This window comes from Onychostoma macrolepis, chromosome 21 (genome assembly GCF_012432095.1).
Source record: "Onychostoma macrolepis isolate SWU-2019 chromosome 21, ASM1243209v1, whole genome shotgun sequence".
In the NCBI taxonomy this organism is placed as follows: domain Eukaryota; kingdom Metazoa; phylum Chordata; class Actinopteri; order Cypriniformes; family Cyprinidae; genus Onychostoma; species Onychostoma macrolepis.
This window is the reverse complement of record NC_081175.1, coordinates 25088651-25211782: the sequence shown is the minus strand read 5'-3', so window position 1 is coordinate 25211782 and position 123132 is coordinate 25088651. Positions and strand designations below refer to the sequence as shown.

Here is a 123132-nt window from a genome sequence, read left to right as displayed (position 1 = left end):
AGGGATGTCTTAGAGAGGCAGAATATCTCAGAAGTAAAGATGGGCAGAGGCTCTCCAAAGATTGTGGAATACTTTAAAATCAACGTTCCTCAACATCAAATTGCGAGGACTGGAATTGAGAACCGCTGGCATAGCATCATCAAAAGATTCAGAGAAACTGGAGAAATCTCTGTGGGTCAGGGACAAGGCCGAAGACCTTTGTTGGATGCTCGTGGTCTTTGGGTCCTCAGACGACACTGCATCACTCAACGGCATGATTCTGTCATTGACGTTACTAAATGGGCCCAGGAATACTTCCAGAAACCACTGTCAGTAAACACAAATCCGCCATGCCATCTGCAGATGCCAACTAAAGCTTTATCATGCAAAAAGGAAGCCATATGTGAACATGGTCCAGAAGCGCCATTGTGTCTTGTGGGCCAAGGCTCATTTAAAATGGACTGTTTCAAAGTGGAAAAGTGTTCTATGGTCAGACGAGTCCAAATTTGACATTCTTGTTGGAAATCACAGATGCCGTGTCCTCCGGGCTAAAGAGGAGGGAGACCCTCCAGTGTGTTATCAGCGTTCAGTTCAAAAGCCAGCATCTCTGATGATATGGGGGTGCATAAGTGCATACGGTATAGGCAGCTTGCATGTTTTGGAAGGCACTATGAATGCTGAAAGGTATATAAAGGTTTTAGAGCAACATATGCTCCCCTCCAGACGACGTCTATTTCAGGGAAGGCCTTGTGTATTTCAGCAGGACAATGAAAAACCACATACTGCAGCTATTACAACAGCATGGCTTCGTAGTAGAAGAGTCCGGGTGCTGAATTGGCCTGCCTGCAGTCCAGATCTTACACCTATAGAGAACATTTGGTGCATCATTAAAACGAAAAATACGTCAAAGACAACCACGAACTCTTCAGCAGCTGGAAACCTATGTCAGGCAAGAATGGGACCAAATTCCAACACCAAAACTCCAGAAACTCATAACCTCGATGCCCAGACATCTTCAAACTGTTTTGAAAAGAAGACGAGATGCTACACCATGGTAAACATGCCCCCGTCCCAACTATTTTGAGACCTGTAGCAGGCATCAAATTTGAAATGAGCTCATTTTGTGCATAAAATTGTACAATTTCTCTGTTTAAACATTTGTTGTGTTATCTATGTTCTAATATGAATAAAATATTGGCTCATGTGATTTCAAATTCTTTTAGTTTTCATTTTATTCAAATTTAAAAAACGTCCCAACATTTCCGGAATTTGGATTGTACAAAAAAATAAAAAAATAAAATAAAAAATTGGATAGCCTGTGAAGGCAGCATAAGATAAGGTAAGGATGTCATGGTCATTTGTACTTGTTGATTAAGGTTAAAATGGAACACCATTCAGATTTGCATTTAGTTAGCAATAGCATGAAGGAAAAAGAGAATTCTAGCAAGGGGAACATAGCATTAGCACTAGTCAATCTTGATAGGTTTTTGTTTTTTTGGTCAGATTTTGGTTTTATCAACTAGCTAGTCAAATGTGTTCACTAAACTTTAAGCATTACTGCTTGCTATAGTGATAACGTATAAAACGAATAATATAAACGTTGACGATGATATAAAGTGTAAATCAGTTGAATGCAATCATGGTATGCAAATATATTTGTGGAGCTTTTAGTGGGCAGTTATTGACACGTCAGAGCGATAAAGTATGTATTTTGTGTATTTTTAAAATATAAAATACTGTATTTGTATTTAAATACATTTTCTCACAAAGTATTTTGTATTCGTATTTAAATTAATTTTTTCCATACAGTATTTTGTATTTTTATTTTAAATACATTCTAATGTATTTGTGCCCATCTCTGTGTATAATAAATATATATATACACATATATACAGTATATATATATATATGTGTGTGTGTGTGTGTATATATATATATATATATATATATATGTGTGTGTGTGTGTGTGTGTGTGTGTGTGTGTGAAATTTGATTCTTTTATCACAAATGAGAAAATTTAGGGTGCTACCAGTTGTAATCAAGGTATTTCTTCATTTTGTTCTTTTATCTAATTGAAATGTTCTCGACAAACATTTAAGACCTTTAATTTGTTAATGGCGTCATTCTCCAGGGAGTGACAACATTTTGGAGGGAAAACAACAGCACAAACATCAGTAAGTAGTACATCAAAGCATGTGATTAGTTTTTTTGATGCTTTGTCATGTTGGTTTGTGTCACTCTAACATATTCTCTTTTGACTGATAATCTGTATGATAAGGTTTCAAAAGATGGTTGGACAAATGAACCAAGCTGACACTGCATGTAAACTGTCTTTTAACTGAGAATGACTAACTTTATCTTTTTATTTATATCCTGTTAGATATTCACTTAAGTTTTTTGTATTATGTGTAAATGATCACATTTCAATAAAAATAGGTGCCTGAGCTTGACCAGAGCTTATTTCTAATCTGATAAACCCTTTTATTAAGGATGCCTGACATATTGACACCATACATTTTGGATTTTATTGCTTTTTAATTGATATTGGTTAATATTTAATATATCAACTGTTATTGGATATTTAAATGTGTATGGACATTTCTCTATATTTTTACATTTTTGATTTCCTTAACCATCACTTTAAAAAATAATCTTAAAAGTTGATGTAATATCACACTAATAATTGTTGTGTTCAACCAAGTTTCTGCCTTTTTCACAAAGAAGAACAACCTCCTGGACAGCAACCAATCTGGCTTCAGAAGTGGACATTTGACCGAGACTGCCTTTCTCTCAGTTGTTGAAGCCCTAAGACTGGCAAGAGCAGCTTCCAAATCTTCTATACTTATCTTGCTGGATCTGTCCACTGCTTTTGATACAGTAAACCACCAGATCCTTCTGTCAACCCTATTGGAAAATGGCATCTCAGGAACTGCACTCCAGTGGTTTGAGTCTTACCTCTCAGATAGGTCCTTCAAGGTATCTTGGAGAGGTGAGGTGTCCAAATCGCAACATCTAGCTACTGGGGTGCCTCAGGGCTCAGTTTTTAGACCACTTCTCTTCTCTATCTACATGGCATCACTAGGTTCTGTCATTCAGAAACATGGCTTTTCATATCACTGCTATGCTGATGACACTCAACTCTACCTCTCATTCCATGAGCTGCTCGCATCTCAGCATGTCTAACAGACATTTCTTGTTGGATGACGGACCATCACCTTCAACTCAACCTGGCTAAGACAGAACTGTTTGTGGTTTCAGCAAACCCATCATTTCAATCTCTTGTTCTATCCAGGCTGGACTATTGCAATGCTCTCTTGGCAGATCTTCCAGCCACTTCTATCAAACCTCTAAAATTAATCCAAAATGCACCTGCAAGATTAATCTTTAATGAGCCGAAAAAAATACATGTCACACCTCTGTTCATCAATTTGCACTGGCTACCAATAGCTGCTCACATAAAATTCAAGGCATTAATGTTTGCCTACAAAACCACCACTGGCTCTGCACCCCTTTACCTAAATGCATTACTGCAGACTTATGTGCCCTCTAGAAGCTTGCGTTCTGCAAGTGAACAACGCATTATTGTGCCATCCCAAAGAGGCACAAAATCTTTTTCACTGACTTTTTCATTAACTGTTCGCTCCTGGTGGAATGACCTACCCAACTCAATCTGAGCTGCTGAGTCCTTAGCCATCTTCAAGAATCGACTAAAAACACATCTCTTCCATCTTTATTTGACCCTCTAACTTACTTTCTATTCTATCTTAATTCTACTTTATCTATTTGTCTTTCTATTTTTCTATTCTATCTACTTGTTTTTCTTTGTGTGTGTGTTTGTGCGCGTTTTTGTGAAAATGAGGACATAAATTTGTATAATGACAAGGGTATGACATGGGTATTACAAGGAGAAGGTGACTTTTCAGGACATTACCCCATGTCCCCACTTTTCAAAACGCTTATAAATCACACAGAATGGAGTGTATTGAAAATCTGAAATAGCACAAAGTTTCTTGTAAGGGGTAGGTTTAGGTGTAGGGTTGGTGTAGGGCAATAGCACATACAGTTTGTATAGTATAAAAACCATTACGCCTATGGGATGTCCCCACTTTTCACAAAAACTGTGAATGTGTGTGTGTATATATATATATATATATATATATATATATATATATATATATATATATATATACGTGCGTATGTGTATATCAGTGTACACTGATATATTTTAAATAAAAAACTTGCTACATGTACTGCATTAGGCTAACCGATACTTGTCATTTGCACTTACATGTTGTTGCTCTTTTGTTAGTTTTGATTGCTTCTATTGTCCTCATTTGTAAGTCACTTTGGATAAAAGTGTCTGCTAAATGACTAAATGTATGTAATTGTCTTCATAATCAAATCTCAAGATCCACATTTTCATATACTTAATTATAATAATTAGAATAGTGTGGTGCCAACATTTTATTTATTAAACATTTTTAAATTACAAGACAAGTATGAAAAATTTAATATTTTGAGTATCTGCAATATGATCATGAAAGATGGAAAACTGTCAATAAGAAGCCTTAAAGAATTAAAAACCCCAAACATGCATCTGGTATCAATGGCATAAATTCAGCCTTGTAACTTACTCTCAAACAAATGGCTTCACAGTGAAAAACTACATGTGCTTCGTGCAGCGATCTTGAGTGTATGCCAGAATTATAAATACAAATCAATACATTGTTTGATGTTTGGCAGATGGCTTTTGAATAGCGGCTCATAGAAACAGGCGCTAATAGGGCATTTATGCATGTCTTCATATCTCAATAAGGTGGCCACTCAGAGACCCGTCTTGTTTCACACTTACTTTTAACTTAACCTTTATATTAGGGATATAAAGTGTGATTTTTAAAACTACGACGAGTGACTAAAACACTGTAAACAAGAACATAATGAATTAGTCCTAAAGATTTTCAGTCAAAAATTCCCTCAGGATCTATCTGCATCTCCACAGCCTTCTGCAAACAGACAATGAGGGCTAATGCCAAGAGATTAGGTCATTTACCAATGACATTTATCAGGAAATTCAACAACATTTAGACTAAGGCTTTCTGCACTTGGTGTGAATTCAGCATGAACGATCTGAGCCAAACATGCTGGAGATTCCCTCGAAGGCCATGATGGATCGCACCGAGCTCAGATGAGAGGAGTGAGCAATGAAGGATAAAGGCACAGACGGTTTCCACATGTACAGACACTCTGCTCCTCTTGACAGATGAAGCTATATTTTATGTTAGATATTCAAATAGTCCTTCAAACGTGCTAATGAAATGGAAAGAAATGCTATTTTTGACTTAACCTCAAAGTAATCCTGACCAAACCTTTAACGCTTTCTTAAAGTTCAAACTCAGCTGGTTTAGATATCATTTTGGAAATGACAAGTCATCAACTAAAAATGTATTGCAAATGTAAAAGTATGCATGCATTTAGTAAAAATTTCAAGACTTTTTTTTTTTTTTTTGCATTTTGTTTGCATAATGTTCGAACTTTTATTCAGGCGAAGAATATATAAAAAAAAAAGAAATATTCTCATAAGAAACATATGGGTTTGTGCATGATCATTCCTGATCTAAAAGTGTTGAGTCCGTCTGTTTGCGGGATAAAATGTGTGAAAACTTTGATGGAGATCCATTGGTAAATAATTCTATAATTGCTTGTCTCTCATTGTTTTGCATGTCATGTTAAATTCACCTGAGTTTATGCAGTCAGATGCAGATTTATTAATAAGCACTTATTCATAATACCTTTATATTGACTGATGGCACCTGAGGGAACTGCAGGATGGGCCGCTGATGTTCTGGGCGAAGAGAAATCTCACTTTGCCAATCTGTCCATCACGGTTACTTTCAATGTTCTTTTGGAAACAGTTTCCCTCATTCTTCTGCTGTGTTTTTCCAGGAAATTTGAGAGCACTAAAGAACATCAAAGTCTAATATTATTAAATTGTATTTATTTTTTGTGAGATGGATGATATTAATGATCTATAGTACAATTAAAAAAAAGTGTTTACAAAAATAGACTCTTCTGCTCTCTTATTTGAAAAATAAGTAAAATACAGAAAATTTTTGAAATATTACAATTTAAAATAACTGTTTTCTGTTTGACTTCATTTTAAAATGTAATTTATTCCTGTGATGCAAAGCTGAATTTTCAGCATCATTTCTTCAGTCTTCAGTGTCACATGATCCTTCAGAAAATATTCTAATATGCTGATTTATTATCAATGTTGAAAAAAGTTGTGCTGATTTAGTCAAAATAAAACTCTTTAGTATACTGTATTTTCAAGAATGCATTTGATGATTGATTTGTTTCTTATAAACAGCTTTTCACTTTACAAGGCATTAATTAATTGATGGACTGGAGTGGATTATTGTGATGTTTTTATCAGCTGTTTGGGCTCTTGTTCTGACGGCACCCATTCACTGCAGAGGATCCACTGGTGAGCAAGTGATGGAATGCTACATTTCTCCAAATCTGATGAAGAAACAAACTCATCTACATCTTGGATGACCTTTGAGTGTTTAACATGTGAAGATTTTAAAAATCTGAATTGATTTAAAATGTTATCCAAGCAAAAGGCAGCTGACTTAGTCGCTTAACACAAGGAATACAGTGATGAATAGTGTTTACATTTATGAGTTTTGTACTGGCTTGTTTCGTGTGGTCATGTTTAGTGACTCTCGCTTTTCCATAATTAATAATTTCTGGAGTTAAGAACACGTGCATGTAAATCTCAGATTGTACTTTGGCTGAATCCTCCACATCATTCATTAACACTGACTTCCTCTTCAGTGATTCTTTCCATATACAAATCACTATTAGTTCTTTTCGTTCATTTTTCCATCTCCTCTTCTCTGCTTCTCGTTCCTTTGTGCGTTCATAATTATTTTGTTTTCCTCTCCTTCAAGCATCTGTTATTAAACCACAACCACAGGAGCAGTAGAATGTTTTCACGATCATTTGGACCAATCACAGCCCAGCTTTATGCCATGAATTGCGACATTTTGACCAATGTTAAGCATGAATGTTGGGTTGGGGGTTATTATGGAGGATTCATGCATGTGACAGCTGCATTTCACATGAAAAAGTTGATCATTTCTGAAAATAGCAGCATGTTATTTTGTTTTCAAACCACACTAATTGCATTGATTAGAAATAATGAGGAAAAGAAAAACATTTTAAAGGAAAATAAAATGAGGAAGTTACGGTTACACCAAATATTTCAATAATTTTGAATATTAATATGATTTTTAAAAGAAATTAAGACTTTAATGCATGCATTAATGCATTAAATTGGACAAACGTGACAGAAAATTCATTTATAATGGAATATTTCTATTTTAAATGTTTTTTTTTTTTTACTTTCTATTCATCAGAGAATCTGAAATTTTTTTAAAATTTTTACGCAAATGTTACAGTTTTTAACATTGATGATGATGATAAATATAATGATTTAGAATGATTTCTGAAGGATCATGGACACTGAAGACTGGAGTGCTGATGCTGAAAATTTTACTTTGAATCACAGGAATAAATTACATTTGAAAATATATTCACATAAAATATTTCACAATATTACTGTTTTTACTGTATTTTTGATCAGCCTGGGTGAGCATAAGAGACTCTTTCAAAAACATTTTAAAAATGCATTTATTTTGATTATACATGTAAGGTGTATTTAAGTTACATTGCATGCCACTTAGATGACAAACAGTGTCAAAAATGGCCCAATATTTTCATAATTAACCTTTTATTTTATCGTTTAAGAATAAATAGTATAGGCAATCAGACATTATAACTGTACAACAAATTGGGTTTGGGTCTCACAAATCCCCATTATATTCCAAAATAATATAATGCATATTTGACAGATAGATCTCTCTTTGTGTGTTGGGTGTTTTATGTTGATTAATATATGTGCGTTTGTGTTTGCTCTTATGTGTCTGTGCATGCTTGGGCAGCTGTGAATGGCTGTTCATCAATCTCTCGTTTGAAGCGTTATGATGGCTGGATGAGGAGGCAGCAGGGATTTCTGGTATGCATCTGTATGTATGTAAATGTGTGCATTGTGTGTAAACGTGGCTCCTGCTGTATGTGTGGTGTGTACGGATGTTCCCTGTGTATTTGTGAAGATCCATAATCCTGCTGAATGATCGGGGCTTTGATGAACATACGAGAGCCAAGGAATGTGTACTGGTGTGTCCCAGCATGTAACAGAGAGAGATGGAGAGAAGATGTCTGCCATAAAGAGTCACAGATTGCGTTATGAAAGCTGTACTGTATATGGCATAATCCAATCACTAATATCTGCCATGTGTGTGTATTTTTAGACAGTGATGCTTTGGACTTAAGTCTTATACCATCTGAAACTCTAAAATAAACATTCTCCTTTAACAATTTCCAATGAGAGCTGAACACAATACAAATTAAGATATGTGATATTGTTTTTGTCTTTTTGATTTCTGCTTTTTAAATTTAATTTAATTTATTACTATTATTGTTTTAAATTTTATTTTAGTTATTTTTTAATTTATTTTATAGTTTAGTTTTGAAAATATAGCTACCGGGTCATTTTGTCCCATACACTTAAATGAGGGTTGTTATAATTAAGTAAAACATATATATATATATATATATATATATATATATATATATACACATACAGTATAAGTACCAAAAATGGAATAAATATATATATATATATATATATATATATATATAGACTAGAATATAGACTATTTTATTTATATAATATATATTTTATTTCCACTTAATGCACTAAATAAACTAAAACTAATAAATGGAAATTAATATATATATATATATATATATATATATATATATAGATAGATAGATAGATAGATAGATAGATAGATAGACAAACAAACAAACTAATAAAAATTACAAAAATACACTACAAAATGACAAAAATTTCACTAAAGTTAAAGTGAAAACAGAACATAAAAATAAAATCAAATTCAAAAATGGATAAAAAAAGCAAATAAAAAACTTAAAAAAAACTTTTTAATCAAAAGGCGACTAACTTAAACTATGTTTAAGTTGAAGTACTAAAATAATTAGAACTGAAATAGATAAAAAGATTAATGCTAAATAGAAATATAAAAATGACAACAAAATTACTAAAACGTAGACTGCAATACACAAAAAAGCCTGTAAAAATAGGACCCAGTGTGCTGTGCTAATATGAAGGATTTTTCAAATTAATTTTTCATGTCTTTGCATTATGTTGTGTTTTAGGGTTAAGGGAAATAATACACATTTTCTGTTTTTATGGATATTTTTCTTACAAGGTAAAATTAAAATGAAAACTGAAAATGTACAAATAAACATTAAATATTAATAAATACCATAGTAGTATATAAATAGTAATAAAAAGTTCAGAACCCCTTTAACAATCACATAGAAATGCAGTATTATCAAAGTAACTCGGGCAAGCATCACTTGCATTTTCTCCAGGAACTGTATTTCCTTTAAAAAAAAAAAGAAAAAAAAAAAGGTAACAGAAAACTAAATGTTTTATTAAACTAAAGTCAATTATAGCTCCATTCGGCATTTGGCGAGCCTTAATTTTGTCCCTTTTGTCCATGTGTGTGTGTGTTTTGCAGGCTTGTACAGGAGTGTGTGCCCCCCGCTGGCTCACGGACACCCTGCACAAAAGAAGCTGCATTCTTCACATTCCCGTAACCTGAGGTGAAGTGAGACATCATCACTGCGTACAGAGCGTGTAACCTGGAGCTCATGAGTCTGGGATTCAGTTGAACACGTCATTCTGTACTGTAAACCTGAGCTCAACTGCAGTAACCGCTGGCACACTTACAGTCAACACAAAATCAAAATTTACTTTCTCAGTAACATTCTGGGTCTTACTGTGCGTGATTGATTAGTCCATGTTGTTCCAAAGAAAAAAATGTTAGTCTTTGTAATCATTCATTAAACGCTCTGCTTCTGACTTTCCTTGCCTTGAATTATACAATTTGTATATTATTTATAATATACAAAAATGTGTAAAAAATATATTTACATAAATATATTTTCTAACAATATATTTTTGCATGTTTTGTATATTGTTTAACAATATACATTACACAGCTGAATAAAAATAATTAATGAATACAGCCTAAATCAATTTATTTTCTTGTGCCTGAAATATATTTTGGAATATATTTTGATATTTGAAGGTAAAATTTTAAATTAAAAAAATATATTTCAACATATTTTAAACATATATATAAAATATAAATTGGTCAGAATTAATTAATTATTTTATTTATTGTCACATGGGTCGATCAGTTCCCAAAGGACAAAATGGATCACTGTAAAAAAAAGACCGTGATTTTAACGGTAAAAAACTGTGAAAATGCTACAGTAAAAACCTGTTAAATGGTTAATGGTAAGTTCCCCTAATATATACAGTGAAATATCATTTTTGGAAGTGAAAAAGAATCTAAAATTTACAGGGAAAACCCATAAATTGACGTTCCCAGAATTCCCTGCGTTGCATTTCAAATTGGATGTTTTTTTCTTTGAAATAACTGTTTCTTCTTAGTTTATTCTTATCAGTTATGTTTATTAGGGTTGTATGTTACATCTAATGTTGTTAAATTAATGTTTATTGCATATTTCAGTTTAATGAGTCTCACCATGATGGTGTTTAGTGTTTGTGTGAATGACACTGTGCACCTTCTATATGTTATTATTTAAAAGCTGCTTGTGATGGGCTTTGGTTCATCATGTGACTTTCTCATCACTTTCCGCATTTGGTGGTTATCAGTGTATTACAGCAGTACAAAACTGATTTCAGTACTTCAGTAGGTTGGTATATCAACATTATATCAGTTTTTCAAATTACGGTATTTAACTGTAAATTTAAGTTAAAACTGTAAAACCTCAAATGTTGCTACCGTATTTTTTACGGTAGAATTCCGGCAACCACAGCTGCCATTTTTTTTGTGTGTAAATTTTAAGATTTCTTTTTACAGTGTGTACTTGCCATATTATTACTATATACTTCAGTATTAGATCTCATATACTCATGAACCTTTTTCCTCCTCTTCTCTAGCTGTTTATTAACATGTCTACTAAACCTGGCAATATATATTATGAATATTGTTAGCTCTTTGAAATGATTTTGTCAGTTGCTTTGGATAAAAGCACGTAATACTTTGCAATAAGTCTCATTATGCATGTAATATGGGTTGCAAATGTCTATTCACTTTGACTTTATGTTGATTTCATACACTAACCAAGGCTATATTGGTTTTATGGTTAGTATTTAGATTTTATGGTTTGTATTTAATACAAGCCAAAGGAGATTTTCCATATCTATTAACTTATACAAGACTGCAACTGAGTTTGTCATAATATTGCACCTCTTTGATCTACTTTTAAATTATATTTATGCATTTATTTAAAACTTGATTAATTGATTGATTGATTTAAAAGGGAAGTAAGTGGTTTCATTTTGTTTTACATGTAACCTGAACAGGATTCCCTTCCCCTCTGTACATTCGGACCCGTGTCGAAAGGTCATCACCCTTGTGGCCTTGTGCGCTCCAGCTGTCGCATATGCCAGGAGCTCCTGAATCGTTTCAGCCCTAAAATAGTCTGCAAACTTTAATTTTAGGAACAACTTGGAATAACCCTGGGCTCCCATTCACAGCACTGTTCCTATACTAGAACAGTTCACAAGGCAAGGTAAGACAAACCAGGTTTCTTTATGTATTTCATAAACAATGGTGATTCAGTTACAAGGAATATAGGTATATCTAATCAGTATTTCAGGTGCATTTACTCATTTATTTTAGTAAGAGGGCATGTTGCAAGCAATCAGATGATAATTATTGTAAAAAATAAACCCCTTATGGATGATGCAAAATCCATTTTAAGTTATATATGTTCAGTTTTCCATGTGTTTTTAGTATTACAAGGCCTTTTTGATGCCAGACACATAAAGAACATTTTTTCTGTATTATTTATTTAGGCTATATTAACAAGGGTCCTTTAACTGGATAATTGCCCTAAAGGTTTTCTGCTGCTACACCCATCAAATTAGATGAGTCAAAAATACTAAAAGACAGACTGCAATGGACTCAATTCTTGCAGACAAAAAAGAGAGAGAGAAAATTAAGTCCCACACTGTAAACTTCCCGCCTACCCTCAACACCAGCCAATCAGAAGCCACGCATTGTCGGTGCTGCTCTCCGATTGGCCGCTCGCAGCTTGACTGACAGCCCGTGTGAATTAAGTTTTTTCCCACTTTGGCTCCACGAAGTTTCAGTGACGGGGGCATCACTGCAGCGCACTGAAGGGAAGGAAAGAACAGAAGGGAAAAGAAGGGAGAGAGGTGCCCCATCCATCCATCTATCCATCCACTGAATGTTCCCGCAGGACTTTATTAACGTATGGCTGCATGAGAGGCTTTGAGCTCTCGCGCTCTCTCTCTCCGGGACTGTTGGGTTACTGCTTCTGTCCTGATTTTAAGCAGTTGTCATAATAATATAACCGAACTCTTCGCGTCAGGACGGGCGCAGGTGGTCATGGATACACCTATCAGATGGAAAGTAAAGCGGAGGTTTAAGGAGGTGCGGCTGTGTGTACTCCTAGTATTCCTGATGTTTGTCACCTCACGAGTCAGCGCAGGTAAGCGGCGAATCAGCTCTTCCCAAACTGTTACTTTGTGCCGAGGGCCGCGCTCACCAGGGGCTGCGCTTCTCCACGGTCAGTCCGCTGTCCCCGGACTGCAATGACCGCAGGAGGGGATGGTAGGGGAGCTAGAGTGGGACTTTTCAACTAGGGACGTCCGGAGTTCCGTTTTTGCAGGGAAACATTAGAGCAGCGGCGAATAACGGAATCAGGGACGTTTTCCCGTGCAATGCAACAGCTGCGTGAGGAGATCGTGATGCATCACCTATTGTGGCATGCAACTCGTTTACGCTGCTCCCAGTTGGTGTAACACTCACTATTCTTATGCAAATTAGTAAATAAAGCCGTCATAGAAGAAATCTGGACTCCAGGATTTCATACGCAAACCTAAAAAAGGTTCCTCAGTGTTTTTTTTTGCAAATGTTTAGGGTTCTTGATGTTGCATTATAGGTTCTTCACTTCATGGTATTGGTTTTGGCATCTGTAAAGCAGCGTAGATGGTCTAGTTTTCTAGAAATAGAGATTCAAAACTTTTAAACTTTACAGTTAGAATCAGTGTCACAGGAGAAGAACCATTCTTTACTGATGCTTCACCAGAATCCAGAATCTGAAGAACCTAAACTCTATACAGCCAAAATGCTTCTTTGCCGAATCTCAAAGACTTCGAGGAACCTTTATCTTTAGGGTTGTATGACATCAGGACCGCTGTTGGTTTCAGACTATGTGTGTTGTGTGAACATAAACCACGCAACCTAGATCGGGTTTGTAGACTTTTTGGAAGATGTTTCACATGCTTTTAGGGGATCTGGCAGAAAGTAGTTTTCCTCCAGTAGGCGCGCTGACTGCTGAACGTAATTGGAAAAATATGCAGGATGAGAAACACACCAGGAGAGAAAGAGAGAGAGAGACACAGAGAGAAGTTTTATGTTTTTCCATATAGGCTCATAAAACAAATGCATCACTCTGGCTCTCTGTTTAGCAAAAAACGGATATAAATGTAAATAAATGCTCATTAAGTCTTAAGTCTTGGCTCCTGGTGGATGATCTGTAATGAAGAACATCAGTGGGTCAGGGTGGAGTCGCCGGGTGTCTTCTCTAGTAGATCAGAGATGCTCGAGGTGAAGCTCGCAATTATCTTGTAAGCCACTTATAGAAGGAATTACCCAGGAGACTATGTAAAACAGTTATTGTAGAGAGCAACTCCATGCATCACATACATTCTGATCTCATCTGCAATATACCATTAGTAAAAACCCAAGATTTTTTTAAAATCATGCGTGCAATATGCATAAAAATGTGTAAAAAAAATTTTAGCAGATAAGAGCCAACTTTCTATGGTTGCTTCAGTTGTTTGACAACTGTTTTTAGTGTCACTTCATGACGAAGATCTGTGTATCACACTCAGATTTGATAGTGTGGAGTTTATTAGTTGTGAACGTGAATCTGTGGTTTGTACAGTAACGACGGAGCCAAAGCAGACAGGATATGATCTCTCATTCTCATCCTCCTCATTTCTCCAGCCTGTCCCAGGGAGTACCCTTCTCTCTCTCTCTCTCTCTCTCTCGCTTTCTTCAGGCTAGAGGGGGAGGGATAGAGGGAGGGGGGTTGGAAATTCTGCTCCGCATGTGTGATTAGCTTCGTGTCTGGTCATGGCCGCTTGGCTGCTCATTATAGTGATGGAATTATTGAGAACATTTTGGTCCAGGAACTTTTCAAGAACATGCTGTCTTATAGTATTTAATAGAGAATTAGTTTGGCAATGATACCAAATCTTAGCAGATGCACTCTTAAAAATAAAAAAGAGTTTTATAATCTGATCATATATTCTCTATTTATTTAAAGAACCCAGAAAGCACAACATTGATCTAAAGACCATATAATGAAACGCCAAGAGGTTTTTAATCTCCATAGAAACTTATAGCTACTCAAGAATCTTATTGGGTCATGGAAAACCTGGAATCTTAAAACAGACCTGGAAAAGTCATAGAAATAAAAAAAATTCTAGTTATGTTAAGCTCTGAAATATTTAACACAAATTGATTTTTATAAACATAATCATGAACATCTGGGAAAACCATGGAAATTCATTGGTCAAATGGTGTGAAAACTTGTTTTAACAGCCAAAAGTGTTTTTTTGCTGCACTTGAGAGCCATTAATTTTCAGCCAGTTTAAGAGTCGATCGTAACTGTTAAATCACTCAACTTAATCACTTTTGCTTGCATGAGTCAAGGCTGAATTAATTGGAGTGATTCATCGACTTGATTGATTGTTTTATATATTAAGAACATCTGTCACTGAGCATCTGTTGAATACTTTTCGATAGAAACACGCTCATTAGAGTCACATCAGACTGAAATTTATTAGTTGTTTAGTTTGCTTCACAATATAGCATGCTTTGGGCTGTGTTCTAAATACAGCTTTGATCCCTATGTAGCGCACTTAATTTCTGTATGTATGCTTCCAATTTTATTTAGAGCACACGTGTAGCAGGGCAATGCAGAAAAGATGGTGGACTTGATCCGCAGCCAGACTGGCAGGAATGCACAGCAACACTCACTGCTTCCACGACATGTGGTCTGACAGTGATATCATGCAGTGGGCGGGACTAACCGAATGGCATCTGTAGGTACAGAATGACATGCTGAGTTTATGGTGGGACTAGCAGTGCATTGTGGGATACAGCGGCGCTGTTACGTCACAGTAGACAGAAGCTTGTAAAGTCAAAAATGGCTGATGGGGATGCTGCTGCACTTCCTGTGCAGGGCTATTCTGCTTTATTACTCACACTAGTGCTGTTTTATGAGTGTTTTACGAACACTCTCAGTGGACCGGCCTCGCTCATTCAGCCTGCTGGGTGTGTGCTTCACTTTTGAGAGTAAACTAATACTTTTTAACAAATGGCATGTTGTAACGATTGTTTATTGCCCACGTGTGTTGTCTCTGGTTTTGGTTACTCTTGTTGTTGTGTTCTGCAGACCCTTAAAACCATGAGAGGAGAAACTCTGGAACGTTTGGAGCCAAACTTTCACACCCTTGGAGCCTTTCAAAAATGTTTCTTTTGTAATGAGAGCAAGCTGTCTGTTTCAGCCATCCTGATTCTTCATTCAGAGTTTGATTCAGTGAGAATTGTAGAGAGTAATAGTAACATTGTGGAGAAATCAGGTTTGTGTTGCCTTTGGCTCCATGGATCCCATTAACAGAACAAGCAGTGTCTCCCTTTGGCTATTAAAAGGTACCAGTCTAGTTCCAACAGGAAGAGGATGAAGGGTTCCCCGCCTAATCGAACTCCCAGAATCCCCTTTTGCATACTAACTAGTGTGCACGATTAAGATTAGTACACTCCAAATCACTCCTGGCTGAATGGCATATTATTTAAGATGGATTTTCTAAGTATGCATGAGTTTCATGCACTTCATATTAAATAGTATGCATGGTTAAGAGTTAACGTCCTAAATCATAGTATGCAGAAAATAGTATGTCAATAGTGACTGGCTGGCATAGTATGCAAGTATGGAACTGTTCACATACTATCTCTCTTATATAGCATGCAATATTAAGATTAGTGCATCTAATATCATAGTATGTCAAAAGTGACTGAATTGCATAGTATTTACAATGGATTTTCTAAGTATGCATCAGTCTCATGCTCTCCATATTAAATTGAATGCAAGATTAAGAGTAAACTTCCTCAATCATAGTATGCTGGAAATAATATGTCAGTAGTGACTGGCTTTTTTTTTTTGCATCTAATATCATAGTATGTCAAAAGTGACTGAATTGCATAGTATTTACAATGGACTTTATAAGTATGCATCAGTCTCATGCTCTCCATATTAAGTAGTGTGCCAGATTAAGGCATACTATGTCAATATAATGACTAGATAACATAGTATGCAGGTATGCATCTGTTCACATGCTATCTATCTTACATAACATGCAATATTAAGATGAGTGCACCTCTCAAAAAGATGAATATGAATGCATGGGTGGTGTAAAATTTACAGTGGGTTTTTGAAGTATGTCTCGTTTTGCATAGTGTCTATTTTATCAGTGTTGACAAAATTTTGAAGTGTGCATCAGTTCACACACAAGGGGCCTCATTCATGAAACATTCGTAAATATAGGAGCAAATTCTGAGTAAAACGAACCTTCCCGAAAACTGTCCTCCGGATTCACAAATGCTTTGTAAACTTCCGATTTGATAGTTAAACATGTGTATGTTAATGAACTCCAATCATTAGTAAATAGGGCGCTCGTGCACGCTCATTCACAATTAGCATAATCCCCGCCCATGATTACCGCTACGCAAATTGTGTGTCCAGGAACGCAGTGGAATATTCTGGTCTGCTTTCTCAGTTTTGGCTCTAGTATATTGCATAAATGCAAAAAAGACTAATAGGCCATATGCCTAACAATAAATATTCAATAATGTGTGTCCACCAAAGAGTTTTTAGCCAGCTGAAAAATGTCAGGAGCTCTTCTTAAAACGACCAGCTGGTGGCGCTTGAGAACGCTTTGGTGGTACAACGTTTTTCCAGCTGAGACACTTTGGTTGCTATGATGTGGAATATCCACGGCAGTAACGTATTACTAGTATTTTGAAGAATATTACTGAATATAAAAATGCAGTAACTAGCAATATTAACTTCTCTATTGTTGTTCAGTTGTTGTGCAAGTAGGATGATTGGTTGGTGTAGTATTTGTCCCACCCCTCCTCCATTGATTGGTCGGCTGGGTAAAAAGTGACAGTGACAAGAGCTGCGTTTACCTAAAGCTAAACAGTTTATCAACTTTCAGCTACAAAAAAAAATAAAAAGAAAGAAAAATAAAAAATAAAAACACTGAGCAAACGACCTTGTAAAATATTATGGTCCGTTCATTCGTTTTTTTATTTAATATTGAAAACAGAAACATGAGAAAACGGCACCATTTTCATTTTTCGTTTTATCAAAAACATGAAAAGAATTCGCCTTAATTTTTCCTTTTTAATTTTTCAGGGGTAGAAAATGGATAAACAGCTTGAATGTTCGATTTCCACGTGTGGGAGGGAATTAAACGCTCCTTTTCACTGATTGGTCAAGCAAAAATGAAACGGTGCCGTTATCGTGTTGTCTTCAGTTTTGTGCAACAGAATAAGAGTCCTCCGCTCTTAAAGCATTTATTGCAACTCCTGCATTTGGTCTCTCTCTCATCAAACAACCAGACTAACAAATGGACATAGTTTACTTCTGTGTAGGCATAGATTATATATGGCAAGTATTAGGTGCTTATTGCAGAAATATGTATGTACCTCGGATCTGCAGCCACATTAGCCTTTTAGTCTATTTCTTTGGCGCACTGCACATTTTATTTAGCTGTCCAGTTATCAAAATCTATGTGGCAAGGCTGCGTTACGCACTGGATAACACGGGATGAATGCATTTACATTATAGTGAAGCGCAGACCAGTATTGATTTTAGTGTGAATACACAGCAGTCTTAACTTTTATTTTAGACATTACAGTTTCATTAATAATGAGTATAAATTGATTTCATTTTAGACACAACACAGTGTGCTTTATTTGACTTAAAACACAGGCGTTTCAATCTTGAATGAATCTGAGTCTTTGAATGAATTGTTTGAGTGAGTGGTTCAATGACCCATTTGCTTTGCTCCTGAACAAATCAGCATTTTGAACGAATCGGTTGAATTAATGACTCTATGACTCATTCATCAACACAATGACTTGCCGCCACCTACTGGTGATGTAAACTTCATAATTCAAGTATCCAATTGTTTCATTTTGTCACTCATTTCATATTTCTGTAGGCTATTCAAAATGTTTTTGTTTAAAACATTAATCTCATTCCATAGTGCAATTGCTGTGTTAATGCATTTACTGCCGTCTGAGCAGCATTAATTGTGTAAAAACATCTAAATTCAACTTAAGATGCAGCTTCTGTGCCACAGTGCAAAGATGGCTTTGGTTGGTACCGATTTAATTGGTAACACCTATAATGTAATATTTTTCAAATATTGATTAAATTCAGGAATTTAATATTAAAGGTGACAGACATATTTTATAAAGTTAGAAAAATGCCCTTTTCTATAAAAATAGTATGTGTAACATGCCGTTGGATAATGACAGTATAATATAAACTTCTCTATGAAAAAAAAATAAATAATAATAAAAACGGTTAGATAGCTTTATATTCACACTAAAATCGATGCTGATCTGTGCTTCACTATAATGTAAATGTCACGCAGCTTTGCCACACAGATTTTGATAACTGGACAGCTAAATAAAATGTGCAGTGCGCCAAAGAAATAGACTAAAAGGGTAATGTGCCTGCAGATCTGAGGTACATACATATTTCTGCAATAAACACCTAATATTTGCCATATAGAATCTATGCCTACACAGAAGTAAGCCCTGTCTAGGCGCTGCCCCAGTATTGATCGTTGCTTGACCAATCAGTGAAAAGGGGCGTTTCATTTCCGCCCACACGTGGAAATCAAACATTCAAGCTGGTTATCCATTTTCTACCCCTGAATATAAAAAAAAACGATAAACGAAAATGGTGCCGTTTTCTCATGTTTCTGTTTTCAATTTTAAATTAAAAAAAACGAATGAACGCAACTGACACGGACCTATTATGATGGCAGTGCATCAAAATTCAAGTGTCATCAGTTTGCCAAAAAGAACACAGAACGCTTTACGCACCATTTACACATGGTAGGGAGCAGGTGTACATTTCTTTCGTACCAACTAACATTTTGAAAAAACAAACATTTTCATGAATCCGAAAATTGACGTCAGAACAGCTTTTTTATAACGATTTACACAAAAATTCATTCTGCTCGTGTTTCATGAATGAGGCCCAATGTTTTTTATAGCATGCAAATTATATTAGTGCATCTCAGTGTTGAAAATAGAATTTTGATGCTGCATATATGCTTCTTTTCCAATACTATCCATTCAATATTAGGATTAGTGCATTCCAAGTCATAAGCATGCATAATGCATAGATGGAGTCTTTGCAAACTTGTATCAATACATACTTTTATGACAATGTAGTGTGTATGCTGTGCTGGCTTGCTTCATACTTAAAAGCATGAGCTTTTCCTTTGAAAGCACAGTATGTACTTTTTTAAAGTTAGTAGAAGTATGTGAATAACCATGTCAGCAGTAGTTACCGTGGCAGCAGTTATGATTTTGGGTGTGTTACGTAAGACCAGACCAGACCTCGACCCTGCACTAGCCTTCAGCGTGTAGGAGGTCCAGATCTGGGATCACAGGACAGAAATGTTGTACGTTTTGTACTGTATTAGACAGTGCTGTTTTTGTGGCCAAATGTAGAAGTACGTTTTTTTTCCCTCTTGGTTTGTGTGGTTTGGACTTTATAGTGTGTGTTTTAGAGTCACATTGTTTTATGATTGCAAGCGTTTCAAGTCTCCCTTCAATCTAAAGCCGCATTTGGGAGGGTGATAGTTGGTGAAACCTTCAAGGTCTCAGTTCACACATTATAAAAACCAGATATTGCCTCTTTCAGACGCAAGGACCAAACCCTGACCCACATGTCTGCTGGGTTCAAAAACACATAAAGTTCACTGGAGTTATTGGACTCCATTATATTTATCAAACACACTGAAGACAAGAGAGCAAATGAGATTTTAAAATTAAACTGCAATTGAGATAAATAAGTTATTTACAACATGAATAAAAACATAAACTATAATATTATGTATTATAAAAATAAAAATTATAACAACTTTTACTGTAGTGATTCAGTTCAGATTCACAAAACTATGGGATATTTGCAAAATCTACAGCAGAAAAATAATATATTTAAAAAATATTTTGAGTGATGAGTCAAATGAATTAGTGAATCATATTCTGAACCAGTTTACTGAATCGAATTGTCTGAATTGCTAAAATGAATCTTCTAGTGTGAAAGCAGGTTGAGAAGTGTTCAGGACTGTGCGTGTATGTGCCTGTTTCAGACAAAAATGGCAGAGGAAAGTGAAAAAAATGAGTGATTGAGGAAAGGAGGTGAGTTATAGTAGTTATTGACAGCAGACCTACAGGAGATGAGGTCACGGGGTCAGAGGTTAAAGGTGGCATACTGTGGGTGGTGACCTTCAGATTATGACCACCCTAGAGATTTACAGTGCTCCACCCCGAGACACAGTATCTGGAAAACACATCACTTTAAGTGCAGACAGAGACAGAGATCCATTTCAAACTGTTTTGACATGAAAAGTGGAATACTTAAAGCGTGTAACATTATAAACGTCTTTACGTTCTTTAATTGAATGCAGCATTTTATGAATAAAAGTATTACTTTCTTTAAAAAATCTTAGTCATCCCAACTTTTTGAGCAGTAGTAGATGTAGGGTTAATGATTTAAACACTAACCCTAAGTATTACGTTTTTGCATGTAACTTATCACTGTTCATGACTTTGAATTAAAATGAATTGAAATTAAATTAATGCTATTGTTCAATTTTTTCAGATGAAAAAATGGTCGAAAAAATCCCATAGACTTTGACGGACCAGAGCCATATCTGTAGACCAGAATATAGAGACTTGTGCGTGGGTCACATGCTAAAAACCTCTCAGAACAGCTTAGCAACTGCATAGCAACCATATAGAACACCAAAGAACCTCTGTAGCAACATTCTAAAACCTCTCAGAACAACTCAGAAAATGCATAGCAACTCCCTAGAAACCACATAGCAACATTCTAAAACCTCTTAGAACACCTTAGCATCTTCATAGCAACATTCTCACTGCATATCAACTCCCTAGTAACCACATGAAATACAATAGAAACCCCATAGCAACATTATCACTGCATAGCAACACCTTAATAACGAAATAGAACACACTAGAAACCCCATAGCAACATTCTCATTGCATAGCGAACTCCTAGTAACGAAAGAGAACACCCAAGAAACCCCATAGCAACATTTTCACTGCATAACAACACCTTAGTAATGAAACAGAACACCCTAGAAAGTTCTCACCCTAGCAACACTCTAAAAGTTCTCAGAGCACCTTGGCAACCTCATAGCACCGCAGTGGTGAGTTCTGCATTCTGCTCACGTTTTCTTTATGAAGTCAGTCTAGTTGCATTAGGATCATGTTGGATGGACAGGGTTTCAGTTTACACCTGGTCTTGATACAGCCTACCACCCCTGCTGCTCACACACACACGCACACACACACACACACACACACACACACACACATTGTTGTCTGCCATGCATGCGTGCATGTGTGTGTGTTTAGATCTTTGGTTCCCAGAGTTTCAGAGTTGATGTTTTTGAGTATTGTATTTCTGTCTGCTCTGTTCTGTATGAATGGACTCTTTCACAGAGCTTTTAAACGGACGCCATGTTTGGGCTTTGCTAAGGCTTTTTTGTGATTAATTGAGGGGGGTCTCTGTGTGTGTGTGTGTGTGTGTCTGTGTGTGTGTGTGTGTGTCTGGCACCCCACCGACAGCCTGAGGTTCCCCTGGGCTGTCATGAAGCTCACACATGTGCACACACTTCCTCCAGAATAACATTCCCTACATACCTGTGCTAGAGCCGCTAACTCAGTGTCAGTATGACTAGAGCACCCCAGAGCATCATGGGATATGTGTGTTTTTGCAGCGAAAAGCCACAGATGGACCAGCATCACTGGTTTTCTTTTATTTCTTGGCATTTGGGATTCGAGCAGTGAGAGCGGGAGTTTGTGTTCTCACATCTGGAAGCTATAGCCGTTATTGTGCTGTCTGCTGATCCCAGAGAAAAAGAGGGAAAAAAGATTGGGGAAAAAAGGAAAAATGTCTTCCAGATGTTTTCTTGCCTCCCCTCACTGTGGAACAGCAGAGGAATAAAATACTGTTTCATTAAGACAGAAGAAAAATACACGTGCCTCACACAGAATCGAGTGAGATGGAGGGTCGCAAAACGTGCTCCAAATTCTCCAAAATACTCTTTAAGCGGTTCTGCCATGCAGACCCACTGACCTGACCCACTTTTTTGTAGGTTTATGCATGCATATCTGTCTATTTGTGTGTTTATGCATGTGTGAGATGGAAAGAGAGGGTGGGACACGTCCATCTTTTTTTCAAGGTTTTTGCTTTAGTGTATTTGAAATGTTTTTCTACCACTGTAAACAATCTCAAAAAGAATTTGTCATTCTGTTAACACGTTCTGAAAGAAAGGAGTGTTTTGCATTATGAGATTTTATCGCTGAAGATCGGTGAGTGAGTGGCGTTCCTGCCAGATGACTTACACTGCAAAAAATCATGATCTGTTTTTTTCCCCCATGAGAATTATCAAAACATCCTTAATTACTCTATAAAGCATATAATGTAAATTAATATAAAAATTCTAAAAATAATAAATTAATTCATAATAAATAAATGAATTAAAAATATTTTAATTACTAAATATTAATTTACTATTTTATATATATATAAATTGATGTTATAACATATATGTTAATATAAAATAAAAACATAATATAATATAATATAATTATAATATGCTATTTGCCAATTTTCTAAACTAAATGTATTAAAAATATTTTTAGGTAGCAAATAGGAATTGATAACAGAAATCATAAAAGTGATGTATGAATCAAACAGGCTTAGAATAGTTCTGAAATGGTTCTGACACTCATATCACCTCAAATCACCAGTAAAAATTTGTGACTTCCTGTCACTTTGTCCCTATAAACGTCTGTCTAACTGAGATGCTTGTCCTTGAGTGTGATTGTGTATTTTGTGTGTATGTGTGTGTGTGGTGACTTCTGTTGTGGCATGTAAGAACCCTAATATCTCACATGCCACATTCATGACCCTGAAACAAGGAATTATGGGATTGCCTGGGGTTTATGACCAACACACACACACACAGCTCTCTCTAGCTTTTATTGGGTTTTATGTGAGTGACTGTTGATGTATCTCTCCAGCTCATGGAAAGAAGAGGCTTTTTGTGTGACAAACAGATGAAAAACCTTCATTCATGTGCCTCAGAAATGCCACAGATGTTCACATCATTACAAAACATCAAATGTCTGCATCACTCGTCCAAATAACAACCCACAGTTAGGCAAATTTTTTGTTTGCTCACTAAAATGTACGATGATAAGCATAGTTTCTGCAAAAATACCATGGTTTCCGTCCTATTCGTATTGCAAGATTAGGTATCTCTTTCAAACAGTGTTTATTGTTTTGTGCCTTTTCTTTTTTATATATAATAACAGTAGTCACAAATACCAATTTACCACAATTATAGAAACAATAACTGTAGTAATTATGGTATTTTGGTGGAAACTATGTCTGCTGTGGTAAATGTTTGTAAGGGTCAGTACACATGAGCTTTCAAAGCCTCTTTGAGCTTTCATAAGGTTTTCATGATCCTGTGGATGAGGAATCACTTGAAGGCAGCAGTTGGTCCTGTAATGCTTCATTTGAGCAGTATGCTAAAGGTCACGTGTGTCTGTGTGTGTTTGAGTCTTTTACAATGCGTTCCTATACTGTACATATCAAACAACCAAACACACATTTCCAGATTATTTTATTTTATATTTTATTTTACTTTACTTTACATGTTAGAGATGATGACCATCATATGTACCAGATTTGATTTTACTAGGGATGACCATTATGTATGTGCCCTTTTAATTTAATTTAATTTCAAATTTACTTTAATTTAATTGTATTTAATTTTTCAGACTATAATATTAGATTTTTTTTTTTTTTTTTTTTTTTAACCAAGTATGTTCCCATTGGCTGTGATTTTGTCACTTAATGCAACACTTAATGAGGACGGTAAAAGGCACATAAAATGCACAAATACTATAGCAAGCAATTTTGTGCCATGCATCCAGTACAAAATAGTACAATGCCATCATCAGCTCCCTTCTGACCCTGCACACCTGGAATACGTTAATGCAGATGAACGGTTTTGTGTTCTGTCAATACCTGCAGGTTTTTCTGGGTTACCGATACGTGGAGTGGGTAATGAGTGATTAGTAATGTTCCGTGGGTTATTCATGAGATGTTTAGGGAACCCTGCGGGTCCAGACATGCAAGAAGAACTTTAGGATTCTGGAGTGGTGCGCGGAAAGCTGACATTCCTTCCACTGGCCTCATACTGAGAATATAAAATAGTCTCTCTCTCTCTCTCTCTCTCTGTCTCTCTGCAGTAGCACATTATGAACCGGCCACAAAAACCACAGAAACGTTCAGCTCACTCCAGAAAGAATTAAACACACACACTTACACACACACTTCACTCACGCTTGAGTGCAGGACAGAGAGGCTTTTGTTCCAGAGTTGTAATAATCTATGCTATATGTCGTGTTGCATATGACTGAAGTCATGTTAATGAAACTGTGATGATGTCTTTTGATGAGCTGTTTTATGATTTATTATTTTTCAGCATTTATGATCTTGGTTTTGCGGTGCAGAAATAACTGCAACAGAATATAAACATAAAAGGTGATTATATTAGAGTTAAATGAACAATTTTTTTGTACGAGGTGCCAAAGAAATACAATATTTTTTGTATGTTACTCCGGTTATACTATTCTTTTTGTGCACACCATTCTGGTAATACCTTGTTTTTTTGTATATGATACCATGGCAATACCATATTTTTTTGTAGATTTTATCCTGGTAATACCTTGTTTTTGTACAGGATACCATGGTAATCATGTGCTTTTACACGTACCATGATTAAACCATGCTTTTTGGACATTTACCATACCATATTTTTTGTAGATGTTATCCTTGTACCTTGTTTTTTCTGTACACAATACCATGGTAATCATGTGCTTTTACATGTACCATGATTAAAACATGCCTTTTGCACATTTACCTTGGTAAAACCATATTTTCTGTACATAGCACCATGGAAATATTATTGTATGTTTTTACATATACTATGTATATGTAAAAACTTTATATACATGTACCATGGCAAGACCGTATATTTGTACATGTTACCCTGTTAATAATAACTACATTTTTTTACACAGTACTATGGAATTACCATGTTTACCATGATTAACCATGCTTTTTTGCACATTTACCTTAATTTTGTACATGATACCATGGTAATGCTTAATTTGTTTGAACAGGTACTATGCTAATACCATGTTTACAATCATATATGGTAATCATTCAATGACATAATTTATGTCAAAACACTAGTATTTCCATCAGATACAATCTTTGTACCGTGGTACCATCTCAGTATTTTTGTTGTGCTGGAGTTTTCTTCAGATCTGTTTACTCTGATCTTAGCATGAAGCTGGTTTTTATGGGTTTGGATGAAGTTCTAGTTGACTTTGATTATTCTTTTATGCTTTTAATGTGTGTGTGAAAGGTGAGTCTGTTTGTACTAAATGTGTGTTTGATTTCACAGTAAGGGATGTACGCTGCTTTCTTCTAAGTGTGCATTTGAAATTGGATGCAAATGAATTGTGTGTGTGATTTAGTTGTGGTACAGCACCACATGAGTCATGGTTTCCAGTGTCTAATGCACATGCTGAACGCCAGCCAGCCATTCAGTCAGTGAACGTGAGCTGTTCAACACGGAAAAACTTTACACATGCTCTTTGCTGAAAGAGAAGCTATTTTCACTTTATTAGACAATCAAATCTGATTAAAAGTGTCTAAGTTTGTGTGTGTGTGTGCGAATGTTGCCGACAGACGAAATGGTTTTTGCTGAATCAGTTGGTCTTGATTGTTGCTCTAGTTAGTGGAAACCAATGAACACCACAAAGTCTAACCAAACCACCAAACCATACCATTATGGTGTACTTCAAACAGCCCACTGAAAGAGAGAGAGAGAGACATATATATAAAACAAGTCTAATTGTGTGCCGAAGGACAGGAAATAAACTTACGCCACATAAGAAGCTCAAAGCACCTGGTCCAATACCTGCCTTTTTATCTGTTTGCCCTCTGAACTCTGCCCTCCCTCTCATTACAGCTCTATTCAGGTCAAAGGTCAACTGGTGGACAGTGACCTCCTGCATGTGGAAGAAGTGAGGTCTTAATATAGAAGGCCATCACCATCCGTGCACCCACAGGGCACTCCTCCTGCTTGATTGGCTGCTGTTGGATGAGGAGCTGTCAATCACTCAGATTGTCCTATCATTAAACTGTCTGCACAGGCCTCCTAACAGACTCTCAGGGTAGCAATACAATACCATCTCAACCATTCAGAACATCTTAGCAATCATTCAGAACACCTTAGCAACCACCTAGCCATGCCTTAGATACCGCATATCAACCAATAACAGGCATTCAGAACACCATAGCAACTTTACTCTAGAATACACAACCAACAACTTAGCAATTTGCTGACAAGCACTCAAAATGTTTTAGCAACTGCTTAGCAATGCCCTGGAAACACTCAGAACACCACATAGCAACACCCTGGTCAGAACACCTTAACAACAACATAGCAACGCCCTGACGGGTACCCAGAACACTGTAGCAACTACATAGCAACGCCCTGGCCAGACCACCTTAGTAACTACATAGCAACGCCCTGACAAGCACCAAGTACACCATAGCAACCACATAGCAACGCTCTGACAACACCAATAACACCTTAGAAACTACATAGTAACACCCTGACCATCACCCAGAACACCTTAGCAACCACATAACAACACCCTGGCCCGAACGCCCTAGCAACCAGATAGCAACACCCTGGCCAGAACACCCTAGCAACCACATGGCAAAACCCTGGTCAGAACACCCTAGCAAACACATAGCAACACCCTGACAAACACCCAGAACACCTTAGCAACCACATAGCAACACTCTGGCCAGAACACCCTTGCAATCGCATAGCAACACCCAGAACACCTAGCAACCACATAGCAACACCTTGACAAACACTCAAAACACCGAGCAACCACATAACAATAGGTTTTCTTCAGAAAACCTGAACAGATGCACCACTGCCCCTCCAAACACACACACACACACACACACACACACGCACACATGTTTGTACTGCTCTTTATAGTGCACAACCTGTATGTTCTATTTCCCTACACCAACCCTACACCTAACCCTACCCCTTTCAGGAAATCTGTGCATTTTTACTCTCTCTCAAAAAAAATCCTCAATGTCATTATACAAATTTGTGTCCTCATATGTCAGAAAAACGCGCACACACACACACACACACACACACACTCTGGCTTTGAACCAAACAATGTGTTTGATGAGGGATGTGTTTCAGAAACAGCCTTTAAACTGTTGTCTCATGTATGCAGTCTCTCTCTCTCTCTTTCTCTCTCTCTCTCTCTCTGAAGTCATTGCTTCACAGATCTTACATTTTCCTGAAATGCTTCCAAACCACTGAAATGTGAAATGAGTCAAATGCCACTGTAAAGCTGCGCCTCGATTAACAGCGACATCAGTGTGTGCTTTCAATCAGTGATTTTTAGGGTCTGATTGAGAGTCAGATTCTCACGGATTTATCTGAAGTAGCAGCGTATGAGAGCGGTTTCTCCATCGTGAAGGTGTGATGTGAGTTTGTAGTTTAATGCAGCATATGTTTCTGATATATGGAACATTCTAGGCATCCTGGAACACTCCAAACCCGTCTCGGTTCAGAATCCGTTCCGCAGAACCACTGTAACCATCAGATGCTTCACTCGCTCCAGATGTGCTTTAGATACGCACGGTGAAGTTTTGTGAAGCAACTCGTGCTTTTGGGTCTGGGTGAGAATGTTGCATTGTGGAAAATGTTTTTGGAAAGTAGTTGTGGCTATTAGTGTTAATACTCTATAATAACTTTAATGTTAACTAAAGTTCTTAATTATTACATAAAGCTTTACAGCCTATTAGTTAGAAAGTTTTATTAGCAGTTTGTTAACAGTGATAGTGCACTGATGAGTCATGTGTTTCTATGAGGGAAAAAATCATATGCTCACCAAGGCAGCATTTATTTGATAAAAATATATGTATTATGAAATATTATTACAGTTTAAAACAACTGTTTTCTATTTAAATATTCTTTAAAATATAATTTATTCCTTTGAAGCAGGAAGCTGAATTTTCAGCATCATTACTCCATTCTTCAGTGTCTCATGATCCTTCAGAAATCATTATAATATGCTGATTTGATGTTCAAGAAACATCTTTTTATTTATCCATCTATCTATCTATCTATACTACATTACTGTACAACACTGAGATGGAAATGGTCAGGAAAATTCATGTTGGTCAGGAAAATATTTGTTCGAAAATGACAAGATGAAAAAGTTTGCTTGTGTTCAGAGCACTGATCTTGTGTTGAGTAAATTTTTCCATCTCACAGAGACACTGTGCTATCTGTGTGAGAGCGACACACGCACGCGCACACACACACACACACACACACACACACACACACACACACACACACACACACACACACACTTACACACACAGAGTACATGTGTTAGGATTAAGAGTTCTACTAAATCTTGTTCCTCTTTTTCTATGACTGTGTGTTTGTGCTAGTTGGCTCTGTTATTTATGTTGATTAATACAAGCACGATGATAAATATATATGTAAACTAGGGTTTGTGTAGCATGTTCATATTTGGTTGCTAGGTTGTTTTGTCTGTGCAATGAGTGGTTCTAGTGACAGTGGTTAAGTTTAGTAGCGTTTCAGAAAAATATTTTTGAAACTTTATGTCTGGCAAATAAATATGTGTGTGTCGTTCTCTTATCTCATCCATTTCCTGTTGTTTTGTGATTAAAACTAATAAGTCAGTCTGGTCACTGTCTCAGGATGGGAAAAGAGAGAACGAGAGAGAGAGAATTAGTCTTGCCAACTGTCTTCCTGTGTCTCCTCCGTTCACCTTCCTGTGTGTGTTTGCTAGTGTCTGATTGTGTGTTCAAGAGCAGCTACACAACTGGACTCTGCCAAATCCAGTGAGGAAGATCCAAACCGTTTCCCAACCCTGCATGCATACTGAAAAAATGTGCATATCATGCTCAAGTGGAGGTCATGATGATTCATTTTAAACAGAATGACCTCAGTGACCCTGGCAGAGCTGAAGCTCAGAGCCAATGAAACCAAACATCATTCTGTGCTGAATACTGAACATTGGTTTGATTCTGGGACTGAGATCCGGCCTGGCATCGTGTGATGGGTTCGTCGTTAATTACCCGTCCTCAGCGAGAGGTCAACCTCAAAAGAGGTTTAGTGGGAAAGAAATTACACACTGCAAAGGTACAGAGACTTCATTTTGTCTATAATTTCAACTTCAGATGTGCATCCTATTTTTTTTTTTTTTTTTTGTAAACTTTATTGCCTACATATAAAGAATGCATAATAACTGTATATGATATTAGCATTTATACATTGCTGTTTCAAATTTTGGGTAACTAAATTTATTCTGCAAGGGTGAATTAAACTGATCAAAAGTGACAGTGGAGATATTTATGTTTCAAAAGATTTATTTTTCAAATAAATGCTGCTTATTTGAAATAGAAATGCAAATCAAAAATATGAAGCAGCACAGCTGTTTTCACCATTGATAATAAAGTTTCTTGAGCAGCAAATCAGCATATTAGATTGATTTCTGAAGGATCATGTGACACTGAAGACTGGAGTAATGATGCTGAAAATTCATCTTTGATCACAGAAATAAATGACATTTTCAAACATATTACAATAGAAATCAGTTATTTGGAATTGCAATAATATTTCAAAATATTACTGTTTTTATTGTGTTTCTGATCACACATATTTTGGTGATCAACATTAAAGAAAAAACAAACTTTTGAACAGTAGAATATTTGAACAATATTCTTCTGTGAGTATATATATCCTCTTTATTGCATTTAGAATTGTGGTAGGTCTTTTTAAATCTCTATTTATCTGTATACAAACCAAATTCCATTTATACGAACTTAAAACATGTAGACTTGCCTAAAACGTTGACATTTTTCTTGCTGCTTTGGAAGCACAGTTATTTCCTTCAGGAAATTCAGATCTAGTATTAGCATTACAGTAAAGCTCTTTAATTCAGTATGATTTGGTTTAATGAGGTTTTGAGAAGCCTTTTTATAAAGTGATCAAACAGTCATGTTTTGACCTGTTATGATCTTTTAGGAGTGTTCAAATGAGATGTTTTTTATTTTTATTTTTTTTATTATGGTACATTATATGTGCATAATTTCCAAAGTTCTTTTCAAACCAATGTTAATTTATCACTTTTGTGCTTTCGTGTTAATTTATCACTATTTTTAGATTTTAAAGCATCAAGTCACTGACTTTTCATTTTAACGTTTATATCTCGGGCAGCTTTCCTAAATAGGGTCAGATTTCTGAGAATAGGAGTTGGTGGTGGTGTGTATGTGTGTGTGTGTGTGAAGCAGTGTGTATTTTGTATGCCATGCGGTTTTGGATCTGGTTGTTTTGATGTGTTTTTCTGTTTTGGACTGTGTGTGTGTGCGTGGCATCTGTTTTGCTGTCAATATGTATTAAAAGTTGGCAATGAAGCCCAGCACGTTTAATGCTGAGACAGATGAAGAGATTAGTCATTACATTCATTTGACTTATGCTTATTTCCTGTGTATTTTAATTGCTGACATTTTTGTCTGATTATAATAATCTCAGGAAATGTGTGTGTGTGGTGGCTGATGTTTAGGAAAAGGAATTGGTCTTTCTAATAAGTGCTCTTTTATGAATGGGAGTGTTTGCACACACCTGAGCTGTGGTCTGTAGGGTGTTTGCCGAGGGAAATACTGCGGTGACGGAGTAAATCTCAACAGGTGATGTTTGTGTTCCTCTGGGACAGGTCTTTAAGAGGGTAAACACACACACTAAACACTCCTGCTGAGTGACTGTAAGGTGAACCCGAGTGCTTCACCTGAGCAGGTCCTGTATGTGTGGGTGATTTTAACATAACATTTTACAGGATGTTGATAGATTCCGTCTAACCTGAGCTGTAAAACATCAGATTCAATTACGGTGTAACTAGACACACATACCCACCTGAACAGCTAAAATGTCGACTTAACCAACAGAACTCAACCCATGCACACAATTCTATTTCTGATTAATTAAAAAAATAAGTCACTTTTGACAGTGTGCTACAGTCATTTTTTTTTTTACCATAGTAAGTGGCATTTTTAGACCTGAAACCCTTGAACTGTGGTAAAATCATTGCAGCACACTGCTTTGAGTGGATTATTGCTTTTTTTTTTTTATTGCAGCAGCAGCAATAAAAATAAAAGGGAACAGCAATAAAAGGCACCAATGTTCAGTAAATTCTGAAATTTATTAGGATCAGCATAATTTGTCCCCCCAGCTAATATAGTTTGTTTTTCTATCTGTAGACAACAGCAATTTGGTGCATTAATACAGAATTTAAAACTTTGAACATCCAATTGAATTAGAGTCAGAACTCAGAATATCAGAATCCATTTTAAAGATAAAGGTTCCAATTAGAACACACACACACACACACACACACACACACACACACACATACACATACATACATATATATATATATAAATGAACACTACTGTTCAAACGTTTGGGGTTTAGGAAGATGTTTTTAAATAAATTAATACTTTTATTCAGCAAGGATGCATAAGAGACATTTCCAAAATAATTTAAAAATCTTCCCGAACTCAAACTGCATCTATAATGAATATATTTCATTTTTAGAGAAGCATACAGCAAAATGTGCTACAAAACCAGTGTTGGTATAAATGTGCTGTGTAATGGAGTTCTCTGTCTATTTTTTAATGCTGTGCTTCTGTAAGTGGGTTACTGGGTCACAGTGTGTCTGCAGGTCTTGATTCCCTGCTGTGGGTCTAGAGCTGGCGGACGCCGGTGCTTGTGTGGAAAAACAGCTGCGACATCGCCTCCATTTACAGCTTTCCCACTAAATATCCTTAAGAAAATATATATATATACTTCTGTGCGAGTTTGACCCGTAGCTATTGCTTACTGAGGTAAACATTAGCTCTGCCTGCAAACACTCATGTTTTCCCCCCTAAATGTTGATATAAGCAGCATCTCATGTGTTTACATGAGAGATAGTATGTTATATACACACTATAGCAAAGCATTTGGTCTCAGTATATGTGCAACAAACCTTTATATTTCCAACCATTACCACATTTATTGATATCAAACCATCAAATTTTACCGCGACTGTGAAGTTCAGGCATGGTATTCATTTCCACGGCTAAATGATAACAAAATGTAATCTGCTAAATCTAAATTAAGATTTTTTTGACTGACACAGCACATTATCATTGAACTGTTAAAGTGTGTCATTTTAAGACCTATATATATATATAAAACAGCTAATTTTGGGGAAGCCTTAAAACATTCCTTTAGCGTTAAACCATAGCGGTGTGTTTTACTTTGGCAAACCTCATTGCTACTTTGACAGGGACCGGCGAATAGCTTTGGCTAACCAGATAACCTCAACGTGGTTCGGTGATTCGCATCTCTGATGCCGGGTTTCCACAGGTGCTTATCACAGCTCAGCAGGACAGAAAACTAGGAAGAATGGCATATAGTGTAATCAGTTTAATTATCACAGTTGCTGTGTAATTTTAGTACGTGCGCCTAAAAGATGCATGCATCTCTGATTATAGTTTGCTGTTCGTGATGATGTGTACTAGTAAAATGTGTTTACATGATCTTGTCTGTTGATATTACATTATCTGACGCTTGCCAAAGTCAATTACATGAGTTTTGATGTCTGATTTACAAATTCTGCAAATTAATTCACACTAAAATAAAATGATCTGAAGTCTTTGGTTATATCTGGAAACAACATTAAACAGCAAAATCTACTCTGTATTACTATATTTTTTGAATCCATGTGTTGAATGTGAATTACATTTACATTTATCAGACGCTTTTATCCAAAGCGACTTACATTGCATTCAAGTTACAGTTTTTACATTTTTATCAGCTCTTGCTTTCCCTGGGAATCGAACCCATGATCTTGGCGTTGCTAGCGCCACGCTCTACTATTTGAGCTACAGGAAAGCGGTGAATTAATTTTGTAATATTGCCAGTTATATTAGCTGCATTGTTTATTATTGTAGTCATAATGTGCAGTGTTTTATGTTTTCTTTTATGCCAATCCTGAGCATTTTATAGTTAGTTCAGTAGCACTTTATTATAACTTTCATTTAAATTACATTATTTATTTGGCAGACACTTTTATACAACTTATGGTACGTTATAGTTTTAGCTACAGGAATGCCATAATACAACAAAAATTAAAATAAACAATAAATAAATTATTTATAATTATTTATTTTTATTTTACAAAAATTATATATTTTTGTAATATTTATATTATTATTATGTATTATTTTATACAATATAACACATTTTATACTGTATACAAGATATTTTTTCAATATTATAATATTAACAAAAATGTATTATTTATTTTTATTTAATAAAATTAGTCAGAGAAAGTCTGTAGTGTGAAGTATGTTTGAGTTTAACAGGATATTAAAAAAACCCAAAAAGGTTTGTTATGATAGGACAATATTTGGCCGTGATGCAAAAAATCTAAATACTGAGAAAATCGCCTTTAAATTTGTCCAAATTAAGTCCTTAGCAATGTGTATTACTAATCAAAAATGAAGTTTTGATATATTTACGGTGGGAAATTTACAAAATATCTTCATGGAACATGATCTTTACTTAATATCCTAATGATTTTTGGCATAAAAGAAAAATCGATAATTTTGGACCATACAATGTATTGTTGGCTATTGCTACAAATATACCTGTTCTACTTATGACTGGTTTTGTGGTCCAGGATCACATACATACATATAAATATAAATATAAATATAAATATAAATATAAATATAAATATAAATATAAATATAAATGTATGTATATGTATAAAATTAACATTATCCAAAGTAATTTCAGAGGATGAGAAAGTTGTTGCATTTTAATAAAAGATTATGAAAGCAAATATTTTCTTTGGAACAATGTCCACTATTGAATCATTCAGAATTAGACCAGAAATGTGTATTAAAAAGTAAGTAGGGTCAAATTTGGTTTCATGTTGCCTTAATAATAAAAACTGACTCACTTCAGTTTTAAAGTTGCTCATTTTAGATCCAGATATTCTTTTTATTCGCTCTTTGCGAGTGGCAGTGAAATGAACAGACGGACTTTAATGTAAATACCTCAAGGAAAAATGTAAACGCTGTGCAGCATCTCAGCGCTGTCTTCTCTTAGACTAAATCAGACTGACCTGATCAGAATCACAGCGAGCGCTCGTGATAAACACTGTCTGTCTGCCTCATCCTGTCACTCTGTCTTCATGTAAATAAGACCTGCTTGAGATAATAACCAGGGATGTGTGTGTGTATGTGTTCCTCGAGTGATTTTAACAAGCTGCAGCTGGAGGTGATTTGCAGACAATGAAATTGTTCCTCAAGTTGATCACCTTAACACACACAAACACTAGCATGAGTGTATGTGTGTGTGTGTGTGTGTGCATTTAAAGCAGAACTGTGTGTGGTCTGCACTCCATATCTTCACCAGAGAGAGTGGAAAGGTTGTGTGTGTGAGAGATTTTGTAGACCGTGTATCCAGTGTTCGTATGGTCAGCCGACCTTTAAACACATGAAACACTTGGCTGGGTTTGTCGTTCTGTGGTCGCTCGTTCTGATGGTGCTTTAGGTTGCTGATGACATGTTTGTGGTTTTGTGGGCATAATGACTTTAGGGCATTATTGCATACAGCACAGTATACAGTACAATTTATAACGTACTAGTTTTAACATGCATACTGACATGAAGTTGTTGTCACATAAGTTTTTTTTTCATGTTTAATGTATTTATTTGTTTATAGATACCTTAAATTTTACTGTCCATACTGTAAATATTTGTAAATAAAAATTGTATGTAAAAAATGTATGTAAAAAAGTAAAAATATATGAAAAATGTTAGTCAAAAAAATTCATAATATAATATAATATAATATATACATTTTCTTATTGGAATGGAAATATATATTCAGTACTGAAATTTTTGTTTAAAATTAGTTTTAATTAAATATTTTTAAAATTAGATTTCTGGTAAAGATTTATTTATTTAATTATTTATTTGTTATATTATATATATATATATATATATATATATATATATATATGCAAGTATGTATTTTACTGTATTTTATTTTATTACTATATAAAATAAAGTATAATAAAACCCAAGAAGGTAAAACTATTTTAATAATATAATATAATATAATATATTAAGTGTTATAGTGTGAAAGCTGTATAAATGTGGTATTGTTTTTGAGGGACAGTTGTGGGTTTTTAAATGTGTTTAAAAACTAATTTTGTGTCTCTCTGTCTTTCTCTTTTTTTCAGCTGAGCCAGCCGATCTCCTAAAGATTTTAGATTTTCACAGTTTGCCGGAGGGTGTAACGAAAACTACAGGCTTCTGCACACACCGGAAGTCATCAAAAGGGCCTGATGTTGCCTACAGAGTCACAAAAGATGCACAGCTTAGCGCTCCTACTAAACAACTCTACCCCTGTGAGTACACACACACACACACACACACACTCACACATGAGCATGCATAAACCCATAAACACATGCAGGTGCACCTGTTTACTTTTCTTCTCCATCTTTCCAGTGTTTGGGCTGCTGCTGTCTGCTCAGAGCACACAGACACTGTGCCCTAAATAACTCTTTCAGAAACTCTTTCATCCTCCCATCCTCTGCAGACATACTGTATAATCTATTTAGACAGATGAGAGAGATGACGCAATATTCTGTTAATGTGACCGCATTGGACAAGAAACAGTTTCTATGCAAGTGCACAGATGCAGATGTTTGGCCAATGCATGGTACAATTTTATTTTAACATGAAACATTTTTTATTTTATTTTATTTTATTTTAAATCCTGGAAGTTTAAATGTAAAATAAATGTGTTTATTTTAAACAAAACAAAACACGGGAGGGTAAAAGTAGTAATTTTCACTAGTGCTCTCAGACTTTTGGACTTGACTTTTATGCAAATAACCATTGCTGCACCCCTTGCAAATGCAACATGTTCTTTTGTTTTCTTATGAATATCATTCAGGCATATTTCGGATCATGTAGGATCAAGCTTACGAGGCTAAAAACATGAAATTATACTATTAGGTGTATTTTGGGCTTCACTGTATGTGTCACTCTCTGACCTGTCTGTGTGTGTCTGAGCACTTCATCACTACACAGTGGGCCGCAGCCACGGTGCCCTAGAATCTCCTTTTGGCAGGAACTCTGAAAATCTCAAGAATTTGATGGAAGGAAGGAGGGAGAGACGAGGCAGATGAGGAGAGAGATGCAATACCAGCATAATGAGACTAAACTAGATGAGACTAAATCAAACTGACTCTCTTACTTCAGCTCACACTGACTGTGTTCCAAACTCTAGTCTGCTGCCTACATAGATAGTATTTTTAAGCTTGGTAAGCGTGTTACTGCTACAAAGGCTGTTCTAAATATATGTATATATAGCATATACATACAGTATAAAAATACTTAACTCCCCAATTTTTGCTAAAATCTAATGCATCACATAGCACAGTTTTCTTATTGGAGAAGGAAATATGTATGCAATGCTGAACATTAAAAAAAGGTTTTATGTAATTAAATTTGAAATAAATTTTAAGGCAAAGATAAATAATTATTCATTGATTGATTGTTATTAATTTATTGAAATTAAACAATTAAAAAAAATAAGCATATTTATATAATAAAACCCAGGAAGAAAAAAAGAAGAAATGTTATTTTATTTTATTTTACTTTTCCTTAATAAAAGTTGGACTTTTTCTAGATATTCCCTTCCATTATGCTTCATCTAGCCATTTATGTCCTTAAAAGGCAGCTCAGTATAGTTTGTCCAATGTTTACAGGTTTGTCTAGCTATTTAAAGGGGATTTGATTTGTACTTGACTTCTGTTGCATTTGATTTCAGCTGAATATGCTTACTCATTTTTTTGTCTTAATTCTAAAAAAACACATCCCTTCATTTCTAAATCATTTTACCTTTGAGGATGTCCCCAGCTGTCCCCAGAAGGGAGGTTTTGTCAGATTTAGCTCACTTCTGGGGATGATTTTGTCCCTTAAGTACAGCTAAGTAAACACACACGCCTGACTGCTTGAAAAATGTACAGGCAGAGTGAAAGCATATGGAAGAAATTAATCATCTATCGCTCCAAATACAATGCATCTGTTCTTTCTCTCTGTACACTTTTCACTCAGATGCTCAGGATTTACTTTACACACACACACACACACACACACACACACACACGTACACACACACACACACACACACACTAATGCAGCTGGCTAAGAAAAGCTCTCTTGGCCAAGAAGTTCTTATTCTTTTCTTCATCTTTTCTTAACTCCTCCTTCTCTTCTTGTCTTGCTCCTCCTCCTCATGCATACCCATAAGGCCATTGTCTTCCTTTTGTGGCTTGTCTCCAGGGTAACAGAGAGGGGTCGTAGGTCACTTGAGTTCTGGTGATGGTTTGTAAATCTGCTGGAAAGCCAAACATGATGAAAAACAGAGTACAGACAGATGATTGTTCCAGATTTAGACATATATATTTCAGACTCTAAAAATGATATGCACCAAAAAACAGCCTGATCTTAGCCAGTTTCCAAATCTGGTCTGATTTGCTGATTTTAAAGGGGTTTTGAGAACTTGGCCAGTCTTGAAAACCAGTTTAAAGACCAGCAAACCAGTTTAGACTACACTGTAAAAAATGAAATTAGTTTTTCACAGATGTAAATAAAACAAAGTTTACTGGAGTATGTTTTACAAGAAAATACTATTTTAATCTTTTTGCTTTTTTTAATTAAATGTAATGTTATTTTAAAATATAATCAAGGGAATTAAATTTAATTTTAAATTAAATTTTTTTTAAACTTTTTATTTTATTTTCAGTGTTTCTACTTCAAAATTTGATGTTTTATGTTTCCATTCATTGATTTATTACTACATAAAACAAAATAACATAATTTATGCTAATTGTTTTATTTTATTTTATTTTATTTTCAGTGTTTCTTCTTCAAAATTTGATGTTTAATGCTGATTTCTAAACTAGTTTTAATCAAAATAAATAACTTAATTGTAATTATTTTTAAGATCTATTTAAAACAAAATAACATAATTTATGATAATTGTTTTATTTTATTTTAAAATATAACCCAGGGAAGCAAATTTATTTTATTTTTATTTATTTATTTATTATTTATTTATTCATTTATTTTGTATTTATTTTTTTTTATTTTTTTTACTGTGCTACTATGTGTAATTCAATGTTTTAATAGCTTTTTCTTTGTAAGTATTTATTCAATTTACTAGCAATTTCTGACCGCCATTTTTTTCAGTGTAGTAGTTAATTCAAAACTTTTCAGTCGTACTTATAGGCATGACCAGCAGGTTGGTCTATAAAAGAGGATCTTGAAATCACTTCAGGTAGTGGGTGAAAGGATTCAGGAGTAATGTGATTCCTCAGCGTCCGTAGACTCCAGCATTCCTTTAGGTTTCTGCATAAAGACCTAATTCTGACTGGAGGGGAAGGGAGAGATGAGACCGTAGATATGTCGTCCTCTCTGAACTCTGGTTTTGTTTCATATTGCCCTGGTGATGGGCAGACCTCGTCTCCAGAGTGATGGCCCTTGGCTCTTGCCCTTTGACCTTCAGCTCTGTCTTTAACACAGGAAACCAGGACAAAAGCATCTCTTGTTGTCGTGTGTATTTGTGTGTGTGTGTGTGTGTGTGTGTGTGAAGCTGGTGCTTGTGTGAGCATGTAACAAACCTCATGAAATCATAAAAGCATCATGTAAAGTTTCAATACTTATACACACACTCTCATATGCATGCATGTTACAGGGTTTTCTGGAGAAGGAACAGACTGATCAAGAGTGACATGAAAGACAAATAATGAGAAAAACACACTCTTCTTTTCTCTTTTCTGTCCTTATCTCCTGTGCCTATTGCTTATAAAGCAGTAAAGCGTTCTAGAATTTTCTTATGAAGACTTATCAAACAATAAAGCGGTGATAAAAATTGTTTGGCTTCTCACAGCGGCGAAGTGATCTAGAATATCTGTTTCTGAAAATCACTTTAACAGCAAGGAAAGATCTAGAATATCTCACAAAGAATAAAACAATAATAGAATCTATTAGAAAGACATTTTGTGATTCAGAATAAATGCTATATTTTATTATTATTTAATGTCTGTTGTATATGGAAGTCCGTTTCCGCAAAAGGTAATAAAAAAGTTAATTGAGATTTTTTTTGTTTGACAATTCTCAAGTTTATATCTCACATTTCAGACTTTTTTTCTCAGAATTGTGAGATATAAAGTTATAAATAAATGATATTTAAATTGATCACAATTTCGAGTTTATATCTTGCAAATCTAACTTTTTTTCACAGAATTGCGAGCTATAAATGAGTAATTGCAAGTTCATAAATAAAAATTGTGAGATACAAAGTTGCAATTCTGAGACTGAGTCTGATATGTGAGATGTTAACTCACAATTGCAAATGTATGACTTTAATGGATTTATATAAACTTGCAATTCTGAGAAGAAAAGTCCAGTTGTGAGATGTAAACTCGCAATTACCTTTTTTTATTCTGTGGCGGAAACAATTTTCCATAGTTGTAGTATTTATTATTTGAATTTATTAGAATTTTTATTTTTAGTTCAGTTTTAGTTAGGGATGCACCGAATGTTTGGCAGCCAAAATTGTTCGGGCTGAAAATAGCAAAAAAAAGGCTCTTTCGGTGTTCGGCCGAATATGTGAAAAGACCAAATAATTTGTACCGAACAATGATGTGACATGATCAAATAGAGGCGTGCACTAATGCTGCAAACGTCTCTGCAGTGTGGAAGTATTTAAAACTTTCAGAAAAAGATGCAAAAATATTACAAGCACGAAACACCGACAGCGAGAGACTGCTTAGTGCTGCATCTCATGTCTCCGATGAGAAGAGGAAGATGTGATTGATATTGGTTACTGTATGATGATTGAAATCGCGAAATGTCCTTAAATGATTAGTAAATAAATTGCAGAATGTTATGTTTTCAAATACACGCACGGATTGCATGTAAAAGCGCTGCATGAGCTTGTGGCGCCAAGGGTTCAAAGTCCAAAGCGTGAGGAAAATCTGCGCTGAAACAGTGTTACTCGTCAGTTGCTCAGTAACATTTAAAAAAAATACAAATTTAAAGGCATGTGACAATGCGATACGTGCAACAAACATCTTCCCAAATTCGTAATGAGAACCATTCATAAATCTGTTGTCAACAAAAAGATGCACTGAGATCTTCCTCCGGGTTTCTGCCAAAAGCTGAGAAAAAGCAACAACTCCATCAACATTCATAAATGTTAGTATTGTAATTTTACTGTTGTTCTGTAGAATAAAATAAAAAAGTAAGACAATAACAATGAAAATAATAATTACTGTACAACCGCTCTATTAATACATTTATTATATTCACACATAGTGGTCAAATTGGGATCTGTAATATATTCTAATGTTTTAAAAGAATTCTCTTCTGCTCAGCAAAGCTGCATTTATTTGTAGAGTAAAAAATACATGCCTGATTCAAGAAAGGGGTTTCAAAAATGGCCAAAAAATATTGGTAACACTTTACAATAAGGTTCATTAGTTAACTACATTAGTTAACATTAACTAATAATAAACTGCACTTATACAGCGTTTATTAATCTTTGTTAATGTTAATTTCAACATTTACTAATACATTATTAAAATCTTGTTAACATTAGTTAATGCACTGTGAACTAACATGAACTTACAATGAACATCTGTATTTTTATTAACTAACGTTAGCGAAGATTAGTAAATACAGTAACAAATGTATTGCTCATGGTTAGTTCATGTTAGTTAATACATTAACTAATGTTTAACTAATGAACCTTATTGTAAAGTGTTACCAAAATATTTGGTAAAACTTACTAATTTTAAGTTAAATTGTGCTTTGTTGGTATAATGTCTGCTAGAATGTTACAAAATGTTCAGTGTTAAGTAAATATTTAGTTGTTTTGTAATTGATTTTTTATTTGAAAAGTAGAAAAAACGGTAAAAAGAACATTTTGGCTATTTAATTTGTGTAATTGTAAAAAAAAAAAAAAAAAAAAATGGTGGGAAAAAAATGCGAAAAACCGTGTTCGGTGTTCGGTGTTCGGTGTTCGGTGTTCGGTATTCGACCTTCGACCTTCGGCCCAATGTTTCATTTTGTTCGGCTTCAGCCAAGAATTTTCATTTCGGTGCATCCCTAGTTTTAGTGATTTTAGGACTTCAACTTAAACATATTTATTTCATTTAGTTGCCAAAGCAACATTTAAAATTTTTATAAGCTTAAATGTTTCATCTAATATTTATTTTTTATTTAATATCAGCTCTATTTATTTTAGTTAACAATAACAACACTGATTATGGAGCTCTAAAAATTACAAAATTACGGTAATAGCAAAATTACTTAGAATTAAACTAATATTTAAATGAAAACTGAAAATATAAGAATAAAAGCTAATTCACATGATTAATAAAAACTACAATAGTGAATAAATAATACTAAAATAACACTGGTCTCTTATAAAATAGTAACACAAAATCTAGAAAATATCTAGATCCAGAATATAATGTTCACTGTTTGCTCATTGACTGTTATTTAAATTAAGGTTGTTTTCAGTGGTTTTCTCTGCACAGCTTGTTTTTAGATAAATGCCTCCCTTCGATTTAAGAAATTTCCATTTCAGTCAGACATTAAATCTTGAGATTCGTCTGGTGGCTTTATTTTTTGACATTTATACACAGTGTGTGAAATTAAGCACTTAATGTAAACAAAAGCAGAAATGAACCTCTCTGTTCTTAAAGAACGGAGATATTTTATAAACCTGTGCAGATCAGACCTCAAATAACCTCATTAGTGTTTTATGAGATGAATGTTTTATGAGGTTTTTAGATATGTAGACTGTCTGTAATGGTGTGACTCGAGCAGAATTACATCTGAAGAAACAAAAAATATCTCCAGACATAAACAGAGGAGAAAAGGAGGAGTTAGACATGGAGACAGATTCCAGGAAGGCTGTCTGAGAGTTTTTAGTAACATGCTCTCTCTAAATCATTAGAAACTTTATGAAGTCCAGTAATGGACCCTAAACCTGTGCTGTTGATTAAAGCATAAACACACTAAACACTGCAGCAATCATCAGGTGTGTTTACTGCACACATGTATGGATGCTTTGTCTTTTGGATGACTGCAAAACTCACTTCCTGTCCAAGCAGCCTAGATTTTCCCAGAGGTCCTGGCGACGGGCATCTGTTTGGCACATGTTTTGTGTGTGTGTGTATGTGTGTGAGAGAAGTCATGTCTGTTTTTCTCGTTTTAGAAAGAGACTGTTTAATTTCACCCTTTTTTCCTTCTCTTTGTTTTTTCAAAGTTTGACTGGACTTAAAGTTCAGTCTTAAAGTGACAGTTCACCCAAAAATGTAAATCTAAAAGCTGCTCTTTTCCAGACAGGAACAAAGAGCTCTCAATCTTCAAAAATGACAAAAAAGCACCATAAAGGTCTTGTTTTCTGTCAGGTTTAGATTCAAATACGTTATCAGGTTAAAGGCGGTGACAGAAAGTTTGCATTTTTAAGCAAACAAAAGATTACATCTTGGTCTTAAATATACTACTATTTGGGTCTCTAGGATTTTTAATGTTTTTAAAAGAAGTCAGCAAGGCATAATTTTTATTTTTTATTTTATTTTGTAAATACAGTAAAATCTGTAGTATTGTGAAATATCATTACAATTTAAAATAACTGTTTTCTATTTAAATTTATTTGAAAATGTAATTTATTTCTGTGATGCAAAGATGAAGTTTCATCATCATTACTCCAGCCTTCAGAAATCATTCTAATATACTGATTCATGTTGACATTTATTATTATTATGAATGTTGCAACAATCTTTTGTAACATTATTAATGTCTTTACTGTCAGTTTTGATCAATTTGTTGCATTCGTGTTGAATAAAAGTATTAATCGCTTAAAAAAAAAAAAAAACTTCCTGACTCCAAACTTTTTTCAGAAAAATATAGTGTACAAATCAAATAGACCACTTTTATGATGCTTTACTGGCGTTTTTGGAGCTCGATAGTCCTCATTCACTTTCATTGTGTAAAAAAGAGTCAACTCTAAGATTCCCAAAAACATCTCGTTTTATGTTCCTCACAAGAAAGAAAGTCATAGTTTGGACTGGTGTGATGGTGAGTAAACAGTGACAGAATGTTCATTTTTCAGTGAACTGCTCCTTTAAGAATGTTGCTCGTATATTTTCCTCTCTGTTTGTACTTGTGATTCTCTCTCTGTTTGTTCTCTCCACCTCTCTCTGCTAGATGAATTAGAGTAATAAAATGTCTCTTAGGGAACAGCTGTTCTCCTCATTACTCTCTCCATCTCTCTCGCTCTCTCTACTCCCTCCCAGTAGATCCAAGACTCTTATCAACGCCGTTAGACACACACACACACACACACACACACACACACACACACACACACACACTGTTACAGAGTTTCCCAAAAATGTGCCAGAGATCCAACCGTTTTCCATTCTGCTCTTATCCATGTCAAACACTTTATCTTTGTTACCTGACAGCGTCTGTCCACTCATAGACATGATGTAATGCTCTGTCACACACTGTCCTCAATATTTTGCGCCAAGTAAACCCCCCAAAACACTTTGGATTTTCAAAAATAACACTCTCTCCCTCTTTAGCATCCATGTTTCCTGAGGACTTTTCCATCTTGGCGACGGTGAGGCCGAAGAAAGGCAGTCAGTCCTTCCTGCTGTCGGTGTATAACGAACAGGGCATCCAGCAGCTCGGTCTGGAAGTGGGACGCTCTCCTGTCTTCCTGTACGAGGATCACCTCGGCAAACCCGGCCCGGAGGACTACCCGCTCTTCAGAGGGGTCAACTTGGCAGACGGAAAGTAAGACACACGCACAAGCTGTGTATTAAATATGAAATATGTGGTGTGATTTTGTCACAGTATTTCACTGTCAGGAACGATTTTCTTGACACTGGAAACTTTAGGGCCGGTTACGTAACGTCTGGTTAGGATTTAGTGTGTTTGGTCTTCATTACTAGCTTTGATGTGCGACATAATTAATCTGTCACACTGGTGTGAAGCCAGCACCTGCACAGGTGAGCAGACGCAGGTGTGACGCCCTGTGTAACTACATAAACACTGCAGAAACACTTCAATAACACATATGCATATGGAAATATTTGCATAGATAGATAGATATATAGATAGGTAGGTAGGTAGATAGATAGATAGATAGATAGATAGATAGATAGATAGATAGATAGATAGATAGATAGATAGATAGATAGATAGATAGATGGATGTACAGATCTATAGATGGCTGGATAGACGGATAGACAGATGTATAGATGGATAAATGGATGGACCCTCATTCGTGTGTTTGTGTTTGTGTCAGGTGGCACCGTGTGGCGATCAGTGTTCACAAACAGAGCATCACTCTGGTTTTGGACTGTAAGAAAAAGGTGACACGGACACTATCCAGAAGCCCTCACCCCATCATCGACACCAAAGGCATTGTGGTCTTCGGGACGCGTATCCTGGATGAGGAGGTGTTTGAGGTAAGAAGCAGCTTCAGAGTCTTTCCTACAGAATATTAGTCAAAAAGTTCTTCACATCTTCTCAGAGCATCTCCTTCTTTATTGCTCTTTCATGGCTCAGCAGTTTGATGTGAGCCGTTGCTGTCTAAGAGTAATAATTGAGATACAGTAGAAGACAGATCTCATTTGCACTGGGCTGTGTTTCTTTGGTCTTGTTGTTAGGGTGTTGTGGGTCTTTAGCAGGGATTTGTGGACATTTGTCTGTGGTCTTCACTGAGAGATGAAATGTTTCAGCATCTCTCTGTGACTGTGTCCAGTGGAAATGTGAGAGATGTGTGCGTGTTTGTTTAGCACCTAGTTGTGGTTATGTAGTGCTAATGTAAGATTGTAGGGTTACCCAGTGGCACAAGAGTTTATAGACTGTCATGTGTGCTTGTGTGTGTAACGGTCAGGTCAACCATAAATGTTTAAAATAAGTATACAGTACATTGAAGTGTGGTTGTGCTTGTATTTGGCCAGACTGTATTGCTCAGAAAGACATATCACACTACTCATGTTATTTGTGCAGTCAGTGTGTCCCCTAAAGAAACATAGTGATAGTAAAACAATGAGATTGGATGAAAAATTATATTTAAAATCTTTTTCGTTCCCTCCCAAAACCTTTGCATTTTCCTTGTGTTTGCTTGCAAGACTTTTGTGACTGAATTTATATGAGGTGGTGGGAGGAAAAAGGACAATTGTTTTAATCTTTTTTAGTAACGCATCACTGTTGTGAGAGAATCCAAATATTTTGTGAGAAAATGCAACGTTTGAGTGAACGCAATGCCTTTGCCAGAAAATGGAAATAGTTTGCAAGAGAATGCAAAGTTTCTTGAGAGAAATGCAATAATTATGTGAGAGAATGCAAAATTTCTTAGGGAATGCAATTATTTTATGAAAAAATGCAAATGTTTTGCTAGAAAATGCAGTTTTTTGAGAGAAATGCAATACTTCTGCGAGAGAATGCAAATATTTAGCAAGAAAACGCAACGTTTCTTGAGAGAAATGCAATAATTTTGCTAGAGAATGCAAATATTTTGTGAGAAAACGCAATGTTTCTTGAGAGAAGTGCAATACTTTTGCGAGAGAATGAAAATATTTAGCGAGAAATGCAGTTACTTGAGAGAAATGCAATACTTTTGCATGAAATGCAAATATTCTAGAATATTCATTTTTGTGATGTTAGATTAGTCAAAAGCTAAGATGTTTTTGCACAATATTGTACAAAAATGCAAAATAAATAATGCAGTGCAGTATGCAGGAAGCAATTCTTTTCAGAAACACATGCAAATCCAAAACATCTTTGAAAATTGTATTTGTTGCTGTTTGTTTAATCTGTGTCTTGATAGCAAAAGCTGAAGGATTGTGGGATTGGAACGGTCGGTGAGTGGATGTGAGTCATTCAGAAGGACTGTAGGTAATGTTAGTGTTCATCCCGAGGGTTTTGACCGCAGACGCACAGGGTTCATGGAATGCTGATGTGTCTTTATAGTTTGGTCTACCTTTCTTTTTGAAGTTAAAGTGTTTGGAGAAAATGGAAAGAGCCGTGTGTATTTTTCCACAGAGCGAGACACAGAGTCACCACAGAACCTTAACCAAACCCCTGTCGTATACGCACAGCAAAATCATATTTCGTTTCAGAGTCTGCACGTGTAATTCAATTCCCTTAAATGCTGACACATTTCACTAAGATAAACAGAAAGAGAGAATAGACGAAAGACAGAGAGAAATAAGAGGGAATCTCAAAATCAGAGAGAAAATGAACAAAAAGCGTACGCTAGATGGTGTGTTATTTGCATGAAGTTAACCTGTTGGGTTTATTTGGATTTAAGTGCTTAAATTTCTCTAGTTGTTTCTTTAAAATGATATAAAAAACTGCAAGTTCCAAAACTTTGTGAGCTGCCTATTTAGACAACATTTTTTGCATCGTAGTCACTTTTTCTAATTATACTGTTTTCTATTGGCTGCATGTATACTTTATAGATAAGACAATCCCAGAATGCATTGGGATGAGCTCAGTGATTTCATCCAACATGGCAGATGAGAGACATTTTGACTATAAATAATATGCTTAATTTGTGGAGCTTTAATGGAAAATACTGATATACTGTTAATAGTTCTGTTTAGTTAAAATGCACTCAATATTTAACATCTGTGTTTTTATGCTTATTTTATGCTACCATCATACTAACATTATAAATGAGGCACTTTAACCCCCTGTAGCAGAGAATTTTGCATAGGAAAGCACTGTTTGCTTTATTATTGAAAAAAAAAAAGAAGTAAAAACTGAATTCTTGCTCTTGTTGCACAAATAAGTACAAAGAAACAGCAAGTAACACATTAAATTAAATTTGACATTTTAAAGTAGAAAGACTGAAATCGTGAAACATACTCTAATAAGCTTTGTTTTAAAGCTTCGGAAATGTTTTTTTATAATGTATTTATTTGTGTAGTGAGTTTCTGCGTTCCAAATGTAGACAGTAGACAGTAAAGCAGATGTTCATCTTCAATCTCCTGCAGCATCACACTGTTATCAGTTTTAGGTTTGTATCAGATGGAAAATATCTCACACACGGAGGCAAAGGTGATGTTTTTGTGGAAAGTTCTGGTCAGAATGAGGAGTTTGAAGCTTGTGTCTCATGACATCATTGAGGGGGTTTCCACAGCACATGTACAGGTCAGCAGAAGTGTGTGTGTGTGTGTGTGTGTGTGTAGGAGAATCTCTTAAATCCTACAGACGTGTGGTTGAAATTAGCATGATTCACATGTCACTCATTCCACTCGACTGCTTGATCTGTATCATCATTCTGTCTCACCTGACTGAAAGAGAAAATGAGAGAGGAAGAAAGATATTTAAAGAAAGAAATGCTTAATGTTTAGAGTTTCACTTTTAAAGAAGACAACAGCAGAGAGCTGACATAAAGATATGAAACTGCATTCTCTATACATTTAACTTCTATAATGTTCTGCATTTCTGAGTGGAACAAAATATTGTGTAGAAAATAAAGTGGGCAGGACTTGATAATCAGGATTTAATTGGTTGAAATGTGTTAGGCGGTGATATGATTTCTTATTATTTTTCCTATATACACCACTGTAAAAAATATTTTTTTAAAGAAATGCTAATTTTATTCCTTAAGGATGCATTAAATTGATCAAAATTGACAGTAAAGACATTATGTTGCAAAATATTTCTATTTAAAAGTAAATGCTGTTATTTTAAACTTTCTTTTCATCAAAGAACCCTGAAAAAAATTGCATTTCCACAAAGATATTAAGCAGCAAAACATTTTTCAACATTGATAATAATAAGAAATGTTTCTTGAACAGCAAATCAGCATATTAGAATGATTTTTGAAGGATCATGTTCAGCATCATTACTCCACTGAAGGCTGGAATAAATTACATTTTAAAATAGTTTGAAGCAGAAAACAGTTATTTTAAATTGTAATAATATTTCACAATATTACTGATTTTACTGTATTTTTGATCAAATAAATGCTGCATTTATACCATAAGAGACTTCTTTCAAAAATCAACCATAAACATTTGCATCCCCAAATAGTCAAGTAAAATATTTGTTTATTTTTCTTTAAAATAACCGTATTTGTTTACATATTTTGCAGTTCCATTTGGTGCTGCTTAAATTACAAATTGCAAATTTAAATATGCAGTGCTTGTATGTAAATTGGGTGAATAAACTTTCTCAGGCCGAATGAGGGAGAACATTAAAGGAACATTGCACAGATGTTTTGGTTCAGTAGTTTCCCGGCGTTCCAAATTATACTTTATCATGGTTCCTTGTGAAAACACAGTCTAAATAATCCATCATTCAATGCTGCAGTTAAGGAAGCTGAACATAAAAGACCAAGAAACTTTTGCTGTAGGGCCAGAGATTGCATGGAGAAGTGAAAGTGGAGGTGAGTGATGGAGAAAAGGAGAAATGAAGGAGCGAATGCTGACGCAGGACTGGTGGACAAAAGGAACGCAGGGAAAATGCAGTGGTAGACATGCCTGTTGCTTTTGGCAAAGATCTTAAAGGTCTCCAGACGCTGCCACAGTGTGTGTGTGTTCACGTCATTGGATGATTTTAGGTTTCTGTGGTTGTTTTGTTTTTTTTGACTCTTGAGAATGGCCAGACGCTGCCTGGATTTGTGTGTGTGTGTGTGTGTGAACCCCGTCACACGTGTGAGCGTCTGCATGCGGTGATTGCGGTCCCGAGTTCACCCAGATATTCAGTTGCTCTTGTGGAGCGTTTCATGCTGCTTCATTAAAATCTTTTGCGATCTCTCCCAGAGCGTGAGTCCATGTTCTAATGCGGATCACATGCGACCTGATTCCTGTGTCTTGGGCTGATGAGGTCATAAGCAGCTGCGAAGATGTCATTTTTAAACAAACCTAATAAGTACAAGACCTCAAGCTTTGAAACTGTGGTTCGACCGGATAGAGTGTGTTTGTGTGGGTGAATCTAACATGTCTGGGTCATATTGTAACTCCAAAATCAGTAGAAATTCACCAGTTTTAAGGGCTATTAAGATATTTAACATTGTATCTATATTTTTTTTTTTTGATTTCGGCTATACTTGCATGTAAAATTAGAGGAGCAACATAATATCTGTGTTTAACTGAAAACTAAATAAGTTTTGGGCAAACCCTAAAGATTTGTCGCTATGCGCTTTTTTGAAGAAGGGGGGAAAAAGTCAGTAGCCCCTCACTGCAGAACAAAAGATCCAGGGGGCGGGGTTGGATCCACATCCAGGGGGTGGAGATTGGTAGGTTTAGGGGTGGGGATGGGTGGGTTTAGGGATCAGGGGTGGAGACAGGTAGGTTTAGATAAATGTAAGGTGGGAGGAGTTGGATCTAGATCCAACCACACCCCCTGGATCTTGTGTTCTGCAGTGAGGACCATCTCGAAAAAGTCGCTAAAGGGGTCTGCAAAGTCGCTAAGTTGGCAACACTGTGCATCTCCATTTCTCCAACTATGGGCTAGGCCACGGGTCAAACAGAAGATGATTCAATTGCGCGTTAATAAAATTAGTGTTGTTAAAATGAATTTGCATTAACGCGTTATTAACTTTGACAGCCCTAATATATATACAGTATGTATTATATTCATTATATTATTTATTATTTAACCATATAATAACAGTAATAGTATAATACATAAAATATGTATGTATAAGTATATGTATGTTAATTATATTATAAATTATAATCTAATAATTTATATTTGTAATATGATATATTTGTAATTTTTTTTTTTAATTATAATATTAATCAAATAGATATGTAGTAAGATAAATAATATAATAATTTAATGAATGAATTAATTAATTAATTATATGCATGTGATTTTGGGCTGTAATATGAGTCAGACGTGTTTTCATGAGATTCATCAAATGCGAGTTTACAGTACGTGCACGTGTGTGTGTGTGTCAAAATGAAATATGGCAGGACAGAACGAGGAATCGAGATGTTTTCAAGTACTGAAGGGAACGTGTTGTACTCTGGGCTCCCTACCAGAAGAAGTCTGGGATCGTTCCTCCATTTTTGTTCATTTGCAGCAGCTCCGTCTATCGCCCCCTTCTGTTGACTGCAGCCATGTGACACTAATTGTGAAAAAGTTGTGTTGTTTTGAAACATTTGAAACGTGTGTGTGTGTGTATGTGTGTGTGTGTACAGTGTTTTGGCTGCACACGTCACCACAGGCAGCTGCTGAAACAGTTAGTTCGGACTCCAGAGAGAGATGTGGGGAACTTTTGGCGAAAAAGACTCGTATTTCAAAGTTGCTGACAATGCAATGTCTATTATTCTCTCTCTCCCTCTCTCTGTCCCACATTAATGTGATAAATTCCTCTCAGAATAGATCTGTTGTCTCTGTACACCTCTGTTTCTGCTTTCCTCTTGCCTGTTCTGCTGCTCTTCTCCTCGCACGCTATGCAAACAGAAATATTGTATGTTCAAATCTGGAGTAATGTGGAAAGTCCAAGGGATCGTTTTACAGACCTGATTTATACCGGTTGAAAATATTCATATTTGCAGATGACAGAGAAATGAGTAATAGAGAAGGCGACCGGTTCAGTTTGTACTATTGTTAGATTATGAGCAGAGGAGGATGAGTGTGATTAATCATAGCTTCAAGGGATTTATAAAGGACTATATATATTGTCTAGAACTGCCAAAAGTTTTATTTTAAGGTTAGGGCTCATCTGAATGTGTTTGATGGTGGTGAAATAATAATTGAAAGCTTACTTGTCAACAGATGTCTTATCATTTGTTTCGGATAAGAGCTTGTGCTAAAATTACCACTCTGTTATTATATTTAGTTTACATTAAGAACGGTAGATTTGTCTGTGTGTGTGTTGGGCCGGTTTGAAAGGTTTGAAGTGTGTGTGGATTTAGCAGACTCTGGATTTTGGATCTGAATCTGGTGTCAAGTCCAAACACATGTTTACACTGGCAAACAATTCAGAGCAACAGTCAGCGAGAAATGACTGCAGTCATTGTTCCTACAGTAAAGCCTTAGGAAAATGTCACAAGTGACAAAGAGAACAAAAACAGGGAATGAAACCAGGAAAGACACTGATGCTACTTAAGATAAAAAATACAGTTAAAACAGGAATATCGAGAAATTCTAATATACTGATTTGTTGCTCAAGAAACATTCGCAATGTTGAAAACAGTTGTGCTGCTTCATATTTTTGTGGAAACAATGATAAAAAATTTAGATTTTTTTTTTTTGATGAATATAATTTCAAAAGAACAGCATTTATGTGAAATAGAAATGTTTTGTGTCATTATGTCTTTACTGTCACTTTTGATCAGTTTAATGCATCCTTGCTGAATAAAAGTAATTTCTTCAATTAAAAAAAAGATGCCAACATTTTGAACAGTAGTGCACAACAGCGGCATGCTAATTTCATTTTACATGCATTTTTGAATATAAGCCATAATTTAATAATCTCATTTGCATTCACTCATTTGCTTGCAAATGCACATTTACATGCAAAGTACATGCATAATCACTAAAAATGAATGATTTAATGAAAAAGATTTAGCATCTGTGACTTATAACGCAGAGTGAGAATTCAGGCCCATCTGTCTCATTAATTTTTTTTATTTTTTTTTATTAAATTAAAATGTTATTATTATTATTTTTTTGATACACAGAGTGCAAATTTAATGCTGCATTTGTTGCATTTGTTTATTAAAAAATAATTATGTCTCCTAGATTTCCCATGTTACGTTATATGGCTACTAATGTTAATTGTCATAAAGATAATTGTCATAAAAGAAAGTTCAAAAGAACAGCATTTATTTGAAATAGAATTTTTGCAACATTATAAATGTCTTTACTGTCACTTTTAGTCAATTTAATGCATCCTTGCTGAACATATTTTGCTTAAAGCAAAACTTAAAGCGTACCCTGCACCAAAGGTTCCCTGGGAAAAAAAAGTACCCATAATTCTCTCTGTTATGCAATGCGTCCTCTGGAGCTCTGTGTTCAGCTGTTTGCTTCGACTCCAGAAGCGTTTTGTTTTGCAGTATTCTCTGTGGCTCTTGTGTTTGCTGTGCTGATTCTGTCTGGTCGCTCTCACAGCCAAATCTCCACACAGCCTGGGGAGCCTTCTGCACGGCTTTCTCTCTCTCTCTCTCTGTCTTGTTTTCCCATGATGATTTAAATCTCCTTCATTAGATAATGTGTGTGTGTGTGTGTGTGTGTGTGTATGTGTGTGTGCGCGCTAGTCTCTTCATGTTTGACTCTAAACTCGTGTCAGTTCCAGACATTCATCTTCCTGACTTCACACTCACTTTGCCCACATTTTCTCCGCCTGCTTGTACAAGTTTCCTCAGAACGCTGTTGGAAAAATGTGTATTAGTGCGTGTACAACTAGAAAGAATCACCGATTAGACTGATATATGAATCTGACTGGTATAATAAATCAGTGCAGAGTTCCCTGCACATTTACAAACGGAATGAAATAATACTATTTTTAAAGTGGTGATGCAACGTCAGCTTTTGAATAAATTATGCTTTCTTCATTCAGTTGAACACACACATGATGAGTGGAAAAACATTTAACCCCCAAAATGAACTAAAAATATCACTTCAATTAAAAATCAATGAATATAACAAAAACAATTGCTGTTATAAACACTCTAATACAAATAATTAACAATGAACGCATCATCAGTGCATCATGGGAAAGTGGCTGATCCTGCAATATTTTCATGTTTTTTAAATTATTTTAATAAAATAACATCTATTATAATTAAGCCTCTTTTTTAATGTGTGTGTGCTGTGTATATATTTATAGAAATATTAAAAAAATATAGTAGACTTATATAATTAATAATTAATTTTATTTTTTATATTTACATTTATATTTTATATTTATATATTATATTACTTATTTATTTATTTATTTATTTATTTATATATTGTATAATATTGATATTATTTCTAACTTTATTATTTCTTTTGACTGATTCATAGGAGTCATTTGTTCATGAATCAGATTACACTAGTCATAATGGTTTATTTTATTAAATTAATCATTATTGTAATAATAATAATAATAAAGGCTTTTTGTTAATGCTTATCTTCAACTACATGTTGTCATATAAGCAGAGTTTGATTCAAACTGATAAATTCTGAGTTTGTGAATCTTTTTGAGTGATTCATAAGAGTCATTTGTTCGTGAATCAGATTACACTACACATAATTAAAAGGATTGCATGCATGTGTGTCTATGGCCACATACACACTACAGCTAAATTCGGTTGTCAGTTCACCTTTTACTCCCTAATCGCGTTCTGTACACACATAATTCACTAAAATACAGGAGTGACAACCGCATTCCACAACCGAAAAATAGAGGTAGTGACAACCGCATTTACCGCATTCTACTCAGTGTGTACAGAACTGAACTGAACAACTAGTTGTTAATGACGTATTTAAACGCGCATCAGAAATGTGTCTTCGTCTGTATGTGAGATGCAAGAAAATAACAGTGAAAGAAGTCTTAACCTTAGCACATTTTGACACGGCCGGGGCTAGTTGCACTCACGAGTCCTGCGGTAAAGTGTCAGTGTTGCCAGATCTTCACAGAAAGAAAAACAACAAACAAGGACAATCACAAAAACACTAAAACACCCAATTGCTCTGTTTTATAACACTAAAAAAAATCTTATATCTCATATCTGCAACAGACCACTTTACTAACTCCATAAAGTGCCTAGCTTTATGAGCTAAGATCAAACAACATGCCTAAAAGCGTTTGTAAATATGAGGACGTGGCAACACTGCAAGACAGCGCTCTCTAAAGCAGCCTCCCGAGCAGAAACAAAACACAGCACGTCTATCAGTGGTAGTTCAATTAAAATCGACGGAGAAAAAGAGTCTTTAGCCAAAAAATGGCACATAACAAACGGCAAAATTCTTCTTCACTCCTGCAAGAAGCCAAAATGTTGCTATGGTTACAAATGCCGGAGTGACTGCTGTTCCGTACACACATGGAACAATAATTTACGGGACTCCTGAAACTTACAGTGTGTACATGGCCTATGTGTGTGTAGCTGACGCCACAATATTTTTGTATTTCATTAGGATAACATTTATCAAATTAAAAATAATAAAGCTTTTTTAAAGTTAATAAAGCTGTTTATGTTTAACTTCAACTACATGCCATGTAAACATCCAATCTGATTCGAACCAGTGATTTGTACGTTTGTGATTTTTTTGACGGATTCAAAAGAGTCATTTGTTCATGAATCAGATTATACTAGTCATAACTGAAAGGATTGTGTGTGTTTTTGTGCATGTGGAAATGAGAGAGAAATGCTCACAAATTATAGTAATTATGGACAAGTGGATTATTGTTTTGCAGTGAGCACATATTGTAAAGTCAGTAAAACACGAAATTACCTTTTCAGATGGCAAGAGAATGTTTCTGTCTCGTAGTGTGTGTGTGTGTCTGTGTGTAAGTGTACAGGTGCTGGTCATTGTGCCCTAATTCAGTTGGACAGTTTTGGCGTCCGCTCAGGTTCTGACTCAACTCTCTCCTCCCAGACTGTGACCCACTTTCACCGTGTGTGTGTTTGTGTATGTGTGTGTGTGTGTGTGTGTGTTTGTGTGTGTGTGTTTCCTGTCCTATTGCAACAGGTGTTTTATCCCTTTTCCATACTGTATTCATTATTTTTCCAAAAACCATGGTTATTGAATGAAAGGATACAGCTGTTTCTCTCCTGTTTCTGTGTGTTTTGAATTTTGGATGAATTTGACATCATGTTGTTTTGACTTCCTGATTCATATGAATACTCATCCTATGTGTGTGATTATTGTAGATGTTTCTTAATGCATTAGTATACAATTCAATGGTAGGTTTGGCAAACCAAGAACAGTTCTTGTTCTGTTTTTCTGTTAATGGTTCCTGGACGTCTGCATTCTTCCAAACACTTACGAATCTGTCTGAGCAGTCACTGAAGTAATCTGACTCACTTACTCAACCGCTATATAAAATGAGAATGACTAATTAGTGAACCTCATTCCTGCTGACTCTGTGCTGCATTAAAACATTTTTTTGAATTATGTTCAATTTTTCAATTTGTTGTAGATTGGTTCACATGAAATCTGAATGATCTCATCATTTGGTAACATAATGAGAACAGAACATTTTATGAATAATATTTACATAATTAACTATATTTTAATGAATTATAATCAATTAACATTATTTTATAAATACAATTATATATAATTAATATTATTAATCAATTAATTAATTAATTTGATAATTCTATATATATATAAAGTAATTGATTAATATATATGTGTGTGTGTGTGTGTGTGTGTGTGAGTGGAAAAATTATTACATTTAAAAATATAATGACCTTATAATTGATATGAATATGTTGTATTAAATTGTAATAAAATTTATTTTATATTATTCATTATATATATATATATATATATATATATATATATATATATATATATATATAATTATAATAATATGTAATTTTATTCTTACTAAAATTATTGTACATTATTATGCACATTATACATTATTATACATACATGTTTGGAATTATATAAATTATTTTAATCTAGCTCTTTTTTGATACCTTACCTTTTTTTGATACCTTAGCTCTAGCTGGTTCTTTTAAACAATAGTAAATCAAACTACTTAGTAAATGTGAGCCTTGTATGCTGTATAAGTTATAACTGTTTATTATAGCTGCATTGAATGGACTGTACTTCCTTCCCTCACAGCCTCATTTTTATTTGCATCAAATTAAATATGGCATCCACTCCCTGTCTTATAGGGAGTAGAAATTTAGTTCTCTCTGCTGGTCTTATTTGACTCTTACATGGCCTGCATCAAACACAAAGATATGTCAATCCTCCATATTTCTTTTGTGCTATTTTCAGAAGTTCTAACAGTTGATTTCATTGTTTCCAGGGTGACATCCAGCAGCTGATGATTGTATCGGACCATCGCGCTGCGTTTGACTACTGTGAGCACTACAGCCCCGACTGTGAGGTTCCTGCGCCTGAACAGCCCCAGAACCAAGACCCAAACACTGATGAATATGTAAGTTCATATACTGTACTTCCTCCCAGATTCATTTCCTTTTGAGCTGGAAGAGCATTGAGGACATCCCAGAACCCTCTGAACAAAACCAAACCAAAACAGACAGCAGATATTCACCTCTATTGAACTCAAGAACATCTCATCGAGTGTTGGGGCACCCCAAAGCTCTTTTAAATCTTAAATCAAAAATAAAATCATCACATCAACCAAGCACTTAACAATGATCCCTAACCTTGGCAGTTTTAGTAACAGATACGTTTTAATGGTGAACCGTTAATAATTTTAAATGGTAAATGATTTAGTGCAAGTGCTGCTCACATTTTCTTCCGTGAATGTAGAATCTGGTTTTGGTGTTACAGTTGGCATATCTGACAGCACAAAGCGCTCACTGTTTGAATATTTATACATTTATTCAGCTTTCATTCAGTCTTTGGAATGAGAGACAAATTAAAATGGAGTAATAATACCTGCCCACACTTGTGTGTGTGTGTGTGTGTTTCAGGCGTATTAATTCTTTATGGCTCTTTCCATCTCATCGGAAAAGACCCAGCTGCAGGCAGTCTGTTTAGAATTAATTTTTCCAACCGAATGTATGACCTCATCAGTCAGAGAAACGAAAGAGAGAGTGATAGAGGGAGGAGATGAGAGCTCTGAAGCAGGTCTCAGCCTGTAGAGCGTTTGGGATCAGTATTGCTGACATACTGTATTAATAATGTAAAAAATGTAAAGAAAATACATTATTTTGTCACTAAATTAAATGCTAAAGTCATATTCAAGTCTTTCTGTTAAAGTACGAGAAGCGAAAAATCACATTTCACATTTATGTGACAAATTAAACTTTCAGATTTTGCCAGATGTGCTTTTCTATAGTGGAAAAATCACACAGATGTATTTTACTATATTTCATTCCATTTAATTAGGGCTGGATTAACAAATGTGCATTCAATGGACTGCATTTGGAAATAAAGTTTTTCAAATCTAATCTTGCATTTATATTTAAAATGTAAAAAAACATAAATAAATAAGTTAATAAATAAAAACACATTATTTTCTTGCAAAATAAAATGCTAAATTCATATTCATGTCTTTCTGTTAGAAATATGAGAAGAGAAAAATCACATTTACATTTATGTGACAAGGTGAAATTTCAAAATTTCAAGTGGATTTGATGCTTAAATTACATTGATACAGTATATATTACTATATTTAATTCCAGTTAATTCAGGCTGGGTTAATGAATGTGTATGTTAATAATGTCAAAGAAATTTAAAGAAAAGTCATTATTTTGTCACTAAATAAAATCTTTCTTGTAGAAATATTCTACATTTAAAATGTGTAAAATGAGTATAACAACATAAAGATGAGCAGATATGGACTAAAAACCACTAAAGTAAAAAATAATTTTTATTTCATGGGGTCAGTTGAGTGTTCATATTCGGTCTCCGTCCATCTGGGTTCACTCAGATGCCAATATCCTCTGAGCGCTATGGAGAAAGGAAGAGAAGGCATTAAATGAAAGACTGAGAGATTTAGCATGTGAAACAGATGAGAAAATAGTTTAAGCTGAATAACACAGAGATGGCCAACCGTTTTCAATTGATTCTCTATGGGAGCTGAGCAAAAGGCGGGCTCAAGGGAATTGTGGGATTGACCACGAGGCAAAACGAATGGCTATGTCAAAAAGTGGAGAAATGCTTAATTTAATGCGAACGACAGGTGCAAAATCACACTTTATATTTATGTGACTAGTAAAACAATTTGTTAATAATGCTGGAGTTTGCAGGTCATATGTATATATATAATTTGACTGATTTTATATAACATTTTATTCCTAAAAACATGGTAAAAAAGCATATTTTTAAAGGCTGTGAGTTTTTTCTCCACTTCAGCAGCATTTGCCTGCACCACAATTTACAGTTTTATTCCTAACCATAGTCTGAAGGTTTTTACTGAAGGGTTTGTTTATATATTATTTGTCTGCATTTATGCAACATGTTATTCTTAAAAAAACATGGTGAAAATGCGTATCTTTAAAGGGAGTGAGTTTTTTCTACACTTCAGGAGCACTTGCATGCACCAAAATTTACAGTTTTATTCCTAACCATACTTTGAGGGTTTTTACTGAGGCGTTTGTTCATATATCATTTGCCTGGTTTTATGCAACATTTTATTCTCAAAAAACATGGTGAAAATGTGTATCTTTAAAGGCAGTGTTTCTTTCTCCACTTCAGCAGCACTTGCATACACCAAACTTTACAGTTTTACTCCTGTCTGCATTCTGAAGATTTTTACTGAGGGGTTTGTTCATATATCATTCGTTGGTTTTACACATTTTATTGCTGAAAATGGGTGAAAATTTCTGGCTGTTGGCAGTATTTTCTAACTTATGGAGTAATAAAAATAGATATCAAAAATCCCCTCTGTAAAAACCTTAAACTCTAATATGTCAACAAAACAAACCTGATTTATGCAAATTAGTGCATACATTTAATTTAATATTTAATTAGATAATGCCTCGTGCGTATTTAAAGATGACGCACGAGGCATGAAGTCTGTCAGTTAAATATTTTTTAAATATTTTACCCTATTCACCTGTAGTGTCACAGTTATATATTGGAATATTTAATTCCAGCATATTCAGGCTGGGTTCACAAATGTCTATTTAATTGCATTCAATTAAATGTGTATTTGACTGCATTTGGAAATGTTTTTCTAACTCGAACCCATGACCTTGCTGTTGCTAGCATCTTGCTTTACCATTTGATATTCAATAACATAGATGAACAAAAAATGAGCAGGAATCGAAAAATTAAAACACATCTGTCAGTAATCTTCATAAATAGCTTTCTATCGGAAAACTGTTGTTGCCAACATATGGTGAAGTTGTCTCTGAGCTATGCCTGTAAAACGAAATGATATGCACGTGACTGCAACATATGGTGCGTTTTCAGCCATGCATGGACTTTTACATCTTTCAGGGCTTTGATGTCAGCTTGTTGGCACAGAAACGACCCTCTGCTGACCTCACGTTCACCTTTTTCAGTTTTGTGTGTGTCAGGAGCTGTAAATCTGAGTGTTGGGTATTAGTAGGAGGCAATATGAAAGAAAACCCGCTGCTCCTTTGACCAGCCCTTCAAAAGCAGAGTCTGCCGTTTAAATATCAGCGAAACCTCTTTACAGATGAAAACGTGATGAGTTATCCATTGCTAATGTGTGGGAATTAGGGAGAGAGAGGCAGAACGGTGCATCCGAGCGAGAGGTCGGCGAGCGGTTGGAATTCCTTGCGTTCTTCTCTTTCTCGCTAGATAAGAGAGAACATGGATTTCCGCTGGACTCAGTCGGAGGGAATCCCTCCTTTCCTTTGCTCTTGCTTCTCAGAGAATTTGAGTCTATTAAATTAAGACCGCTGCTTGAATTGTTTAATTAGCATGCTGTGAGTATAACTCATGAATGAGAGAATTAAACCCTTTCTGAATGAGCAAACACCATATATATTTTTTATCAGATTTGAAATATTTACATAAATAGAATAAATAATAAAGTAAAATAACAATATTCCACATATTATGTCCTTTAAAGTGTAAAAAATATTGTGCTAAATAGTTTGCTATATTTTGCTATAATTATTTTTATAATATATATTCATTTATAAATACTTGCACAAATACTAAACATATGTTGCATTCGTGACATATGCTATGTCATAATTACCATAATTACGAGATGTCTATGCTTGAAAGACTCTTAAGAGACTTTGCTCAACTCATGTTCATGTCCGCAGGTTCAGAACTCATTTGTTTTTTTGTATTGCTCATTGCCAAAATGGATCCATGTGCAGCTTTATATGTGGTGGGATGGATGTGCTGTATTCCATCTGAAACGAGTTTAAACAGCATTTTGCTAACATAGTTATTATGCATGCACTGTGTATGATCTCATTCCATGAGACTACATGGAACATTGTCAACTACCCATATGCACTTACAAAAGAACTAAGAAAGCTAAAAAAAAGACTAAATGCATGCTAACGCACTTTAGAATATTTTTGTTAGTAACTAATTGTAAGGTACCATAGATTTTTTTCTGGAACACTTGTGATAATTTTAATATGTAATAACATATTACTTCTACACTTTCTACATTTAACACTTTCTACATTTCTCTTCAGAACACAGAGGATGACAACTACTATTACGAATATCCATACTATGAGGACATGGATGCTGAAAAGACCACAACTGGTGAAGAAACGACAACCGATGAAACGACTGGAACCGAAACTGAAGACCTATCGGTCAGTCTTATTTTAGTACTATTTATGTACTATTGTAGTATTTATTAATTTAATGAATTATTTATTTAATTAATTAGCTTTTATTTTTTATATTTTCAGTTTAAATTTAAAAAAAAACTTTTTTTTAAGTTTTAGTCATTTTATCGTGTGCTTCTGTCATTTTTGTTATTTAAAATATTTGTTTATATTTAATTTATTTTATTATAGTTTTTTAATTAATTTTTACTATAGTTAGAGTTTTACAGATTTTACTACTTCAAGTTTCAGTGTTGCCAACATTTCTAATTTTCATTTTTTCAGTTTTATCTGATATTTATCTAATATTTTAATATTACTTTGTCAGCTTTTTTTAATTACCGAAAATGGTATTTAATTATAACAAAATAATTCATAATAGTTAGGACTAGTTGAAATAAGTAATTACAATTTCATACCGATTTCTAAATTCAACATTAAACTATGTTCGTAATCTATTTTTCTTCTATAATATGGCATATTTGCAAAAATATATTAAATGAATTAAAAATGTGGAGCGGGACTATTGCTCAAAATTACCATCAATAGTTCAGTTCCCAGCATTAGTCTGTAACATAAATATTCCTAACTGGGATCAGATAAATTGAAAGTGAATCAAGAAATCAGTGCATTCATCAAATCATTCGTTTTCAACTATTTATTCTAAAGAAGTGTCTCTTTCTTGTGATTACCAGGTGTCTGTTCCGGATAGCGGTCGCGTGGTTACGTCGGTTATCACTAGTGGAACAGGAGGCTCCAGCAGTTCCTCGAGTAGCTCCTCGTCCTCCTCTTCTTCATCCTCCAGCTCTACCACGACTACTGGCGAGGAACCGTACGACGGCTACGATGGATACGAGACATACTATGATGAGTCCACCTCGCAGCCTGATGGCTCCCGGACCGTCAGCATCTCTAGCACAGGCACGGGTACCGGCGGAGAAGTGGATATCGGACTGGGCAGTGAAGTGGATTTGGGACTGGGAGGAGACCTGGACAGGCGGATCATCACATCATCATCATCATCGTCGTCATCATCAGGAGGAGGAGGAGCAGGAGGAGGAAGTGGAAGAGTGCACTCAACTGTCACAGTCATTCACAATGGAACCTCCGGCTCTGTTTCCAGCTCCGGCTCCGGCACCGGCTCTAGCACCAGAGTCATTACTAGCTCCGGCTCCGGCTCCAGCTCCGGCTCCAGCTCCAGCTCCAGCTCTGGAGTCAGAACCGGCTCCAGCTCCAGCTCTAGCTCTACCTCTACCTCGGTGAGTTTAATTGCAACTAGTTATCCCAAACAGTTTCACTTTTAAGTGAGAATTAATTCAGTCATTTAGAAATATTTTGTGTTTAGTACAGTATAATGTAATAGGATCCTACTTTACTGAAGTGGATTCTACTGATCTCAGGGATCCAGTCAAATTCAGATATAGTAGACTTTATTGGTAACATTTAATAATAACTATTTTATTTTTTTTGAATTATATATTTTTAAAGTATTTTAAATGTTTTAAATATCTTTCATGTGTTTTGCAAGTTTTTCTTATTATTGCAATTACTGCATTGTTTAGTTACCGTTTTATTGTTACTGAAGTCTTTATTTTATTTTATTATTGATTATTTCAAGAATTTTCTGTGTGTTTTAAATGTCTTTATGTTTTTTTAAGTTTCTTATTATTGCAATTACTGCAACATTCTCTTTCATCAGAGCCCGTCAGGAACATGTCCAAGTTATATTTAATTTCAACTAATTAAAACAGATATACTGCAAATTGAATAAAAATAATTGGGTTTTTTGTTTAAAGACAATAAAGCCTGTTTTAGGACTATAGAAATATTGTACTACAGGATTGCGAATCTAAAGAGAATCACCACTGAAAATACTGGGCAAAATCCTAAAAATAAACTGTGCTTTTTTTTCATAAAAACAAATAAGTAGTCTTACTTTTCTTTGTTTTTGTGATATTCACACAAACAGAATTCTGTTTTAAAAATTAATAGATAGATGTATACGCAGTGCACAGACTTTTGCATTATTACACTATTTTCCTATTTAATACCGTAAAGCTGCTTTGACACAATTTGTATTGTTAAAAGCGCTATATTAATAAAGTTGACTTGACTGGACTTGACAAACATTGAGTCATGAATGGTTATGTCTGAAGCCTTGTGTTTGTCTGATGTGTAGGTTGATGGTGGTTATGATGATACCCAGTACGGCGAGGGTTTTGATCTGACCTATGGAGAGGGATATGGAGAAGGATACGGAGAGGGAGATTATACCGTGGAAGGAGGCGGCAGCAGCAGCACTTCAGTGTCCGTCGGAGGCGGGTCTGTATCAGTCGGGGGCGGTTCTGTTTCCGTTGGAGGCGGGTCTGTTTCTTCGAGTGGCTCAGCTGGGGGCGGATCCGGCAGCGCTGGGGCCAGCGCGGGGGCGGGGTCTGTTGCCACGGGAGGACAGGGAGGAATCGGTGGAGAGGCAGATTCCTTCGATATCGACAAGTTCAAGGAGGAGTCCATCACAGATTACACCGACGCAGAACTGGAGAAGATGTATGGTTATGACGACCTGTACACCGACGGCGACAAAGCACTGCCCGCAGAGACCGACGAGATCTACGGACAGGTGATCTCTAGCTCCACCCACCACAGTGCAAATTCATAGGAATAATTCACATAAAAAAATGAGCATTTTCTATTCTTCATGTTGTTTCAAACCTGCATGGCTTACTTTTTCTTCCGGTTGAACATAAAAGGAGAATGTACTTCCTGCTCTTTACATATTATAATTCCCCACTTTGGGTTTCAGACAGTCTTTGAACAACATGAGGGAGACCTATAGTTTATTTTATTTTATTTTAGTTTAGAGACCTAAAATTGTTTTATTTATTAACTGCAACTGTTCTGTTCCATATTGTGTTTACACTGATATACACTGGATCTGGATTGAATTAAACTGAGTTTGTGTTTTCAAAGGTGGATGGACTGAGGGGAGAGAAAGGCCAGAAAGGAGAGCCTGCCATCATTGAACCCGTAAGTGTCACTTACTATGTGATACATATATACTACCGTTCAAAAGTTTGGGGTTGGTATTTAACATATTTTTGAAAGTAGTCTCACCAAGGCTGCATTTACTTGCATCTTAGATTTTTTCCTGAAGTGGTTTGGCATATTGACAACCCTTTATTGACACAAACCCAAGGAAAGTTTCCAAGTGTGGTCTTGCAATTATTGCATCTTCCGCTCACTTTCACATCCATCCAATTTTGCATTCATGCACATGTTCGGGCAGCTTAAACACATGTCTTAAAAGACACCTGGATCAGTCGTCAGTCCCGGATTAATGTGGATTCACTCCTTATTTGCATTTGCACTTCAAAAGGAGCGAGTCACTCCTGTTTCAGACTCTGCAGTGTCTCAGATTTGCAGATGTGTTTACCATGCAGTTATATTTGCATCATGGGAATCATCGTCTGTCCTTGCATACAATCTCTACTGCTCACGTGGCTCTTGATCTCTAACAGCTGGGAGACTTCAAACAGATGTCACAGCAAACTCAGCGGGAGAGAATGACATCTGAGTTTATTATCAATGAACATCAGGATGGAGAAAGAGACAAGATCTTACCTTCACAAAATTATACCTTGGACCACCAAAAAATACTCTTAAGAGCTAAATTTATTAATATTTCTCACATTGTATTTATGGTTTAGCTCAAACCTTTATACCTAATATATAACCTAATATTTTATATATATATTATAAAGACCACTTAACATATTTTCTTTAGACGTAAGCCAAAATGTTACTTGGTCAATCTAATATATATAATTTTTTTTTATTTGAACAGTTTCGCATAAAAAAAGCTGTTACTTTTAATATGAAAGTAGATGAGACAAAACATTTTGTTACTCCGTGTTTAATTTAGTTGACTTATTATAAATAAAGACAACTTCAAATGATGAAAACGCATTATTTTTCTCTTATGTAAAAAATAAACAAATAAATAAATAAATAAAAAACACCAGAAAATTTGATGAAACCCAACCACTCATTGCAACAATGGTGATAAAGAGAAAACGTTCAAATACCTGTTACAAAAACAATAAAATAAAATAAAATAATTCTACACTCAAATAAACAATATTGCGAATTAAAATTCTACAGGATAAACAAAACCATAAATTGAGCAACATTACAAAAATGCCTACCATTTCCTCTCATAAAAATAAAAATAAATAATTACCAATAAATCAAAATAAATAAATAAATTAATTAATAGCAAGAAAACTACTTTTTTTCGGGATATCTCCCCTTATATCTTATATTTTAGTTTGATGGAAGTGTGCTTTTAGACAAACTGAACAAATAATTTTTGATTCTACCAATATAAAAATGCACTTTAAATAAATGACACAGTTGTTTCAGTTTTTTCAGGGTAGTGTTACAGAGATACAAGAACAGATCAACGAGATCAGAGTCAAGGAAAAGCACAAACATGCAGATCAGGACAGCTGGTTTTAATGAAGGATGACCATGTGGTTTGCAGAAAGAAAAATGCTCAAATCACATGCTTCTTTCAGCAAGCGCCCACATTCTCTCCCATTTCTGCTCACACAGACACACACACACACCACTCTGTGTTTTTTGGCATGTAAGGAACGCACCAAAACAAAGCGAACATGCCCACTGCCACGACAGCACACTCGGACGATGCCTTCGGGACAGAGCTAAGACCCACAGCATCTTTAAAAAGCACCAGATTAGACCACGGTGTTACGACAAACAAATGCTGTTTGTCCTTTTTTATCTAAGAGTTCTCTGGATCTTAAGAGAGGCTGAGCTCTGCATATGTAATGATCCTGCACTTTGAGCTCTGGACCCCTCAGTGACTGTAATTCAATCTTCACAGGCTTTTTGAGTTAATTGCACTGTTGTGGTTATGATGCAACTCATGCAAGCACATTTTGATCAGTAATTGGTCATGATTGATGACTTCCAGACAAAACAGCTTGTATGTCCTGATACAGATTGCAGTATATTTGGTTACAGTTGATCAGTTTTAATATGATTTACCCTAACATATGAGCAACGATGGAAATCTTGTGCATGTTTAAACAATATGCAGTGTGTAAAACACCCTCTAATTTTAACTTTTTAACCTCATCTATGACGGTAAAATGTTTAATAAACACAGTATTTAATAAATACATTTATGCGTTTAGCCGATTTTATCCAAAGTGACTAACAATGTACAGCTAACTGAAGTAAATACACTTTAAGTACTAAAATGACTAAAACAGAATTGTATTATAAAAAGCTATATATAAATATTAAAAAACCTACTTCAAAACTTAAAAACATTATTTATTTATTTATTTATTTATGACAATATATCAGATTACTGCATGTGGTCTAATTTAAAAAAACAATTCTGGCACAAAACAATATTAGTTATTGATGATTAATTAGCAGTATTAGTGATTGATTATTAATTATTTAACACCTAAATACAACTAATAAAACAGTACTAAACTAAAAAAGTAAAACTATTACAAATAGTTTCAGTTATTGAAATAAAGCTGAAATATAATAAAATAAAATATAAATATTAGATCAAAATGTCACCTTTAAAACTTCAAAGAGATTGGAAATAAATTAAGTTGAAGTTGAAGCACTAAAATTACTAAAACGGAAAAGAAAACAATTAAAGCTATGTAGAAATATTTTCTTAAAAAAACATAAAAAGATAAAACCACATAACAAAATGACTAAAAACTAAACTAAAATGGAAATAAATGTTAAAATTATAAAAACACATGCTAATTCAACATAAACTTCAAAAACGTTCTATATATTTTTTCCCGCTCATCACATTATGCTACATTTTAAGCTGTTTTCCTCATGAAAATAGCAGTAATAGATGCAGCAGTCGGATTTTAGCAGTGGAACTGTAACTATCAGATTAATTCTAGAAGTTCTGGAATGTTCAGTCAGCTGTGCTGCAGTCTGAAGATCATCTCACATGCTTCATAAACCGTCAGAGCCATGAGAAACAGGCACCAGTGCTTTAACAGACTGTTTGGTATGATCGTTACAGAGACCCACGGCCAAGCGCACATCTTACATACACACTCCACAGAAATGTAAATGATTTTGACCAAAGCCGTGGCGCTCTCACGCTTCAGTTCTTATGTTGATGTTGCAGGTTGTGCTTATGCTGTCATTCTAATGCGTTTGTGTTTTTTCTGTTCTTGTAGGGAATGCTGGTCGAAGGCCCACCTGGTCCAGAGGGTCCCACAGTAAGTCTACTTTCCTTCCAAAACCAACCAGTTGAACTGAATCCTCTGAGTCAACTGATTCACTAAAACAAACATTCTAAATCATGGTCTAACTTTGGCCTAACTTTGGTCCATTGAACTTGCGACCATAGTTGCTTTTGGGAAACGTGCCCCAGTTGAATTGAATCCTCTCAGTAACTGATTCGCTAAAACAAATCTACACCAACCAGCTGAATTAAGCTTATTGAATGAACTGATTGTTAAAACAAACCTTCCAAACCAAACAGTTGAATCGAATCCTCTGAATCAACCGATTCGCTAAAATGAACCTTCCAAACCAGTCTGTTGAACTGTATCCTCTGAGTCAACTGATTCGCTAAAAGAAACCTTCCAATCCAACCAGGGGTGCATTTCCCAAAAACACTGTTAACTAATTATGGTTGTAAGGTCCATTGAACTCTATTGGTAATGATGGAACTTGCGACCATAGTTGCTTTTGGGAAACATACCCCACTTTGATTGAATCCTGTGAGTCTACTGATTCGCTAAAACGATCCTTCCAAACCAGTCAGTTGAATTGAATCAGTGAGTCAACTGACCAACTGGTTCACTAAAATGAGTTGTACTTCCCAAAGCGACTTCAGAGCAAGGCTGTGCTATACATTGCACCATAAAAAATAGTAACTCACACCACTATTTGTTGTAAAACTGAGTTGCTAGGAAAGCTGATCTGTTTTCTAGGTCCTGTGACTATTGCTGACAATGCTAAACAGCTGTATGTCTGTTTTGTTGCTACAGTTTCATTCTTGACCTACTTATTTATAAAGCAACTCTTCTCTCAGCTGGAGCATTGATGGATCTGATGGCTGTTTTGGGACTAGAACAACATGAGTTTGAGAAATAGAGCAATGGAACGAGTCCAGCAGTGATCTAGAGTCTTACCTCACCGGACCAACACCCATGTGTGTTTGTGATGGCTTTATATGTGTTCCTCACAGTACCGTTGTGTTGTTTTTAGGGTCTCCCCGGTCCTCCAGGTTCATCAGGACCCCCAGGTAGCTCTGGAGATCCCGGTGAGAGGGTAAGTAACCATGACAATAAAAACAAGGTATTGAACATGTTCAACAGCACTTAAAATTGTCCAAGAATGTAAAATTGTCCAAAATGTCCAAGTCTGTAAAATGGTGAACAGGGTGAATGTCTAAAAACTAAAAGAAATGTCCAGGTCATATATTCAACAATAAATAAATAAATAAATATAAAATATATATTTATTTATATATTAAATATAAATATATCTATCTGTCTGTCTGTCTGTCTATAAATATAAGAATTAAAATTTAAATTACATAAAATTTTCTAAACTATAAAATATTTATTTGTTTATTTATTTATTTAATTTTAAGATTGTAACTTGTTTAATTGCCAAAAATAATGTTGCAATGTCAAAAATCTGAATAGATTTTTGCAAAAAAAATAAAAATATATATATATATATATATATATATACGAATTAAAATTAAATTTTCTAAAATATAAAATATATATTTATTTATTCATTCATTCATTCATTCATTCTTTCAGTTTTATGGCTGTAAAATGTGTTTAATTGTCATAAATATAATGTTACAATGTCAAAAAATCTGAATAGGTAATAAATACATCTTATCTTTCTTTCTTTCTTTATGCAAAACCCAAAAATAAGTATGTATATGGAAAAAATGTTATTTTGTGTGTATGTGTATATATATATATAGAGAGAGAGAGAGAGAGAGAGAGAAATATTTAAAAAAATTTCAGGGTGAAATATGACCTGAACATTTCTTTATGTGATTCATCGTACTGTATAAAATTACATTTTAACGTTAGAGAGCCTGATTACACTGACTGAAAGAGATTATATTAAAGATCACAATGCGGTTTAAGGCATTACCCATATTCCTTTGCTCTTTTGACAGGGTCTTCCTGGTCGCCCTGGTCTGCCTGGAGCCGACGGTCTTCCAGGACCTCCAGGGACTGTCCTGATGTTGCCTGTATGTAAATCTGAGCACAATCACCAGATACACACTTACAAAAACTACACATTAAAATGACACAAACAACTGATTGATACACGTTTGCACGTCTTTTAGCTTTTACAATTTAAAGCCCCATTTCGCTGTACTGAGGTCAGTTTTAGCCTGTCGACAGGATCTGCAGTGCATCATAATGAATGTTCAGAACCATTAGTTCTTGCACTGGCTTGATTTATTTTCAGAGTGGTTTAACAGTGATAATTATGTCAGAGAGATATCAGAAACATAATGCTCCCTTTGCTGCTGTGATTCCCCATCAATCACACGCTGGTTAATGCAGTGAGACATTTTGCAAATTCCACATCATACTCTCAGCTTTTCCAAATTTCCTCTTCCCCAGCTGTTACTTCAATACAGTTTTTTTTTTTTTTTTTGATTCCGGAACGTGTATCGACTTCACAATGTCAAGAGCTCTGGAATGCTTCCATGGCAAATCCAGATGTTCTGAACACCACATTAAAAATTATGTTGTCCGTGTTGTATATGTGTTTTTAGTCAACATGTGATTGTAATTAAACCCCACCCTAAACACTACACCCTCCCCCCAAATACCCATGAAAATCAATACAGAGCTATGAAGCACAGATTCACTTTGAAACTAGTGGTCATACTCTTGGAAGTGTAGTGATTGAGTTCAGCCACCAGATGGCAGTGCTGAATAACTTGACTCATGGACACAAAGGCACACTACCATACAACTGCATACTACAATACTAGTCAGACTACTAGTCAGACTATTTCTGTTTTATCTTTACATGGAAGAAATAGTAAGAGTATTATGCTAGTTTGAATTCAGCTCTAGAGTACATTTGGAATTACATGCTGCCACACGTATTTTATTCTATTTTATGTATGTATTTATTTTTTTATTTTTGCAGTACATTACTGAAATTTTCTATTTTTTTTATTTATTCTAATTTACATATAATTAACTTTTAAAAATAGATTGAACAATTTAGAACTATTTTATTTTAAAATACATTATTTTAATTTTGTCTTATTTTATTTGAAAATAAAATCAATATTTTAAAATTTTATCTTTAGAGTTATTTTATTTGGAAATATACTGAATATTTTCAACTAGGTGAAACACTTTAGATCTATTTTATATTGTTTTATATAAAAACAACAACAAAAAAAAACATTTATTTTAGTTTTTTGACCCTTTTAAAATATATGAAACACTTGAGAACTATTTTATTTTTAAATGCATTATTTTATTTTATTTTATTTGAACATATAAAGATTTTTTTAAATAGATGGAACACTTTAGGTCTATATAATTTTAAATGCATTATTTTTTATTTTTTATTTGAACATATAATGAACATTTTAAAATCAGTGAAACTCTTTAGAGTTATTTTAATTTAAATGTAATTATGTAATTTTTTAATTAATTAATTTTATTTCTTTTACTTTATTTTAATTTATTTTATTTCATTTTGTTTTATTTTATTTGATCATACACTGAATTTTTTTAACTAGGTGAAACACATTAAATCTATTTTATTTTATTTTATTTGAACATATAATGAACATTTTTCAGATTAATTTTATTTATTATCCAGCTATAACTGGATGCCACTCATTGAATGTAGCATTCAACTTGTGTTTTGGATTCCACCCAAAAAATAAAAATAAAATAATATAAAAAATGTTAAGTTAATGTTAAGATAAATGAATGTATATATTTATTTTTTAAAGCTGTCTGTAACTTTTTTGGTTAAAAATGATCCGAAATCAATATTTGAGCAAGTACATAACCAGCCAGTGTTCAAAACTATCCCTTACTTTAGCCTGATTCATAACGGTTAGCTTATAATAATGTTTTCTATGGGTAGGTTTTCGTGGGAAATTCTAGCATGGCACTGCGTCATTACGTCACGTCTGTAAACATAAAGAAGTTGTCCCGGTTACTAGGCTATCGCATGTGAGGATCCTGCAGGAGACGGATCAATTATAGCCTTTTCTCACAGCAGCTGGAATAATTAAATGTATCATTTTGATGGCGGATTGTAATCCAGAAAGGATTATGTGTTTATGAAACACATGTGAATGAAATTAAATTATATTCCAGTTTTAAATGTGCTTCTGATTACAGATAGCCTGAGATTACACAAGATTTGTATTTTAAAGACAATCAGTTGGAAGGGAGCATAGTTTGCTTTTTGGGTTAAAAGAATTTCTTAATATGAAATTCGAATGGCATGACAATTAGATTAGACTGTACAGAAACTGAAATCTGCACGCTAATACACACTATACTCATAGTCACGCAATGCTGATGGTGTTAACATTAATAATTTGAGAATAAAGTATAACAATAAAAATAATTTGCACGGTTTGATGTGATATGAGCTAACCGATCGTTAGACTTAATTACCATTGTTAGTGCGATTTATTGTAATGCTTTTTCCTCAGTTGGTCAGAACAAATGTGGCAGACTTGTTACTTACTTGTTCAGATGGTAATATACGGTGAAAATTCTTATTTGGGTCATATATTCCAAGACATAGGCTAGAATCTGTGATTGCGAAGTATAGTAAACATCCTCTGACTGCCACACATTCACCTCAAAACATTAGATTCATCCGCTCTGAAGCCGTGCCGACTCACAACCCACGCTAGCGAGATAATTCCGCAAGCAGCTTGCAATTCCAGGTTTTCAAACATAGATGGCGACAAGGAGGCAAAACTTACGGACTGCAGCTTTAAAATGATTGAAATATTTTATTTTCAAGTACATTTTATTTTATTTTATTTGATCATTTGGTGAACATTCTAAAACAGGTGGAACATTTTTAACTCTTGCTATCATGTCTAAAGTAAACTATCATAGTCTAAATGTTGATAAGTTGGTTCTGTCTCTTTAGTTCCGCATGAGTACAGGAGGCGACAGCGGACACAAAGGTCCTGCCGTTTCTGCCCAAGAGGCTCAGATGCAAGCCATCATGCAGCAGGCCAGGGTAAAAACACACACTTACACTAATACGCACTATATTTCACACACACATGCATCTCTGTGCAAACTAATCACTCTGTGTCATTATTATACAGCTGGCGATGAGGGGTCCAACCGGACCCATGGGTTTGACGGGCCGTCCCGGTCCTCTGGTATGTCTGTATATCTGTTTTCAGTCTGTCGAAATAATGATATCTATGATATTATGATGAGTCTGATATGTTTTGTGTTTGATTTGATTTTCCCAGGGTTCTCCTGGTGTTTCTGGACTGAAAGGAGAGTCTGGGGAATCAGGACCTCAGGTAGGCATCACAGGTTACCCACAATCCTCAGCTATTTGATGACATTTTAATGCAAGATGGAGCTGTTGTGAGACCTGTGTGTGTGATTTTAGGGTCCTCGTGGTCCACTGGGATCCGTAGGCCCTCCTGGAAAGCCTGGTAGAAGGGTACGTTTGCATTTTCTTGTTAGTATTATTAACCTGATCATTCTGTATAAAACGATTTATAAACAAGAATCATGTTTACTGTGGCTTAGGGTCGACCCGGCTCAGATGGAGCCAGAGGAATGCCTGGACAGACAGGAACAAAGGTAAAACTAATGAGATAAATGTATTTTACGACAAATATATTTTAGCATAACACACAATAATTAATAATAATGCACAATAAGATGCCAGAAAGTAAAAAGCGTCAACTTTGATTTCATGTAGAGAAAGTACAGTAGTTTCTTATTTATAAAATGTTAAAATCCTGCCATTCTGAACTGTTTCCTGTCTGTGTGCTTCACAGGGTGACCGAGGATTCGATGGGCTCGCTGGTTTGCCTGGAGAAAAGGGTCACAGGGTAAACACATTTTAAAATAAGTCTTATTTGAGTATAATTGAGATAGTATTTTAGTATCAGTTTTTATTTTTATATTTTATAGTAATTTCTTCTGTTTGTCATTTTTTCATATAAATATGTCTGTATTGTTTTTATGAATTTTTATTTCATTTTTAGTTATTTTAGTATGTCAAATTAAACTTGAAAACTAAAATTAACAATGAGCTGAAAAGTTGTTGTTTTTAATTTAATTTTATTTCAGTTAACAATTTTTTTTTAATGGTTTTAGTTTTAGTTAATGGTTTTAGTTTGAATTAACTATAATAACCTTGCTCTGATTGGCCAGTCTTAACAAAATTATTTCAGTTGAGAGCAACATTTAATGTCCATTTTTAAAATGTATTTTGCAGTAAAAGAATCACAGTGTAAACACGTTTTAAAATAGGTGAAACACTTTAGGTGAACAGCTATTTTATTATATATTTTATTTTCAAATACATTTTTGGAACACTTTAGAGTTTTGATTTGAATCGATTTGATTTTTAAATGGCTTTCTGCGATACATGATTCTGAATTGGCCAATTTTTAAAATGATTTTAGTTAAGGTCAAATTTAATCCATTTGTTTATTTATTTGGCTGTAATCATGTTAAAAGGAGGGTGATTCCTTCTATGAAAACTTACGAGTGTGTCTTTGTCATTGTTGTTTTAGGGTGAGACGGGTCCTCAGGGGCCACCTGGGCCTCCAGGAGAGGATGGAGAAAGAGTATGAGCTTCTTATTTTAATCCCTTTCTGTTTCCTTCATCATCAATGTTATTGTTCTATATCTAAATGAATCTTGACGTCATTATGACATCATTTCCTGTATCCCAGGGCGATGATGGTGAGGTCGGACCCAGAGGTCTGCCCGGAGAATCGGTGAGTCCATATGTCCTCCAGTATCCCAGCATGCTCTCTTATCCTCTGTTATCCACTAGATCGTAGTGTTACTTAACATAACGCTTCCTCCAGTGAAGTGAAACCACAGATTCATGTCACTCTTTTGAGGTGTCCACTGCATTTTACTCATTATGGATGTGAAGTGAAAGAAACATTCAGCGACAGACAGTGTAGTAGAGATGAAATAAGCAGTTTAAGACTCTGCCCAGCAGGGGGCGCTCCATCTTCACCATTTAGATTGAGAGTGACTTCATCCGCTCTTGCTTATACACATCAACACAATCAGTAGTATTTTAGGCTCAGCTTTGAAAAGGAATCACATGAGATGAAGAGTCATTTAAGTGGCACAGAAAAAGCTGTTTTATTCATTTTGAGATCACATGACTGGGCCAACACTTTTATTTTTTTAATTTAATTTAATTTTTATTTTATTATTTTAACATTTATTGAACATTTAAAAAAGGTGGAACACATATCTATTTTATCTTGTTTCTAAATGCATTATTTTATTTTATTTTTAGTTTATGTAAATAAGAAATAGACAGTACTCATGCTTAAAATATAGCACATGAGGAGAGGAGTCTCATGAGTTGCATAGAAAAAGCTGTTTTATTCATGTTGTGATCACATGACTGGGCAAATACCATTTAAAAAAAATATATATATATATTTGAGCATTTATTGAAAATGTTAAAATAGTTGAAACACTTCATAACTAATTAATTTTATTTTTTAATTTATTTAATTTTACTTAAATAAGAAATTAATTAGTACTTTAGATAAGTATGTTTAAAATGAAGCACATGCGATGTTTTAATTCACATTGAGATTACATGGCTTGGTGAATGCTTTATTTTATTTTAACTTATTTTATTTGTGCAAATATTGAACATTTCAAAATAAATGGAACGCTTTATAGCGTCTTCATTTTTTAAATGCATTATTTGAACAAAAAGGTGGATTTTATTTTTAAATACATTATTTTATTTTTATTTAATGTAAATAAGAAATAAATAGTGCTTTAGGCGAGTATGTCTAAAATGAAGCACATGAGATGAGAAACCATATAAAAGGCATAGAAAAAGCTGTTTTATATATGTTGAGGTCACATGACTGGGTGAATGCTACCCACTTTATCTCAGTAATGCCTCTATTATCAGACACTTTCAGCTGAACACAACTCTATGTTTCTCCGTTTTCTCTTTTTCAGGGTCCTCGTGGTTTGTTGGGCCCCAAAGGTCCCCAGGGGGCCCCAGGACCTCCCGTGAGTACAAACTTCATCTTAATCTGAATCAGTTACCGTCTTCATCTGAATCAAGTCATTAACCTTTGTGGTATTTATTTACTTACAAATACATAGCTTAATTATTAATGTCTTAATATTTTTTAAATGTGAGAATATGTAAATGTGTAAATATTTTTCATTTATTTTGATCCTCCTTTTATCATTTTAGGGTGTGACTGGTATGGATGGACATCCTGGACCTAAAGGAAACATTGTAAGTCTGAGACAAACAAACACACACACACACACACACACACACACACACACACACACACTTCTGTACATTCAAACTTACTTCTGCACACACACATATTCACATTATTATGCTTCTGTTTTCATCGTCAGGGTCCTCAAGGTGAGCCAGGTCCTCCAGGACAACAAGGCAACCCCGGAGCTCAGGTATTCATCAAGCCACGCCCACTCAGACATTATCTATCCCACCCATCGTTGACTTCATTAACCAGTCAATATCCTCTAATCCTGTCCTCTTCCACAGGGACTTCCAGGTCCTCAGGGGGCGATCGGACCTCCAGGAGAGAAGGTGAGATAGCATGTGTGGATGATCGATGGAAGGATGCTTCTCTGGTTAATGGATTATTAATTGTTGTGTGTGTGTGTGTGTGTGTGTGTGTGTGTGGGTTTCTATTGATAATGTTTATGTTTAATGACAAGACATTTATTCTTAGTGATGAAGATTATAATACATTTCATAAGTACACTACTGTTCAAAAAGTTTAAGGTAAATTTTTTTTTTGAAAGAAATTAATCATTTTATTAATCTAGGATGCATTAAGTTGATCAAGACAGTGAAGAGATTTACATGTAACTGTATAATGTTACAAAAGATGTGTGTCAAATAAATGCTGTTCTTTTCAACTTTCTATTCATTAAAGAATCCTGAGAAAAACGTATCAAGGTTTCAAAAAATAAATAAATAAATAAAAAATGAAGCAGCACAACTATTTTCAGCATTGATAATAATAAGAAATTATTATTGAGCAGCAAATTAGCATATTAGAATGATTTCTGAAGGATCATGTGACACTGAAGACTGGAGTAATGATGCTGAAAATTCAGCTTTGCATCACAGGAATAAATTACATTTTACAATATATTGAAATAGAAAACAGTTATTTTAAATGGTAATAATATTTCGCAATATTTGTTGATTTTACTGTGTTTTCGATTAAATAAATGCAGCTCAGATGAGCATAAGAGGCTTCTTTCAAGAACAAAAAAATCTTACAGATTATAACCTTTTCATTTCTAAATTGAAATTATTGTTATTATTGTTATTTTTGCTGGGCTTTAAGATTGCAGATTGAAATAAAGAATAATTATTTTGGTGAAATATTTTGTTATTGTTTATTATTAACTGTTTTGTTTTGTTTTATTATTAGTAGTAGTAGTAGTAGTATATAATATTTAAAAAACAACAACATTTGACTGCCAAATCAAAGCCATTTTACTGTTATGTGACAAGAAAACCATAAAACAAGAAATGATATGATTTGAAAATAATTATGACGATGTGTACATTTGATTAATTTTTACTATTACTTACACCACTTGATTTTTTTATAGTCATTAAATTAAAATATCGATTGAAAATGTTTTTTTTCAACCCTGCATGAATACAAAGCTTACATATTTAAGAATTGAGCACATACTTTTAAAGCAGATTTTCATAATTCTTGACATTGATATATATCATTAACCCTTCTACACACTGACCACTTTAACGTATTGATCGCTCTAGTGGATGATCTTCATGAATGTGTGTTGAAACAGGAAGTGTGTGCTGAGTGTTAATGGACTGAGTGCTTATGCTGGTTTTCCTCTTCTCAGGGTCCCACTGGAAAACCAGGCTTACCAGGAATGCCAGGAGCCGACGGACCTCCGGTGAGTCCGGGAAACGCACACACGCTTCACGTCTGATCATCTCAAGCTCCATTGTTTGTGTATCAGAGAGATTTCATTGTATTAATAATTACAGTACAGTGATCTGCCTGGCAGTTCTTCGCAGACACACATTGTTCGTGTCTATTCTCAATGCCTATTGTATCCACATTTCATGGTTTTATATCTTAATTACTGCAGTATAACGTGTCATTTCTCTGTATCTTTGTGTCACGCGCACAGGGCCACCCAGGAAAAGAAGGGCCATCCGGAGAGAAAGGACATCTGGTATGTTTATCCTTCATTCTTCTATCCGGAGATTGTATTAAAGGCAGTTTCTCTTGCACAAATGTAGCTTCAGATGTGATCACTAACTCCATCGATAACTGATTTTGTTTTACAGGGACCTCCTGGTCCTCAGGGGCCGATCGGATATCCTGGGCCTCGAGGTGTTAAGGCAGGTGTTTTTTAATCCTCATTGGTCATAGCAGCACTCATAACGATCTCTCATTGGTCAGTGGGTATTGTAGCTCTGTAGTAGTAAGATGTCAGTGAAAAGTCACCCAACTCATTTTGCCTCTAGCTTTTTCCTCGTAGTGAAAAGGAGACGGCACCCTGCCAATGTTTCTGATACTTTCCTGAGGTAGAATCATTTGAACTTTATAGCCGTCTTCCAAAATTTCCAAAAGTTGCCTACCTAGACAGCATTTTAGGCATCAAAGACAACTTCTGAGAGAAGTTCTTTTGGCCAAAATGTAAGGCAGTGCAGGTAATTCACTGATGAGACACTTGTGTCCAATTTGAATGTGATGAGGATACATTTCTCAATTATTATGTTATATTAGATTATTTTTTATATATTATTTATTGTTAGAAGTCAGTCAAATCTTTTTGTGTCCTGACCCAATAAGTTAAAAAAGCATTGGTAGTTAAACTGTTCTGCAACTGTACCAAATACAAAAGTCACTGTTAGATTGTTAGATTTAATTGTTAGAAGACAGTTAGAAGAGAGTCACTGAAGTTATATGAAGATGAATTTCTGAATCAAAGTGGGAAAAAAAGCTATTGGTTGTTCAGCTTTCCTGCTCAATTAAAAACTCAATTAAAGCCTGAAATAAAAAAAGATTATTATATTATATTTTATTGGGCTGTCAATATAATATACATATAAATATACACAGTACACACACGCATATTATGTAAACAACATTTTTTTTGGTGCGATTAATAGATTTTAAATCCCTGTTATGTTATATTACATTATATTATTGTTAGAAGACATTTTCTATGTGGAAAATGTAATCCCAGAATGCATTGTGAAGAATCAAGATAATTGTTTAATATAAATATACCTATATTTCATACCAAATTAAAGCATAGATTAAAAAAAATATAAAAAAATTGCAATTCAATTAAAATGCACTATTGTAATCCACTGTGAGTCGGGTTGCTGCCTACAGTGAATAGACAGTAGAGTGTAATGCAGCTTGCTAGGTTTTGGGAGCTTTTTTCACCTTCATGGTTTCTAGTCAGCGTTCGTGATACAGTGAGTCAATCTCAGGGGTTCGGTTTCTCAGATGTTTGAAGTTTAGATGGACTCTGTTGATCTTTTTTCTTTTGCTCTTTCGCTCTTTCTGTCTGCAGGGTGCTGATGGAGTCCGCGGGCTGAAAGGAAACAAGGGTGAAAAGGTAATTTCAGAGTGTGTTCGTGCAACTGCGTCCGTATGGAGACGAACTGTTGTGTGTGTGTGCCGATGGCTAATGCACTGCTCCTGTGTCATTAATGTTTCATTTCTGCTTCTGAATATGGAAACCGGTGTACTCCAAGATGCATTTTTGACCTTCCCGCTTTGGTCATTAAAAAGTTGTATCCTGCGAGAGTGCAGCAGGAAAATAAGATCAGGCCCCGGCAAATAGCAGAAATAGCAGTTGCCATGGAGATCCGTCCCTTTGCATTTGTCAAAAAAGGGGTATAATGTGCGAAAAGAAGTTTGCAACGCTCTCAGTGTCAAATCTTCATCTCTTTCCTTCTCAGGGAGAAGACGGATTTCCGGGATTTAAGGGAGATATGGGCATCAAAGGCGACAGGGTAAGAGACTTATTCGCAGGTTGAAGAGGTTATTTGTTTTTGGCTTTATCTCTGGAGAATTATGGGATTTGATTTCTCTTTTCACTTGGGTCGATCTTTAATTCTCAGAGCATCTCTGAGGAGGCACATAAATCACAGTGGGTCTATATTTAGTGGTGCATCACTATTACTTTTGCTCATACTTGCTTTGGGATTTGAACAAAAATAGACATCCACAGAAAAAAGGACCCTACGGACCATAACCTGGGAATCTGGCCACATAGAAATGTGTTAAAAACACCTTAGCGATCACATATCCCCAGACGACACGCTCCTGAGTCTATTTTACAGGCATTTTTCACACAAAATGCCGAGAAATTTTGTCATTTAGGACTCCAGAAGTCGGTCGAAGGGCATGTAAAATATTCACCCAGCCTAATTGATCTGATTTTTTGCTGTTATAAAGTCCGCTGACTCAGCCGTGGCGCTGAGTAAATGTCTGTAATGAGCAAGCGCACACCGCTCTAGGTTATTAGGGACCAATATGCAAACGCTTCTGGATTTAAGTGGGTGGACATTGTCCCAAATTACCATTTACTCTTGTTAAATGCCACGCACGCACACACTTCACTATTCCCATGCTGCTCAAGTGCCAGTCTTTGCCTATTATATCTCTAAAGTGGCAAAAACATCAAACACACACTAACTGAACACACAAACTTGTTTCATCATTAAATTCTAGGATCGTTTATTCAAAGATGTCCAACCAAAAACATTCGAAGACACCCCTTTTTAATTTACAGTAATTAGGAGATGGAAATAAGTAAAATAAGTAGTTAAATTATAATAATAAAAAAGTGAAGTTGTAGAATTGTGGGAGGTGGATTAAGAAATAGTTTTTAGTTGTTAAAATTTGGGGGGGTGAATTAAATTAGTAAATATCATATGCATTTTAGCTTTTAAAACGTTTATAGTAATCTTGGTGCCCTTGGAAGTTTGCTGTAAATAATTTAATTATTTAAAATAATTAATTGTAAACTTCTAGAAGTTTTTGGGGGTGAATTATTTGAATAAATATGTTACTTTTTAATTGTTTTACTCATTTTAAAGGGTTTTTTTTTTCTTTTTTTTTTTTTTTCTTCTTTTTATTAAAACATTGTGAAGCCCTCTTGGAAGTTTTCTTTAAATAATTGAATTATTTAAAATAATTACATTTTTACATTCTAGAAATTTGGTGGTGAATTAAATTTTAAAATATTGTAATTTTAGTTGTTTTACGTTATTCTAAAGCTTTTTTTGTCTTATTTTAAAACATTTAAGTCATTTTGAGGCCCACTGGGAAGTTTGCAGAGGAATTTAAAGGGACTTGTTCTTATACATTTTCAATGTATTTTTCCCCTAAAAGCAACTTTTATTATTTATACATTCAATTATTACATCAGTCAATGTTAATGTAAATGAAGTATTCTCTGATATGATTGGCTGACATACAGCTGTAATTTATCCTATCATTGTATGTATCATTCATCGGAACAGGGTTCTAAAAAATATAAAAATCTCTCGTTTCTGAGGGGAAATGTCTCATATAAGTCCTAATGCATTCAGGGAGAACTTGGTGCTGCTGGACCCAGAGGTGAAGACGGGCCTGAGGGACCCAAAGGAAGATCCGGTTTACCTGGAGATCCTGGACCACTCGGGACGACCGGAGAGAAGGTGAGTGTATATCTATAAATGCATCGTGATGTTTGTCAGTGTTTTGTCACGACTGATTAGTTATGTTTCTTCTGTGTACTTTGGTTTTAGGGTAAGCTCGGTGTGCCCGGGTTGCCAGGTTATCCAGGAAGACAAGGCCCCAAGGTAAATAAACCCGATCTGCCTGCGATTACCCAGCATCCACAGCGGCTGTGTTCGAGTGTGTGCATGTATTGATAGAAGGACAAGGTTGTGTGTGTGCGCGCATGCATTAGAGCGGGATTGGAAGGCAGACATGTTTGAACTTCTTGATCAAAGCTAAGTGGATTTACCCATAATGCCATCTGGTGTCAGCTTTCCGTTTGACCGTGACCCAGCATGCACTGCTGCAACAGCACTTTTCTTCTCTTCTCCTCCTTTCATCCCTCTCTCCCTCCTCGCTTTGATGGACCTGTGAATTAATCTCTCTCTCTCTCTTTTCCTCTTCAGGGTTCTCAAGGATTCCAGGGATTCCAAGGAGCCAGCGGAGAGAAAGGCGCGAGGGTGTGTAAAAAAGAGATCCATATGTTTTTGACTTTTCCTGTCTCATTTTATTTCTCTCACGCACCCTTTTTCTTCATCTTATTTTATTTATGTATTTTGAGTAGCGAAAAGATATACTCTCTCTGGTTTTCTCTCAAGTTTGTGGATTTTGAGAAAGAAATGCAGGGTAATCATTTAGGCTAACATAATGTAAAAGATATAATATAACGTAGAATAGAACTGATGTAATATAAACCACTTCAATGAATGCAATTTGATTAATCTTATGAAGTGAGCAAGAAAATTAACTTAGCTCTATTGCGGTTAGATTTTTATTCTCTGTCATGTTATTTTAAGATATTCAATACAATGCAATTCAGAAGTTCAGAAGCACTGTTAGGGGAATATTTAACTAAATCTAAAACTGTTAAAAACATTTTAATTGAAGTAAAGCTGAAGTAATATAAATTATATTATTAGATGGAAAAACTATAAATTAACTGAAAACTGAAATTATTCAATTATAAATTATAAATAGAAAATAAACAATAATTTATAACAATAATAATAATAATAAATGACAAAAGAACATGAAATTGCTAAACGTTAAACTAAAACTAAAATTAAAATGAAAACTGTAAATATAAAAATAAATAAAAACTAAAACTGAAATAAAAATACATTTAGCCTAAATGTAATATAAAAAAACTAATAATTACAAAAGCGTATAAAATTACTGAACATTAGAATTCAAATGAAGATTGAAAATATAAAAATAAACAAAAACAAAAACTGAAACAGAAATGAACCCAAATAGTAATATTTAAATAAACATTTAAACCAAAAATTAAAATGAAAACTGAAAATATAAAAATATATAAATAATATTAAAAAGTATATAAATGATACTAAAATAACACTGCCTAAAAATTAAAATTGTCATCTTTTACTCGCCGTCATGTCATACCATAGGCAGAATAAATAAAAATGACAAATAAAGGTAATAAAAGTAATAATTTCAACTTGTGCACACGATAGGGTTTTGTCTCAGTGTATGGAAGCTAACATTCCCTGAGTAAACCCCCAGCTCTCCGCACCGATGCTTTATTGGCTGTATATCATCACATTTAAGCTGAGAGCAGCAGCCGGCTGCCATTAGGAAGACAATGCAGTCTCCCATAAACACATTATAATCCAAAAACCTCTTATTCTCTCAAGCCATTAAACACACACACACACACACACACACACACACACACACACACAGACTGCATTCATTTGTTGATGCAAAACTTTCTTTGTTCCACCATAACTATCTGTATGAAGTATTCATGAGATGGAGAGATGCTAATATAATCTACAGATAATCAAATTAATCACAGTGTTCTACTAGGCTGAAAGAAATATTGCTTATAGTTTTGTTGAAATTACACAATTATTGACCATAATTTTTAATGACTGAATTCGCTGAAAAGGGCATTTAAACGGAAAGAGAAGCATAAGAATTTAAAAGCACACATTTATTTAATTATCTCTACTTCTCCAAAATTTTAGTAAACGTTTTTATTAAAACAAAAATAGTATTCAATTAATAATTGTGTATACAGTGTAGTTTAATTGTTATATTTTATTATTGCATTTATAATATTTTTATATTTTAAATGTAACAAATACCTTTAAAAATTAATAATATGAAATGAGTAATTATTCACTCGATGGACAGTTTAATTATTATATATTATTGTTAATTTTAAAAATATTTATATATTTATTTTACTAGAATTTATTAAATATAACATAGATATCCTTTAGGAATAAATAATATTGATAATTATTCATGCAATGCATAATTTAATTATTATTGTTAATTTTAAAAATGTATATTTATTTTATTAAACTTTATTCAATTTTACAAATATCTTTTTAAAATTAATTCTTATGCTTCTTGTTTTATCACAAACAGGGGACAGCAGGAAAGGCGGGACCCCGAGGACAGAGAGGACCCACGGTAAGGCAACATAGTTAGCACGAAAACAAACAACACGTGCCCTTTTGCTGATCAGTTTAGGACTGATTTCGCACACTACTTTCTCATACTTCTTGTGATCGTTTCTGTAGGGACCCCGTGGTGAAAGAGGGCCGAGGGGACCAACTGGTAAAGCAGGACCAAAGGTGAGACTGTCCTTTTTCATAAATATCTGCATTTGTAAGATTATATAATGAAATGAGATGATGACATATTGAGGCAAAGCCCCTTTTCAGGGTCTTATAAATAATATGACATGCAAATGTAAAAACACCAAGAAAATCGTATCATGCGCGCATTCAAGCGTGCATAAAGCAAGTGTTTGGCACATAAAAATTCAATTAGGAAAAGCACACCACACCCTGACTTACTGAAAGAAAACATCTCGGGCTTCAGAATATTTTAAACCTCTTTCATCATTTGTTGTGCTGTGAAAGCTAAACGTGTTGACAGGAGTAAATGGTGCTCCTATTACATTTCAAAACGCAAGGTTTGTCTCCACGGCTCAGCTGGAGCGAATCCAAATGCAACAGGGATTTTACCGATCTACATATCCTCTATCAGTCAAACAAATCTTTAATGGCACTCATTACCTCGGGCAATAAGCATAAGTTTTACGTTATTAATAATTCATCGCATTTGCATGGACGTTTATGCAAACATTCTGAAATATTAAAACATTCTGTTTAATTTTCCTTTTCTCATTTGTTTCTCCTCCCCTCCTTCACAGGGCAACTCAGGAAGCGATGGCCCCCCAGGACCACCCGGTGAACGGGTACGGTATAAATAATAATCGAATCCTTCCAAAGTATTGATTATTGCTTCAGAGAGAGAGATTTAACACTTGTTTTTTTCCTGTCTTATAGGGTCCGTTGGGATCAGCGGGACCTACTGGATTCCCCGGCCCTAAGGGTCCACCGGTAAGTGATGTTAAAACTAGAAATAACTATAAAAATGCTTCTTTCATCCAATCATCTGTCCTGATTTCTTCTCTCTCTCTTGTTTTTAGGGTCCTGCCGGAAAGGACGGGCTGCCCGGACACCCTGGCCAAAGAGGAGAGACTGTGAGTGGCATCTGATATGATTGCACACACTTTCATTCACACACTCATGCTTAAAAAACTCACTTATGCTTAAAAAACTCACTTGTATTTTCTTCTGGCAGGGTTTCCAAGGTAAAACTGGACCTCCCGGACCCCCAGGTGTAGTCGGACCTCAGGTAAATGGAACACAGAATGCTGAAGTTCAAATCTTCAAATGTTCAAAATGATTCTAGAATTACACACTAAATTGTGCCTCTATATATATATATATATATATAAGAAAAATCTGTGGGACAATTATGGATTTTTCTCTCCATTTTTCCATTTTTCATTTTTATTCGGTATTAAATTAGTATTCAGTATTAAAATTGAAAAGATTATTTTAATTACTGTGGTAGTATTTTTTTTTAAATTTTTGTTTTTTTTAGTAATAATGACAAAGGAATGGCAGAAAACATAACTTATCAAAATAATAAAGCAATGCACAATAAGTCTTCAAAAATCTAATTTTATTTATGTAAAATAATATTTATTTTTATTTGATTTTGGGATGAAATATGCTGACAGTGTTGTTATTGTTAACTAAAACTATTAAAATCTTCTGGAATTAAAATAAAGTTTAAATAAAATTAAACATAAATATTAGATGAAAAACTTAATAATAAAATTATAAATTAACTCTTCAAATGAAATAAGTGAAATAAATATGTTAAGCTGAATTATTAAAATTACTAACCCTAGACAGTGTTGTTATTGTTAACTAAAACTATTACAATTTTCTGGAATAAAAATAAAGTTTAAATAAAATGAAATATAAATATTAGATGAAAAACTAAAAGTACAATTAGAAATGTTGCCTTGAAATGAAATGTATTATTAAAATTACTAAAACGACTTATATTATGAAATAAAATGACTTATGGCAAAAAAAAAAAAAAAAATACAAATGACATAACAAAAGCACAAACACGTAACCAAATTACTAAAACTTGAAGAAAAAAATTGAAAAAACTTGAAATCTAAAAATATTCAAATAAAAGCAAATTCAAAACATGAATACAATAGTATATAACTAATACTAAAACAACACTGTCCAGACATTTCTTTAATCCAGGATCAAAATATTTCAAAGACCTGGACCAGCAAGAAACCACCTAGCAACCGCCCAGAGCTCCCTAGCAACCACAAAGCAATATTTTGAACGAGCAAGAGCCCCTCAGGAAATGTAAAAATCTGCTTTCCAGTGCTATGCTAATTTCGGCTGTTTTCAAGCATTTTAAGCTGCTTCTACACTCTATTGTATCTTTAATGCTCTGGAGACATTAGACGCGCTCCACTCTAGGCCGCATCTACCATCCGCAGAAGAATAAAACATTATAAAGCATTTCGCTTAGAAAATAGCACGCCCCACTCACCCATCTGTTTTTCCAGCATGGCTACCACAGGCAGAGGCCAGAGACACGTGCTACATATTCATGAGGCTGTCAGCAGCCATCACTCACTCATTAGATTATCTTAAAGGTGTCCTAAGGTTGTCACCGGGGAATCATAATGGCTCCATTAGGTTACATATGGGCTGTTTGTTGGCCTGTCTGTGCTTTGTCTCCTGACATGCTTTTGTTTATGCGGTTAGATGTTGGCGCTGACTGGGTAATGAATTATTCATAAGCAATCATGATATTCTGCTTTTTATGCAAATGTTGAGGTGGGCACAGGTTTCAACAGTGCCACACACACACACATATGGATGTTCAAGTACACATGCTCTGCCATGCAAATGGATGCATATACCGGTAATCTGATTTTCTTGCTTTCGTTCTTCATGTTGCATAATTTGCATATCCACTGATCTTCCTGAAACACCTGTAGCATCTTTATTAATGTATGTTTTCCAGACTTTATGATTGCTTTCCTTGATTATACTGTACAAACACACTTTTGAACTATGAAAGAACTAGGAGTACAACCGTTCCTTGTGTTACAGATGCATCGATTAAAAATCAACCTTTAAATATGACTTCGTAATAATGAGTTATTTGTTTTGCTGTAGATTTAAAATGTTAGCAGTATACATAAATTAATCATGTGCAAACTCTTCAAATTGCTTTGCTGAGGTGAATTAAATCATTTTTATTAGTTTGACCAATTTATTAGTTATTTACTATTAAAATAAAATGTGGAAAATTCGTGATAAATAAAGTCAAATAAGTAGTTGTTTAAAATGTTTAACTAGTGTATAATTGTCAATGATAAATGCTTACAGATTTATCTTTAAAGATTTATTTCACATTTTCTCTCTTTTCGTTTTTTAATTTTCAGGTTTTAAAGATATAATTTATAAGATATATAATATATGTTCATGTTTATTTATGCATTAAAAATCATAGCTCATTTTTCATTTAGATTTAAAATGTTATAATTTGTTAAAATAGCAATATGCATAAATAAATCACATGAAAACTGCTGAATTAAGCCGTTCTGAAATTGCAAATCAGTTTTAAATTGATTCATTGTCACCCTAAACATTCATCTACCCCACTACCTTACCCATAATCCATCTCTCTTTTTGTTCAGGGACCAACAGGTGAGACGGGACCAATGGGAGAGCGAGGCCACCCTGGACCCCCAGGACCACCCGGTGAACAGGGTCTACCTGGACCAGCAGGAAAAGAGGGAGCAAAGGTGCGAACAAATTCAGGCCATACGCACTTCAACATTTACACACAATAAAGTTACATATACACAGATCCAAATACATTTATCTATTCATCAATTCATATCTGGTCCTTATAGGGAGATCCAGGTCCTGCAGGACCCACAGGTAAAGACGGACCTCCAGGACTCCGAGGGTTCCCAGGCGAGAGAGGTTTACCAGGCCCTGCGGTGAGTATCACAAACAAAACAAACCCCTTATCCCAAGTATTAAACTCTGTGTAACTCACCCTTAAATTCTGCACATGCAAGCATCTCACTTTTCATGTTTTGAGCTTTTAGTTTGTTGCTCAGTATAAATAGTACATCCCTGTGTCACCTGTACCCATCAAACGTGTCGTGCAGCAGCACACGGATGTGTTTGTGTGCGTTCAGCAGTTTTATGTGTGTGTGTGTGTGTGTGTGTTTGCAGGGGTCAGCAGGTTTGAAAGGGACTGAAGGACCTCCAGGGCCACCTGGACCCGCTGTAAGTAGACATGCTCTCTCTTTTTGTCCATCTCTTCTCCAACTGCTTTGTTTTTCGCTTGTTTACCTTGTTTTCTCTTTCTCCTTTATCTTTTTGCTCCACACACTGGGTTTTCAGTGAGTATGGTGATTTAGTTCATATGACACGGATAATTTACAGTATATCTTCAGTAGCAGGCAAACATTAGGATAATTATTTTTTATATATGTGCTGGAAATGAGTTTTGTATACTATTTAATTCATGTTTTAGAGTGGATAGTGCAGACAAAACATCAACAAGTGTTCAACATACACTACCATTCAAATATTTGAGGTCAGTAAGAAAATAACACTTAAATGCATTAAATACGTCAAAGGTGACAGCATAGATATTTATAGTGTTACAAAATATTACTATTTCAATTAAACACTGCTTTAAAAAAACAAAAACTTTCTGTTCGTCTAAGAATTGTTAAAGAAATATATTACAACAGAAAGCACTTATTTCATTTCATAATATTACTGTTTTACTGTATTTTTGATCAAATAAATAATGCCTTGTAAAATAAATAAAGCAAATAAAGCGATGTCTTCTTTCAAAACCATTACAAAATCTTACTAACCTTAAACTTTTGAATGGTAGTGTACATGTGAACATCTTATTAACGAGTGTGATTGAAAGAAGATGCTCAAATATGAATATTTATATTAAATATTGTATTCAAATATTATATACTAAATTAAATAATATTTTAAATATTAAATATTTTAATATATAGTAATGGATGTATTTTTAATCATTATATTTTATGTTTAAATATATTTTATTGTCATTGTTTACTATTCAAATAAAGTGTGGCAAATAGTAATAAATAAAGGAAAGAATCTAAGTCAGACTAGTGCATATTTATAAATGATAGATGATTAAAAACGATCAAAAGGTTTATCTGTTCATCTTTTCTCTCTCTTTTCATGCAGTCTTAACACCAGGATTTTGAATATTCAGTTTTACTGATATCTTATGTAACGTTGCAATATGCGTAATTATATAATCAGTAACTTGAAAACGCAGCATTTATTTCTGTATTAAAAATCATATATGCATGCCAGCTGTCAACGCCTCCATATGAATTTTTTTTCAAGAAAAAATGCATAATTAATCAAACAGATCATCAAGCTTTCATTAGTAAATAGCAGTCGTTGCAAGTATATCAGTTATGAAATTTCATTTTGACATATTCATAGGGTTCTCCTGGTGAACGTGGTCCTGCTGGCGCAGCTGGACCTACCGGGCTCCCAGGCCGACCCGGACCTCAAGGACCACCGGGCCCTGCTGGAGAGAAAGGTGGACCTGTGAGTACTTCCTCAAACATGCTATGTGTCTTCATTTCTGAGCTTCATTTCACTGTAATATGATTAAATAACTGAGTACATCCTCTCCTATTAGGGCGAGAAAGGACCTCAAGGCCCAGCTGGTAGAGATGGTATTCAGGGACCTGTGGGACTTCCAGGCCCGGCCGGACCCATCGGACCCCCAGGAGAGGACGGTGATAAGGTATAGAAGAAAAAGAAGTGATAGAACGAGGTTTGAGAAGAGAAATTAATGAATTAAAGACAGAGATGTGGGCATGATATTGATTATCATGGATGAATCTGATGGGTTTGCTAGATGATTAATTGAAGGTCACATCACACACACACATAGATCAAATGACTCCATTGTCTGAGCAATATTTTCTCTAGAGGAATGGTTGGATGGTTCAATATTTGCTCTGCGCATGGCCAGTTATTTGACAATCAAAAGAAGCTTTGATTATAAATACTAGGTTTTTAATTTTAAATTAATGTTTAATCACGATTAAACTCATAGGTTTGCAGGTATTACATTTTATTTCATTAAATACCAGGTGTGGTATACCAGGTATGGTTTGTGTTTATTAGAAGATCAAACCTTTAGATTAGCAACATAGCAATGTCACATTCAAATAAGAAATATATGTGATACTGAAATATACATGATATTACAGCGCAGGGAATTAAATATGCAGTTACCCTTATTCGAAATGATCTCATTTAACACTTAGGTGAACGTGTCAGGGAAATGACATCACCGTGACTCTCTCACACACACCTACACACACAGATTTAGGGTGTGTGTGACACCAACATGTGTTAGCATTGGCAGTTGTTAGGTGTGAGCGATATTTGAAGAATGTATGTGTTGGCTCTGCCATGTGTGACAGGTGCAAAGCCTTCTGGGAAATATAGTCAGAAGAATTAATAATAGTGTTAGTTTCCTACAAAAAAAACAGTCCAAAAAGTATAAGAGAGTATTATTGCTTACCCTGGCGATACCATATGTTTTAGGCATGTACCATTTTTCTAAACATATACAATGGTAATATCATTGTGTTATTTCACCAGTCTTAAGTCGCTGGGGTATATTTGTAGCGATAGCCAAAAATACATTGTATGGGTCAAAATGATAGATTTTTCTTTTATGCCAAAAATTATTAGCATATTAAGTAAAGATCATGTTCCATGAATATATTTTGTAAATTTCTTAACGTAAATATATCAAAACTTCATTTTTGACTAGTAATATGCATTGTTAAGAACTTCATTTGGACAACTTTAAAGGCGATTTTCTCAATATTTAGATTTTTTTGCACCCTCAGATTCCAGATTTTCAAATAGTTGTATCTCAGCCAAATATTGTCCGATCCTAACAAACCATTTCAAAAAATTGACACTTAAGACTGGTTTTGTCGTCCAGGGTCACATATGAATATGAATGCATTACCGTTCAAAAGTTGAAAAATTAATACTTTTATTTTGAAATGTTGTATTAAATATACAAATAGAAAACAGTTATTTAAAATTGCAATAATATTTCACAATTTTACTGAAAAGACTGTTCTTTAGAAACAGATACTGGATTTGTATAATTTGTATTATTGTATCTTGTGACATTTTTATATATTTGCTAGATATTATTTTAGATACCAAATATTTGCATAAATGCTGTGTTATTGTTACAGGGCGAGCTTGGAGAGCCGGGACAGAAGGGAAGCAAAGGTGACAAGGGCGAGCAGGTGAGTGAATTTACTCTTTACATTTCCATTTCACTTGAGTCTGAAAACATTATTTATTCAATGAGTTCTGTTTGGATTTGTCTGTTTGTTTGTGTCGTTCTCCCATGACGATCATTCGTTCTGTTATTACCACTGCGCCGTTATGAATATAGATGTTGTCTTTGTTATGACAATCAATGAGTTGTACTTGCTTGCTTGCTTTTTCTTTCTTCACATTTATTCATTTTTTCTCCTTGTTTCTGCCGTTCTTCAGGGTCCTCCAGGGCCCGTCGGTAGCCAAGGTCCTCCGGGTCAGCCGGGTCCATCTGTGAGTATCATGAAATAGCCATTTCTCACATGGCGTGTGTGTTGCTGTGGTGTTACTGATGTCACTTCCTCCCTGCAGGGTGCTGATGGAGAGCCAGGTCCCAGAGGTCAGCAGGGTCTGTTTGGGCAGAAGGGAGATGAGGGTTCACGAGGCTTCCCAGGACCACCCGGACCCATCGGCCTTCAGGTTAGAACTTCAAAGTTTGGCTTCTGCTTATTTAAAACACTGTAATGTTAGTATATTTGATGTACTCTCATAGTTTTTTATTAATTGATTAATTTGATTTATTATTGATTAAATGGATTTAGATGTTATCCTTTTATTTACAACTCATATTTAAAATGAATATTAATTTTAAGTTTTTTATTGTAATCCTTATATTTACCACTCATATTATTTGAATAATATTTTAATAATTCAGCTGTTTTTTAATCATTTTTATTAGATTTTCTAATGTCTATATAGTTTTTATTCATTTTTATTTCAGTTTTTGTTTGTTATTTTAGTACGTCAATTTAAACTGAACAAAAATTTGAACTATTAGTGTACTATTTGTACTATTAATTTTTATTTATAATTTAATTTAGATTTTATTCTTACTTTTTACCTCTTTTATTTTAGTTAAAGTTTTAGTAATTTTATTGTTTTTGTCATTTGTATTTATTTTTTAATATGTCTATATAGTTTAATATAATTTTTTAATTAATTTTTATTTTATATTGAGATATTTTAGGACTTAAGTTAAACTAAGTTAAACTACTGTTGCCTTGGCGATTAGCTGATAAAAAAATAAGTTTAAGGCCTTTTTATATTTGTTTTTCAGTTAAAATTTTTAAATAGTTTTTTTAATGTGATGAGAGTTTTTGTTAATTTTATTTCAGTTTTAGTTATTTTAGTACTTCAATTTAGAAATTGAAATAAAATAAGATTAAGGCTTTTTTATATTTTATTTTGTTTCAAGTATACGGAAATGTTTTTATAGATTGGAATAATGATGCTGAAAATTCAGTTTTGCATCACAGGAATAAATTACAATTTGGAAATATATTCAAATAGCAAATATGATTTTAAAATGGAATCATATTTCACAATTTAACTGTTTTTACTGTATTTTTGATCAAATAAATGCAGCCATGGTCAGCATAAGAGACTTTTTCAAAAACATTAAAAATCTTACTGACCCTGAACGTGTGCATGGAATTACACATGAATATGATAACCATTAAATACCATGATATCACCATCTTAAACCGTTATTGCATCATAGTCCACAATACAATATATTTTTTAATTGATCAGCAAATTTATTCCAGATGGATAAAAGTCTCACCTTGGAAATATGTCAGATTGTGGAAGTGAAATGGACTGTAAATGTTGTTTATGTAGCTTGGACAGGATTGAACTGGTTTTAACTAGTTGTGTTTGTGTGCAGGGTTTGCCTGGACCCCCGGGTGAGAAGGGAGAGACCGGTGACGTCGGTCAGATGGTACACATCCACATCCATACAGTCATTTTGATCAAATGTAATTGTATTTTAATAGAAACTGAGCTTTCTTTCTTCATTTTCTTGACTTTTCTCTCAGGGTCCACCTGGTCCTCCTGGCCCCAGAGGCCCCTCCGGACCCCCAGGAGCCGATGGACCACAGGGACCCCCGGGAGGAATCGGCAACCCAGGATCCGTGGGAGAAAAGGTGATCCGCATCAGCACCACGAACAAAACACTATCATTTCATTTTAATTAGAAACCAACGTCCTTAATGATCCGAGGGAGAATGTGCCAGTGTGTGTGTGTGTGTGTGTGCGCGCTCAGTCAGTTCAGGATCTGCGTGTCTCTCGTGACTGAGGTTAGCTTCTCTCTAGAGTTAAAGCTCTGTATGTGTTTGCTTGTGTGTCTGTGAGTGTTTTTGTAAGTTAAATACTTCTCAGTTTAATGTGCAGACTGTAATTAAGCCATTCATTGATTATTATCCTCTAAAAGTGTAGCACAGTGTCTCTGATGCTTGGTTTGAGCTTCACATTTCTATGCAATGACGACAGACAGCTTTGTTCATTCTAATCAAAATGATTTCATTTCATATAATGAGTAAGCAATGACTATACACCATTTAGATGTCAGTAGATTTGGTCATTCTAATTAGAGTGATTTACAGTAATAATAATACATTTGTATATATAGTTTATAATAATATTTTTTAAGTAGTGACTATACAGCTAGTAAATGTATCAATAGCTTTGTTTATTCTAATTAATTTCTTAATAATAATATTAATAATAAATTTATATCTAGTATATAGTAATAATAATAATAATTTGAAGTACTGACAATACAACAAGAGTTTCTCAGTTTATTCGCCTTTAGCAGATGTGTGAAGTTCATTTTAAATTGTGTGACAAGATTTTTTTAAACGTGCATTAAACATGCTTTACTAGATAAGGTATTATGGCAAAATTCAACAAGTAACATGTTGCTTTACGTTCAGTGCAGTGATCTTGGAGTTTTTTCTCTGGAGTGTGTGTGTGACAGTGAGCTGTGAGCGTCTGTATCTTTGTGTATGTCTCAGCAGAGCGTGCGTTCGCATGACTGCGCTCCATCACCTCAGCACCGGCCACTGTCAATATTATTTAATGCGGCACTTCAGCACTATTGTTCTGCCTCGGAACCAAGGACCCGTTTCAGTTGTGCTTAGAGAGGAGTTTCGCCCAGAGAAACGACCCAGAAAAACACAGACGAGGGGAGGACTTAAAGAAAACAGATAAAGATGATAGAATGAGACCTGGAGACAAGGCTGTTTGCTGTTAGTCTGGAAGATTTACCTCAGCACTTCACTCCGACAGACCTCTTATCCCACTACAGAGAGACAGAGATACCTCAGTCTGACACACACACACACACAAATGATGCAGTTCAGAGCGTCTGAGAGACTCTTAATCCCTCAATATGGCAGACGTGCAGAAGTACACACACACACACACACACTTAAACAGCCTCTAAGAGCACAGAGAATAACTCATAAACATGTTTATAAGCACGAGAGAAAGCACAGGGGGAGGGTGGACGATATTGAATGTTTAGTCACAAACTGATTGATTTAATAGTGTTTTATTAGTGGTTTGCTAAGGGAAGCATCACTGTTATACACAGTTTTACCTTTCGATTACCTTTGCCATCATCTAATGCTCACTTAAAGTTACTCTAATAATAGTAATTTGATAAATCTTTAAAAGCATAATTTAATAACACTATAATTTCTATGTGCATTATAAGTGAGTAAATTCAATTGTTGCATAAAACAATTGTTTTTATTTATTTATTTTTATTTAGATAAAATACTATTGAATTTTAATTATGGTAATTTATTTATTTATTTACATGCTTATTTTTATTGTTTCTTTTTTAATTCAGACAAAATAGTAGAGAATTTTAATTTCATCTGCTTATTTATTTTATATTTTTGTTTAGACAAAATAGTACAGAATTTATTTATTCACTTTAAACTTTTTTTATTTCGACCAAATATTATACAATTTTCATTTCAGCCGTTTATTGGCTCCAATTCAGAAGTGTCTGGATACATATAAAGATTTTTATTCTCATCTGATGTCTGATGGAACTGGTCGTCATCAAGGTCGTTTGTTGGTCTGAATATCGATGTTGCGCAGATTTTGATGCTAGAATGTGGCGTTCTGCAGAGGAAAGCAGATTTGCTGACGAGACAGTGAATAATGATGCTGACATGCTCTTCTGTCCGGTGGACAAAATCTCTGCAGTGTTGAGGAGAAAAAAGAGCCCTGCCATGTTTTACTTACATCTCTCTCTGTTTTTCTGTAGGGAGACGCCGGTGAAGCAGGAGAACCAGGCCCACATGGTGACGTCGGCCCTCCAGTACGGCAAAAAACAAACAAACTCACATATGCAAAACTCTAAAACATCAAAAAGAAAGCTGAAAGTCTCAGAATAATACACTCATATCTCATATTTTGCGTGTGTGTGTGTTTTAGGGTCCAAGAGGCGAGCGAGGAGAAAAGGGAGAAGCCGGACCCGCTGGTTCTGCTGGGCCCCCCGGACCAAAAGGACCACCAGGAGATGATGGTCCTAAAGGAAGCCCTGTATGTTCTTACCATTAATGATTTATTTGGTGTCTGAAACATACACTCTTAAAAATAAAGCTTCCAAAAGGAGGTTTGTGCAACAATGCCATAGAAGAACCATATTTAACCAGCAAAGGTAACCTTTCAGTGACCTTTGCCGTCATCTCATGCTCACTCAAAGTTAATCTTTACAAACACTAATAATTTAAAAACAAACCTCAAAGTTAACATTTCATACTGTGCCATATTATAATGTTACGATGCGTGAATTCACATAGTTGTTTTATGTATTTATTTAGCTATTTTTTTAATTAGAAGTATATAGAATTAAAATTTTGGCCATTTATTTACTTATTATTATTATTATTTATTAGTGCTGTCAAACGATTAATCACATCCAAAATAAAAGTTTTTGTTTACATAATATATGTGTGTATACTGTGTATATTTATTATGTATATATAAATATACGCACATACAGTATATATTCTGAAAATATTTCCAAGTATATAGTTATATTAATATAATTGATATTACATATAAATATTTTAAATGTATAAGCGTAACATATTTTTCTGAAATATATACATGCATGTGTGTGTGTATTTACATATATATACATAATAAATATACACAGTACACACACATATATTATGTAAACAAAAACATTTATTTTGGATGCAATTAATCGCGATTAATCGTTTGACAGCACTATTATTTATTTATTTTTTACAAAATAGCATATAACAGCTGCCCAAACGTTTTAATATTGTGTATCTTATTTATCTATCCTCTTTATCATTCTTATAATAAACTTGCCTTGCCTAATATGATAAGCCAAAAAGCAAACTTGATTGAAGGCTGTGGGGCAAAAGGAAACATTGCATTGTATCCAACAATATATACTGTATTAAAATTACAATTTTGAACATTTTTTTTAAATATTAAACAAAAATGTAAATAAAGTTTTAAATGTTTAAATGATTTTTAAAAACCAAATGTATTTTCATTGTTTTTTTACATCAGTACAAAAATAAAGTTCGAACAAAAATATGAATAAGAAATTAGGATATACTTTAATCTTTTCTAAAACCTTTATTTTTGAGAGTGTATTATAGGTTCTGCATGCTAATTGGTCCATAAGCATAGCTTGTTGTACCTTATTCTTCATGCTTATGAGACCTTGCAGTTACCATGTTTCTGATCAAATATAGAAATGTTCAAATGTTTGATCTGATTTTCAGGGTCCAAGTGGTTTCCCAGGTGATCCTGGTCCTCCTGGAGAGCCTGGTCCACATGTAAGTTCTATTCATGTATAATGTAGTTTTTACAGAGACATGTTCAGGTTGTTTCCGGAAGTGACATTATTTTTTTTTGCTCTAAAGGGTTTGGATGGTGCTTCTGGAGATAAGGGTGATGATGGAGAGCCTGGTCAGCCAGTGAGTATGATTTAAACACAATCATTTGACATCTCTGGTGTCAGCTGCATGCAAATGTGTGTTTTATAATGTTTGCTGCTTTTATAATGTTGTTTCTTTCAGGGATCCCCTGGACCTACTGGTGAAACTGGCCCCACTGGACCTCCAGGAAAGAGAGTGAGTAATGCTTATAAACATTTATCAAAAATATTTCTGATTATCCATTAATATTAATAATAATAAAGCAAATATACCCATATATGGCTCTCAATTTTCATTCTTTCTCTTTAGGGACCTCATGGACCTGCTGGACCTGAAGGAAGACAGGGAGAGAAGGGTGCCAAGGTAACATGCAAACGTTCACACAGTCGTACACACTTTCATTAACTTAAGTGCTATTACAGTACAGCTACAAATATATTAAGGCAATGGTTTCAATGGTGTTGTGTCTCTGAATCAGGGTGAATCTGGTCTTCTGGGTCCACCTGGTAAGACAGGTCCAGTTGGTCCTCAGGGAAGCCCTGGAAAACCTGGTCCTGAGGGTCTGAGAGGTGTGCCTGGACCAGTGGTGAGTGCTAATGGAGCACAGCTCATTATGTCCTAATGGCACATTATATGCCATAAGTAATTTGTCAATCCCATAAAGCCTGTGTATATCCTACCCGGGTCATATTTCACTACAGAATAATAAAAGAATTCAAAATATATATAGTATATATCATTTGAAGCCAAAAATTTAAGATTTTTATTTTAAGATTAAAAAATAACTTTCTTACTTCTAGAATGCAACAAAGATTACTTATTATAAAAAAACAAACTTTTATTTTAAGGGGGAAAAAATTACTTTCTTACTTCTAGAATGCGACAAAAATCATGTATTTAAAAAAAATAGATTTTATTTTAAGAAAAAATTACTTTCTTCTACAATGCGAGAAAAATTACTTATTAGTACTGTTAGTAATTCACTATTTTAGTAAATGTAATTACCTTTTTTTACTACTTAAAATTACTATTTTTATAGTATTTGTATTAGTACTACAACATAGAATGAATGAATGAAACATGAAAAATTTTATTTTAAGATCAATTAATTAGTATTGTAGCATTTATTTATTTTTTAAAGATTTTTATTTTAAGATTAATTAAGCTATTTTATATAAGCAAATCTGCAGATTAAAGATTCTAAAGGTTTTAAGATTACAAAAACTAATTTCTGCAATGCAAAAATGTGTATTAGTTTGTGTAAAACTAAATTCTGCAATGCAAAAAATGTGTATTTAAATTGTGTTTTATTAATAATTAAAACCTATTTTGTAACATAAAAATACCTTCTTTATCATCTTTATCATGCCAAAAAAAGTTAAGTAAAGTATATATACACATCCTTATGTTAATTCATGCTGCTTTAAAAAACAAAAAAGCCACAGTGCAAAAATCTTCTGGTACCTTCATTCATAATATATAATAGAATACTATAATAAAACATATTACTATAATGAAAATACAGACATAATACTATAATCAAATTTCATTTTTTTTTCTCTTTTGGTTGAAATTAGAATTATAGTAAAAATCACCCTTTCAACCACCAGAATATAACACCAGACCTCATATACAGTTCTGTTTAAGGCAGTGATTTTGTGTTAATAAATGGATCTGTTTGATCCTGATGTAGGGAGAACAAGGACTGCCCGGTGCTACCGGACCCGATGGACCTCCTGGACCGATGGTACTGACATGATATTCATCATAGAATGAGTTCATTACTGTCTTAAATGATAATCTACAGTCCTCACTCTTCTTATGTTTCTCTGTCAGGGTCCTCCTGGACTGCCTGGACTAAAGGGAGATACTGGTATTAAAGGTGAAAAGGTGAGAGAAGCAAATCCATCTTTGATGCTCTTAATTAACTGCACTATGACGCAGTCTAGGTAGGTGACACTCTAGTGTTTGGAACACAGCTGTAGTAATGACTTTACATGTCCAGTACATTCATTGAACTCTGGCTGGCGTTGCTGATTATGAAGGAGTATGTTCATTACAGATGTGTTTAGTAAACAAGCGGCTCGTTTCAGGGTCATCCTGGTCTCATTGGACTCATCGGACCTCCAGGAGAACAGGGAGAGAAGGGAGACAGAGGGTTGCCAGGTCCACAGGGAACTGGAGGACCTAAAGGAGACACTGTATGGAAACATGTTCACACACATACAGCAATAAAAACCTAGTATAAATTTTTCTAAATCTTTTGTATTTTTCCTAAAGCAGTCTTCAATATTGGTCTTTTTCTACAGGGTATTTCAGGACCTGCTGGACCTATTGGACCCATTGGACCTCCTGGTCTCCCGGTACCATTTCTGATGTTTTTTTGAAATCCTTTATTATGTATAGTTTGATAGTGGTGCAGCAAAGAACTTATGTTTTTTTTAATCAAGAACCATTTATCGCCTGTATAAGGTACTTCAGTTGCAGTGTGATATATATATATATATAGAATAAAAAGGTTCTCCATCTTTTTGGTTCTAATTATAACCTTTATCTTTTTAGAGAATATTATATATATAAATGTAATTCATAATTGTGATTTATATGTATGTTTCACTTCTTTTCAGGGTCCTCCTGGTCCTAAAGGTGCTAAAGGATCATCTGTAAGTTCATGTTCTTATTTAATTATTCTTGTTAATTTAATTAACATTTTAATTAGCAGATTCATTTATCATCTTTAATTAGCTCTGATTTGCCTAAACCTTCTTCTGATTCTGTCTTTATAGGGTCAGACTGGACCAAAGGGAGAAACTGGAGTGCCAGGACCTCCTGGAGCTCCCGTACGTAACTGCACTAAACCCAACTGTAAAACAAACCGAAACTCAACACACAAACGAGTTATTCCTCTGTGAGATAAGCTCATATTTAAACAGATGATTCTGCAGTAGATGTTACGTAAGTGTAAATGAGCTCTATTATGTGGTGTAAAGCGAATCTGTTAAAGTTCCTCTGAGAGCTACAGTGGATTTTGCTTCCTTGAGAAACCCTGATATTTCACATCTACAGACTGTGTCGATTGCTGTTTCCACACACTGAGTAATTCAGCCTTAGGACACAGAGAGAAATGCAAGTGTTTAGTTAATGTCAGTGTAAAGGTCTAGTTGCTTAGATGGATAATCCTAAATACAGTTATTTGTCAGGTTTATTACAGTAGTTTTTATTACTGAACTTTTTTTATGCCACTTTTATTTATAGAGTGAGACAGAGAACAGGAAATAATTAGAAGCATTGAGAATGTAGTGCCCTAACAACCACTCACAACACCCTAGCAACCACTTGAAAAATCATAGCAATTGTCTGAATTTTGCAAGGCCAAGCAACACTCAAAATTTCCAACAATTTTGTGACTCCCTAGCAACACTAACAAGCTAAAAAACAACCTAACAGCTACTCAAATTATATTAGCAACTGCCTATCAACCACCCAGAACATACCATCAACACCTTAGCAACCTCCTAAAAAACTCCCAACAGCCACTCGGAACACCTTAGCAACCGCTTATGAGCACACTATTATTCCTAGTGGGCTACACTCAGTAACAATACAGTAACAACCTAGCAACTGCCTAACAACCACCCAAAACATCCTATTTACACCCTAGCAACCACCTAAAAAACAAACAGCCATTCAGAATATCTTTGCAACTGCCTAACAACACCCTAGTAACCACCCAAATGTGGCCAAGCCACATTTTCCAGTTTTTTTTAGTAACAGCCTAGCAACCTTCTTACAGCACCTTAGCAACCACCCAGAACACCTTAGAGTCACTCAGAACACCTTAGCAACTGCTTAACAACACCCCGACATCCACCCAAACATTTTAATGGTGTATTTTGCACGAGCGAACAGCACTTACCTGTATAACGCACGTTATGTGAATATTAATGGTTGTTTTCTCATCTAGGGTCCACCTGGTGATGTCATCCACCCTCTGCCCATCCAGTCCAGCCACAAACGGGCAAAGAGGAATATTGACGCCAGCCAGATGATGGATGACGCTGCAGATGCCAACTACAAAGACTATGAGGACGGCATGGAGGAGATATTCGGCTCTCTGAACTCGCTCAAACTAGAGATTGAACAGATGAAACACCCGCTGGGCACACAGAGTAACCCCGCCCGCACCTGCAAAGACCTGCAGCTGTGCCACCCAGATTTCCCAGATGGTGTGTTTTTCACGCACACACACACACACACACACACACACATATCCAAGTGTTAATGATTGTTTTAAACAAAGCATCAGGAAAAACAACAATAACAAAGAGAGACAGAGGGTAACCATGATGCTAATGTAAATAACATAAAGGGAAAATGTGAAGCCCTAGCAACCACCCACAACACCCTAGTTACAGCCTATCAAATAACTAGAACACATTAGTAACCAAACTGCATCCTAGCAACCACTCAGATGTTAAGGTGATGCATTGTGCACGGCTCATGTTTTCCAATAGCAGCTTAGCAACCACCTAGAACATTCTTGTAGCCGCTCAGGACACAGTTAGCAACTGCCTAACAACACCCTAGTAACCATCCAAACATTTAGGTGGCGTGTTTTGCAGTTTACAGTAGTAATGGCCTGGCAACCACTTTGCAACACTCTAGCAACTATCCAAAATGTTCACACAACACCCAAAGTCATGATGCAAATTAAATTAAATAAACCTAGCAATATAGATGTAATTGCATTTAATTAAAATTAAGGATACAAAGCAGCAGAAAACTTCCTGGTAAATTTCCAGAAACTTTACAAAAGTTTCCAAAAAAGTTTTCAAAACAATTCTGGAAAGTTTCCAATAATTCTGAAATGCTTCTGAAAACTTACCATACTTTCTCTGCCTCTTTGCAACCCTAATTAAGATTTGTCCAAGAATTATTTGTCCATCTTCATTTGGAGGCTTTAATTGAATGCATAGTGACACACACAATTAATTTGAATGATTAAGTGCCAAATCACATAATTAAAATAATCTGATTCTCAGCCCTGTATTAAATGAGTCCCGTTTGAAAATATCAGCAATACAAAGCTTACGATGGCCCTTGTTTCTCTGTTTTCAGGTGAATACTGGATTGATCCGAACCAGGGCTGCTCCAGAGACTCTTTCAAAGTGTACTGTAACTTCACAGCAGGTGGAGAGAGCTGCATCTTCCCTGATAAAAAGAGTGAAGGGGTAAGAAATGTTCTCCTGACAGCCACAAAGCAGAACACTTTGGGACGGCTTCCCACAAGTCCACATCAAGATTAAAACAGCTTTGATGTCAGAATCTCTAAGCACAACACTACTTTAAAAAGCATCATATCAAAATTAAGACAAACACACACTAGATTCATCTCACAGTTAGTAGTCCACGGATTCCTGAAAAACCTCCAGAGAGAAATTGTTCAGCTTAACATGCAGAGAGGAAGAGGTACAGTCTGTTCAATATGTCACACTGTCTTAAGGTCACATCTGATTTAGACGGTTTTCTCCACTAAAAATCTATGGGAAGACATACCCTGCGCATCACAATGACATATTGAACGACCTGTACTTTCTTTCACATCAACCTGAATAAGGTCTATACCAGCTATTCAACTGTTTAAAACTAGTCAGAAGCACCATTCCTGAATATAATGAGGGTTCTTGCATCCTAGTCTTTAATGATGTTTGTGTATTAGATTCTGTACACAAGTGTGACAAGTTATTGGCCTTAATGAGTCTCAGAAGCATCACTGATGGAGAATCACTCAGTGGGGTGTGAAGGTGACTCTCAGCACTAACTTCAGTTCTTCCACAGGTTCGCTCTTCAAACCAGCAGATGCAGACAACAACAAACAAAAAAACCTCCTCAGGCTCATTCTCACCTCATACAAATATTTACCAGGGCAAGCTTTAAATTCAAACCAACCCTTGCATCCTGCTGGACTGCTCCACACCGGATGCAAAAAAACAACAACTCAAAAATGGCTTTTGTTGGTCAAATTTGAGTTCTAGGGATTTTTGTCGATTCAGGATGAAAGCAAAATCTTTTAATTATATTACTATTATATCATTACTTTTTTGGTTATTATTATTATATGGATTTTTAAAACTACTTTTTAGGTTTTCAAGTGGCACTTTTGTAGTTAGCACAAAAAAAATCATCATTTTATATCAATTTTGTAAACCTTTTTAGAATATATATTGCTCAGCAAAAAAAGAAATGATTAAATATTATTATATATTTAATTATAATTCAACTTGATTATAGTAATAGAATGGATAATAGTTGTGTAAAGCTCGCTTTCATAGTATTGTATTTTGTTAATTGTAGGGCTAATGTGTTCATTTATGACGTCCATTTGTATGTACACGGCTATTCAAACATTGTCCATACTGTCTGCAAGAACATGTCTTGTGTGAAAGCTTCTGCCTCGGACAGATTGACAACTACAGTGCAAAACAGATCAAAATAATTCCCACAAGCTACCTGTTACTTCCTGTCTGTCTTCAGTATTGACTCTAGCTGACTCTCTCTCTCTCAGGCCAGACTCACCTCTTGGGTGAAGGAGAATCCAGGGTCGTGGTTCAGTGAATTCAAACGTGGTAAACTGGTAAGAGTGACTCCTCTTTCTTGTCCTCCTGAAATAGTCTCCTATGTTTACAGAGCAAAATGGCTCGCTGGCCCAAAGACAGTCCAGGCACATGGTATAGTCGCTACAAGAGAGGGTCCATGGTAAGTAGGAATGCATGAGGGAACGGGCCGGTACCGAGGGTCCGTGGATCCTCAGTGTTTCCGGACAATCGGCCTCTTGGCGGCCCGTGCTTCTGCATGCTTCTCGGATCCCTTTGTGGCCGAGCATGGTCATCATCAGAACAGCAGCAAAAAGTGTGTTTGCTCAGACTTATGGGTAATCTGAGGACTGTGGGTGGAGACGTCAGTCAGTCTGTTCCCTAGCAAAAAGACTCAAGAAACTGACTGACATAAACCTGACTTACCCTAGAATTTGTAGATTCGTTCATGTGGAAGGTCTGGCTGATGGAATCCAACCTGTCTTCTGTTCCTGTAAGCTTGAGGAAGTCACCTTGAAGTGACTGAGTCCGCTAACACACGATTGTCACTCTGCTCCAAATGCTAGTGAAGTGTATCGAACAGCTTCCATTTAAGATACCTCGTTATAGAATTGCATGCATCCTTTGCATCGAAGACGATCGCATTGTGCTGAGCTTAGTGAAAAGCTGTGTATAGATGTTTTTTTTGTTTTTTTTTGCAGTATTGAAAAGGTTTAATAGAAAATAGTTCAGTTTTAAAAATACACTATTTAACGATGCATTTAAATGATCAAATCAAGAACATGTTAACATCAGACTGTATTGGAATCAACTGTAACCATAGGTCAAGTTAGTAAATGAACGTTTATATAAAAAAAGACTTAGTCAACATTTAACATTTTAGTTGGACTAAGTTTCGATATAAAGCAAAAATCACGTATAAAATACAAGACAATAAAAGTAATTTTAAGGTAAACTTACATGAAAACTTTGGAACTGAATTAATTGAAAATAATTAACTGAAAATCAATGTTGTATTTAGCATAATGTTGTTTTTACTTCTTTATTTTAATACTTAACCATAAAATATTATTCAGTTTATTTTTTCTGAGGTAAAAAGTATGAGTAACCTTATTTACGATGGAAAAAGACAGTGCAAGAAGTCCTTGTGTCATGCTTCATGATTATTTTGATTATATTTAAATTCTGGCTAATGAAGATAATTTAAAATCAGTCACTATTAGGCAGTGTTAAGTATTTAATTGATATTCTATAGTTTGATATACATACATATTATATATACATACATATAGTTTTAGTTAACTGTAATAAATTTAACATAAGCTGCCTTAGAAGATAGACAGTAGACATTCACTAGCATCACTAGCATTTGAGCCTTTGTGTCCATGGCAGATCTCAGTCACTGAGCTTTGGGTTCAGTCTCTCTTCACATTCAGCCGTGATCATGAGGTAATGTGGTAATGGGCAGGTGTTCATGGTGGGTTGCATGCATGCATGCAAAGTCAATGCACATGAGTGTGTGAGAGGACCTCCTAATCGTAAGTATATAATGATGTGTGTGTGCATGGAGCATGCGCTCGCTCTCTCAGTCAGTCACATATGTGTGTGTTTGTGGATCAGAGGAGATGGAGTTTTCTTCTAAACATGGGTTGGTATATTCAGGAATGAAAACAAAACATTTGCATATTTCCGTAATGCAAATGTTGCATCACACCACAAGGGGAGAATTTGCATATAAACCAGTACAACTCATTTGAATATATTATTTTTCAGTGGAGTCTGTAACAAAATGAGTTTATCTTCCATGTTTGAATGTGTAAATGAATTTTGGTGTTTAATACATGCAGAGCTGATCTGTACTGGGAAAAGAGTTTCCTGCTCTTGCCTGACTGATGAAACGAGTGTTTAGACACGATAGACACAGATCAATGTTTTAACCACATATAAACTTGTATGAGGTGATTTTGCTTTCTTTCTATTTTTTATTTTTATTTAATTTTTTTTTAGCAAAGATGCATTTATGTGATCAGAAGTGACAGTAAAGACATGTAAATGTTGTTTTCACTAAATATGAAGCAGCACAACTGTTTTCAACATTGAAAATAATGTTTTTGAGCAGCAAACCATATTAAAATGATTTCTGAAGGATCATGTGCCACTGAAGACTGGAGTGATGATGCTAAAAACTCAGCTTTGATCACAGAAATAAATTACATTTTAAAATTTAATCAAATAAAAAAAAAAAAAAATTATTTGAAATTGTAATAATATTTAACAATATTGCTGATTTTACTGTATTTTTGATCAAATAAATGCGAAATGCAAACTTTTGAACGGTACTGTATATACATAATTGTTATAGTTAAGTATTTATTCAAAAAGATTGACAATGGTTTCTGACAAATAATTGACAACTAATTTCACTGCAAAAACAAAATTGCCTTTATTTTTTAAGTTTTGTTTTTCAGTAAAAATATTTAAATCTGCAGTCCGTAAGTTTTGCCTCTTTGTCGCCATCTCTGTTTGAAAACCTGGAATTGCAGCTCTGTGCGGAATTATCTTGCCATTGTAAAGTTTTGAACCCAAATCTAAAACAGTAGTGATCACAAAGCAGCGTAGGATCGGAGGGGTGTGATGTGTAGTTTTCAGCAGAACCTCTAGGGGGTGTTTTTCCAGCAGTTTTCTTTACCGCACCGCTGTCTGATTGTCTGCACAGCTCTCATACGTGGATGCGGAGGGAAATCCGATCGGAGTGGTCCAGATGACGTTCCTGCGTTTACTCAGTGCCACGGCTCGGCAGAACCTGACCTACAACTGTTACCAGTCGGTGGCTTGGCACGATCAGGACGTGGACTCTTACGATAAAGCCATCCGCTTCCTGGGTTCCAATGATGAGGAGATGTCTTACGATAACAACCCGTACATCAGAGCCGCCGTCGACGGATGCGCGGTAAGAGCCAGAAACACTTGCTGAGTTCAGAACTGCAGAGTTGTGAAGTCATTTTTAGAACTGAAAACTCTCACAAGCGATGTTCATAACGCTCCCTTTCTTTCCTCCCGCAGTTGAAAAAGGGTTATGAAAAGACTATTCTTGAGATCAACACACCAAAAGTGGAGCAGGTACCATTTGTTGACATTATGTTCAACGATTTCGGCGGAGCGACGCAGAAGTTCGGCTTTGAGGTCGGACCGGCCTGCTTCATCGGCTAAGACTGCTCAGCGAGCACACGCGAACAAAACATATTCATTTTCTCCGAAAACAAAACACAAGAAAGAAATAGGACGACTTATTTGTAAAGTTTTGTGTTTCCAAACAAACCCAACAGATACCAAAGTAAGGATAAAAGAAATTGGAAGAAAGAATGGATGTCCAAACAATGGGTTTTTATAACAGAGCAACCTTTTTAACCTCAGTGTACCCTCTGCATCACATGCAAGTTTTGAAACTGGATGAGGTCATCACTCATGTCTCTCCCAGCCCCGCCCACTTTACGCTCACCCGACTCTTCGCCCCTCCCACTGGCTGTATAGACAGATTAGATCCATCCTTTTATTTCCCTCCTCTTCTTGGACTCGTCCGGTTCGGCCTTTCTCGTACGAGAAATCTTTTCCGTTGGTTTGTTTGCTTGGGTTTTATGTTGTTCCTCTTTCCACTTCTAAGCTTTGTTTTTTTGTGCATACTTGTCTTCCATTCCCTGGAATGGTGATTATATATATAAATATATATAAATATTTTTTTCTATGTTTGTAAGTACTTTCTGTATATTTTTTTTCCGGTGAAGTGTTTTTTTTTGTTTTGGTTCTGGCTTCAAAACATGCATGTGAACCCATTGAGCGATAAGGACAGAGCTGCTGGTTATTGGAAAAAAAACCAAAATAAAATATCCCCCCAAATAAGAACCTGAGGAAATTTCCAGTGAATCTGAAGAAGAGAAAATAAAGGAAATGATTAAAATACGACAAAACAGCAACAAAATGTCTTATTCCAGATGTGAACAACGTCTTTTTGTAATTTAAACAACAAAATGACAATAAAAGTACGAAACAGCCGTAATGTGAGCATTAATTTGCTACCTGTCATGTTGAAGTGGCTTCCGTGGGTCTGTGAGATCGCGACCCGCGTGTATGAGGGGAAACTTTGATCTGACGTTCATGAATCGGTGCTTCCCTGTATCAGAAGAGCACACCATCACACTGAGGAAACACAATATCGGTAAACTAGGTGCTATTTCCTTCTGTCTGTGGTGCTAAAAATATATACCTTTTTTTTCCTGTACTTGTTTGTTGTAATTGAAAACGGCTCTGCGGTGATGCCCAAGCGGTTCCACGTCTTCTGTCAAAGTCCTAGCTTTGCTTCCCAAGGTGGGGAGTATTTTTATGCATGCCGTAAAATCATATTCATTTATAGATGAGAACACGTTTTTCTTCTGTTATCATTCCTCATGTCCAGATTGTTATATGGAGATAATTTATGGTCCTCCAAAGGCTTTAGCTTACACTTTACATTACAACGTTCTATTCACACGATCTGAAATGGTTAAACGGAGCACAATTACTGTTAATGCTGTTGTGATTGAGGCATCGCGTGTAATGTAAAGTGTTACTCTAGCTAACAGAAGCGATGGAAATGAAATGCCTTTTCACGCACTAAAAGTTTTAGCATTTAAAACCGCTCTGGAGAATTAGCTTGGGACCTTTTCGGAGGGTTCTGTGAATATTTTAACCAAAACGCTTAGAGGAATGAATAGTTAACTTGACTGCCGATTTCAGCTTTCCTTCCAAAGAGATTTCTCTTAATTTAAGAGACTTGAAGACCAAGAATCAGAGTGTCTTGTGTGATTATTCAAGTATGTTGTACATTACAGAATTTCGCTAGCGTATATTCCTTCACCTGTCAGAATTTGTTGTCATTGACTAGAGCCATCTTGTTATTCATCTATCACAACTTTTGCCACTAGACATTTTCCTGCACTCTTTTGTTCTGCTTTTTGACCACTAGACCTGCTACTGCAAGATCTTGCTCTAATTTTTGATTAAATATGACTTGAACTGTTTCTTTTAAGAGGATTCAACATGGAATATGCGGTTTTGACACGAAACAAATTTCAACCGATTCTTCTGTAAATTTCAAAACCAGCAGTAATGCTGCCAATAAAGTTTATTCTGTTTTGTTTTTTTGTCTTTGTAATGTTTGTTTGTTTGTTTGTTTTTGCGGTCGTGTCAAACCTGTGTACGAGAAGATAGAAGAGATATTGGTTTTGTGTCAATAAATTCAGGTTTACTGTGTCCACCCACCCTTGTATGTCTTTTGAAGCATTAAAACTTTTCTGTATGCATGAAAATGTTAAGCTTTCTCTTCATGTTTCTTCCCACAGCCACATTTCTTTTTTATCAGCCGTATGATACATCCGCTCAGTGCTCCGATGAAAACAGGCCTGTCCTTCATTGTGAAATGGAGAGAGAGCGATGTTTGTTGTAACTCTCTACCAAAGCCCATGTTCCTTTGTAGTATATTTATTGTATTATTTAAAAATAATAAATGTTAATTGATACCAGTAGTGTTCTTGATATCTGATAAATCTATATCTGATATCAGATATACATCTTTATATCTGATAACTGTTATCACTGTGATACATTATGTAGAGCTGCAGAAGAGACGCATGGACATGTGAAATGAATTTTTAAGGATATCACTGGTTATCTGGAACAAAGACTGAAAAAGCTTTTCTTAAACAAACCAGAAAGTGACTTACTTTAAGCTGGAATGATCCCTGTATGATTATTATTTTGGTTCTGCAGCATGACTTGAGATGATCCAGTGAGTATCTTGTGCTTCAATGGAACAAGAACTTCTGACCGCCTGTACAAAGAAACACGTTTACTTGATTAGACACACAGAAATACTTCTTATTTCATATCTTAGTTTTACATCACAAAACAATCTTCTCAGAGTTTTGGACACCACCATTGAAGAACAATCCAAGCTTGTAAAAACTGCAAACGAGAATAAAAAAATTTTGTTTAGACAAACAGATTATGGAACAAGTCTTGATATTTTAGTATAGCTGTGATGCATCTAAATATATTAATTCAGATTAATTGGGAAATTTTTTCCCCAGTCATCTCAAATTTACAATTTCCCTGAATTCAACATATTTTTAAACATTTTTCAGAAATATTTCTTAAGTTTAAAAATTGGACAACCCTAAAACTGCACTTTGGAATCTAGAGAACACTCTTAAAAATAAAGGTGCTTCATGATGCCGTAGAAGAACCTTTTTGTCTAAATGGTTCCATAAAGAACCTTTAACATCTGTAGAACCTTTCTGTTTCACAAAAGGTTCTTTGTGGTGAAAGAAGGTTCTTCAGATTATAAAAAGGTAAGGAAGAGATGTTTTTTTTGTGGAACCAAAAATGGTTCTTCTATGGCATTCTTCTATGAATGAAGCAGTTTAAAAACATTTTTTTGTGTGCCCAAATTTTTTTCTGGTAGTACAGCTTGTCCAACCAAAGTACAACTTGCTCCAACTTCGGTCTATGTCTGCAAAAAATTGATTTATACAGTTTTTTTCTTATTTGCCCAATATTAAATATAAATCGAATCAAGATCTTTCTCTATAACTGAAGGTAGTAAAGTGCACACTGACAGCTGTAATAACCCAGAGCTCAGTGACTGGAGTCTTTTTCTCAAGAGCCCCGTGTCACTGGCCTAGATCCATCTCAAACAGCCCCGACTGCAGGACGGGGCGATGGAGCAGGGAATATCAACATATCCGGCACGTCAGCCCATCTCAGCTGTGAGAGACCACAATCTCACAGCTCGCTGTTACTGATCCAAACAGTTTAACATAGTAAAAAAAGAAAACTTCATCTAATTCCTCTTATTGCTGACAAATCTTGTTCATTCAGTTTTGTCTTTAATGAAAATGTCCATGGTGCTATTGTTGGGTTATAAAATTCATACTCCTGCAATATTTACTAAAAGTTTAAAGTGAGCCAACCAGAAATACACTGACCTTTCAAATTACATCGACAAAACCAGCACAGAACTAACAGCAAAGGCTGCTATTAGGCTATTAATTCCTCAAAACATGTTTTATGTTATTTATTTATTTATTTGTTAAAACAAAGTCTTAGCTTCCAAACTACGTCAATTTTATTACGAAATTTCAAAAATAAGTATCGTTTTGCCGCTCTTTAATGTGGCGAGATAGATCGCTCTATGTACCGATCATCTCTCCCTCTTTACTAGTAGCCTAAATGTAGCATGACATAATTATAAATGAACATCAGCAAGTATATTAAAAGATCGAGCACAATTTACGGAAATATAATCTCTCGTGTAATCGCCAAAACGCGTGTTTCAACCGTTGAAAGACTTGATATTTAACAACTGGTAAACAACAAGTCACGTGACTACTTTTACCTCAGGAGAGTCGACTCATCCATATCTCGTCAGTTCGCTAGAAAAAAAATATTTTTGTTAAGACATTTTACACAAAACTGGATTAAAATAGACAAAACAGTGTTTTTAACCATGGAAAGAGGTAAATAAAACAACTTGTGAAAAACATATCACATCATGTTTTGTTTGCCCTCAGGTTATCACTCAAGTTCATATCTCATCAGTTGGCTAGGCAAAAATATTTTAGTATTTAAATATTTAAGGCATTTTACACAAAATGCTGGTGGATAACTGAGATAAACACTGGTGGATAACTGAATTAGCTACTGTAAATATACAAAGTAATGACGTCATTCAAAAACAGCCTATTATTGAGATGTTTATTGTTGAATACGTTTCATATATTACATAATGATAGTTATTTAAAATAAAATAATAGTAGACAGTAGCCTATGCAGTATACAATAAACAGTATGCCAGTATTTATTCTGAACATACATTTTTATTTTAGCTCCTACTGAAATTCTGTAGGCTATTTTTGAGACTGATAGACGGCCATTGATCTAAGCAGAGAGGATGTCATGAAGGACAGCTACAGAAATAAAGGTTCCTATAATTTATATACAGCATGAATGAAAGAATAAAGCTATAACAGCAAACATGGCCTTTAGGAGTGTTTGAAATGAAGGCGCACTGCGAGGACACTGGGGTGCGATCACTCTCACTGAGACAGGAAAGCTTTGAAATGGAAAGTGCACCTTTGACGATATTATAGGCAGGAGTATCTGTGGAAGTGAATTGAAGGAATGTGCTTCACATTAAGAGAAGCCAGAGTACATTTCTCTATCACAGCCTGTGGAAGGAGGGATGAACTCACGGAAGAGAGAGAGTGAGGGAGGTGAAGGAGGAGAGACGTGTCTGATGTGTAAATTCATCAGTCTCTCTGTGTGATGTTCATCTCTGGAGACTCAGGGACTCATTTACAATGAAACCACACACGATTAAGCTCATCTATCTGTCTGTCTGTCTGTCTGTCTGTCTATCTATCTATCTATCTATCTATCTATCTATCTATCTATCTATCTATCTATCTACAGCAGAGCAGTGACACGATCAGCTGTGAGGCACACTTGTACATTAGAGCAAACCAAAAGTCAGATTCAATGAAGAAAATGTGTTAACTGATCACACACCTCATCCAGACTGTGACTGTGTTTGTGATATGAAATACTAGTGTTAATTGAATTATATGCACTGATTATTCAACACAAGGATAATGAACATATGGCTCTTTACGTTGTTATTTCATTACTGCAGCGAATGGGCTGTTTCTGGCAGTGAGTAGAGAGAGTAAGTTCAAGTGACGCTCCGGACACACACACACACACACACACACACACACACACACACACTCTCTCTCTCTCTCTCTCTCTCTCTCTTCTATCTATCTATCTACATGTGAAAAAAGTCATATGAAAATATTGATATAATAGTAAAGTAAAAATACAGTCTTTATGTTAGAAGTCACCTTGAATTTCCTCTTTTCTATTTTCTTATATGTTTTGTACATAATGTAATTATTAATAAACTCATTTACTTGGCAAAATAACAAATTTAGTAGTCATTTTATGGATATTTTCACAAAGCACATTAATTTTAGCAACTTGGTGTTTTTTTTTTTTTTTTTTACCAGTTCAGAAAAGTTAAACCAACTCTCTCACACACACACACACACACACACACACTTCCACTGTCATATACTCACATGCTCTCGTCTCCGGGTTTCCATCCAAAGTTGCGAATTTAACTTATGCGCAAATTTGGAATATCGCATAAAACATTTGCGAGCGAGCACCGTTTCCATCCAACGAGTCAAAGAGAACAAAATCATTACTTCCTGGTAAACTGGCACTAAATAGCCTATAGAAAACTAGGACAAGCTACTGAATATAATAATTTTCATGTACGAAAAATTAATTGCGCCTCAGAGCGAGCAGACGAAACACAATAAATGCTGTCATTGCTTTCGGAGGTGAATGCTGCTGTTTGGGAACACAGTCGTGTAAGACAATTATACAGAAATACTTTGATGACAGACTTTTCTCAGGCATTTCAGAACGACCAACAACATTTCAGATGCTGTGGAACGAGATCAGTCCGCTGCTAGTCAAGTTATCCCGTCTCATAGCTCACATGACTATTTTGATGCGCTTGGAGGAATTTATTCGCAAAATGCATTTCCATCTCCCATTATTCGCATTAACCATTTTCGCACAAGTCAAAAAACAACTCAATCGAGCGTAAAAACTTTTTTGGAAATTAAGGGATTTTTATTCTAAATTTGGCGTTTCCATCACTCGTTTCTCATGCGATACTTCAAAATGCGCATTAAAACAGGGTGATGGAAACCCACAGAATCACACTATTCCTCTCCCTAAAGTAGAATGGAAAAGCAATTGAACCAATCATGAGGCTGATGGGCTGATAATCCTGATGCTGCATTTCTGAACTTTCAAAGTCCAAGTCTGTGAAGGCAGGAAACAACGTGAGATGAAGAGGGATGTGATCTCACTGGGAGAGATACATCCGCTGTCAAGAGGATCATGTTGCATTTAAGGATCCTAATACAACATCCTGATGAGCCCTGGAGCAAGAATATCAGTGTCCATGTTACGCAGCCAGAGAACAAAAAGATGAATTCTTACAGAGGCCAAACCTGCCGTTAATGACAGGTGAATGAAAGGGTACATTTGGCCCCACTTTGATCAATCTGTTTTTTAATTATTCATCTGCAGATGAGGTGTCACCTCCTCTTCCTTCTCCTGTTCCTGTCATGTCGTACAACAATTGCTGCTCACGGAGTGAAAGATCACTTGATGAAAACCGAAGGCTCTTTGTGTCAAGGAGAAATTGCATCATCAGAAGATGAGAGACGAACAGAAGTTTGTCCTGATCACAGCACTGAAATGAGGCAAAAAAACAGGCGAACAAACCTGAATTAACCTGACGAGGCAGGGCAAGAGGTTTGAGTGAGTACTGACAGCAAAAATTTCAAACAAGTCAAAGAATCTGGTCAAAGTCATGGCATATTGGTTCTGGTAAAAGCCTGATATCTGATACTGTATTTACAATATATCAAATTATATACATAAACTAGCATTCAAATGTTTGGAGTCTGTACGTTTTTGTTTTTAAGAAATTAAAACATTTAAGCGAGGATGCACTATCAAGCAAGGATGCATTGATCAAAAGTGACAATAAAGATGTTATGACAAAGGCATATTGTTATTTATTCTATTTAACCGTTTCCATAAAAACATTAAGCAATTCAAATGTTTTCAACATTGATAATAATAGTTAATGCGTCTTGAGCATCAAATCAGTACTGATTTCTGAAGGATCACGTGACACTGAAAACTGTATCATGATTTGTATCACATTGTCAGTAACTTTTTCTGCAAGTAACATCGATTAGCCAGTAGGTGGAAATGAAGGACTGTCTTTATGAGCCAGTCAACGCCTCATTTATTCAACTGATTCATTAAAAAACACTAATTATTTCAGGAACGAAACAAGTGACTGCCTTTATGAGTGAGTCATTAAATCACTCACTCAACCAGTTCATTCAAAAACATTAATTCATCCAAGTAATGAAACAAGTGGCTGCCTCTATGAGTGAGTCATTAAATGATTCACTCAACTGACTTGTTCAAAAATACTAATTCATTCTGAAACTAGTGACTGCCTTTATGAGCGAGTCATTAAATCATTCATTCAACCCACAAACTTGTTCAAGAATGCAACAAGAAACTGTCTTTAATTCGCTGAATCATTCATTTAACAGATTCATTAAAAACAAGAGACTGTCTTTATGACTGAATCATTGAGTCATTAATTCGTTCAAAGGCACTGAATCATTTAGGAAAAAATAACTCTATTACTGTGTGTTGCAACAGTTCAGATACTGGAAAGTAACTGGAAATATTGTGTGCAAAGATACTCAAAAATTAACTTCTTATTCACTGAACTGGTGTATAAAAGCAAAATCACACAAACAACGGTCTCAGTGTCCTTTAACTTCTCAGAAACAGCCCAAGCTCTTGTTGCTGACATGTTTCAAATTAACGGAAGCTTCAAAAAATCTTTTAAACTTTTGTTATATTACAAAATATATGATGCTAATAAAAAAAATGAATATAAAATTTATTTTGTTGGGCTACTCATTTGTAAATTGTATTTGCAAATTCGCTCAACTGTATGAGGCGCCACGTAGGATTTAAATCAAACTTCGTTTATATTAAACTCGTTGCATGCAGGCATACCTATACATACTCGCATATACATAATATAAACTTGATCCATGCATATACACCTATAAACACTCGCACATACATATAAACTCGATGCCTGTATACACCCATAAATCACTCCCGCAAACATACAAAATAAAATTCACAAACGTATACAATTCTGATAAGAAAGACGCATGCTTTAGTTGTGTATATACATGTATGCAAGTGTTTTCATAATTATGTGGATGTGTGTGAACTTTTCAGTGCAAACGGAAGGCATTTCAGCGTAAAAGGAAGCAGCGGCACTTCCGGCGGCATCTCCAGATGCCGGGACATTTGAAAACGCTTAATGCATTAAAACAGTGTTTTTAAAAGACCAAACTCAATAAACACATTATTAATAAAGCATTTTAAAAACACTGTATAAGCGAGTGTCTATAGGTGTATGCATGTGTCAAGTTTATATGTATATGCATTCATTACTAACATAAGATGTATTGGTATGGATTTAATATTAGTATGCACGTGTATTTCATATATATATTTTGAACATCCAATAGTATACATGTATATGTGAGTAATTTATAGGTGTATATGCATGTGTTTTATGTATGTACTGATAAGCGAAGTTTGATTGAAATCCTACGTGGCGCCTCATGCAACTGACTAATTGTTAACCAACTATTTGTTTACAAAACAAACCTCACTACTCCAAGCTACACACTCTTCCTCCTGCTCTCTTCCTCTCTCTCTCTGATTGTTTGCTCTGAGAAGAGCAGCCGGAGGATTAGAAGACATTTAATCGCAGCAAACAGCCCACCCGATCCTCAGCACACACAGATGGTGATGCTGACCATGTTTTCCACTTCAGCACAAGAGAGTGCATGAGGACAGAAAGTGGCCGCAGCAGCAGATAGACGGATTAAATGAATCTTTATAGCAGCTGAGCTCCTGAAATGAGACACACTAGCTTTACTACAAAGAAGGACAGAAGAGGACAGTGAAAAAAAGAGATATGCATGTACCGCGAGGTCAATAAACCTTCACCTCTGCTCTCTCTCTCTCTCACCTCAATGTCATTAATGTTGTTGATTAACAAAATGACATATTGCACAGTGTGTTAACTGAATGTTTTAATGAGCTGTCAAGTCAGGTTTAGTCAAGTCATCTTCCAAGTTTTAAGTTTCTTTTCTTGTATCTTCTGTCAGATACTAGAAGAAAAGAAAAAAAAAAACCTTCACTTGTTTTTTGTCAAAAACTCAAGAGCTCTACCTTACAAATGAAGACACAAGAGACCTAAAAAATTCATGACATGTCAAAATAGAAATCATACATCAATCAAGAAATAAGCAAACTAAGAACAGACAGGAAACAAATGGAATACAGAACAAAACAGTCCAAAAACATTACAAGAGGTTGGATTTGAACTATGTTGTCAATTGATTAACATTTTATTTAAATTATATGATATTCTGGTCACAATTAATCAAATACACATAAATTTTTGCTGAGAAATAAATTTATGACACTACATTATTGTGGCAAATTATAATTGCAATATTTTCTATGAAATATTACCTTTCTAATATTTATACTAAATATAAAAAAATATCAATGTATATACTGTACTCTGCCGTTCAAATGTTTTTAATACTATTTAAAGAAATCTCTTATGCTCATCAAGGCTGCATTTATTTTATCAAAAATGCAGAAAAAACAGGAATATTGTGACATATTATTACAATTTAAAATAACCGTGTTCTATTTTAATATACCTTAAAATATAATTTATTCCTGTGATCAAAGCAGAATTTTCGGCATAATATATATGTGATCCTGGACCACAAAACCAGTCATAAGGGTCCATTTTTGGCCAAGATACAGCTATTTGAAAATCTGGAATCTGAGGGTGCAAAAACATCAAAATATTGAGAAAATCACCTTTAAAGTTGTCCAATGAAGTCCTTAGCAATGTATATTACTAATCAAAAATTAAGTTTTTTTTAAATATATTTACGGTATGAAAATTTACAAAATATCTTTATGGAACATGATCTTTACTTAATGTCCTAATGATTCTTGGCATAAAAGAAAAATCAATACTTTTGATCCACACTATGTATTGTTGGCTATACTGCTGCGACTGGTTTTGTGCTCCAGGGACACATATATATTATTCATTTAAATATATAGAATAAAGACTTACATTAACTATCCCTGAAATATATTATATATATATATATATATATATATATATATATATGAATTACATCAGAATCCTCCTGTAATACAGGTAGTGTTAGCAAATATTCCTTCATGATGAGCTCTTTTTTTTTCTCTCCATCTCTTTCTCTTTCTCTATTTTTATCTTTTTCTTGTCAGGAATACTTTCTTTCTTTTTGTTAAACTGACAGTGTGATTGTGGGCGGGTGGGTGAGTTTGCCGTCACCCTGTACTGACAGGTTTAAACTTAAACCTCTATACTAATGAGCACAAACACACACACACACACACACACACACACACAGAGAATCCTGACAGTCATGATCAACACTCTTCTTCCCTTCCAATCACACCATTCCACCCGCACTCCTCCAAAAACAATCCCTCCATCACCTTATCAACACAATCTCAGCACCTCGCTATCCGTCAGATTAATTTCTTACCTTCAGAGTGTCGTTCTCTCTGTCTTCTCTCAAGTTTTCTTTGTGCCTCTTCATTCTCTTTGTCACTCCTCCCTGTTTTATCAGTCATGAGCCTGTGAAATGATAAAAAGATGCTGTTGAAAATAGTCTCGAGCTCAAGGAGCTCACAACTACAGAAAAGTTTAAAAGCAAAACAGTCTTGCCCGTGGTGCTTTTCTCCGTCTTTCAATCTTTGTTTGCCGTTTTTTAGAAAGCGACGTGTGGTACAAACATCATATGCGATGCGATGATATGCAGCAGCTATTTCTGGTTTGTATTTTGATGCAAAAGATCAAAGATACAGTTCTGAGATCATACTGAAGATGAGAGGGAGTTTACATGTATTTGCACATAATATGTTCTTACCCAATACGAACCCTAACCATACGACTTTAAACCTTGAACACTGAGAAGGACCATTTTAAAAAAAAATACAGCATAAAGAAATAGAACAGTGAAGGAAATTCTAGGTCTAATTCTAGTAATTATTTTGAGCTATTTGCCAACAACACTTCAAAACATGCACTGTTATTTGTATGCTTAATATATGAAAAATGGAAAACGTTTTGTGTCTCGTCACACTCAGTCAGGAATTACATGAATCGCGTAAATGATACCATATTTTCAATTCCAAACAGCAGTATTTGAATAGTAGTTTGCTTCTATAACTAAAGAATTGTCAAATATTAAATGTTTCGCTACTTCCATCTCACCTCACTCTCTCAACGTTAAAAGTGACGCTTCCTGCTGGAATTATGGCAAAACAAGTATGCTTTTTTGGTAGTATTTTTAAAGTGTTGCTAATACAATTCATTGTGTTGTTTAAATTGTCTTAAAAACTCTTCAATTTACTTTAATAAAACATACAGAAGCCCTGAAAAGTGTGACTGAACTCCACACTGCAGACTAAAAGAAATACTGTTTCTTATTTAAACAAAAGGGAAAAGGAACAGCGGAATAATTCAGAGTTAAAAATGGTTCATTCCCGTCTGCTGCGATTCCTCAGCTGGCGTTTCAGAGTTCAGGGTGACAGTTCTGAGACGGGACTCATTAGAGAGGGTCTGTGTGTGTGTGTGTGTGTGTAGGTGGCTGTGCTCACCAGCTGTTCTTATACAGGCCTCATTAGAGTGTTTGTGTTCAACGCTGTTCATGTTTGGTCAAAAACATTAGAATAATTTCACACGGTCGCAGGTTCACTATGAGCTCTTAAGGGCAGCTATGAGTGTGTGTGTGTGTGTGCGTGATAGTGTCGCGCTGATGTGTTAACGGAGGTGAGTCCCAATGGAATCCAGAGGAAACAGACTGAATAAATCTTCCCATTCACTCCCTCCATCCAGCAGCATCTGAATGACAGTAATCTGTAGCAGAGATACAGACAGATTTGAATCGAGGTCAAATATACATAAACCCTTCAGACATTTAACACTGAAACATTCAGTACATACAAATCCGTATTTACTTCAGTTGCTATAGTATGAACAAATTAATTTAAAGTTGGAACCACCTGATAATGATATTGTTTGACCAACACCAGATGATTGTAAGTGTCGCATGACCCATATGCATATTTTTAATCACTGTTTGGATGATTAGACTACAACAATAAAACCATAATATGCATTATTAATATTATTATAATTGTTGTAATTCCCATATTCATTCAGAGAGGATATTTCAGAGAATATGAACAAATTATGAATAATAATAATAATAAGTACAATATCCATAATGCATTTTATAATCGTATATTCATAATGAATATTCATATTTTCCCAAATAAATATCTTTAAATGACTATGGGCTCTTCTTCTTTTCTTCTTATTAATAATAATAAATATAATGATAATAATGCTATTATGGCTTTATTGTTATAATCTAATAATATTTTAATCCTTATTAACATTCATAATGCATGTTCACATTCTCCAAATTAAAATATTCTCTCTAAATGAATATAGGATCTAGTTTGAATAATAATAATAACAATAACATTAATAATGTTATTATGGCTTTATTGTTGTAGTATAATATTTGAATTAATATTCAAAATGCTCAAAATGTTCATATTCTCCAAATTAAAATATTCTCTCTAAATTAATCTGGCATCGCATTTGTATTAGAAACTTTCAGAAATATGAAAAGGATAAGAATTTTGTAAAATATCCAATATTAATTTGATTTTACAATAGTAATAGCAGCAGCTAGCAGCTACTTCAGTGTTAATGAAAGAACGAAACTTTTAGTTCATGCTGAATGCAACTGGTTAGGGATATGAGGATGAGGGTGTGTGTGTGTCTGTGTGTGTGTGTGTGTGTTTCTCACTCCACAGGTGTAACATGTCCTGTGCTGTATTGATCTGTTTCCTTCCAGACTGAATGAATGAACTCATATTGATCTCAGCCATTGCTCAATCAGTGTGTTGGTGTGAGTGTGTGTGTGTGTGTGTGTGTTTCTGACCGTCCAAAACAAATCAATATAAAACAGGATGAATGCATCATGGCTAAGAGATTAACTGTCTCACACTTCATTTGACACAAAACACACTCCTTTAGCTCCAATGAGAATATAAACCTACACAGACATTTACAACCGCACGGCGGCTCATTAGGCACACTTCTTAAACAAGGTGGTTTTTACAGCAATAATGTGAAATACATTTAATGCTACCGTAAACGAATTAAAGAACTGTTTAAAATGACATGCACTTATAGAGACTCCAAGTCATATGACCTTATGGTGGTGTCATGTAGAAGTCACATGACCAGCCGATGCATTACTGTAATAAACATAAGAATACATAACCATTTTAGATCTATATCATCTATCATAGAAATCATAGATGAATATTTTCTCTTAGCTTGTTGCATTCTGGGATTTTCATATCTAAACATACACCCAAAATCATTGTATTTTATTATGTATTACTAATATGGAACAGCTTTTGCACCTATGATGCTCTGTTGTCTAGTTAGGGAGCTCACTGGGGACTGCAACAGAGGTAGTTTATCACTGTTTATCTTTGTATTTGTCCCACAGTTAATGAGAGAGAGATTGAGGTCACTATGTCCACATAAATAGTCACTGATTGAGAGTTTTGAATGTATTATTTCCTTCAGCAGGCCTGTTTTCCACTGCAGCCCGCATGACTTATTTATAGAGACAGAAAACAGAAGACATTTGGGTCCCCAAAGACAAAGAGAAAATCTTTACAAAATCACTATCACCAATAAGAGCACAGAACACGCGCGCACACACACACACATACACACACACACACACACACACACACACACACACATACACACACACTGTGACTGAGTCTGCAGGATTTATATTGTCCTGTCATTTCGGTTCAGGTTTTTAATGCCTCTTTTCTCTGTCTGAGTCTTTGTTTATTGCACATACTGACAATAAAACACTGAGAATTTAATTTCCAGTATATTCCCAGGGGAATGAAAGGCATAACGTGTGTGTGTGTGTGTGTGTGTGGTGGAATGGGGTTGAGTGTGAACCCTCACCGCATTTGTCTGATGTGTGTTGCCCATGGCAACAGCTGAAGAAATCGTAGTAATCGAAAGAACCGCAGACACAAACACACGTTCACACACAGACTTCGACAAACCATTTGCTCATTTTGTTCAACATCAATTATTGAAAACTAACGCACTCCGGCTGCAAGACAAAACTGGAACACACACATTATTAATCAACAAAGACGGCTACACTGCAAATGAGAGAGCAGCTTGTTTCACAAGCTTAGTCCTAAAATCACTCAAATCTAAAGAAAATAGTGAATAATATTCTGTATAACAAGAGAATTATGTCTCCCATGGGATGAAGAGGATTAAGTAAGTATAAAAAGAAAAATTAAAGCACGTTTTTAGGATCATTCGAATTTTTTGCATCATGACATTATTTTTATGACAACAGTGCTAAAACCAGAAGAGAATTATACAGTAGCATTTTTAAGCCATGTGTTTCCTCAGAAATTGCAAGTGGAGGAAGTGAAAAAGGTCTGTGTTTAACATTATTTTAACATACTCGTGCAAACAGTCATTTTGAGGTAGCTATGTGATTTTAAAAGCATAAGTTGGTTAATGAGAACCACAACAACTGTCTGATTTATTGGGCAATAAGCTTGCATGGTAGATATTCTTCTGTAATCCTTATATAATATAATTTTAAGTACTTTAAAATGACTTATGTCATACTTAATAGTAAAGTAAATATATATATAGCACTTTTGTATTTATATTTTAATTACACTGAACAAAATTATAAACGCAACACTTTTGTTTTTGCCCCCATTTTTCATGAGCTGAACTCAACGATCTAAGACTTTTTCTATGTAAAGGCCTATTTCTCTCAAATATTGTTCACAAATCTGTCTAAATCTGTGTTAGTGAGCACTTCTCCTTTGCCGAGATACTCCATCCACCTCACAGGTGTGGCATATCAAGATGCTGATTAGACAGCATGATTATTGCACAGGTGTGCCTTAGGCTGGCCACAATAAAAGGCCACTCTAAAATGTGTAGATGGAGGCAGCACAATGCCACAGATGTCGCAAGTTTTGAGGGAGCATGCAATTGGCATGCTGACTGCAGGAATGTCCACCAGAGCTGTTGCCCGTGAATTGAATGTTCATTTCTCTACCATAAGTCATCTCCAAAGACGTTTCAGAGAATTTGGCAGTACATCCAACCGGCCTAACAACCGCAGACCACGTGTAACCACACCAGCCCAGGACCTCCACATCCAGCATCTTCACCTCCAAGATCATCTGAGACCAGCCACCCGGACAGCTGCTGCAACAGTCGGTTTGCATAACTAAAGAATTTCTACACAAACTGTCAGAAACCGTCTCAGGGAAGCTCATCTGCATGCTCGTCGTCCTCATCGGGGTCTCGACCTGACTGCAGTTCGTCGTCGTAACCGACTTGAGTGGGCAAATGCTCACATTCGATGGCGTCTGGCACTTTGGAGAGGTGTTCTCTTCATGGATGAATCCCGGTTTTCACTGTACAGGGCAGATGGCAGACAGCGTGTATGGCGTCGTGTGGGTGAGCGGTTTGCTGATGTCAACGTTGTGGATCGAGTGGCCCATGGTGGCGGTGGGGTTATGGTATGGGCAGGCGTATGTTATGGACAACGAACACAGGTG

At 35.1% G+C, this 123132-nt stretch overlaps 1 protein-coding gene, 1 long non-coding RNA gene and 1 other non-coding gene across 8 annotated transcripts; 1 reads left to right on the top strand and 2 right to left on the bottom strand.

Annotated features, from left to right (window-relative positions):
- Positions 1–12283: 12283 nt before the first annotated feature.
- Positions 12284–108874, top strand: col5a1 (procollagen, type V, alpha 1). 4 transcript variants are annotated; one of them, XM_058758911.1, is made up of 67 exons: positions 12285–12684; positions 15163–15310; positions 36084–36251; positions 44523–44736; positions 45251–45413; positions 56897–57028; positions 61197–61322; positions 62033–62596; positions 63517–63954; positions 64305–64361; positions 67589–67630; positions 68628–68690; positions 69568–69642; positions 72558–72650; positions 72742–72798; positions 72895–72948; positions 73041–73094; positions 73184–73237; positions 73438–73491; positions 74182–74235; positions 74344–74388; positions 75620–75673; positions 75864–75908; positions 76040–76093; positions 76191–76235; positions 77543–77596; positions 77837–77881; positions 77997–78050; positions 79238–79282; positions 79629–79682; positions 81267–81374; positions 81465–81518; positions 81843–81896; positions 83839–83883; positions 83994–84047; positions 84632–84676; positions 84768–84821; positions 84911–84964; positions 85066–85119; positions 87518–87625; positions 87737–87826; positions 88068–88121; positions 89346–89453; positions 89548–89655; positions 91142–91195; positions 91449–91502; positions 91581–91688; positions 92935–92988; positions 93086–93193; positions 95332–95385; positions 95502–95609; positions 96836–96889; positions 96977–97030; positions 97133–97186; positions 97301–97354; positions 97470–97577; positions 98685–98738; positions 98828–98881; positions 99085–99192; positions 99301–99354; positions 99619–99654; positions 99778–99831; positions 100956–101217; positions 102110–102222; positions 103557–103625; positions 106301–106534; positions 106648–108874. In XM_058758911.1, exons 4-67 carry the CDS (start codon positions 44528–44530, stop codon positions 106792–106794), a joined length of 5823 nt encoding a protein of 1940 aa, XP_058614894.1. In that variant the 5' UTR covers positions 12285–12684; positions 15163–15310; positions 36084–36251; positions 44523–44527; the 3' UTR covers positions 106795–108874. The 4 variants fall into 4 exon arrangements, with proteins under 4 accessions (XP_058614891.1, XP_058614892.1, XP_058614894.1 ...); XM_058758908.1 differs by lacking the exons at positions 15163–15310; positions 103557–103625 and adding an exon at positions 103679–103747 and having other exon boundaries at positions 12284–12684; XM_058758907.1 differs by lacking the exon at positions 15163–15310.
- trnaa-agc (transfer RNA alanine (anticodon AGC)) lies at positions 33646–33720 on the bottom strand. The gene has a single exon. It is a non-coding gene; the product is annotated as a tRNA-Ala (tRNA).
- Positions 107367–113340, bottom strand: LOC131529281 (uncharacterized). 3 transcript variants are annotated; one of them, XR_009268045.1, is made up of 3 exons: positions 112758–113340; positions 111014–111050; positions 107367–109447 (listed from the first exon to the last, which is right to left on the bottom strand). It is a non-coding gene; the product is annotated as an uncharacterized LOC131529281 (long non-coding RNA). The 3 variants fall into 3 exon arrangements; XR_009268044.1 differs by having other exon boundaries at positions 107367–111050; XR_009268046.1 differs by lacking the exon at positions 111014–111050.
- Between the last annotated feature and the right edge of the window lie 9792 nt (positions 113341–123132).

Coding starts and splice junctions, on each gene's coding strand:
- col5a1 (XM_058758908.1), top strand. CDS start 12,582: ATGGATACACCTATCAGATGGAAAGTAAAGCGGAGGTTTAAGGAGGTG. Junction 92,989..93,085: donor CCGGTGACGTCGGTCAGATG/GTACACATCCAC, acceptor CTTTTCTCTCAG/GGTCCACCTGGTCCTCCTGG. Junction 106,535..106,647: donor CCGCCGTCGACGGATGCGCG/GTAAGAGCCAGA, acceptor TTCCTCCCGCAG/TTGAAAAAGGGTTATGAAAA.